Source organism: Salvia miltiorrhiza, chromosome 6 (assembly GCF_028751815.1).
Source record: "Salvia miltiorrhiza cultivar Shanhuang (shh) chromosome 6, IMPLAD_Smil_shh, whole genome shotgun sequence".
In the NCBI taxonomy this organism is placed as follows: domain Eukaryota; kingdom Viridiplantae; phylum Streptophyta; class Magnoliopsida; order Lamiales; family Lamiaceae; genus Salvia; species Salvia miltiorrhiza.
In genome coordinates, this window is record NC_080392.1 from 44,615,845 (window position 1) to 44,755,535 (window position 139,691).

Consider the following 139,691-nt stretch of genomic DNA (forward strand, 5'->3'; position numbering starts at 1 on the left):
TTGTATACCACATATATTATTACATTGTTCGATAAACAATTAAACATTGAAGATCGAAGTTTCAAAATTATTTATTAAGTAAATCTTGCAAAATTTACAAGCCAAAGTAGTATTTTTTTTTTTATCAGAAAAGGAATTATATATAAAAATGAGAGTTCATTGGTACCAGAGATACCACTCACTCAAGCTTACATCAAGGAAAAAATGAGATCAGCAGCACACCAAGCTTGGACATCAAGCTCTTTGCCAACAATTCTAAACACCTTATTCCAACTCCAAAGCCTAATTTTGATCTCCAAAATAACAGAAATTGCATCCCACTCCTTCTTTTCAAAACGTTTCTCATTTCTCTTCTTCCATAAAATCCAAATAGTACAAACCCAAGTCGACAGCAGCAAAGATTTGATTTTTTTTTGTCATTCCGGAATGAAGAGAACATACCGAAGAAGTCTTGAATACGAGCTGGCCGTGCCGTATAAAAACCCATCCACTGTTGTATCTCATTCCACACCATCTCCGCCTTTGGACACTGAAGAAAAACGTGATTGGCAGATTCTAAGCCAAAGTAGTACTGCAAAATCCAATGATAAAAACGGTACTTCTGCATGAGGTTATAAATAGGTTTAAATTAGAATTTCTCCCAACTTTAGGATTTGCTTTTCCAAAGAGAGCTTTTTGGTTTCAAATTAATATACTCCCTTCGTCCCAATAATCTTGACATGTTTTCCTTTTTAGGCCGTCCCACGAATCTTGACAAGTTTCCTTTTTGAACAATAATTATTACTCCCTTCGTCCGCCAAAAGTATTCCACAATTACTATATTTGGCGTCCGCAAAAAGTATTCCACTTTCTTTTTTAAGCCATGGTCCCACCATCCACCTTTATATTTTATCCTTACAAACACTCTTTATTTACAAAAAACCCACCTCAAATTCAATCTCAACCACACATCTCATAAAGTGGTGGGACCCTTTCTCCACTACATCAACATCATCACACATTTTATTAAACTCCGTGCCCGGCCAAAGTGGAATACTTTTGGCGGACGGAGGGAGTACATTTTATCTCCTACTTTATCACCTTTATTATATTATCTCTCCTACTTTATCACTTTTTTTACCTTCTCTTTCCTACTTTATCAATTTTATACTTTATTAATTACACACTTAAAACACTAATCTACAACTCCTTAATTCCCGTGCCAAACCCAAACGTGTCAAGACTCGCGGGACGGAGGGAGTAGGTAGTAATGATTTTATAACTGAAATCTTAGTTTTGTATTTTTCCTATTTTCATGTTTCGTTTGGATTTTATGCACAGAACCTATTTAGTGAAACTTGCATTCAGTTTTACTTTTCAAAGATTAATTCAAATTTGTGTCTTTGTCACATTTGATTTCCGCAACTCAGAGTTGGGCTCTTGAGCGCCACATGTGAAGATTTTTCTTCCACAATATCCTATACTCTCCCTCCGTAATATCGTTTCCACATTATGGACGGCACGAGTTTTTAAAAAACGATGGATAACAGTTGACAATAGTGGATATTGATGGACGACACAAATTTTAAGAAAATGATGAATAGCAGTTGATAATAGGTATTGATGTGAGTAGAGTTTAGATCCCACTATAAATGTGTGGAAGGAAATAAAGTGTTATATGAACTCTACTGCTATAAAAGGAAGTGAAAATGATATTGTGAACGGATCAAAATGGCAAAAATGAAAACAATATCGTGAACATATGGGGTATTTTTTTGTCACCTTGTAGACCTCTTTGCTTCCAGTCTTTGCCTATTATGTCCCTTTATTTTATTTATTTGAAAAGGGCAATAATGGATTGATAGCACGAAATAAGCAATTTTGTAGCAGGTGGGTAGCAATTAATTAAGATGCTATTTGTATTTGCTTTATAACGCGCATGCTTCAACATTAAATTATCTATTAGATGAATATAATTAATCTTAATAGACTATATGAATTGCTGTAAGTCTGTCTCCTCTTCAAATCATCTAGATGGATTAGTGTGTGTTTGAATTTTTATGATTCATTTTGCATGTTTCACACAATAATAATCATAACCTGTGAATCGTGTTGAAATTGCATATCATGCAATATAAACTATGAATATCAAATAGTGTAAATACATGTGTAGCCAAAAATATACTACTACTACTACTAAAACTTATAAAGTCATGCCTATAATTCTATAGCAAAAGCAGTTATTTTTAAATGAAAAGGCAAATTTAATTTTATGATGTTAACATAAAGTAATGTGATATTAAAATAAAATGAAAACTAAAATTTATTCGTTTTTCTTTGTACTTGACAAGTTGATATCTATTTAAAGCCTTTAATTTTTTTAATCGGCTTTTACCTTTTAACTAGTTTTGCGCATTTGTGGTGCACGGGAGACATGTCCACAAAATACATGAACTTTTAATCGGCTTTTACCTTTTAAAATTCAATTATTTATTATAGTTATCCATCCGTCGACAAAAATATGTTTTAATTTGTCATTTTCATTCGTCCACATGTCCTAACCCTAGTTTGTGGATGAATCAAAATATACAACAATTTTTTTTCTAATTACTACGTTAATTCCACTATTTCCAATCTCAAGCTATGAGTAAACCATAACCATATGTATATTATAAGGGGCGTTTATTTTGCATAATTGAGTATTTTTATCATTAAAAAATCATATTCTCCAATTTCACCCTTTCAATGTGATATAATAATAAAAAAAAACTAGCTAGCTTAAATAATAGAAATAATTAATTCATATTTGTGTCTTGTCATTTTTTTTCTTATCAATTACGCAACTAATTAAAGAAATTTAAAGATTACACTGCGATGAACTCGAACCCAAGATTTCAAGCTTTATGCATTAACCACCTACTGCTAGACCAACACACGCACACTCGTATCTTTCGTAGTATCAATATACTGATACAATAGAACACAACATAAAATATGATCCCAGAAAACAAATGCAAGCCTTCAAATTCCAACACATGGAAATTAATTAACCAAAAGCTTGAAGGCTGCTAGAAAATTATAACTTTGTTAGAAGAGAATCTAATTTTTCAGCTCCTTCACCAAAATCACATTCTCGGCGGAGTCGAACTCGAAGGAATATCTCCTTCCATACACCAATCCGTTTGCAACTCTAAAACCAACCCAACCTTGAGTCAGCTCGAGGGTGCAACGCCGGCGCAGCCGGTTCTTCTGCACGAGAACCGGCCAGTGCCGGCGCTTGGGCGGAAACTGCAGCACCACGCTTCTTTTGTCCATCAAATCAGCCTTCTCCGCGAACTCGTGGAACAGATACTTCACCAATCAACAAAGTAAAAAAAAACTCAAATCAAATGATGTTTTTTTTTTTTTTTTTGTTTAATGAATCTGTTTGAATAGAGAGCGTATACCGTTCTGTATTTCCTGGCTTGCGTTAGAACGAAGTCGAAGCGCGGCCTATCGACCCCTGTAACAAAATTCAAGTTCGTTTAGAAAAACGAAACAAAATACTCCCTCCGTCCCAACGAAAGCGGTTCGCTTTTTTTCAACATGAAATTTAAGGAGAATAAGATTGTAGTGTAAAAAGTGTGCGGGGCCACATTGTTTGTAGTGTAAAATTATTACCAGAAAAGGAAATGCACCACTTTCGTTGGGACGGTTCAAAAAGAATACGCATCGTTTTCGTCGGGACGGAGGGAGTAGTACTTTGTCCATAAAATATTAGTCATAATAAAACTAAACCATTTTTATTAAAACTCATGTCGTGTAATAAGGAAGGGAAAGAGAGAGAAATGAACCTCGAGATGAAGGTGGGAGTTCTAAGCAGGAATCGTGGCCGAAGATGGCGACGCGGAGAGAGGAGGCGGCGACGATGTAGAAGATGAGAAGTTTCATTTCGAGGATGTCGTTGTCTTTGACGAACTGGGACCAGCCGTCGGCGATGTAGAAATCGCCGTTGATCTTCTTGATCTTGACGGCCCAAGATCTTCTTGCCGGCTGGGTTTTGAGCTGCAGGAAGAGTCGAGGAAGAAGATGTAAACCGTGATCTTTCACAAACGCAGCTGGAATTTTCTGCAAGAATTAATACAACGAGATCATGTATATATGTAGGAGATATGATGATGAACATAAGAAACAAGGAATTTTTATTACCAGTTTTGTTTCAAAATCATGGTAACAGAAAATCATGAAGGATTTGGCCATTTGATTTCGGCAGCTCAGAACTAAGAAAGAGTGAGCACTGTGAAGATTCTTCTTCTCTAATATTCTATATGTTTTTGTCACCTTGTGGAAATTAAATCTTGGCTTTCAATCTTTGCCTATTATGTTTTTTTTTGTTTTTTTTTGGAAAGCGCAATAATGAATTGATAGCACAAAATGAGTAATTTGTAGTAGATGGGTAGGTAGCATTTAAGATGCGATTTGAATTTGTTTTTTATAGCATGCATGCTTCAACCTTAGATTAGTTAGATGAATCATGTGACTCGAATCCAAGACCTTTAGGTTCAAACATTAATCCCTCACCGTTTGACCAACATACGCACGATGAATCATAATCTTAATAGCCTATGAGTTGTTGTAAGTTGTTTCGTCTCCAACTAATAAGCTGTGTGTTCAAATAATAAATAAGAGTGGATTTCAAAAATATTTAAATTGAAATAGTAAAATTTAAAATTATCCACTAATGGCTTTGATCCATCTCCTTACAACTAATTTTTGAGTTGCTGTCAGATCCTTCCTTCTCCTTTGGATTTGCTTTGACCTCCTTAAGCGCATTTTTCCTAACCCTTGCTGGATCAGAAGTGCTTTCATCTTAATCTTCCACAGATTAAAATCGCATTTTTCGTTAAACATCTCAGCCTTGAATCTTGTTGCAGACATCGTGGATTCGCTTCCCACCGGACGACGCCAATTGTTGGAATATAACAATGATTAACGATCAAACAACAAGAACACAAATGAAAATGACTCAAGATATACGTGGTTTGGATTTGAATATCCTACATCCACCAAGGGTCAATCAAACTCTTATTAATGTCACAGGAGAAGATAACTGGAGCAAGAAATTATAAGAACACTCTCTAGAATCGCAAGTGAGAGTTATACGCACAACTCACTCCAAAACCTCTCATTGATTTTACCTCAAAACTCAGAAGCAAAATTACAGAATTCAATAAGCTCAAACGTGAAGAAGAACAAATAATAAAGCTAACATACACTTAATTAAACGGCGCCGTATGCAACTCTGTTATATATAACTGTAAAACTAAAGAATTAGCTTAACAGCCCTTAAATTCCCAGAATTTGCAAATAGGTCCCCCACGTGCGATTGACGTCATCCTTCCATTTTCAAAAACAAAACTGGTGCCAAAATAAAATAAAAAACTTTCTTTTTGCCAACATAGTGGCAATTAAAAAAAAAATTAAAATTGAGAAATTTTTCATTTTAAAGCAGGGCACCGCGGAAACTAGGCGTTGCGTATTTTAGCAGCCAGAAAAATAGGTGACGCAATATTTGCTTGCTTCACATTAGATTAGATGATAAAACTGTAAAAAAAATGATAAAAATCCACAGTCAACACACAGCTGGCATCTTCTCGCCATTACGGTACCCAATTTCGGACATGCTTCATTTTTTTTCTGTCTTTGTTTTACAATAAATCGACAAAATTCATAATCAAACGAACTCTTTTCTGACTTCACTGTATCCCTTTCCGCGACTCTATTCGGACAAGACCACACGGTAAGCAGGGTCGGTCCTGAGAAAAATGAGGCCCTGAGCGAAATTATAAAAATGGGCCCTCAATATATTGAAAAATAAAATTTTCCATTACTTATAAAAAATGACTTCATCTAGCATTTTTAGTTGCATGCTATCTAAAATCTCTTAATCTCTTTTTCTATTCATAACTAGTATTACTCCCGTGCGATGCACGGTAAAAAAAAATATATTTTTTAGAATATTATATTTTGAAAATAAAATTCTATAAGTTACTTATATTATTATATAAAATAGCTCTAATAAAGATAATAGCATTAAAATGAAGATAAAACCATCTTATAATTGGAGGATATAAAATGAATGATCAAGATCTTGACAAAACCTTTTTAACTAACGATTATTATTATCTATTTAAAAAATTTCCACCCAAATATCTAGATATTTTTCTTTCAAATTTTCTATTAGTTTTGAAAGGATTTTTGGAACTTTTAATTACTTTTTACTTATTTGCATTTCATAATATATATTTTTTTGAGGCGTTAATTGACTGTAAATTCACAAACTATTAGTTAATTTTGCTATTTTTTTCAACTATATAAAGTTACAATATAAATACATAAACTTTAGTTCATTCTGAAATTTGCCCTAAATTTTAATTCCGTTCATACATGACAAAATTATAGATGATATAATATATACACATTATATTAAAATAACTTATACAAAATTTCTACTGAAATATACACAGTACTAATATCTTATATATATATATATATATATATATATATATATATATATATATATATATAGGGGAGGGATCTATAGAGAATGCCTATAAAATAAAGAATGGAGAATAACTCCTTACCGTTAGATCTTGCAAAAGTAGCGGTCATGATTGAATTCGAATATCCATAAAAAATCATGTTTAATTAATATAAATCATTTTTATATTCAAATAAGGGTAGTTCGGCCAATTAAACCACACCCAAAATCTGAAACATATCTCACTTCCGAAAATAAAGCAACCCCTTTCTTCCATTATTCCATAGATTTTTACAGTTTTCGAAAAATCACAATACGTTGCAGACAAACGATTTAGAGAGCAAAAGAATTTTGAAGAAGGTCGCCGGCGGTGAGTTCATTCAGTTTTTGGAAAGATTGGAACCGCTGATTTCATTTATTCAGTTTTTTAAAAAAGATTCGAATGTGGGTAAACCATTGTCGATCTTGATTCGAATTTTTGAATTTTATTTGCTGAAATGTTCAAATATTTTACAAAAAATATTTCGAACGAAACGTAAAAAAGTTATGAACAGCTAAATAAAATTTTCAAATTTTATTTGCTGAAATGTTAAAATATTTTACAAAAAATATCATCTGACTGAAAATTTTAAAATTTTTATACAAAAAATATTTCGAACAAAATGTTAAAAAGTTACGAACATCTAAATAAAATTTTTGAATTTTATTTGATGAAATGTTAAAATATTTTACAAAAAATATTTCGAACGAAACGTAAAAAAGTTATGAACAGCTAAATAAAATTTTCAAATTTTATTTGCTGAAATGTTAAAATATTTAGAACAAGTTTTAAAAAGTTACGAACATCTAAAATAATTTTTTTGAATTTTACTTATGTTGTGATAAAATAAATCATACCAGTAAACTACAAAAAAAAAAAACCAAAAAAAAAAGTCTTACATATGTTGAATATATAAGAAAGGAACCAATTTTTTTTTGTTTTGTTTAGTGGTTTAAAAAAAATGGATTAACATGAACCTTTCCGAATGAATGTCTTAAAAATATGAACATTCGAGTAAAGAAATCTGAATAATGATATTTGATTGAATTGTAAAAAATAATTGAACATAAATTTTTTTGAATAAGCGTAATAAAATTACGAACGTCTAAATAAATTATTCGAAAATATTTTTTGCAGACATATAATATTTAATAAAAACTTTTCGAACAAGCGTAACAAAACTACGAATATGTAAGTAAAAATATTTGAATTCTTAAATAACTAAATTAAAACTTCATACTTTGTGTTCATCTCTCACGGATAATACATTCAACAATGTCAAACACTTTTAATTATTTAACCTTAATTATGAAAACGAAAACAGAAAGAAAAAGAAAAAAACGTCTAGTATAAAATATAATTCAAATTAAAAAAGAATGAAGATATACATAACTCCTACCAAAAATAAATAAGATTCGGTCAACACTAATTAATCATGAAACAAGGAATTACATTAACACCCTTATCATAATTTCGAAAATTATAAATCTGAATTAATCATAACCGTGAGATTACTTAAATCTAGGGGCCCGCATTCATTCTCTATTCTCAAAATACTTACCATACTCTATGGATCGTCTCCCTATATATATATATATATATATATATAGGTGAGGGCTAAAATAAAAACACTCCTTAAAATATAAAATATAAACAATTTTCAGCCCTTAGATCATCAAAATCTACGGTTGATTCGTAACCCTTTTGGATGAATTCGTGGTCCTGGGTTCGAATCCCAAAGGTAGCAAAAATTTATTTTTCACAATTCGTAACCATGTTGGATGAATTCGTAACCCTGTTGGATAAAATTCATACATTAAAAAAATATATATATATATATATATATATATATATATATATAGGGTTGGGTTCCGGTGGATCCCTATGCTTATACGCAAAAACTTGGGTGAGGTCAACCTCACCCTATGAGACGGGTTTGACCCGTTTGACCCGACCCGCGAGATTTAATATACATAATCGATTTTTTAACAAATGAATACAAGAGTTTAAGCTGGTGCAGTGGTAAGAGTCGCCTACTTTTCTTATGCCATATAACGGAGATACAGTGTTCGAATCCCCTTACCCGCATTTTTCTTCTTCTTCTTCTTCTTTTCCCTTTCTTTTATTCTTCTTCTTTTCCCTTTCTTTTTTTACGTTTTTTTGGGTTTTTGTTTCCTTTCTTCTTCTTTTTGTTTTTACTTTTTTTTGTCTTCCTGTTTTCATTATTTTTTTGTATTTATATATATATATATATTGCGTTTTTTATTTATTTTACTGTTTATATATAAATATATAAATATATTTCAGTATAAATAATAGAATGGCGAAAAAATAAAAAAAAATAAAAAAAAAAATGGCGAAAAAATAATCAATAAATTATTCAAGTAATCATTGTCGTAAAGAAAAGTAACTATTAATATGAAGAAATGTAATTTTTCTAAATTATTATGTTTTGAAAACATTACTTTTCTTCATGTTGATTATTACTTTTTAACACAACAATATTTACTTTGGTTCGAAACAATGTAGAAATAAATAATTTTATTTATTTGGTGAAATAATTATTTTCATGAAAAATAATATTTTTTTATTCGCGAGAACTTGTACTTTTAATTATTTTGTCAAGTAATTAAGCATTGTCATAAGAAAAAGTAATTATTGATATGTATAATACTTTAAATTGAATAAAGGTATATACTTATATTAACATAAGTATATATTTGTGAGAACAAATGTATATTTATGATTATTAAAAATAAATATTCATATTATGATTTAGTGTTCAGGGTTTCGAGTTTAGGAAATATAATACTTTATATTGAATGAAAGTAGATATTTATATTAACATAAGTATACATTTGTTAGCACAAATGTATATCTTATGCGTATTAAAAGTAAATATTCTTATTAGAGTTTAGGATTTAGTGTTCAAGGTTTAATGTTCAGGGTTTATGGTTTAGTGTTCAGGGTTTAAGGTTTAGAAAATATAATACTTTATATTAAACGAAGATAAATATTTATATTAACATAAGTATATATTTGTGCCAATAAATGTATATTTTGTATTTATTTAGGGTTTAGTATTCAGTGTTTAGGTAATTACAAAATATAGAATGACAGGAAATACTTATAGAAACATAAGTATACATTTTTACAAAGAAATGTATATACTAGCCTAAATAAAAGTAAATATTTCCGTTAGGGTTTGGTATTCATTATTTACGGTTTAGTATTCAAGGTTTAGGGTTTAGTATTCACTATTTAGGGTTTAGTATTCAGTGTTCAGGTAATTACAAAATATAGAATGACAGGAAATGTTTATAGAAACATAAGTATACATTTGTACAAAGAAATGTATATGTTAGACTACATAAAAGTAAATATTTCCATTAGGGTTTAGCATTCAAGGATTAGGGTTTAATATTCATTATTTAGGGTTTAGTATTCAAGGTTTATGGTTTAGTATTCAGTGTTCAGGTAATTACAAAATATAGAATGACAGGAAATACTTATATATAGAAACACAAGTATACATTTGTACAAACAAATGTATATGTTAGACTACATAAAAGTAAATATTTCCATTAGGGTTTAGTATTCATTATTTAGGGTTTAGTATTCAAGACTTAGGGTTTAGTATTCACTATTTAGGGTTTAGTATTCAGTGTTCAGGTAATTACAAAATATAGAATGACAGGAAATACTTATATTAACATAAGTATATATTTGTGCTAAGTGCTAACAAATGTATATTTTATGCTTATTAAAAGTAACTATTGTCTTAATAAAAAGTAATTATTCATATGAAGAATTGTAATATTTCAAAATTATTACTTTTTTAAAAAAAATGTTATTTTTACTTACGAAAACTTGTAATTTTAATCACTTGGTCAAATAATTATAGTTGTAAGAAAAAATAACCATTGATATGAATAAAGGTAATTTTTTTTTAAAAATGAAATAAATGAAAAAAATGTATATATAAAATGTTAAAAAGAAAAAATTAAACGAAAAAGTAAAAGAAAATAAATAACACTTTACTAAAGTAATTATTATTGTAATAAAAATTAACCATTAATATGACAAAAAAAAAACTACAGCATAAATGTAATAACAGAGAAAAAAAAACGTAATAATAAACACAAAAAACGCTAATGCAAAAAAGAATCATTTATAACAGAAAAAAAAACGCAATAAGAAAAACAAAAAAGCTAATGCAAAAACGAAAATAGAAAAAAAAAAAAAAAAAACTCAGAAAAGAAAAAAAAAACAAAAGGTAAAACGAATGGCAAAAAAATGAAACTAAACTCAGAAAAGAAAAAAAAAACAAAAGGTAAAACGAATGGCAAAAAAATGAAACACTACAAAAGCTGTAGTCAGAATTCGATCTCTGGTTGATAAGAGAGGATAAACTTTCCCTAACCACTACACCACAATTAATTTTATAATTAAGAAGGAAACAATTTTTTATATATTATATGCGAGCCCAGACCAGCCCATCCCCACACCTTAATCCACCAGACCCACGCCCAAACTCACCCGACCCGCGCCCCGACCCGTCTCATGGGGTGAGGTTGACCTCACCCAAGACCAACTCATGTTTATAATAGATCCGTAGATCCAAATCTAGACCACACATTTATGACATGTGGCGCATCAAGATGGTGACACGTGGCAAGGCATTTCAAGGCAAAATCTGGAGAGGGGTAAAATTGGAATGTAATTTTCGAAATTCAAAAAAAAAAAAAAAATTATATTTTCTCAAAATAGGTATATTTTAGACGCATAAAGTTTCATACGAGAATGCATGAACTTTCATATAAAAATGCATAAAGTTTCATATAAATATGCATAAGATTTCACCCCACCCCAACCCCCCCCCCCACACCCCAGAACCCCACCCCCACCCACCCCCTACCCCCCCACCCCCCACCCACCCCCCCCCCAAAAAAAAAAAAAAATTTTTTTTATTTTTTTAAAAACTGATTTTCTGACCACTGACCCACCCCTACCCCCACCCCCACCCCCCCCCCCCCAAAATTTTTTTTTTAATTTTTTTATTTTCTCAAAAACTGATTTTCTGACCACCCACCCCCCACCCACCCACCCCCCACCCCCCCCCCCCAAAAAAATTTTTTTTTTTGAAAATCAGTTTTTAAAAAAATAAAAAAATAAAAAAAAAATTTGGGGGGGGTGGGGGGGTGGGGGTGGGTCGGTGGGGGGTGGGGGTGGGCCAGCAATTAGAAAATCAGTTTTTGAAAAAAAAAAAAAAAAATTTTTTGGGGGGAGGGGGTGGGGGGTGGGGGGGTGGGTCGGTGGGGGGTGGGGGTGGGGGTGGGCCAGCAATTAGAAAATCAGTTTTTGAAAAAAAAAAAAAATTTTGGGGGGGGGGGGTGGGGGTGGGGGGTGGGTGGGGTGGGGAGGCAGGGGGCAGGGGCTGGGGTGGGGTGGCGAAACTACCAGATTTATTAAAATGAAATGCATTTTTTGTATAGTTTAATGCATTTTATGTGAAAACTTTATGCATTTTTGTTTGATTTTATATGCATGTGAAACATGCCTATTTTTGGGGGGTGGTAATGGGGAGGGTTGGGGGGTGGTGTGGGCTGGATTGGGGGGTGGTATGGGGTGGGGTGGTGAAAATACCAAAACTGGAAAAATTAAATGCATTTTTCTGTTCAAAGTTATGCATTTCATGTGAAAACTTTATGCATCTTTGTGTGAAACTGTATGCATCTAAAATATATCTATTTTGAGAAAATCTAAAAAAAATATATTTTTTTTAATTATTAAATCCGAAAATTACATTCCAATTTTACCCCTCCAGATTTTGCCTTGGAATCCTTGCCACGTGTCACCATCTTGATGCGCCACATGTCATAAATGTGTGGTCAAGATTTGGATCTAGGGATCTATTATAAGCATTGGGATCTATATGATCCCATTCCTATATATATATATATATATATATATATATATATATATATATATATAGGGGAAGGCTAAAATAAGAACGCTTCTTAAAATATAAATTAGGAACCATTTTCAGCCCTTAGATCATCAAGGTCTACGGTTGATTCATCACCTTGTTGGATAAATTCATGGTCCTGAGTTCGAATCCCAAAGGTAGCAAAAAATTATTTTTCGCAATTCATGCCTTTATACAGTTTATTCATGCGTGTTATACATAAAATTCATGCATTTTTGCTGGTTCGTAATTCTTAAAATAAGGGTGGTTTATTGAATAACCGCCCCCTTTTTTAAGGGGGCGGTTATTCAATAAACCACCCTTATTTTAAGAATTACGAACCAGCAAAAATGCATGAATTTTATGTATAACACGCATGAATAAACTGTATAAAGGTATGAATATCGAAAAAATAATTTTTTGCTACCTTTGGGATTCGAACTCATGACCATGAATATATGCAACAAGGTGATGAATCAACCGTAGATCTTGATGATCTAAGGGCTGAAAATGGTTCTTAATTTATATTTTAATAAGCGTTCTTATTTTAGCCTTCCCCTATATATATATATATATATATATATATATATATATATATAGGGGTGGGCTAGGATGAAAACACTCTTAAGTGTATAAATATAAACGTTTTTTCAAATTACGAATTTTATCCAACAGTGTTACGAATTCATCCAACATGATTACGAATTGTGAAAAATAAATATTTGCTACCTTTGGGATTCGAACCCAGGATCATGAATTCGTCCAGGAGGGTTACGAATCAACCGTAGATCTTGATGATCTAAGGGCTGAGATTCATCCATATTTTATACACTTAAAAGTGTTTTTATTCTAGCCCTCCCCTATATATATATATATATATATATATATATATATATATATATATATATAGGCCAAGGTTCAATGAAGAAGGCCTAAATGTAAGAAAGAAGAAAGAAGTAATCTCATCCGTTGATCTTATCTAATCTAACGGACATGATTTGTTCACGCCATGTTCAACGGATTTTTTCGTTGAACATATGGGGGGTCGAAACCCATAACCCCCAAAAATATTGTATATGTTCACGAATGTTCAACGAAAAAATCCGTTGAACATGGCGTGAACAAATCATGTCCGTTAGATTAGATAAAATCAACGGATGAGATTACTTCTCTCTTCTTTCTTACATTTAGGCATTTTTCATTGAACCTAACCCTATATATATATATATATATATATATATATAACTTAAAAATAGAATTTCTAATATGATTTACATTTATTAAATTTTTAGTACATTTTTGTATGAATATTACATTATTATTATTATTATTATTATTATTATTATTATTATTATTATTATTATTATTATTATTATTATCTAGAGTAGATTGATAAAAAAAATAGAAAGAAAAAATTATTTTTAAAAATAGTAAGGAGATTTTTGGTAGGAAAACTAACTTACTATTTTTGAAAGTGATTGAGCTTTTATATATGTATATAGATATTGTCAAATCATTCAATCTCTCTAGGGACATTGACGATCTCAAATACGTTTTCAACAATTTTAAATTTAAGAAGCTCATTTTAGAACAGTAAGTCAGTAACTGGCATTGTCAGCATAATTTTATATTTCGATTTGAACTTTGAAGTTTTAATATAATATAAATTTGACCATAAGTTATATTGCCTAATATTTTTTTTAGTATATATAAAGTCTATAATTAATGAGATATATTTAAAATTTTGGGCCCTCAAAATTATGTTACAAAATTATCATCAAATTAATTTGAAATTGATTTTAAATTGAACTTTGAATTTTTGACAATAAATTATGTTATCTAATATTTTTTAGTATACATAAAGCCTATAACTAATGAGATATATTAAAAAATTGGGCCCTCAATTTTTTTGGGGTCCTGGGCCGTCGCCCATGCCCGCCCGCCCTCAGGGCCGGCCCTGCTAATAATGGATTTATAGTATATGGGTAGCATTTAAGACGCTATTTGTATTTGTTTTATAGCGTGCATGCTTCGACCTTAGATTATTTAGATTACTTAGATTTTTTTTTAAATAGGCGCGTGCTCAGCACGCGCGCACTCCAACAGCAATCAAGCCAAGCCTGATAGAACAGGTCAGCCTCAAGTCGAACGAGCCTGCAGTGGGTGACCCGATTTCAGGGGTGACTCGAGTCCCCCCCCCCCTCTATCGGGTCCCACTATGAATGATCTAAGTCATTTTATATGTTTCATGTAAAAGTGCATGTTTGGTAAGCCTTATAAGCCCAGATAATTAAATAATTTAGAGTTATCGATATGTTTAGTATCACATGTTATTAATCAAGAGGTTTCAGGATAAACTTATATCTCTATTTATCTTTGAAAAATAGCCTCACTTCACTCTAGAATCAAGATCCTATCTTATTTCTCTATTTATTTATCTTTGAAAATTATTCTCACTTCACTCCTGAGATAATTAATTTTAATCATACAGTAATTATTAATAATTATTATTCATTGTATTACTTATCTTATTTTTATCAATCAATCCATTTCCAATATGTATACCAAACAAGTGCACCTCAAGATCATATCCTAGTTTCCCTAAAATTTGAAATTACTTAGGATTCCTCGAAAATGATTATACATGACGCCATTTTTATCTCAACATTGAAATATATACATATGAAACAACTTAAACATGTATGTGTATAAAAGTAATTATTCTTGTTTTTCAAATCTACCAAAATTTCCATTCTAGGATTCCAGCGTGAGGTACTTGGAAAGTCCAAAAAAAGAATAGCATTACAACATAAACAAAAAAACTTCCAATTTCACCAGCCACTACTATTTTTTTCTTCAAAAAAATGAGACAAATGCAAAACTACTATACATAAGTGAACTCTGCATAAACAATATTCTACATAAGAATCCATTTTTAACAAGATCATAAACTCAAATTCCACAACAGAATTGAAGAGCTCATCACCTCATTATAGATGGAGCCACGGCACGTATGATCACCGTGAAGGCTGAGGAGGGCGAGGAGGAGGCGTCCGCAGCCCCTTCTTGGTCTTCCAGAATTCGTCTTTCTTCCCCTTCTTCTTCTCCTTCAGCAAGCCCGCGCTGGCTTTGATGATCCCCATCAGCGCGCTTTTGTCCTTCCTATTCTTGATCTTCGCCTTCACGTTCAAGATAGCTCTGAGCTTCTCGTATGACCTGGCATCGGGCACTTGGCGATTCTTCACCATCTGTTTGTGATAGTAGAACGCCCTGCTGAAGTCACGGACGCGGACATAGGCATATATCATCGTGGAATAGGTAACAGAATCGGGTTTCAGATTCAATGCGGCCATCTCCTTCAACAGCTGTGGCAGCTTCGACTCTTGTCCTCCCCTTGCGTATGCATTCATCAGCATATTATACGTCATCACAGTCGGATGGAAACCACGCTTCCCAAACTCATGCATCACGTCTCTTGCTTCCACATAATGGCCTTGCTTCGCGAATCCATCAACCAGAATGTTGAAAGTAACTCGAGTCCCTTCAACTTTATCCCTGATCATCATTTTCCAGATTTTCATGAGTGTTTCAGTGTCACCGGCACGTCTAAACGCATCAAGTAGAGCAGTATATGTTTCAATGGAGGGTTTTATTCCCTCTCTTAACATATCTTCAAAAGCCAAGTAAGCTTTCTCGTGCCAGCCACTAACCGAATAGGCATGGATAAGAGCAGTATACGAATGTGATGAGGGTTTGATGCCGACCCTTTTCATCCTCAAGAACGCATCTGCAGCCATGTCGCTCATTTTCTTCTGCCTTCCATAGGCGCTAATCAGACATGTGTATGATCTTACATTCGCCTCCAAACCGGCAGATTCCATTTCTTCAAGTAGTTTCTCGACAATCTCAGGTTGCATCCTTCTGCTATACGCATCCATCAAAATGTTATAAGTAGCAGCAGTCGGGGCTACTCCTTTTGCCTTCATCTCAGCAAAAAGACCTTCTGCCTCCTCGACATGGTTTGACTTACCATAAGCATCCATAATTGTGTTATAAATAACAGCATTAGAAGATATCCCCTTCTTTTCAAGTTCTGATTGGATAATCAGAGCCTCTTTCTTTAACCCCTCGTCACAGAACAATTTAATAAGTGCCCCCACGGCTTCTAAACTCCACTCGATGCCTTTCTGGTTCATCTTCTCAAAGAATTTCCACGCATCTTCAGCACTATCTCTGTTCTTCCTCATGACTGTGATCATGATAGAACTTGTTACGTGATCAGGCCGGATGTTACTTGCTTCCATCATCCCAAACAATGCCCAAGCATCATCATACCTTCCAGAAAAACAAGGTGTAATTGAAATATTATTAGCAAGTTCAATCACAAACAGTAAAACACTCAATCTCAAGGAATCAAGCAGACACAGAAAAAAGAGGTTTGTAAAAGGGCGAAGATGCGTGTGTACGCCAAATACAGCACGAGCAGACAAGCACTTTTTCACGGACATTAATGTTTGCACACGGATTACCCAAGGACAAATACATATACACATTCAGAACTCAGCACAGCAACAAACTTCAGAATGCACATAGAAATTAAAGACTAAACCGAGAGCATGAACCATACAATCTCGTATATAAGCATACACATCCAGAACATTAATGTAACTTCTGCAGAGCAAGCTGTTGACAGATTGTACGCAGAAATTAGAGACTAGCCGGAGAAAACAACCTATACATGCTTATAGATACATACACAGCCAAAACCACAGCGCAAGAAACAAATACACGATTAAGAAGAAGAAAACCACAACAAAGAACAAAAGTATAGCATTGATCCAATCTGCATTAAGAGCCAAACAGTAGAACTTAACCATACAACAGGAAAACTTGATCAAGCTCTAACACAACCACAACTAATAGTACAACATACAACATTGCATTGCAAAATCACCAAATTCTAAGACAGGATATCAGATTGAAAATACTAGGATAATGCAACTACACAATTTGATAAGCATGAATCCCAATACCTTCCACACGACATGAGCCCCGAAATCGCAGCATTGTAAAGACGAACATCTCTGAAGTGCGGATTCTGCTTGAAAGGCAGATTGCGGAACACCACCAACAACTCGTCCCCCTTCCCCGCCCGCCCCAGCACCGGAAACAGAGCTGAGCACGCCGTCGCAGTAACCAAATGCGGCTCTCTTAATCCAATCCACTCAAAGAAATACAAACAGCTCATCACCTCACCCTCCTTGCCCAACACTCTCAACACCTCCAGACACTCCTCCGCCCCTAATTTCCCTCCAAAATCACACCTTTCCAACGCCTCTCCCAACGTGACGTTCTCCGGTAACGCCCTCGCGATTTTAAGTATTTCCCCTACGATTCCCCCCTCCACTTCTGCTGGGGTCTCTGCAATTTTGTCAGATGATGCATCTAAATTATCTGTTTTGGATTTTGTTGCAGCTTCCGATTCTGGGTCATCGAGATTTGACGCCAGATGCCACGATGTTCTGCGGTTCTTTTGGAGGGAAATCCGGCCTTCTTGAGGCGGGTCCGGTTTTGAAGTTCGGGTCTTGAAGAATTTGAGAAGCGGGTCGTCGGAATCTTGGGTCTCTTCATCTTGGTCGGGAATTTGAGGTTGCTTAACTGATGGGGTTTGTAGGAAGGGAAGGAAAATCGGGGAAGAGGAGGAGGAAATGGAGAATTTTTTCCTGGGATTTTGGGGCGGTTTTAAGATTTTGCAGAGTTGAGGGGTAAGAAGGTGAGAAGGGTGCAACGAAGATGAAGAAGGAGAGGAAGAGATGGAGAGTTGACGGCGGAGGTTTAGGGGCGCGACCGCCATCTTTGAGTGTGTAAAGCTGAGCTGAGATTTGTAAGTTGCTCTCTTTAACCTCCTCTCTCTCTCTTTTTTTCTTTTCTTTTTTTAAACTCTTGCATGTACAAAATAATCTATATATTATGATTTATGATTTCATCTAATATAAATTAACATTATTTTATAGATTTTGAAATATTTCTTTTATAACTATAGTAAGTATTAAAATTGAACGATATGTTAAATAAATAAATATAAATAAATGTAAGATTCGTTAGTTAACAATTAATCCAAGATTGGTTAAAAATAAAAAAGAAAAAAACTAAAAAAAACATTAAAAATATAAGATTGGTTAGTTAACAATTATTGGTTAAAAAAACTAGAGTTAATTGCCTATAAATACACGAACTATACTCAAATTTTGGTTTTTGACCAAATCTATTTTTTTTTGTTAAAAAATACATAAACTTTATATTTTTGAAATTTGACCGGAGCCGAAAGTTCATCGGCTAATAAATTGATTATCTGAATTCTAATGGACAATTCGAAGGTACCGTTGGAAAGCTCTTAATGTTATCTTTCTAATGATATTTATATTGTTGGGTTTTGATAATCGAAAGTAGTAAAAAAAATGGCATGAAAGTCGAGGTCACGAAATTCTATATTTTTTCCTTTTTTCAACCATTTTCGGTTACCAAAACCCAACAATATAAGTATCATTAGAAAGACAACGTCAATAGCTTTCCAATTGTACCTTCAGATTGGCCATCAGAATTCAGACAATCAAGTTATTGGCCAACAAACTTTTGGGGTCTTGTCAAATTCCAAAAAATTAAAAGTTTATGTATTTTTTGACCAAAAAAATAGATTTGGTTAAAAACCAAATTTTGGATATAGTTTGTGTATATAGGCAATTAACCCAAAAAACTAAAATAAAAACATTATAAGATTGGTTAGTTAACAATTATTGGTTAAAAAAACTAAAATAAAAACATTAAAAAGATTAAAAATATAAGATTGGTTAGTTAACAATCCAAAAAAATAGATTTGGTTAAAAACCAAATTTTGGATATAGTTTGTGTATATAGGCAATTAACCCAAAAAACTAAAATAAAAACATTATAAGATTGGTTAGTTAACAATTATTGGTTAAAAAAACTAAAATAAAAACATTAAAAAGATTAAAAATATAAGATTGGTTAGTTAACAATTATTGGTTAAAAAAAACTAAAATAAAAACATTTGGTGACAGTGGGATTCAAACCCAGAGTATATATTGATACACATAATGATTTTAACACTGGTGAACCACTGCACCAAATCATCTTTGTGTACTACATTAATGAATTCAATTAATATATACGCGATTGGTGCGCTGGTCCCATATATGCAATACGATAAAATATAAAATTTGTAATTATTAGCTCAGTCCCTCTTCTTTTAAATACGTCATCCTCAAAGTGAAATTATATATTTAATTGGAGAAAAAAAAGTAGTAATATTTAGTTACTTTATTTATATGATCTATATTTTTGTACGTGACTTCAAATCCCATAGCTTTATAGAAAACATGTACACATAAACAGATTTGAATGCTCTACTCATTCAAGGGCAGAATTATTTGGTTTATTTTACGAGCTCCGTCACTAAGTACAATTAACAAGGAAAAAAAATTACTTGGTTCATTTAAGGGGTTAGTAGTGGTGCAGTATGAAACTCAAATTATAGTTAACAATTTATCCAAGATTGGTTCATAAAAAAAAATAAAAAAAATTAAAAAATCCATGGTTAAAAAAAAAAAAACATTAATTGGTTCATTTCATGAGCTAAGGGGTTAGTAGTGGTGCTCAAACTCAAATTATAGTTAGCAATTAATCCAAGATTGGTTAAAAAAAACATTAAAAAATCCAAGATTGGTTACTTAACAATTAATCCAAGATTGGTTCAAAAAATAACTAAAAGAAAACATTAAAAATCCAAGATTGGTTAAAAAAAACATTAAAAAGATAAGATTGGTTAGTTAATAATTAATCCAAGATTGGTTAAAAAGAAAAAAACTTAAAAAAAAACATTAAAAAAACTTTTAAAAAAACATTAAAAAGATAAGATTGGTTAGTTAACAATTATCAAATTATAGTTAACAATTAATCCAAGATTGGTTCATAAAAAAAAAAAAAAAAAAAAAAGATCCAACATTGGTTCGAAAAAAAACATTAATTGGTTCATTTCACGAGCTAAGGGGTTAGTAGTGGTGCTCAAACTCAAATTATAGTTAGCAATTAATCCAAGATTGGTTAAAAAAAAACATTAAAAAAATCCAAGATTGGTTAGTTAACAATTAATCCAAGATTGGTTCAAAAAATAACTAAAAGAAAACATTAAAAAATCCAAGATTGGTAAAAAAAAACATTAAAAAGATAAGATTGGTTAGTTAACAATTAATCCAAGATTGGTTAAAAAAAAAAAAAACTTAAAAAAAACATTAAAAATATAAAGAAAAAAACTTAAAAAAAAACATTTAAAATATAAGATTGGTTAGTTAACAATTATTGGTTAAAAAAACTAAAATAAAAACATTTGGTGACAGTGGGATTCGAACCCAGAGTATATTGATACACATAACGATTTTAACACTGGTTTTAACACTAGTGAACCACTGCACCAAATCGACTATGTGTGCTATATTAATGAATACAATTATTATATACGCGATTAGTGCGCTGGTCCCATTTATGCAATACAATAAAATATTATAAAATTTGTAATTATTAGGTCAGTCCCTCTTCTTTTAAATTGAAATCTTTTGTCTCCTGCTTCATCAAAACCAAATCTGACTCTATATTCAAACACGTAAAAAATATTACAGCCTCCTTTATTTTTTATAAAATATTAAATCCTCTTTATAATATCCAATTCATATTAATCCATTATTATCCTTTTGTGAATTTATTATTAGATATTACATGAGAGTACTTAATATAAGATGATTTTCTAAACATAATATTTACATATAAAATAAATTAAAATATAATAAAATCGACTTAATATATTTAAAATTAATTCGCATTGACATGTCAGCATTAGTTTTTTTATTGGTTCAACATGATAAAGTTATCTTTTTTTTATTAAATTAAGGACAATACAAATTGACTAATTAATTGATAAGCATTTGAGCTAGGTATATGCTTATTTATAGCTCTAGACGAGATGATTCTCAAAATTCATTTTTTGTATTTCAAACTTCATACCGAAATAATCTTAAAAAGTTAGAGGTGGTCTATCAAGTTCCACGAGACATACTCAGAACTCAGTTTTGGTTCCAAACAATATGATGCTCACAAGTTAGAAGTAGTTTGTCAAGTTTCAAACGAGATGATGCTCGTAATTTAATTCCGACCTTTAACCTCAAAAGTCAAAATGAGTGATGCTTAGCACTCAACTCCGATTTTCAAGCTCTAAATGACTGATGCTTGGAACTCAGCACCGTTCTATAAAAACTATGGACTGGATGTTGCTCACAAGTTGATGATTATGGTCTTTCAAGCTCCACATGAGATGACGCTCACAAGTCAGTTTAGTCTTACGAGCTCCAAATCAAATTAGATGTTGCTCACAAGCCAGTTCTTATTTTTCAAGTTGCATATGAGATTATCTTCAAAAGTTAGTTATATGTTTTCAAGCTGCAGATGGTGATACTCATAAATGAAATGTCGCGTTTCAAATTTCAAACAAGATGCTGATCGAAGTTCGACGTACAAAAGTCAAATGAATATTTCGAGTTACTGACAAGATGATGCTCACATATAAGATGTGGTCTTATTTCTTACATGTTTAAGATAATTATACTCATAGCTCACATATAATATTAGTAAATCTTTTCTATATACGATTAACAAGAAATATGATATATCAATACTCTAAAATCCCCAATCCCTCATCACCTTTTTTATGAAATTTCATCAAATGAAAACTTATATAAAAAGGGGCCATCTGTTCTAACTCCTAACAAAAAAAAAATGTTAATTGACGAAAATTATTTAAATTATTATAGTTTAAATTGTACCACTAATTTAATTTTGGCAAGTAAATTAATTTTAAAAAATCATATAAAGAACATTTCATATGTTATTACTCCCCCGTCCACGAAATGAGTACCTATTTTTGGACGACACATATTTTAAAAAAATGTATTGAGTGCGGTGTTACTGTTAGTGGAATAAGGTTTTCACTTTTTGAGGGTATTAATTAAAGAGTTGTGTGTGGTGCACTTGCTAAAAAAGAAAATGAGTACTTATTTTATAGACGGACTAAAAAAAATTATAAGTACTCATTTCGTGAACGAGGAGAGTACTATAAATATCATATAATAATAATAATAATAATTATAATATAAAGTGATTCTCCGTTGAATTTCGACGGGTTAGACACTAGTTTCAACATAAACGGATTTGAATGCTCTACCCATTCAAGGGCATAATTATTTGGTTTATTTTACGAGCTCCGTCACTGAGTACAATTAACAAGGAAGAAAATGACTTGGTTCATTTGCAGTATCAAACTCAAATTATAGTTAACAATTAATCCAAGATTGGTTCATCAAAAAACGGATTAAAAAATCCAACATTGGTTCAAAAAAAAAACATTAATTGGTTCATTTCACGAGCGAAGGGGTTAGTAGTGGTGCTCAAACTCAAATTATAGTTAGCAATTAATCCAAGATTGGTTAAAAAAAACATTAAAAAATCCAAGATTGGTTAGTTAACAATTAATCCAAGATTGGTTCAAAAAAGAACTAAAAGAAAACATTTAAAAAATCAAAGATTGGTAGATTGGTTAAAAAAAAACATTAAAAAGATAAGATTGGTTAGTTAACAATTATTGGTTAAAAAAACTAAAATAAAAACATTAAAAAGATTTGGTTAGTTAACAATTATTGGTTTAAAAAACTAAAAAAAAAAAAAAGAACTAAAAGAAAACATTAAAAAAATCAAAGATTGGTAGATTGGTTAAAAAAAACATTAAAAAGATAAGATTGGTTAGTTAACAATTATTGGTTTAAAAAACTAAAATAAAAACATTAAAAAGATTTGGTGACAGTGGGATTCGAACCCAGAGTATATATTGATACACATAATGATTTTAACTCTGGTGAACCCACGTCCCACTGCACCAAATCGACTTTGTGTGCTATATTAATGAATACAATTATTATATACGTGATTGGTGCGCTGGTCCCATATATGCAATACAATAAAATATAAAATTTGTAATTATTAGGTCAGTCCCTCTTCTTTTAAATCGAAATCTTTTGTCAGCTGCTTCATCAAAACCAAATCTGACTCTACATCCAAACACCTAAAAAATATTAAAGCCTCCTTTCTTTTCAACTTAAAAAATGTTAGGTTTCCATCACTTCATATGTATTAATTTCTTCTTCAGCTTTAATTTCTTTTCTGTCTCCAGACATTTCATGAAGACGTACACCAGTCCCAATTAGATTATTTGAGATTAAATCAGAAAATTGGCTTGCACGTAATTAATATCTCGATCGATTTATATTATCATAACTGAAAATATCAATTTTTCTTCATTTACTTTACCTCTTCAGTTAATATTACAGACCATTTGAGCATATATATTCCAGCTTTCACGCCATAAAATTACAATTAATAAGGGAAAAAAGAAGATCCATGCAATTAATCAATCCTACTAATTAACACAATATAATGAGCTAATTGTTAAAATAAGATCGTAAGTTTCAGCATTTTTTAGAAAGAGGACTATATATGTTACAGAAATTGAGAATGAGGACTATAGCTTCTATTACATTTGCACTCCTATTTCGGGTCGTGATGAAAGCTATAGTCCTCATTTTAATGTGTTAAATAGAAGTACTGTAAATATAAAAAATAGAAGCGATAGTCCTCATTTTCAAATTTCGTAATATATAATTTTCTTCCTGAAAAACACTAAAAATAACGGTCCTATTTTAACAAATTAGCTCCACTATAATCAATAGAACACTATATATAAATCATCTAATTAACAAAACCTTTAACCACATATTACATAAAATACATGATTCCCTTAATTTTATCGAAGAAAATTAAGGAAAGGGCGAAGCTTCCTTGACATAGATGACTTGATCGTCGGGGTTGAATTCAAAAGAGTAGCTTTCCCCCACCACTAAGCCATTGGCCACCCGGAATTGGCTCCAACCCGTGGCCAGGTCGACCCTCGAGTGCGGCGGCGGCCGCGCATCCACTGTGACGTGAAATACGCCACGGCCGCCGCCGTTGCCTACAAACTCCACCCTCACTTGGTTCTTCACCTTCATATTACTCGCGTCTGTGAACTCCTTAGGCAGATTCTGAACATGATATACAAACCAAATATAATCAAGATCATTTGATCAGCCCTTCTACTTTTCTTTTTTTCAATTAACTTCACCACATTAAGTTAGTATCTTACAATTCTATATCTCCGATGAGGATTCAGACAAGCTTCAAAGCAGAGTGGGTTGCCCTCTTTGACAACACAATTCATTCTGCTCGCCTTTGCTCCTTTTTCTTTTTTCAGATTTAAAAAGATAAAGAAAATTAATAATCTCAAAAACCACAACCACAAAACAAAACATCACCCACAAAGAATCAATCACTTACTCAAAATGTCAAGTTTCAGCACTGTGTGTGTGTTTTTCATTAAATATTTAAATGTACTATATATTTGCAAATTTCGATCAGATATTTGAGACATATATATATAGAAAGCTAACCTCTTTTCTTCTTGAGAGGCCGTACACTTCTCCTCTTAACCCCACTCTCATCAACATCTGTTTTATAACAATAAAATTACGCCAAATCATATCATCAATCACCGTTGTGCCGCAGTAATAGACAACAATATCTAAACACTGTTGTCTATTCTGTAATGAGCCTTTTTGAGTTGGTTGTCTATTGCCGCCTCACATAGACAACAACGGCGCAAACATGTTGTCTATAAGCTAATAGACAACGATTTGGTATTGTTGTCTATAGTTGCGGTCATAGACAACTAAACAACATTGTCTAATAGCGCAAAGACAGCAGTGTTTAAAACTTCGTTGTCTATATTACGTTGTCTATTTACGAACTTCTTGTAGTGAACGCTCGATGAATAAACAATCTTCGGAAGAAAAAAAAAAAGAAGAGTATTACCGGAGCTGATCGGAGAAGTTGCGCAGCCATTGCTTCGGTAAACGGAAACCTTGAAAGTTGATTCAGCCACGAAACGGAAAGTGAGGAAGTCGCGCTCACCAACTTGGTTGTCTGTCACGAATTCCGACCAACCATCTGTCATGTAAAAATCCGAATTCAAATGTTTGATCTTCACATCCCAAAGTGTTGGGGAATATTCAGTTTCTAGAACTACTGAATGCTGCACAGCTTGTCTGTATTTCATCATGAACTTCGTCGGTATACACTGCAATAATACATATCCGAATTTATCAATGAAGAAAAGAAAGAAATAAATGGATTGAAGATGAAGACAAGAAGAAGACCAGCTTGGAGGAGAAATCCCCGAGGCATAACTTCATGAAGGATGCACGTTGATATTCGGATCTTGGCATTCTCAATAATATTGAAATAGTTATTCATGATTATAGAAGCAAGGGATCTTAAATAGAGAGTTTAATTACTAACTTGTTTAAAATATACTCCCTCCGTCCCACCGAGCTTGAGTCGTATTCCTTTTCGGGTTGTCCCGTCGAGCTTGAGTCATTTTATTTTTTTAGCAAAAATTAGGCAATTTAAAGCACTAATTTACAAAACTAATTGCATCCTTAGCACCTTCTCTCTTTTACTTTATCACTTTATTAACTTCTATCTCTAATTTATCACTTTTATATTACACACTTAAAACACTAATATACAATTTCTTAATTCTCGTGCCCAAAAGAAACGCCTCAAGCTCAGCCGGACGGAGGGAGTACTGTTTTTATCGAATTTGATTTTGGGCCTATGGGCTTTCCTGTGTATTGAGAGTAGAAAAAGTGAATTCATATGTGTATTATGTTTATTTTGCTAATAAATTAGTGCAGGTGTGCATTACACACAATTCAATATTAATTTAATAATTTGCATAAATGAAATATATTAATTTGCATAAATGAAATATTGTACTAGTTGAGTAAATGAAGTATTTAATCATTTAAAATCGTAATTATTAGATATTATTTAGCGGTGGGATTTCAAAGATTGGAATATAATTTCACGAGCGAAGGAGTTGAGCGGTATCAAACTCAAATTACTTGGTTTCATTTAGTTAACAAACTCAAATTCACTAAATAATTGGTTTTATCAAATTGAAATCAAAATATGGATTGGCTCATTTGTAGCCCTAGCTCCGCCAAATGTTCTATATAAATACCTTTGTGTTATTATTATTTTGTTTTAGCACGAAAAAATTACTCGTTTTTTTTTTTAATTAACAGTATTAAATAAAAAAAATTTAAAGAGCGCGCCACAGGGGACTCAAACCCAAAGGTGCAGTGGCCTTAGACATTAACATTATGCTTACTACTTGACCAACACACGCACACAAAAATTACTCATTTATCTCCAACGATAGTTGCTAATTTAATTTATTACAATATTGCTTTGTTTATTATGGCTCATCGTAGGTTCTTCGTTCCATATGATCTTTTTTGCCTGCACTAAAAATCTTTTTTATTGTATAAAAATAAATGATAAATTATACTCCCTCAGTCCACCAATCAACTACCCATTTGATGGTCGGCACGGAAACTAAGAAAGCTGAAAAAAGTGGTGTAAAAGACTAAAAGGGTAGTGTCAATATATTTTGATTACTTTTGCTAATCTTTCAATAGCTATTTGACATTATTTTAATGCCTTGACTTATTAAAGTGTTCTTTTTTATTTTTTATTTATAAGCTATTTCTTTCTTTTTTTACTCTTTAATTAAATATACTGAAAACTGGAAAACAAATAAATTGAAAATTCGAAAATAAATAAACTGGAAATAAATAAATAAATAAATAAACTGAAAATTCGAAAATAAATAAATAAATTAGTTAAAAACTGGAAATAATTTTTTTAGAAAATAAATAAACTTAAATTCAAAAATAAATAAATAAATTGAAAATTCAGAAAATAAATAAACTGGAATAAAATAAATAAATAAACTGAAAATTCGAAAATAAATAAATAAATTAAAATCTGGAATTTTTTTTTTTTACAAAATAAATAAACTTAAAGTTTGAAAATAAATAAATAAACTGCAAATTCAGAAAATAAATAAAATGGAATTAAATAAATAAATAAACGGAAAATAAATAAATAAACTAAAAATTCAAAAAATTAATAAACTGGAAATAAATAAATAAACTTAAAATTCAAAAATAAATAAAATGGAAATAAATAAATGAATAAATAAACTGGAATTAAAATTTTCAGAAGATAAATAAATAAATAAACTGAAAACTGAAAAAATAAATAAACTGGAAATAAATAAATAAACTGAAAATTTGAAAATAAATAAACTGAAAATTCAGAAAAATAAATAAAATGGAAATAAATAAATGAATAAATAAACTGGAATTAAAATTTTCAGTAAATAAATAAACAAACTGAAAATTGAAAAATAAATAAATTGGAAATAAATAAATAAACTGAAAATTCAAAAATAAATAAACTAAAAATTCAGAAAATAAATAAACTAGAATTAAATTTTTTAGAAAATAAATAAATAAATAAATTGAAAATTCAGAAAATAAATAAACTGGAAACAAATAAATGGATAAATAAACTGGAATTAAAAAATTCAGAAAATAAATAAACTGGAAATAAATAAATAATCTGAAAATTTGAAAATAAATAAACTGGAATTAAAATATTCAAAATTTCGAATTTTCAGAAAATAAATAAATAAATAAATAAACTGAAAATTTAAAAATAAATAAACTAGAAAATAAATAAACTGGAATTAAATAAATAAATAAACTGAAAATTCAGAAAATAAATAAACTTAAAATTCGAAAATAAATAAACTGAAAATTCAGAAAATAAATAAACTGGAATTAAAATTTTCAAAAAATAAATAAATAAATACATTGAAAAATGGAAAATAAATTTTTTTAGAAAATAAATAAACTGAAAATTCAAAAATAAATAAATAAATATACTGAAAATTCCGAAAATAAATAAATTGGAAATAAAATTTTCCGAAAATAAATAAACTAGAAATTTAAAATATCCTACTCCATTTAATTAACATCAAAATTGGATTAAGTAGACAGGTAATGGTAGAGTGTGGTGGGTCCAATTGGTAAAGTGTAGTAATTGAAAAAGTAAGGAAGGGTATATATGTCCAAAAAGCAGAGTAGGTAGTTAATTGGTGGACAAAATTTTTGAGGCAAATGGGTAGTTGATTGGTGGACGGAGGGAGTAAATGACATTGTTAATACACACAAATGATATATTCTTCCGGATGAAACAATAAAATGATACTCTCTGTACCAATTCAATAGGTCATGTTTACTTATTTAGACGTCTCAATTCAATAGGCCACTTCTTAAAATCGAAATATTCATACATAACAAACACTCTCACACACTCATTATTTACCCCAAATGTCATTGTGGCCCACACAAAATAATCTCTTCTTTCATTCAAAAAATAATACTCCCTCCGTCCCGGCTAAGACGCTACATTTGCTCTTCGGCACGGGATTTAAGGAGTTGTAGATTAATGTTTTAAGTGTGTAGTAATAAAGTGATAAAGTAGGAGAGAGAAAGTAATATAAAGTAAGAAAGAGAAGATAATAAAGTGATAAAGTAGGAGAGAGAATGTAATAAAGTGATAAAGTAGGAGAGAGAATGTAATAAAGAAATACTTAATTAGTGTTAATTAAGTGTTTAAATTCCTTATTTTTGCCAAATATAGAAATGTAGCATCTTCGTTGGGACGGCCCAAAAAGGAATATGTAGCATCTTGGGCGGGACGGAGGGAGTATATTTATTTCCCTTTCCTACTTTTTTTACAAATTTACCCTGAAAAAGTACTTTCTATCTCCTATTTTATTATAAATCATTTATTTTTTCTTAATATCAGTGTCCGAACAGAGAGGGTAATTCACAAATGATACATCACAAATAACACGTTTAATAACAAAAAATGATACTTATAATATATGTAAATGATACTTCGTAAATGGTATTTTTATAAAAATAACTTGTAGCTAGTATATATATTACAAACAATATTTTTAATAAAAAAAATGATACTTTTAATCCATGCAAATTATACTTTCGAATGGGTCAAAAATGATAACAAATGATACTATAAAATATTGAAAATTAAAAATTAAAAAGTGGATTATTTTTTATTTTTGCAAATGATACTTTTAATAACAGAAAATAATATTTTTGATAAAAAAAGTACGACTCATATTTCATGAGACGAAGGGAATATTAATTTAGAGCGCACCATGTGCCTCTTTTGTAAATCAAATCAAAATCTTTTGTCTGCTGCTTCCATCAAAATCAAATCTCCGACTGTATCCAAAGACGTCAAAAACGTTACAGGCTCTTTGTTTTTCAACTTAAATAATGTTAGGTTTCCATCGCTTCATATTTATTCTGATAGCTAGCAATTGAGTGGGTTCACATTAATTAATTTCTTCCTAGCTTTCTTTTATGTTTGGAGACATTTCATGAAGATGTATGTACTCGATCGAGTCCCACACAGATTTGTGGTTTAATCAGAAAATTGGCTTGTAAATTTTGTTCATTTAATTACTTTCTCCCTCTCAATAAAAAATTACAGATAATTAGTACTCCCTCCGCCCCACTGTATGTGAGACCTTTTTTTTGGACATGAAAATTAAGAAAAATGTATTATGTTCGTAGGTGAAAAAATGAAAATGTGTTTAAAGGGTAAATTAAATCTTTATCAAAAAAGGAAAGAGTCTCACTTACAGTGGGACACCTTAAATAGAAAGAGTCTCAGATAAAGTGGAACGGATGAAGTATTTGAGTACATATGAAGTTTCCAGCTCTAGGCCATAAAAAAAAGTACAATTAACAAGGGAGAAAATTACTTGGTTCATTTCACGAGCTAAGGAGTTGAGCAGTATCAAACTCAAATTACTTGGTTCATTTAGTTAACAAACTCAAATTCACTAAATAATTGTTTTTATCAAATTGAAATCAAAATAGATTGGCTCATTTGTAGTCCTAGCTCCGCCTAATTTTCTATATAAGAACCTTTGTGTTATTATTATTTTGTTTTAATACGGAAAAATTACTCATTTATTTCCAATGATATTTGCTAGTTTAATTTAGTGTTAACAGGGTAAAAATGTCATCTTGATTAAGTTAAAATTAAAAATGTCCTATGTCATAAAAAAAAAACTTGAGCTTATTGCCAATTCACCGTGGAGGGGCGCCTCCTTGTAGCGTCTCCTACTGAAGATGCTCTAATCAGACTAGGCGAGTCATGACATATTCATGTGTTATAAATTATTATAAGAAAATAAAAAATAAAAAAATGAAAAAAATATCATATTTTAGTGGTCTTTTTTTTTATATATAATCTCATGTTCTCTAAAATGAAAAAAATAATTTACTATCACATTAATACCATATAATAATATTATCATGAGAATGTTTCGGTAAAGATTATCCATCCTTAACTATATATGAAAAGAGTACATACGTTTTTCACACATTTTCTACTCTTTTCATATATAGTTTTCTTTTTTAGGAAAAAAAAAACCGACCACTAAAATATGATTAAAAAAAACCCCTATATATGAAAAGAGTAGAAAATGTGTGTACCCTTTACTAGGTGTATATACTCTCTATGATGAGGAGCACATATAATTTCGAAATAAGATTCCATCTTTCTCATCTCCCCTCAACTCAAAATTCTAGAATGTGCTTCCAATATTAGCAATTCCATATTAATTCATTTGGAAATTATATCCAAGCCTTGATCTCATTGTGTAAGAATCCCCACAACCTTCCCCATTAATTCAAACAAAGTTTATTAACAATTCCAAACATAGTATATAATATTCACACAAAATTCCAGTTACAAAAAGAAAGCAGCCACATTAAGTAGCTAGTAAATCATCTTTCCATACACACACACATATATGATCCGTATACATTTGTATGCAACTAATGCTACAAAAGCAAAAACAACATAAGCTGCAGTTAACTAAGAAGAAATGAAGTAGGGCAGCTTCGTCGGCATCACCATCACCATAACCATAACCATCTGCATTTCTTAATTCAGTCTCTTGACATGGATGACTTGATCGTCGTCACTCTTCATCTCAAACGAGTAAACTCGATCATAACGTAAGCCGTTCGCCACCCGGAAGTCGTACCAGCCCTTGCCGAGGTCCACCCTGCCCGTTTTCTGCGGCCGAAGCGCCGCGGCGAAACATCCGCCGCCGCCATGCCGCCCTTCGTACTCCAATCTCACTCGCTTCCTCGCTTTCATTTTAGCCGCCTTCGAGAACGGTTTTGGAAGCATCTGAATCCATCAAAATCAATTATCAGATTAATCATCACAGCTTTAATTATAAATTCTATCATTAACGGAGCATCTTACAATTCTTGATTTGTGAAACGCCCGCAGATGAATCTTGAAGTAGAGTGGGTTGCTCTCTTTCGAATTCTCATTTCTCTCAGATGTGGCCACGTCATTTGCTCCTTTTCTCACATATAAACCTGAAATTAAACCATCTACTCATTAATCTCAACAACAATAACAAGAGCAACCCCCCCCCCCCAACCCAACCCAACCCACAATTTTCTACATAAAATAGAAACGATATCGCTGACGGAGGGAGTATATATATTAACGGAGAACTAACCGTAGGCATTCAACTCAACCGGTGGAATCTCCCTTTTCCAACAGCTAGTTTCATAGATGACGACATTCAACTCGGATTTCGCAACCACGGAGAAAACCAGAAATTCTCCGAGTTTGAGAGCAGCATCTTCCGCAAACTTCCCCCAACCATTCGTGAAGCAAAACAAGCCATCATCCATTCGCTCCACTCTCACATTCCATCTTCTTCCAGAATCATCCACTCTCAGCTTCACATTTGCAGGCAGAGTTAACTCATATTTTCTCAAGAAATGAGGCGGCATACGCTGCATCCATCAATACCATTTTGAATCAATCAATCCAAACCAACAACTTCATAATGAATTAATATATAATATATGAGTATCATATGGCTTATTTACCAGTAGCTTACGGAAATCCATGTTGCTGAGAACCTTGAAAAACGAAGGCTTTTCCTTTGATCTCCAAGACATTGTTGTCTTCTCTCTTCAACTCCTTTTGATTTCAATACATGTTTTTGAGCTGCGAGAGTTGATCGAATATTTTTTCCTTCTAGCTTCTGTTAAGGGAGTAGATTCCAGATCATTAATATGGAGTTGCACAGTTTTTGCAACTAAATTATTAATGCTTTTCAAAATCTGGCGTGGGTTCATTTATTTGCTAGTTACCAATTACGGAGTACTATTTACCCATCAATAATGCTATTTGGACAAAATTTGTCCCGAGAAAATATGATTAAATACTTTATAAAATAAATTTATTTAAAAAATTTGGTTCAAAATAAAATAGGATTTAACTAGTTTTATTGTTTTCTTTATATTGTAATTTTTTGTATTTTTTTAATAACCAACTTTTTAATTATTAATTTTAAAGTACACAAACTACAAATAAAATAATAAAAAATGATAAAAAAACATTACGAAAAAAGCTACAATATGAAAAAAAATAATAATAAAACTAACTAAATCTTTTTAAAACTTGAATCAAAATTTATAAATAAATTAAGTTTTAAAAGTTTTTAACTTAATTTTTGTTTGGACAAATTTTTGTCCACATAGCACTACTCTTTACCAATAGTTTATTTACAAAATATTAAAATTAAATTCAAAACTTCGTATGTAATGTGAGTGTAATAGATATCGTGTGTAACTTATAGTGAAATAGACCTTCAAATATATATAAAGCCATTTCCTATATACTGCCTCCATTTTTTATTAAGTGTTCCCAGCCGTCAAAATACACATACCAATAAAATAAGATATTTTACATTTGTAACCTTAGTAATTGTCATAATAAATGCACATATACAACTAATTATTACATTCCTACAAGTATTAAATAAGGATAAAATAGGAAAAATATCATAAATATACTCTCAAATTTTGAAATGGGACACTTATTGAGAAACAAAAAAATGAGCTAAATGAGACATTTATAAAAAATCGGAGGGAGTATAATAAATATATATTCCCTCCGTCTCGTATATATAAGCTGTTTTTTTCCGGATGACCCATTTATATAAACTTTAATTAGTGAAAGACTCTTGAACCCTAGTGTCTGATAGATCGATAAAAATATTGGGTGACCACGTGTTAGTCCATTTAACTCAGTGAAACTCTTAATTTATGTTATTAGCGTTTCGATGGGTTAGAAAGAATTTATATATCCTATTCTATTGTGTTCATTAGATTAAGGGAATTCTTAGCCTAGTGAATCCAAATTGCAAATTAATTACAAATTAATAATTTTATACAAATCATCAACTACAAATCTCTTGTAATTTACAGTATTAATATCTCGTGGAGTCCACGTGATAGAAGCATAACATATGTTCTCATTTTGAATAATTACTTTCATGTCCCCAATATTAATTAGATTACAAACTTCCATCAACACTTTCATTTTGGACATATATAGCTTGATATATATGAAGACCAAATTGTGGTATTTTCTATTTTGCTATACGGGCCATAATGTAGGAATCTCATTCCTAGATATTGACAATATATATTTTGGAGTAAGCTAGATTTTTTGTATACTTGGGGTGTGTTTGTTTTTTATCCCTCTAAATGGATGGATAATATAATGAGGTATAAACTTATCACTTAAAGTGGGGACCACATTTATTGTATCTTATTTGATTTGAAGGATAATATATTTATCAACTCCTTATAATTAGGTGGCATAACATTATACCACTCTCTCTTAGGTATAAAGTATTCATTTTCCAAGGGATAAAGGGTTGCCCGAAAAATTGTACAGCCTGCCCGAATTATTTTATACATCAGAGCAAACGAAGTATAAGGTGGTAAATGTAGTTTGTGCCTTCCTTATACCTCAAAGCAAACACACCCTTCATGTATACGTAATTAAACTCAAAACACTTAATCAATATATATCCAATTTCTATATAGGGAAAAGGTGCAGATTGGCCCCCGAAGTAGTAACCCCTATAGCGTATAACCCCTCTTACTCACTGTGTGTGCAACTAAACCCCTGAACTCCGAGAAAAGGGTGCAAATTCCCCCCTCTAACTAACGGCTGTTAACGACGTTAGGTCAGAGGGGGGAATTTGCACCCTTTTCTTGGAGTTCGGGGGTTTAAATGCACACACAGTGACTAAGGGGGGTTTTACGCTACAGGGGCTAATCTGCACATTTTCCCTTTCTTTTTTTTTTTAATTATCTCTCATCTATCTTTTCTCTAAAAAAGTCACGCACAAAAAAACAGGGAGCCCTCCTCCTCCAAAATCTGATCGGCGCCGCCGCTGATTCAAGCTCCGGCGAGGCCAGGCGAGGCTAGCCGAGGGCGCTGCCTCTTTCCCTCTCTCCTGGGCCCTAAACCCCGGAGCTCTCTCGGCTGCATGCGCTCAATGTCAAGGGCGAGCCCTAATTTCCCCCTTCCGTCCGAAATTGCCGCCGCGATATTCGACAAACCGGCCGCCTACCGCCAACGACACCCACCGCATGCTCTCTATCTCAATCTGTGACAGATCGCGAGCCCTAGCTTTTCTCGATGAGGAGTCGCCTCTTTCTCTCAAATAAGGCGAAATCGCCGCCACCGCTGCTAAAAGGCCAGTGCAGCCGCACCCGGCCGGAGAGCCGCCTTCTGCTCGATTCTCCTCTAAAGAGGACGAAGGATTGAACCTTAGCACCGGCCTGCCTCCACCGCTCGAATTTTGAACGAAGAGGGCCGCGCATGCTCCCCATCACCACCGGCTGCTCTCTCTCAAACTTGCGATCGTCCTCTGTGCTTTGCTTCAACAAAAGACAACGCGAAGGTCGCCCCCAAATCACACCGCAGAAGCAAGCCAACCGTCTTAAAGCTTCGCGAGTTTGTGATGTTTGGCAAAGCGTCGGCGCCATCGCCAAATTTGACGCCTCTCACAATGTAACGATCATAACCTCTTTATTTTCGCTATTTCTATATAATGTCGATTTGATTGGAGTTGGAATTGGAATAATTGTTTGTGTTGCTGATAAAAGATGATCCAACAACTTGGTGATTCAACCACCGTTAGCGGCGGTACAGTGGCCGAGAGAGAAAGAGGGCTGAGTGAGAGAGATGAGAGTTAATTAAAAAACAAAAATGGTGCAGATTAGCCCCTATAGCGTAAAACCCCCCTTAGTCACTGTGTGTGCAACTAAACCCCTGAACTCCGAGAAAAGGGTGCAAATTCCCCCCTCTGACCTAACGTCGTTAACAGCCGTTAGTTAGAGGGGGGAATTTGCACCCTTTTCTCGGAGTTCAGGGGTTTATTTGCACACACAGTGAGTAAGAGAGGTTATACGCTATAGGGGCTACTACTTCGGGGGCCAATTGCACCTTTTCCCTTCTATATATATGAATGGAATTCATCTTTGATAAATTTTCTATTACATCGAACAAACAATAGAAGAACTCTTTTCCAAAAAAGTTGGTGTATGTGATTTATTGCTTAGTTCCAAGTTTTGTAAAAATCTTTTGTCATCATTAAAACCAGATCTCAAACTCCTACTCTCAAAGAAGTCAAAAATATTAATTACTTCTTTCTTTTCAACTCCGCCGATACATTTCCATGTCTTAAATTGTGCAACAACCCCTAACGTTATCCTACCCACACTGCCACACATCATATTTTGCCACTAATTAAAATACCCCAAAGTTGATATATACGCCATTTATAACCATTTACAATATACATTAATATCCATACGCACTACTGAAATTAATAAGTTTTCCTAAATTTTGACCCACATTTTGATAAATAAAAAGTTACTGAAATTAACCATGATTAATGATAGTTAATATATAATGATAATTTAAAATCAATTTGCTTTAATTTGGACTAATGAATGAAATAGTTAAATAGATAAGGGAAATTTTGGTTTCAAAAGCTAAAACAACAATTACAATGAAAAAAAATTGAAAAGTCTAAACACGATTTATAAATTGAATAGATCAAATATTATTTGTCTAAATCAATGACGAAACATATTTGTAACACTAATCAATAAATATATATTCACACACTAGAACTCTAATAAGTCATAAAATAGATCAACGTAGCAAAAAAGTTTAATTATTCAAAAACTAATGGATTATGGATGCTAAGTTGTTAACCAAAAAAAAAAAGAATAATTGAAAACAACCAACTTTAACAAATATAATATTCTATTCAATAAATTAAAAGAAAAAAGAGGAAGAACTCAATTTTCTCGCCGGCTTGATTTTGTATGGAAAGAAAACAAGTAGAAAAGAAAGGACAACTGCCTCTATTTTTAATACGAGGTTATGGCCATAAAATACATGAATTTTGAAAAAAATTGTAATTTTCACTTGAACTTTCAATTAAGTCAAAAAATACACAAATTTATTTTCTTATTGCAATTTTAGTTGACAGTCGAAATTAAGTCAAATATATTAATTTTTGCCTTCTTAGACCTCTAAGCTTCTAAAGTACTCCTCAGAAGTTAAACCAACATCAGGTGAACTTCCGACTGCCAACTAAGCTTTAATTTCGTCGAAAGTCAAACTCAGGTAAAAATTGCAACAAAAATATAAATTCATGTATTTTTTCGCCTAATTGAAAATTCAAGTGAAATTATAACTTTTTCCAAACTTCGTGTATTTTCTGGCCATGGCCCATGCATAACCCCTTTTAAAATTTAACACTTGTTTATTATTTTTTCTTTTTTACTTTTATATCTTTAGCTACTAAAAACGTGTTAAACAATTTCACTATATTCAAAATATTTATAATCCCTGCTAAAAAGTGAAAATTCAGACTACTTTTTAATAATAACCCAAAATTAATTTGCAGGTTCATAGCATAGTTTACAAGGAAAGCAGAACAGAAAGATCCATGCAAGTGGCAGTCCCATGCATATTTAATGCCTACTAACTCAATACAAAAACTACCCAAATCATTCATAATACTTTGAGACACAAAAACTACCAAAATCATTCATAAATACCAGAATTTTATAAGCTTTTTTTTACCATAGATCACTCATGCAAAGTAAACGCTTCCTCATTCTGACGAATCTACTTGGTTGACATAGATGACTTGATTGTCGGGATTGAACTCGAAAGAGTAGGTTTTACCGAACTCTACCCCATTTTCCACTTGGAATTGCCTCCAGCCTCTTCCCAAGTCAATTCTATACATCTGCGGCCGAGGATAGACCGCGACGACACGAGATACGCCGCGGGGGTTGCCGACATACTTCATCCTCACTTGCGTTCTCACCTTCATATTACTCGCCACCGAGAACTCCTTAGGAAGAGTCTGAACATCAGAAAACCACAAATTAATTTAAAAGTATGTGGAAATCTATTAAAATCCTGAACGAATACACCCCCTAAATGTAAGATTTTCATAACTTAAATAATTTGTATGATTAGCAATCATCTTTAAATTAATATTTCGAGATACATTATCTTACAAATAATGATCTGTGATGCGTCTTCAGCAACCTCTCAAAGCAGAGTGGATCGCTCTTCTTGGAATAACCATTTCTTTTATAAATGCCCTTTACTAAACATATAATTAATATCAGTGTTTAATTAAACTCCAAAAAATAAACATATATAGAGCTTGCCAAAATTAAAAAATAAAAAAAAATAACCTTGGGATTTCACTTCAACCCTCGAACGGCGACTGGGTGGAATCTCCCTTTTCGTAACAAAAAAAAAAACAAAACAAATTAAACTCATCATTACTATCTGAGAATAACCAAGAATTTTGCTCAATATATATTCTTGCAAATTTTGTTTCAAACACTAATTAATCCAGAATAGCCATGCAGAATACTAATTCTTTAGGTTAATATATATATACAGTGTGGTCTCTCTTTTTATGTTGAGAGGTGGCCTTCCTCTTCCCCACTTAATCCCACTCTCAGTTTCATCTCCTCCACCTGTTTGATGAAAAACAAAAACAAAAATTAAAATAGGACCGCAACCTTCAGTATTTTCTAAAACGAGGACGATATGTTACAGAATTTTAAAATAAGGACTATATATGTTACAGAATTTGAAAATGAGGACTATAGCTTCCATCACACGGCCGATAAAGAAAGTGAAAAAATTGCAGATAAAGAAGAAGAAGAAGTAACCGTGGGTTGGAATCTCCCTCTCACAGCAGCTAGTTTCATAGATGACAACATTAAACTCGGATTTCGAAAGCAACGAGAAAACCAGAAATTCTCCCAAGTTGAGAGCAGCATCTTTCGCAAACTTCTCCCAGCCATTGGTGAAGCAAAGCAAGCCATCATCCATTGGCTCCACTCTCACATTCCATCTTCTTCCAGAATCATCCACTCTCAGCTTCACATTTGCAGGCAGAGTTAACTCATATTTTCTCAAGAAATGAGGCGGCAAACGCTGCATCCATCAATACCATTTCGAATCAATCAATCCAAACCAACAACTTAATAATTAATTTATATATAATATATGAGTATCATTTACCAGTAGCTTACGGAAATCCTTGTTGCTGAGAACCTTGAAAAATGAAGGCTTTTCCTTTTTTCTCCAAGACATTGTTGTCTTCTTCTCTCTTCAACTCCTTCTGCTTTCAATAAATATGTTTGAGTTGATAGTAGATTTCTTTTCTCCCTTACTTAAAAGGGAGTAGATTTCAGTTCATTAATTTGGTGCTGCACAACTTTCGCAACTACATTATTAATGGTTTTTAAAATCTGGCCTGGGTTCATTTATTTGCTGCGTTTGATATTGGCTAATACACTGTATTAGCTAATTTAGTACAGATTAGTCTAGTGTTTGGTATTATTTAGTAATAATGCGGATGATCCGGTTTAATCCCACGGCCCAGTATTATTAATCCAGATTTCTTAGGATTAATAATACAACCTCCCCCTAGGATTAACTTAAACCAAGATATTCTGTATTTAGCCATGATAGCAAACACCAACTCAATATTAATAATCTGTCATTATCCATGCTAAATATCCTGGTTACAAATTATCATACATAATCCTTTACTGAAAACCAAACGATTAGTGACCAATTTAATTATTTTCAAAATATTAAAATTAATTTTCAAAACTTCATATATAAATGTGAGTATATATAATTAGCATGCCGGCCGCTAGTAGCTTGGTAATTGACCTTGAAAAATAAAGGCTTCTCGTTTGATTTCCTAAACGTTAATTAATTTCTATAAATTGTTGAAGACATTTTTGAAGACGTTAATTGGAAGCTTTTTTGTGGTCAGTAAACACAGAAATATGAACAATATTTTCTAATTCTACGTACATGTGTTGTTGTTACATAATGCGTTACATAGATTTATAATATTATTCAATAATATTATCATATACTAATACAAGAGACATACATAAATAAACATATATATAGAGAGAGAGAGAGAAAGGTTCGAGAAGGATCCTTAAATTGATAAGTGAGATTAAATATGAAATATCAGAAATTAAAATCCCACGGTTGAGATTAATGAACAAAGTGCTCTCTCCGTCTCTGAACATATATATTCATTTATTTTTATTTTCGTCCGTCCCTAAAACATTTTTCTAATCTATTTTTGAAAATAAATATGTTTACACACATTGCCACTAATGGACCCACCACTTTTTATTTTGATTGGTCCATTAGTTACTATCATCATTTTTTTTAATTTGTGGAGAACCGTACCTATATTTCACGAGGCCCTAATTTTAAAAGAGGCTCCTATAATACATCTTTTTTTACCATATCAAGCATATAATTTTTTTATATCTAGCAAAACATAAAAATCACCAACTAATAAGAATTATAAGAAAAACAATATAAGTTATCATATCATACTAAAAGAATCACTGCTACAAAACTGACTATTGTTTCTTACTTTTAAGCAAATGCAATACATCTTTCAATTTTAGAGGCAAATATTTCTTATTTTTACCTAATTCACTTATCATTTTTTTTGGCTTGATCCATGGTTAGATACCTATACGTACTCTTTAAATTTATCAAACGATCCGATAAATCCTAGTAAAAATATAATAACTCTCAGATAAATCTGTATCTTCAAATTGAAGAAATTTACTCATTTTAAATAATATATATATATATATAATTATATACATACACATTGATGATATAATTAAAGAGAGTTTAGAGAGAGAGAAAAAGAGAGATTGACGGAGAGTGAATCGCAGGTGATCTGTGTCTGCGCGGCGCCGGCTCCCGGCGACCGGCGTCCCTCTGTGTCTGCGCGGCGCCGTAGTGGCGAGGTGGACAGATCGTAGACTTTAGAGAGAGAGAGCGATTGTTGAGAGTCGCAGGCGCTCTTCTGCGTGGCGCCGCCTCTCCCCACCGTCCCAGCGACCGGCGTCAACTCTTCAGACCCTGTGTGTCTGCGCGGCGCCGGCTCTGTCACCACAAGCCCGGCGACCGGCGTCTCCTCTGCAGCAGTCAACCCACAGGCGGTGGCTGCGTTTCTGGTGGCCAAAATCTGGTGGCCGGATCCGACAGCGTTTCTGGTGTAACGATCTGGTGGCTGGTGTCTGCGTCGCGTCTCCAACCTCCACAAACCAGGTTCCAAAAACAGCACACCAGCTGTTTGACAAAAAGCAGCAAAGACCGAATTTTTGCTCCCTTGTTTAGCTGCTGTCTGTTTGCTTTTTCTCGCACCTGCTGCAGGAGTTTTTTGATACCACATGACTTCTCCGGGAGGTCTGAATCTCCCAATAGTTTCGAACAATTTTGCCTGCAATAATTCCCCGATGAATGACTACACAAAGACTAGTGCGAGCTTGGCTGGCGGTAACGGAGCAGAGTCTGCTTTTGTGGAGGAACGAGAAGTTGCTATACCCAACGCCACAGCTATCTCAAACCCTAATGATTCGGATGTGGGGGCTGATTACATGCCCAACTCCAAATCGTATGCTGATATCACGATGAACAGGCCACCGAGACGTCCCGACCTAGCTGCTCATCGGTTTCACTCATTACGTCCCACCAAGGAGGGAGAGCAGTTCTCCTTAAAAGTTCCACAACACCTATATGCGCAAGAAGTCAGTAAGGAATTCTCTCATGCTATTATTGGTCGTCTTTTCCTTCGTAAAGGAGACAAACCTCAACCTGCATTGCTTCTAAAGGCAGAACTTCACAAAATTTGGAAATTAGAATCTGAGTGGCAACTTATTCCTCTTGGGAAAGGGTATTATACGATGGCTTTCCGGACTCCTGAAGACAAAACTCGTGCGAAAGCCAAGCCGGTCTGGGAATTATCTTGTGGTCATGTACGTCTTCGAGAATGGTCCAAACACTTTGATCCATTTAAAGAGCATTCTTCCATGGCGAATGTATGGGTGAGGATACATTATTTGCCAATTGAGTATTGGCATCCTGAGATTCTAGCCGGGATTGGGCGGTACATTGGTCATCCTATTAAAATTGACGGAGCCTCGGCTCGTCGTGATTTTGGGCAGTTCGCGCGCCTTCTTATTGAGTTAGATATGTCCAAATCCTTTCCTACTACCCTCTTAATTGATAACGATACTTTTTCGTTCTATGTTGAATTCACGTATGAGAATTTACCTTTCTATTGCTCAAAATGTAAACTTACAGGACATCCCACCGAAAAGTGTCGGAAAATTTCCGTTAAGAAGGTTGTGGAAGAGGATGTTCAAGATAGAAGTCAACAGCCTTTGGTTAAAAATGGAAAACAGTGGCAACCTATCTCTGGTGATGCAAGAGACGAGAGAGAACATGAGCAGGAGACAGCCAAGGGAGATAGGCCGGTTGAGGTGGGCTCGATACGCGAAGGCATACAGGTTTCCCCAGCTCGTTCGGACCCGGGATGTTACTCACTTCAGAAAAATGATCACCAGAAACAGTTAAGCTTGCAGGTTTCGGCGTCGAACAACAGTTTTGCCCTGCTGGATAACGAATGCGCTGAGTTGCTTGAAGAACCGGAGCAGCAGCGGCGGGTACCTCTTTCTAGGGGTAAATCTTTGGATGATTCCAATTCTGCTGAACACTACGGCCCTGATAGGTTGGCCGCGTGTATAAAACCTTGTAAAAACTCGGTGTTTGATCAGCCAGTCAACATTTCTGCGATCCATGATGGCCATATCTCGGAGGAGGTTTCGGATGAGGATGAAGAAGTGAACTGTGACAGCAGTGGGAAGTACGTTTCCACAACGGATGATATTGCTGTTAATAATGCTTTGAAAGCTCAAAGACTTGAGCAGATTTTGGCGATAGCTAAAGCGCCCATGCCAGAAACAGCTGCTCCTGCTAAGCGACGAGGAAGACCATCCAAACATGAGCAAGCTGCTTGGGCAGCGGAGAACACAGCCAACAGGCCAGCGGACACAAGCATTAAAAGTAGACTTCGTAACACGGGGGATACGTCGCGTACTTTTGTGATTGATAAAAGTAATAAAGACAGCGCTCTAGCCATGGAGAGCGTCGCCAAAGAGAGCTGGGCGGAAGAGGTTGAAAGAAGCGGAGCTGCCTCCGCTAACATAAATCAATTCTGATGAATATTATTGCATGGAATGTCCGTGGTTTGACGGATGAATCCAAACGTCTGCTGAAGGAGCATTGTAATTCTTTTAGCCCGGTGGTGTTGGGCATTCTTGAACCGAAACGGGCGTTTTGGAAAGTTAGACAGAGTTACTGGCATTCGTTGAATCTTGTCCCGGTGCATCAAAACTGCCGGTCTCCTCGCTGTTCGAATATTTGGGTTTTTGTTCACTCTTCTGTTGTTACTAATGTTTTGTTCTCTTCTGATCAGGTGGTTGTGGTGGACTGCCTGTGGCATAGTTATGATTTTCGTATTGCTTTTATTCATGGTTCGAATGACCAAAATGACCGCCATGATCTCTGGCATGATCTTCTTCGTTTCGTTTCTGGAAAGACGATTTTCATGGGCGATTTTAATGCGGTGAAAGGTGCTCATGAGCGTCTGAGTTTAGCTTCGCCACATAGAGGTTCTTGTGAGGAGTTTTGTGATTTTATTGATGACTCTGGCTTTATTGAATCCCCTACGGAGGGGCTTCGTTTCACTTGGTCGGGACGTAGGTTTTTACCACACCATGTGGAATCTGTTTTAGATCGTGCTTTGTTTTCGCAGGGTTTTGCTGATCTTTGGTCGTCGTTGGTTACTGCTGTCCTGCCTCGCCTCACTTCGGATCACTCCCCTTTGGTGTTGCAATGCAAATTGACAAACTCTACTGGTCGTAGGCCTTTCCGTTTTCTTAATATGTGGACCTTGCATCCGACCTTTCAGGAGATGGTGGCGACGTCTTGGAGGGAGACTGTCAGCACACGCTGCCCGATTTTATGTGTTATGTTGAAATTGAAAAGGCTTCGTAAGGAGATTGGGGTTTGGAATAAAGAGGTTTTTGGCAATGTGGATTCCTCCATTTCTTCTCTCATGAAACAGCTTCAGACTACTCAGGAGAAGATTTCTGTTTCTGGATACACGAACGATCTCTCACTACAAGAAAACCAGGTTCTTGTGACGACATTCTGAGTGACGACAAAAATTTTGTCACTACAGACGTCTGTATTGTGACACCAATTTTTGTCGTCACAAAAACGTGTAACAGTGACAAATTTTATTGTTGTCAGTAGTTATTGTCACTATATGTTAGTGACGACCATAATTTTATCACTATAAATATATATGTAGCGACAATAAATGTTGTCGTCACAAAAATGTGTAATAGTGACACAATTTATTTTTGTCAATATTGATCGTCACTATACGTCAGTGACGATCGTGTTGTTGTCACTACAAACATACATTTTGTGAGACTATTTTTTTTGTCACAAAAAACTATAATAGTGACAAGTTCTGTTGTTATCAATATTTTTTGTCACTAAAAATTAGTGACGATCTTATTTATGTCACTATAACTATATATGTATAGTGACGATCTCATTTATGTCACTATAACCATATATGTATAGTGACGATTATTTGTCACGTCACAATAAAATAAATTAGTGATAAAATATATTATTGTCAATATTTACCGTGACTATATATCAGTGACGATTATGGTGTTGTCACTAGACACACACACACAGACATATATATAGGGACAATATTTTCGTCCGACACAAAAACTATGTATTAGTGACACGTTTTTTGTTGTCAATATTTGTCGTCACTATATGTTTGTGACATCTTTTTTTGCCACTCCAACCATCTCTATAGGGATATTGATTTTAATATATTATTATTGATTTTTTTATTGTACTAAAAGTTAATAAAGTATACATATATTTTGGTATAAAATTTTAAATAATTTTTTGAATTACAAATGATAAACATAATTTACATCTTGTGTATTTTGTAAAACTATAGCGTTTTAAATGTCATCTATTTATATGTCATTTTAATATTACCTATTAATTTAAAGTATAAGAAGAAGGGTTGTATTACCTTTTTATGCGCGTAAGGGTCATAATAAAAGGTAAATTAATCAAATTTGTACTTCAAACCAAAATTTTAACAGAAAAAGTTATCTTCTTAATATCTATAATCTATAATATATTAAAAAGGGAGTTCTCAATTTCAAATTGATTTCAAATCAATTTCAAAATTAAGTGGCAAATTTGTAATTATAATAAAATTAGAGGTTTATTTATAAGCTATACATCTTTTTTTTCTTTAACTTCTTATTTTTCTATTTTATTTCTTTTCTAAAATTGTGAAATTCGACTAATTATAAAATATTTTATATGCATATCAAATTAAAGATCGTGACAAGAGCTTTAATTTGATATATGTTATCTAAATATTACTCCCTCCGTCCCTGAAATAAGTTCCTATTTTTCCTTTTTGGGACGTCCCCCAAATAAGTTCCTCTTTATTTCTTTCCATTTTTGGACAACTACCCCACCACTAATAATACTTTATTTATCCTTACTTTTCACTTTTTCACCACTCTCAATAATAATTATAACACTTTTTCACCTTTTCACCACTCCCAATACTAATTATAACATATTTTTCTCCACTATCAATACACTTTACCATTTTTCCTTAAAACCCGTGCCGTCCCCAAAGAGGAACTTATTTTGGGGACGGAGGGAGTAGATTTAAAATATAAAAATTATATTTATTTAAAAATTAAAACTTAAGAAAATTCTCTCTCCTCTCTCCTCTTTTTTTTTTGAATAAATCTATTTTTTTTTCAAATATCTTTTAACTTATATTGTTTTCTTTTTTCACAATATCAATTTTTATTAATGTTAATTATTCTTTATTTTTTATATTAAACTAAAATATTTATCTTAAATTACAGTATTTTTTTTAATTATATTTAGAATTTTTTTATATAATAATCAAATTAATATCAATTTTATATATAATGAAATATACAAATATTTTTCGTGCGTTGCACGAGTGTAAATGCTAGTATTATGAAATTTAGAGTTGTGTAATACAATTTTGTATGAATGACTTAGAAGGAATAATTAAATTGAATAAGATATATTATTCCTTAAAATGAAAAATAATTTTTTTAATCGTATGAAGCTATTCCTAAAACTATAAAATGTAACCTTTGATATTAATTATGTCTAGTATTTGCACCATCTAATTTGAAAATTAATAATTAAATAGGTTTATTAAAAATTTACTCTAATCAACAATAAACTGTTAAACCCTATTATTGTATTAACTCAACTCAATGAAATCATTAACTACATAGAATTTACGTGAGTCGTGATCGTCCTGTGACAACATCTCATTCAAATTTACTACCCTTATTTAAATACTAAAAGTGTAATGATTTGCGATTATGATCAGATTCTTCAAATTGATAGATTCTTTAATATAATGTCAACTTTAATTTTGCCAAGTCAATTTTAATAGCAAAATTCACTAATAGTTTTTGGATTTACGTTATGGGATACGTTATCTATGAACGTCTTTTGTAACGGTTATTTTAATCGTTACGATCACTGTTATGTATGAACATCATATTTTTTTCAGTTTTTTTATTAATTTATTTTTAAAATCATAATATATCTATTTTTTTTAACAAAAACCTATTTATCTAAAAATTTAAAAGTGAAAAGTTTATTTTTAAATTCTTATTTAAATAAATTAGAGTTAATTTAATTATTAAATTCCTTTTTTCAATTCTTTTATCAATTTATTTTTTTAAAACCATATTATATTTTTTAACAAAAACTGTTTATTTAAAAATAAAAAAATAAAAAAGTTTATTTATAAATTCATATTTAAATAAATTAGAGTTAATTTAATTATTAAAAATGAACTGAAAATGAAATAATTTTAAATTATCATTTCAAATGATTTTAAGTAAACATTATTAGTATAATATTTCATTTAAAAAAACTGCAAATCTGAAGAAAAAAAAAACCATAAATTGAAATCACTAAGGCCCTAACCCCCAAATTGCTACCCCCTCTCTTCTTCCCTAACTGCAGTGAAGCCTGCCCCCATCTCGCCACCGCGACCCGCACCGCCTGTGACGCTGCGCCACCCCATCTCGCCGCCCCTGTCTACATCACTAACCCTAGGCTCCGCGCTTCCCCTTCTCGCAGCCCCTGTCCTCGTCGCTCACCCTAGGCGCCGCGGTTTCCATCTCGCCTGTCGTCTGCTAACCCTAGACGCGTTGCCTGGTCCCCGCTGCGCCACCTGCTCTCCGTCGCACAGCCTCCTTCAGCCTCGGCGTCTCCGTCCACAGACTCTGTAGCAGCAGTAGTTTCGAAGACCCAATCGCTGCAATTAGAACCCAATTTCCAAATATTTCCATTTATTTTGCGAAATTAATTAAGGTTAGGGTTTCCGCTTTTGCTGCTCAACCAGGTCTAAGTTTTTTTGTGCTGTGTAAAATGTCACTGGTTTCGATTGAGTTTCGGTTATTGACCTTAATTGATTTTGATCCGTGAAATTTTTTGGAACATGATGGGTGCGGTTAGTGTATTTTAATTTAATTTGATACGTGAAACTAGCTGATAACATATATGTTTATGTTTATCTATTCTGTTGATGATAGGAAAGGGGCAGTTTACTTGATCTTCGAAAGGCCATTCTTCTGGAAACTTGATCAATGGTTTCAACTCGTCCTCTCTTCCTCTCTCTTCACCTGGAGCCATTTTCTTCCTCTTCTTCCTCCGCCAAAATCGTATCTCTTCCCTTCCAACCCCTCCGTTCCAGGTACCGTTGATTAATTGAACTGATTCCTGATTTTTATTTCTTTTCAGACCCCATTAATTTTAGATTTTTTCAGAAAGCTGAAGAATTCTAACCTCCGAAGTTCGTCGGCGAAGGCTATGTACACTCCAGAGTTTTATGCCCCGGAGAGGACCTCACGCCATGGTATTTAGGGATGATTTACATATCCCATCATCGCCATACTTCCCAGCTTATGCTCAAGGGGGCAGCCCCCCCCCCCCCTCCAATGGTCCAAGAGCGTTTTATGAGCATTATTAGCCAACTTTTCCAACATGTAAGATTGTCATTCGCTTCATTTTTCATTATGGTTTACTAGTCACTCTGTTTCTTCATTTTAATTCCATGAATGCAATGAATTTTTCTTTGACGTCGAGATATGTCTGTTGATTTCCATGTTCTTCTTTGAACAAAATGTTGGCTGTAAATCATGATATTTTAATGAATAAATATTTTTTGTGTTAGCACTCACTGTGAACAAAATGTTGGCTGTAAATTTATTCAAAAGAAGGATTTCTGCTGCACTAAAGCAAGTCTTTGTAAGATTCCTAGAAAATCTAATTATTTAGCATTGTTAGAATTCTTAGTTGTTGGTGCAGTTCATATAGTTCACATTTCAGTTTTCTTTAGTTGAGAAATGTGTTGCTTCATTTGCAGGGATACAACAGTGTAACAAATAAGAGATGGGAAATCATAACACTTCAGAGATAGTAGGTATGATCATTAAACTTGTGATATGATCTTGTGGAAAAACCGCCTTGATTTCTTTGTTTCTTAGAAGACGAGGAAGCCAAGAACGAGGCACCGGAAGGACTTAGTCGACCTGATGTTGTGACAGTAGAGAAGCAGACAGTGGTTCAAAAAAAATGCAACAGAAGCAGAAGCTGACAAAATTTCTCCTGTTGAAATACATAAAGGTAAGTGAAATCAAGATTTTGCTGGCATTTATGGTTTTGTGCTACATTTTTATATCAGCACGAACGGCTCGGATTTAGGGGAAGGAAGATCCAAGTTGAGAGATGAAGAGTAAGACCAACTAGAAGATGATTTGAGAGCTAAACTCCCTGCTATCATTCAAGACCTAAATCAAAGTAGTCAAATACTGAGTTCTAATTACTGTAAAGTTAATTGACTAAGTTTATCTTCTTTTTTTTCTTTTTTTTTTTCTTGAGGATATCTTTTATTTATTAGAAAGACATGATTTTATGATATTTCATAAATATGCTTCGCCTCAATTTTGCAATTCGTATTTGACTTTTTAGAAATAAGTGTGATTATGCTTAAAATAGTGTGATCACGTCTTTACTTAAAGAAGCTTTCGCATCAATTTTGCAATTTGATCTAGTATTTTTAGAAATAAATATGATCACGTCTTTTCTTAAAGAAGCTTCTATATCAATTTTACGGTTCGATTTTTTAGAAAGAAACATGATCACGCTCTTTTTTAAAGAAGTTTTTAATATTAAAATAATTTCTATAATTATACATGTATAGTGACGATTATAACATGTGACTAAATGATTACGATTTAATGACAATACACGCGTGCGACTATATGCTGGTTTATATAGTGACGGTTAAAAATATGTCACTAAATGAGAAAATTATAGTGACGACAAATACATTGTGACTATTGGCTGGACAATTTAGTGTCGTTTGTATCATGTCACTAATTTACATCATTATAGTGACAACAATATCATGTCACTGTAAACAGAAACTATTGTGACAAACTTCAAACGTGGCTACAAATTTCAAAATATAGTAACAAAAATAAAATCGTCACAATTTAATCATATTCAGTGGCAACATCATCCGTGACAATAAATAGATTTGCAGTGACAATATTTTGTCGTCGTCACTGTAGGTTTTAGCGACGGTTGATATAGCCGCGACTTACCGACGACCACAAAAGTTGTCACTGGGATGCTTTAGTGACGATTTTGGCACATATAGTGACAAAAATTGTCGCCACTAAAAGCATTTTTTTTTGTAGTGTCTTTGATGAGGAGGTTAGTCTTCAGGCAAAGCTAAATGTATCGTTGACACATAAGAACTGTTTGCTTCAGCAAAAAAGCCGTGCGAACTGGCTACGGGATGGTGACAGGAATACTGAGTTTTTTCACCGTTTGACCAAGTTCAAGAAACGGAATGCGCCTTTCACTCGCCTCAAGATTGATGGTAGAGAGACTTATGATGCCACTATTATTGAGAACCATATTATTGATCACTTTACGTCTCTTTTCGCTGATGATGGTAGACCTTCTGGAGATCAGTTAGAGATTGATGCGCTGTTTGAGTCGGGGGTGTCTGATGATCAGAATGCGCGGTTGGTGAGTATACCCGATGAGAGTGAAATTGCGGCGGCGGTTTTTAGTATGGATGCTTCAAGTGCTCCTGGCCCTGATGGTTTCTCTGGTAAATTCTTTCAAAGTTGCTGGGATGTGATTAAAGCGGATGTCATTGCAGCTGTTCAGAATTTCTTTCGCCATTCTTATTTACCTTCTGGGTGTAATTCCAGTACGATGATTTTGATTCCCAAGAAGGATTCAGTCGACACCGTTGCTGATCTTCGCCCGATTGTCCTTTCGAATTTCTTATTCAAGATTATCTCGAAGATTCTTGCCTCTCGTCTTGCCGTGGTGGCTGCGTCTCATGTTTCTGACAATCAATTCGGCTTTATTAGCGGGCGTAATATTCATGATTGCATCATGCTCAGCTCGGAAGGTTTCAACTGTATGAAATGCACGGACAGGGGACGTAATATGGCTTGTAAAGTAGACATCCGAAAAGCATTTGATACTATTCGATGGGATTTTATCTTGCAAGTTTTGCGAGCTAATCACTATCATGAGAAATTCATTTATTGGATTTCTATTATTTTCAGCTCGGCGAGGCTTTCTATTCTCTATAATGGTCAGCTGCGGGGATATTTTGCTTGTTCTCGCGGAGTGCGTCAGGGAGATCCCCTTTCTCCGATTCTCTTTGGAATTGCGGAGGATATCTTGAGTCGGCTTTTTTGTAGCTGCGTTGATTCTGGGCATCTTGAACCTATGCGCTATAGTCGAACTTTTCAGTTCCCTACTCACTTGTTCTATGCGGATGACGTTATGATCTTTTGTAAAGCTACGGTTCGGAATGCTAGAAAAATTCATCAGATCTTTTCTTACTATGACTCTCTATCGGGTCAACAGTGTAGTCTGGAGAAGTCTTGCATTTACTTTGGTTCGGGAGTTCTCAATGACAGGAAAAGTGCTATTCATCGCGAGCTCAGTTTCACTACCGGGAACCTTCCTTTCAATTATTTGGGAGTTTCGATTTTCGTTGGGCGTCCGAGAGCTTCGTTCTTTCAGGCAATTCATGATAGGATTGTCCAGAAGTTTGCTCGATGGAAAGGTCGTCATCTTTCTATGGCTGGGAGGCTTTGTTTAGTCAAGTCGGTTATTCAGAGTTCGATTGTTCACTCCATGATGGTTTACAAATGGCCAAAATCATTACTGCACTCCCTTGACAGGAAATGTCGTAATTTCGTTTGGTCGGGAAATATTGATAAACGGCCCAGCTGTGCTGTTAGTTGGGGTAGAGTCTGCTCCCCCTTGAAAGAAGGCGGCCTCGGCATTAGATCTTTTACGTTAATGAACAAATCTTATTTGATGAAGCTGGCTTGGAAGTTAATTCAGGGAACTGTTTGGGCGCATTCCATTCTGAGATCGAGATATCTTAACAATTTTGGGGTTGCAAAGGATTCGGTGTCGAACTCTTCTGTTTGGATTGGGATGAAAGAAGAAGTCAATCAGTTGGTGGATGATTCTTATGTTTGTATTGACCGTGGTGAGCATACTTACTTTTGGCGGGATGATTGGCTTGGGTACAAGCTTGTGGATAAACTTAAAATTCCGATATATATGCACGATTTTCTGAGCTTCTCGGTTAGTGATTATTTTTATGATGGTGTTTGGCATTTCACGACATCCTTTGTTTCTCGTTTTCCTGATATTGTGGATGATATTCTGCGTATTCCGATGGGCGGCCAGAGGGATACGAGATATTGGAAACGGTCGGTTAAGGGTGAGGTTTCGGCCTCTTTGGCTTTTTCTAATATTTGCCATCGTTTTCCTACTGTTAGCTGGGGCAAATGGATATGGGAGGACTTTATTCCGATGAGGCGATCTATTCTCTGTTGGCGTGTCCTCCATGGGCGCTTGCCTACTTTTGATGTTCTGATCCGGCAAGGTTTAATTGCGCCCAATGCTTGTTCTTTCTGTCTCCAAGATAGTGAGACGATTTCGCATGTGCTTTGGGAGTGCTCGTGTGTTCGCCCTCTTTGGACTGATTTTTTAGGTTGGTTTAGTAAAGAGAATCTCTTGGAGTGTATGGATATTCATTCCTTCTTGGTTCTGGCTTGGAATCTCTCTTGGAGTTCCCAAATTGGTTCTTTTTGGAAGGCGGGAATTATCACTCTGATGTGGCGTATCTGGTCGGGACGCAATGCGCTTATTTTTGAGGATTTGTGCTTTGATAGACGTGCGGTTTTGGCCTTTGTCAAGGCTTACTTTATGGAGATTGATGGGGTTTTCCGGAAGTTGGGTAATATTTCTAATTCTTGGGCTGACTATTCGATCACTCGTGCGATTGGGGTGACGAGCCGTGCTGCTCCTCCCCCCTGTATGGTGGAGGTTCACTGGTGGCCTCCCGTTGGTCAATGGATAAAAGTTAATACAGATGGCTCGGCGGCGGGAGCTCCTGGAGTTATTGCTGCGGGTGGGGTTTTTCGAGACAAGTGGTCTCATGTCCGAGGTTGTTTTCATTTTAAAGGCGGCAACGGCTTTGCTTTCGAGGCGGAGTTGTTGGCTGTGATCTATGCTATTCACATTGCTCATACCCGAGGCTGGCGGCATCTGTGGGTTGAGGCTGACTATATGTATGTGGTTCACCTTTTGTACTCTCGCTCGAGTAATGTTCCTTGGAGATTTAGGGCGTTTTGGCAGCATACTCTTCGCCTGCTTCGGGATTTTTCTTTGATGGTCTCGCATATTTACCGTGAGGGAAATCAACCGGCAGATATTATGGCCAATGATGATCGGCAGGAAGGCTGGTGGCCTTTTGCGATTGAGGAGATTCGGATTGCGGTTGCAAGGGATATGTCGACGCATAGTCATATCCGCATGGTTATATAAGCAGGTTCGTTGGTTCCCTTGGGCTTTGGTTGGGTTGGGTTTTTTTTGGTTGGTTTTCTTTTGTTGTTGGTCTCCTGTTTTCTTTCTTGGTTCTTCTTCTTCCGGTTTTCTTGAGCCGAGCTTCTTAGGGGTGATGGTTAGGCCGGAACTCCTGAAGTTGTCTCTTCCCGCTCTTGAACCGGATGTGAGTCTTTCACGAGTACTCTTTTTCCTTCTAAGGTCTCTTCTTCTTAGAAGGTTTTAATGAGGCTCGGTCTTTTGTTTGCTCTCTTTTGCGCTTTCTTGGATGTTTTTCGTACTCTTTTACTTTTCCTTTAATACAAGCCTTATTCTCATCATTATATACATACACATTAAAAAAATGGGCCCAAAAAAATTGGGGCCCTAGGCCATAGTCTTGTGCTTATGCCTAGTTACGGCTCTGAGAACTATAGTCCATTGAACACAATAGAGTATGATTGAAAATTGTAGACTATGTGCGTGACAAATTGTAGTCTATGTCAACTATAGACTACGATTTTACAATAATACTAGATATGATCGATGAGTCTAACAATAATTGTAAATACACACATGTTCGACATGCTTGATCACTACAAGTCAAATAACTAACCGAACATTAATTAGTGGTCGAGCATTCTTAGAAAATGCACTAATATGTTCGACATGCTCTACCATTACTAGTCGAGCAATTGTGCATCAATGGTCGAGGATCAGTGCAAAATGCACTAATGCTCGACACAAGGGTAAAACAAAAATTTCTAAAAGAATATAATTTTATATTTTGTAAAGATGAGTATTTTTTTAATTTATATAGACACCATCCAATAACATATTACTCTCAATATATCAAATTACTCCATTTGTCTCATTATTTAGTATCCATATTTTCATTCAGTATGTCCCTCAATTTATTATCCCATTCTATTTTTAATAAAAGTACTCCACAGAACCCTATAAAAAATCGCATTAACAATCTCATAAATGTGTGAGCCCTTATTTCACTTACAAGTTTACAACACACTTACAATTTTTTATTTCACCATCAGAAAGAACATACGTTGTACGTGTAATTAATATTATTTTAATTGATAATTTATTATTTAAAAAAATTTATTAATTCATTATTTTTATTAGATAATTTATTGGATAGACAAATTTATTTGTAAGCCTTATCGGTAGCTATAGATATAAAGTAGTCTTTATAGATTTGGGTGACAAAATAAATGTATATCAAAAGAGATTTATATTTTATAAATATAATAATAAATATTTAACAGGGGTAAAATAGACAAGCCACAAATTATGTCTTAGACTGCCTTAGGTTCTTTTTCTATTTGTATAGATTTGTTTATTTAGGACGAACAATTTTTAACACGACATAAACACTCGCCAATTTAATGAGTTAGTGTCCAATATTATTGCGCTTGGATCCCTATCTTGTCGACACGATAAACACACAATAATTTCGTGTCAGATTCGTATCGTTTTCATATAACACGATAGCCTCATGTAGGAGGATTTGTATTAGATCATTTCATTTTTTGTATAATATGGTAATATGTAAATATATTTTTATTTTATATTATCCATTTATTTTCTAATTAAGGTTTGAACTTTTCGTGTTATGTCACCATGATCGAAATCGCATCACATTGTCGTTTCCGTGTTTGTACAAACCACAACGTTTTCATGCCAAAAAAATTATTTATATATTGGTTGTATTAATTTGGTCTTATTATTTCGTGTCGATACAAGAACACTCAATCCTACTTTTATTTAAGGTTTTTTTAGGACATTTAAAATATTTACACTCATATAGTATAAGATTCACGTTCTGTTATTTATTTTTCCTAGTTTTAGTTACTTAATAATAATAATAATAATAATAATAATAATAATAATAATAATAATATGTCCTTGTTTTGACTTGGAAGAATGTATCAAATTAATAGTCCTAGAACAATGAATTACAACAAGCTAGGGAAAACATCTACCCTTTTAACATTGAAACAAAAAGATTCATACACAAAGTGATTGATAGTATTTTAAGGCACATAGGAATGAGACGGTCATTACCTAACGACCGTATACTCGGTCATTGTATTTTTTAACTGTCGCAGAGAGCGGACGAAATACAAATTTTTAAAGACCAAAAAACAATTGTTGTTTTTAAAAACGCAGTCGTTAATGTTATATTAACGATCGAAAAAACGGTCCTTAGAGTCGAGAACGACGATACAAAAAACGAAGACACCATATGGTTGTTAAGGAAGATAACATCCGTTTTTTTGTGATCGAAAATTCAGTCGTTAGAGTTGCATTTTCTTGTAGTGGCATATGCTACCACCCTATATACCCACATAATTAAGAAGCTACTTCCTTGACATAGATGACTTGGTCGTCAGGATTGAACTCAAAACTATACGTCTTTCCTTGTACTAACCCATTCGCCTCCCGGAACTCGCGCCAGCCATTCGTTAGTTCTATGGTAGGCCTCCGCCGTTTAGGATACACCGCGACACAAAAGCCATGGCGGTTGCCTTCAAACTCCACCCTCACTTGCCTTTTCATCTCCATATTTGCCGCCCTTGAGAATGCTTGAGGAAGACTCTGAATTTCACAATATTTCAGAGGTTTTAATTTAAATTACTTTTTTTTTTCTTAATTTCTATGATTAATGAATATATATCATGAATCATGATTGGGGATCTTACAATGCTTGAGTTGTGATACGGCTTCATACGAGCTTCAAAGCAGAGCGGGTTGCCCTCTTTGGTAAAACAATTCATTAATTAAAGATCTCGACCATGCATAAATTAATGTTAATTTGAGGAAATGTATATATGTATAAAATTGTAAATTTCAAAGAGATTATTTGGGATAGAAAACTAACCTATTTTTCTCTTGGGAGGCCGTACACTTCCCCTCTTAATCCCACTCTCATTAACATCTGATTTATAATTAACCACATCATATCATAAATAAACCATGCAAATTAATCTGGATAATGAATTTCAGATAAAGAATAAACATAGAAAACTAACCATGGGCGGAACGACTGGGTGGAATCTCCCTTAATTTTCACAAAAACAACACAAATTAAACTCATCATCATCTTCACCAAGAACATCTTCAATATTAATTATTGCAGTTAAAGTTTTGGTTCAACAATTAAGGGATAATTGCATATGAACACACCAACTTTGATCAAAATGATCCATCTTTTACGCTTACTTAGAAAAGTTCAATAAAATACACGAACTTTATTAGTTGTTCAATTTTCTTTAAGTTAAAAAATAATATAGCGTCTACGCGACTCATTGAAAATGGCATGGCATCTACTTGGTGTCTACATAACATCTAGATGATGTCTATGTGGCATATCGATCGGAGTCAAAATTGAACAGCTAACATGTATTTTGTTGAACTTTTTTAGGTAAGCGTCAAAAACGAATTTTGGCCAAAATTGGTGTATTAACCCAAACATAATCACAATAAGTCTAAAAAAGAAGGAAGGTAGAATATACAGCTTGGTCCCTCTTTTCCCCTTCGTCATCCCATTCTCGATTTTATCAACATCCCCTCCACCTGTTTCATAACAAAAAAATATATATATATATATATATATATATATATATATATATATATTCCATATCAAATCATCAAGTAATCAACCCTGCACAACACTAAAAATAAAACATATATCCTTCCAAAAAAAGAAAAAAGTAATTACGAGAGCTCATGGGAGTAGGGTGTTTGGGGCAGCCGTCGCCTCCATAAATGGAAACCCTAAAAGTTGATTCAGCCATGAAACGGAAAGTGAGGAAGTCGAGTTCACCAAGTTGGTTGTCTTTCACGAATTCCGACCAACCATCTGTCATGTAAAAATCCGAACTCAAATTTTTGATCTTCACATCCCAACTTGTTGGGGAATATTCAGTTTCTAGAACTACTGAATGCTGCACAGCTTGTCTGTATTTGGTCATGAACTTTGTTGGTATACACTGTAATGAATTCATGTGAAAATGTTGTGAATGATATACCAAAGAAGAAGAAAGAAGTTAATGAAGATTTTACGTAGTATATATTAATTAATAATTACCAAGTTGGAGGAAAAATCCCCAAGGCATAACATCATGAAGGAAGGAGTTGGGTCTTGAAAAGATGTCACCATTTTGATTTCTACCTTTCAGAAAAAGAAATAGTGTAGCAAATGAGGCCTTTTCTTTTCGTATAGGCGTGGGTTGGAATTGCACAACTCCCTAAGACTAGAGTATATGGAACGTCTCCTATTTCATTCCAATAAATTAAAATAAATTTATTTATTAATTTGGTGACGATTCAGCTGATTTTCCGTGTCAGCTACATTATTATTATTATTATTATTATTATTATTATTATTATTATTATTATTATTACTTCATTCATCTCCAAAACCTTGAGCAATATTTTTTTTCGGGTGTTGTCTCATGAAACATGAACATTTTTCTTATAATGATAATTTTTTTTTTCTTTATTCACATCTTCACTTTTTCACATACCACAATTATAACACACAGAAATACTAATAACTCCTTAAAACTCGTGCTGAAATTAAATTGCTCAAATTAACTTCGCAGGACGGAGGGAGTATTATTATTATTATTATTATTATTATTATTATTATTATTATCATCAAACAAGCATTTTTTTTCTCCCTATTTCTATGAAAGTTTGTATTTCTACTAGCATTGATATTTCTATAGTTTCCTTAGTTTCCTTATTACTATCTTCGTTCATGAGAAATAGTCATAATAAATAACGTCACGAGTTTTTTAATAAAAATAGTTATTGTACGTATTTTGAGTGGAGAAAAGGTCTGACTTAAAAAGTAGTGTTTATAATCATAATTAATTGCATTGTGAGTGGAAAATAAGGTTTTCATGATATTTACCCTAATAGTAATATTTAGGCATATTTCGAGTTTCAAACCATACTTTATAGGAGTAAAGGAAAGCAGTCATCAACTTCGAACAAGAAGATTCATGAAAATAGCAAAAACAACATGAACTGCAGCAAAAGATAAAAACAAGAAATCAGTGGCATGCAATGCAGCTGAATCGTCATCACTTTCGTTGCTTCACTGCCTTGACATAGATGACTCGATCGTCGTCACTCTTCATCTCAAACGAGTAGATTTTCCCATAAAGTAAGCCATTCGCCACCCGGAAGTCGAACCAGCCCTTCCCCACGTCCACCCTACCGGCCTTCTGCGGCCGAAGCGCCGCCGCAAAACATCCGCCGCCGCGCCCTTCATACTCCAATCTCACCTTCCCCACTTTCATGTTCCCCTCCTTGTTCGAGAACTTTTTGGGAAGACTCTGAATCGATTAAACCAATATCATCAGATTGTTTCAGACATCATTAATCAATATGTGGGTTGAGGATCTTACGATTCTTGATTTGTGGCGCGCCTTCAGACAAGTCTCGAAGTAGAGCACTGGATTGCTCTCGCCGCCGCCGCCGCCTGCTTTTCTCACGTTCGACTCAACCAGTGGAATCTCCCTTTTGCAGCAGCTGGTTTCGTAGATGACAACATTCAACTCGGATTCCGCAACCACAGAGAAAACAAGAAATTCTCCGAATTTGAGAGCAGCATCTTCCGCAAACTTCTCCCAACCATTGGTGAAGCAAAACAAGCCATCATTCATTCGCTCCACTCTCACATTCCATCTTCTTCCAGAATCATCCACTCTCAGCTTCACATTTTCAGGCAGAGTTAACTCATATTTTCTCAAGAAATTAGGCGGCAAACGCTGCATCGAATCGATACCATTTTGAATCAATCAATCCAAACCAACAGCTAAATAATATTGAATAATGAGAGAATAATGGCTTGTTTAATTTACCAGTAGCTTACTGTAATCCACGTTGCTGAGAACCTTGAAAAATGAGGGCGTTTCGTTGGATCTTCTAGACATTGGATTTTGGGGTTCTTCTGTTTTTCCTCTTCGTGTTTTCTTATATTTGAGTTTATGGCCGTCCGTTGATTTCCTTCTCTGATCTTAGGTCATTAATTAATACGGTGAAGTATTTTCTTGTATACTCTTCCGTCTCCCAAATAACTTTCTGAGAGGGAGGGTCACTGGATTTTAAGACGAAATTATTGAATAAATTGGAATTGTTGAAAAAAATATTATAATTAATATTAGTGTTGCCCGTGTTTTCGCATGAGGAACACTTTTTCTTATAGCATCTACAATGCGATACATTAGCTCTGTAAGTGACGCTATAATTTCCATTTTCATTTAATTTCATTTAATCTCCATCGGACTGCATGGTGCCGTAGAGACGTGCTCCGGCTTCAGGATCTCAATGAATGTAAGCTTTCTTCTTCGGCTTCTTTTGCCTAGTAGGGCTTTTCGGCAGACCAGACCAACGGCGTAAACAATTTCGTAAAATTGTGACACAAATTGGACGAATTGGTGAGCACGTCGCTCATCGTCACTTGAGTCGGAGGAAGATGATGATGAATAAGTCATTTTGCTAGAAAGAAGAAGAGAGTATAGGGAAGAAAAATGAGGTGTGATTTGTATTAAAGTTGAATGGTGTATTCATAGATATTGAAAGAGAGAATTTTTTTTGCCAAAAGAGACATTGGCACAGCTTAAAAAAAAAAAAAAAAAAAAAAAGTTCGAAATGTTAGCATAAAACGATCAAATTTTCAATTTTTTTTAAATGGGCTCATGTTCATGCGCCACATATAATCGCTTCCCGTGCTCGATCGACACCAACGACCGTGTCCAGCATGAGTCCGTGCGGCACGCCAGCGGCAACCCCTCTTTCTTCGTCAGCTCGGTCCGACACTAAAACATCCGCGCTGCGAATGCTCTTATCTATCTATATATATATAAAAGTAAAATAAGCTCTATCCTACGTGGCATCATATAATCATTCTATTCTAATTTTCCTCAATTCTCATTCATTCTTATTTTCTCTAAATTTTTAATCAAGTAAAATAAGCTATATCCTACGTGGCGTCATAGAATCATTCTATTCTAATTTTCCTCAATTCTCATTCATTCTTATTTTCTCTAAATTTTTAATCAACAAATTTCTATATATCTAATTTCGAACCTATTCCAACTCCACGTGTGATATTGTTACGCTAAATTAGGGGAGTTACCAAAACATATAAGACTTAAAAGACTTTATTATCCTTATTAAAAAGAACGAACATGTAAAATTGCTTCTAATATGATCCGTTGGATTAAGCTAATCTAAAGGTTAAAAATCTTTCTCATTTCTCACAACATATGAGTTTCTCAAAAGAACTTTTCCCTATATATATATATATATATATGTATATATATATATATATATATATAAAAGCAAAATAATTCTAATTTTTCTCAATTCTCATTCAATCTTATTTTTTCTAAATTTTTAATCATCAAATCTATATCTAATTTCTTATGCATTAATTATATCCCAATCATATATATCTAATTTCCACGTTTGAGCTCCAAGGAAAGACTAAATGGAATCAGCACATTTCTTATTTTATTTACTTCAACCTATCATCTTTATCTTTTTCTCTTGATTTTAATTATTAACATGTATTTGATCAACATCACAATTATTAACAAATTATAGATAAACTCAAATTCTTAGATAAATCCTATCAAAGGTAGAATTCTTTGTCAAATTAACTATCTTATATTTCATCTATAAAAAGGTGTATAATTATTTTTATATCTTTAACGTGAACTATTCTCATCGATTCTGCTTTTCTTCTCTCGGTTCTGCTTTCTTTCTCCGCTGCTCTACCGGTTGGCAAGTTGAAGTTTCTGCTCTCTTTCTACGTAGAGGTATTTATTCAGCCCTTAACCTTTTGTTAGGTTATTAGAGTTGTGACTGAGGATTAAGAGATAGTTGTTGGAGCGCTATATCTATGTATGATTATGTATTATGCGTAGAATTGTGCGAATTCGTTTGTTGATTTCTGCTGAAGATTCCAACAATAATACCATAGCTAATATTTCCAACGTTAGCCGAGAAGTAAAAAGTGAAGAATGGCTGAAACCCTGCTTTAGTGAAAACAATTAAAGAAATGAAAAACAAGATGAGGAAATATACTTTACATTTTTTTCAATATTTAGAACTAATGCAATGTATAAATATATTCTTATTTGCAGATGCAATATATTCATTATGGGTTGCTAGACAAAGGAGGCGAACTATTATGTTACGCAACGTAGATTACTCAAACATTAGCGAAGGTATAAGATAAATTATATATTATTATTTTATAATTCATGGAGTTTGTTTAAGCCAATTTAGCAAGCCATTATGACTCGACCTAATAAATCTTCTGAATTTTTTACAGATCTCAAATACTCATCATATATTGCTAGACAACGAAGACGTCATATCCTATCGAGAAAAAGGAATAGACCACTACAAAACAACATTGTTATCTGGATTCATACAGGTAAATAATAATAATAATAATAATAATAATAATAATAATAATAATAATAATAATAATAATAATAATAATAATAATAATAATAATAATAATAATACTTTTTTAGAATTATTATAACATTTGTATAATAAATAACATAGAATAGTATAAACTGAAGTAGTAAATTGATTAACAAAATTCATTTATTATTATGTTATTAAATTCAATTGCAACCATAAAGTCAAATTATACATTTTATAAATACAGAATCTATTAATTCAGTTAGTAATACCAATTAAACACACGTTTAGAATCTTTTAATTTTTAATCTATTTATTGTTCTTTTTTTTTTCTTCCAGATCCTTATTATAATTTCACTAAGGGTAAAATATTATATTCAAACAAAAAATAATTATAATAAATAATTTTTTATTTTTGCAGCTAACATCAATCTTTTGTTAAACAAAATGGTTATTTACATGTAGTAATACTTATTGATCCATTTAATAAGCTTTGCAATGGCACTAGGCTGATAGTAACTCAACTTGGAGAACGTGTAATTAAAGGCAAACTCATTTAAGGAAAAAATGCGGGCAAGAAGTTTCCCATAGCTAGAATGATTATGAGTCCATCAGATTTCGCTAAATTTCCAATTCGATTTCAGAGAAGGCAATTTCCTGTGAGTGTTTGTTTTGCTATGACAATAAATAAAAGCCAGGGACAATCTCTTTCAAATGTATGATTATACCTACTGAAACCAGTTTTTAGTCATGGACAACTCTACGTGGCAATCTCAAGAGTTACTAGAAAGAGAGGTCTAAAGATTTTAGTATGTGATGAGAGTGGTCATACACAAGACACGACAACTAACGTTGTGTATGATGAAGTTTTCGATAGATTATGAGGTAATTGCAAATTTAATATTTTATTCAATCTTTAAAAGCTTTAAGTCATTACCGATATTATTTAAAATATTTTTTTTCTTATATTTTGCTAGGCTGATTTGATATGTGTGTGCTGCTTGTGCTTGGAGGGAAGAAATGTGCAATAAATCCCATCATATTTCTTCATGTTCATAGGTAAAATATGTTATATGAGGATGGTTGAGCCGGGTCGGTTTAGGGACGATGGTTAGGCCGGAATTCTTGAAACTGACCTTCCAGCTCCTCTTTCCTTTCCTTTTTGTTTTCGTTTTAGACGAGTACTCTTTTTCCCTTCTACGGTTTTTCCTACTAGATTTTCCGTAAAAGGGTTTTAACGAGGCTCGACCCTTAGTCTGCTTCTTTTTTGCTTTCAAGGGTTTCTTAGGTTTTTCTTTTCTTTTATATATAATCGCATTATAATAATATGTTATATGAGGATGGATATATTTCATCTTTTACTCTATCATGTTTCGGCTTGGGACTTCGGAGTTTGCTTTATTTTTTATTTATTTTTTTGAGGGGGGATAGAAGTTGATTTTTAAGCATCGGAAATTTCTAAAATCATCATAATCAGATTGTATTGGTGGAAATGTCTAAGAAATAGTTTCTTACACTTAGCTTATGAGTTGAGAGGATTGTTTGAGTAAATATTAGTAAAAATGTATTTAGTTAACATCTTAATTTTACTTTAAAACAAATTTATTTAATGCTTTATTTTAGTAAAAAAAAATCATCAAATAAAAAATATATTGAATAATTATAAATATTTATATGTTTTCATATATTCCCGTCGATTTTCGACGGGTTACCGACTAGTTATTATTATTTTGAAATATAGAAATTGGTAAACAACAATAATTGAAATATGTATCAAAACTTTGATGTCAACTAGTAATTTATAAATTAAGAAGCTTTTAACTTCAGTCAATTTATATTATTTATATAATTGATTTTGCATATTTATTACTTATATAGTAAAATAGACTATACGTCATCTTATAAATCATTCATAATGTATTTTTGAAAAATATTTCATTCATTATTATTATAAATCATACTCATAATTCTCTTCAATATCATAGTACTTAATTATTTTTTTTAAGGCCTAAATGCAGCTAAATAGCCAAACTAACATCTTTTTCGCGTTCTGCATTAATATTAAGTTTTGTAAATCAAGTCAAAATCTTTTGTAATTTGTTTGCTGTACGACTCTCCAAAGATGTCAAAAATATTACAGGCTCCTTTCTTTTCAACTTTAAGAATGTTAGATTTCCATCACTTCATATTATTATTTAGTGGATATATTCTGATAGCAATTAATTAGTTGGTTTGACATATCTTTTTAAACTAATAAACTTTCTTTCCTGTTTGGTGACATTTAATTCATGAAGATGTGCACCGGTCCCAAATAGATTTTAGGTTAAATCAGAAAAGTATCTCGATTACATATATATTATCATTACTGAAAATAATTTTTTCATTAATTTTACTTCCCCTCGTCATTTAATATTACAGATTAAGTGAAAATATTATACGAATTTCCAGTTTCATGCCCTAAAATTAAGCAGCCACTATACATAAATCGAACAAGAAGATCCATGCAGATTAAGGTGCAGTCTTTTTTTTTTTGGATAAATTTACAGTATTAGATAAAGAAATTAATATGCGATCTTTATTTCCGTACATGCTATCCATTTTGATGTAAGTAATTAGGACCGTAAACAAACTAAGCTGCTCGCGAATTATTCTGAGCTCGGCTCAAAAAAAGTTCGTCCAAGTTCGTTTAGAGAAGTTTGATAAATAAACAAACCAAACTTGAGCTTGCTATAGTATTTAGCTCGTTAGCTCGTGAACAAGTTCGTTAAGTGATTCAGCTTGAAAAAAATATAAATTATTAGTAGATACAACTTATATTTATCAACTAAAATTAATTAATTACAACTGTATTAACTTTGCGATTCGACTTGGTTTGATCACACCCCTACACGTAATGCGCAACTAACACAATATAATCAATAGAAAAACTATACTATATAATATAAATCATCTAGCAAAAGGTCCAAAACCCATTAATCCTTCAATAAAACAAAAAAATCAAAACCCATTAATCATACTTTGAGACACAAAAACCACATTAATCACACTACGCAGCACATACACCTAGTCCCTTAATTCCCGTCGCAGGAAGAAGCTGCACAAAAACAACACAAAACCCTAAACCCTAATTATGGCGACGAAAACTAGCTTCGTCGCCATCACTATACTTCCTTGACATAGATGACTTCCTCGTCGGGATTGAATTCAAAACTGCACGAATCTCCGGGCTCTAAGCCGTTCGCCACCCGGAATTCGGGCCAACCCTTCCCCAGGTCGACCCGATAGTTCTCCGGCCGAGCATCCACCGCAACAGACACGCCACAGCGGCCGTTGCCTACGTACTCCATCCTCACTTGCTTTTTCACCTTCATATTTGCCGCCTTTGAGAATTTCTGAGGAAGATTCTGCATTTTCACAACATTTCTTAGGTTTTTTTAATTCTTCATTCCATGATTAATCGATAAAATTTGTGATGGTTGAGGAACTTACAATTCTTGTTTTGTTATACGGCTTCAAACAAATTTTAAAGCAGAGTGGGTTGCCCTCTTTGAATTGTGCTCCTTTTTCACACACACATATATATATAACCACTCATTAATGATCTCAACAACCATCACCAACAAGAATCAAATCGTTTACTCAAAATGTAAAGCTTCAGCACTGTGTGTTTGTGTGTTTTTCAAGAAATACAAATATATTTGTGTATATATTTGCAAATTTTGGATCACATATTTCAGACATAATAGAAAACTACCTCCTTTCCTCTTGCAAGGCCGTCTTCCCCTCCTAATCCCACTCTCATCCTCATCAACAACTCTGCGACCTGTACGAGCTAATTGTTAAAATAGGATCGTACAATCACTGTTTTCAGAAAAATTACTATACGTTACAGAATTTGAAAATGAGGGCTACAACTTCCATTTTTTTACATTTACACCCTTATTTCAGGCCGCGATGGAAGCTAGAGTCCCTATTTTCAAATTTCGTAATATATAGTCCTTAATTTCAAATTCCGTAACACTTACGATCCTGTTTTGACAATTAGCTCAATTCTATACCATACATAACACTAAAAAAAGCAACAAAATCCATCCAAAAAAAGAAGAAAAGAGGATGAAAGTAATTACGAGAGTTCATGGGAGAAGTAAGGTGTTTTGTGCAGTCATCGCCTCTGTAAATGGAAACCTTGAAAGCTGATTCAGACATCAAACGGAAAGTGAGGAAGTCGCGCTCACCAAGTTGGTTGTCTGTCACGAATTCCGACCAACCATCTGTCATGTAAAAATCCGAATTCAAGTTTTTGATCTTCACATCCCAAAGTGTTGGGGAATATTCAGTTTCTAGAACTACTGAATGCTGCACAGCTTGTCTGAATTTCGTCATGAACTTTGTTGGTATACACTGCATTAATTATAAGTATATATGTGCAAATTAATTTATCAAAGAAACAAAGAAAGAAATGAAGATGACGAGAAAAAGGATATATGAAAAATTGTATTACCAACATGGAGGAGAAATCCCCTCGGCAAAACATCATGAAGGATGCACGTTGATATTGGGATCTCGGCATTGTGAGAAATGATTATTGATGAACATGGAAACGATGGGATAAATAGAGCATTTTATTATGTTGTTGAAAATGTGATTTTATCCGATTTGATTTTGGGCCTATGGGCTTTCCCTTAGTGACGTGAATTGGAGGAAGTCACTTATTTGTGACTGTAGAACTATACGAACTATTTTTGTTCACATAAATTAATCGTATATAACACTAGTGTGTAACCCGTAAAAATTCGACGAGTAATTATTTTAATTATTTTTATGATTATAATAGATGAAACAATTTTTATATCAGAATAATATATCTGAATTTGATATGAAAATAACGGTTTTACTACCCGTTCTCATCATAAAATTGTAGTTGTACGTATTAATTAATTATTTCACACATGCATACATAAATTTATAAAGATAATCAATGAATAGTAAAATCTTGTATGTACAATATTATGAATATAAATTATGAAAATTTTTGAGATCCCGTTCTAAATTATTTTGTAAGTGGATTAGAACTTATGTCAGTGTGAATCCAGTTTAGTGTTATACCCCACAAGTATATGTAATTAGTCAAGGCAAACTAATTTCACAACTTAGATACTTCAGTCATTACCAATAGATTGACATGCATCTATTTAAAATGTGAACTTACTTTATTTTGTAACAAATTATCTATGTGATCTTCTGTGATCGTCGACCACCACATAATTTTAAAATCTTGGACATAATGCAATATAATTAATAAATAAAATATAGCAAATCATGTGATAAAATTATAATTTCTCATAAATTAGGAAATAAGATTTTCACAAATATACAAACATCTTAAGTTAGTATACTTTGCAGTATATATAACTCTCTAACATAACTTGTTGCTGGGGATGTAGCTCAATTGTCAGAGCATTAAAAAAAACATAACTTGTTGCTTTATGTGGCTACCATCGGAAATTGTGGTTAGTTTCTTTGGAACTTCAGCTCTGTGGATTGTAGTATTTAAATTTGGAGAAAGTGTGTCCGAATTGAATTTGTGTTTGATTTGATGGGGGCGACAATTCCTCTGAATCATATTAGTTAAATAATTTTGGTAGAATATGGATTTAATTAATATGGGCAATTTGCTCAAAAGATAAAATGCAAATTTATGATTCAATTTTATAAAAGTTGATAAGATTTGGGAAAATCCCTTTATAGAATCCGACAGGAATATATCCAACATATTGTTATGAGATTGTTGAGCATGCATCCTCGTAAGTAATTCTTGTACTGGATTTTCTAACATATTTGGAAGAAGAATAAAAAAAAAAGGAATTAGCACACGAGCATAACTTACTACACTTGATAAAAATCCTCAAATCACTCGACACCCTAAAACATAGAAAACAATATTAGTATATGCATTAACCCAATATCTCAAACCTTGGGCATTAACCACGTACGATTAGGCCAACTCACACACGCATTTGATACACTGAATAATATGCTTATGTTATGCCATTAAGAAGCTACTCGGTTGACATAGATGACTTGGTCGTCGGGATTGAACTCAAAAGAGTAGATTTTCCCCACCACTAAGCCATTCGCCTCCCGGAATTCACGCCAGCCCTTTGCTAGGTCTATCGTAGGCCTCGGCGGCCGATGAGACAACGCAACACATAAGCCACGGCGCTTGCCGACATACTTCACCCTCACTTGCTTTTTCACCTTCATATTTGCCGCCCTCGAGAATGCACGAGGAAGACTCTGAATTTCACAATATGTCAAAGGTTTTACTTTTTTTTTTTCTTTCTATGAGAATAATCAATAAATAAGGTTTGTGATGGGTGAGGATCTTACAATTGTCCACCTGTGATACGGCCTCAGATAAGTTGCAAAGTAGAGTGGGTTGCCCTCTTTCATAAAACAATTTCTTTTGCGCGCCTTTCCTCCTTTTTTCACATATATATAACCCCCTCATCAATGATATATCTCAACAATCATTTTTATTAAAAAAAAAGAAAAAGAAGAAGTATAAGATCTCAAAATTAACCATATATTACCTTCATATATTACCTTCGTCTACAAAAAATAGTCCTAGTAAAGAATAACACGAGTTTTAATAAAAATAATTTTTGTATTGTTAGTGAAAAAAGGGTCTCATTTAAAAAGCAATAATGTCATATATCCGGAGAAAATATGATTAAATACCTTAAAAAATAAATTTTTTGGTTCAATATAAAAAGAATGTAGTTAGTTTTCATGTTTTCTCTACATTGTAATTTTTTCGTAATCTTTTAATAACCTTTTTAATTTTTATTATTTTTAAAGTACAAAAAAGATAATAAAAATTAGAAAATTTGTTTAATAATTACAAAAAAAATACAATGTAGATAAAACAATTAAACTAGCTAAATTATTTTTAAAATTTAACTAAATTTGTTAAATAAATCAATTTTTTAAAAGTATTTATCCTTTTTTTTGTCCGGACAAATTTTGACCAAATAGCACTACTATTTAAAAAGTAATGTTTATAACGATAATTAATTGTATTGTGAAGAAGAATATGGCCCACTATATGATAGATAGTTCCTGAAAATTGAAAGATATTAATTTTTGTGGACATCCCAAAATAACAAAAATAAACTATTTTTTGTGGACGGACGGAGTACATAAATTACAATCAGAGTTTAGGACCCATAAAACTAAACATCACCCACCAAGAAATCAATCGTTTACTCAAAATGTCTAGTTTCAGCAATGTGTGACGCTTGTGCTTGTGTTTATCAGGAAATATTTATATGTATATATTTGCAAATTTCGACCAGATATTTCAAACATAGAAAACTAACCTCTTTTTCTACTGGAAGGCCGTACCCGTATACCTCTCTTAACCCCACTCTCATCAGCATCTGTTTTAGAGCCACAAATTATACCATATCAAATTATACCATATCAAATTATACCACAAATTATATGCAATCATATATATATATATAGCATCAATCATCCATATATATATAGCTCTCCATTCTCATTTTATACAATACACACACAATAAATTAACAACCTTCCACATAAAAAAAAAAATAAATCAGCATTGTGTGTGTGTTTCAGGAAAAAAAGAAAAAAAGAGGCAGATTTTGATGAGGTATATATTTCAGATAAAGAAGAAGTAGAGTAATTCAGAACTTAACTAACCTTGAGCATTCAATTGAAGCAGTGGAATCTCCCTTTTACAACAGCTAGTTTCATAGATATCGACATTCATTTCGGATTTGGCCAGCAACGAGAATACCAGAAACTCTCCGAATTTGAGAGCAGCATCTTCCGCAAATTTCTCCCAACCATTCGTGAAGCAAAACAACCCATCATCCATTCGCTCCACTCTCACATTCCATCTTCTTCCCGAATCATCCACTCTCAGCTTCACATTTGCAGGCAGAGTTAACTCATATTTTCTCAAGAAATGAGGCGGCAAACGCTGCATCCATCAATTAATACCATTTTGAATCAATCAATCCAAACCAACAACTTCATAATGAATTATATAATATATGAGTGTAATGGCTAATTATTTAATTACCAGTAGCTTAATGTAATCCACGTTGCTGAGAACCTTGAAAAATGAAGGCGTTTCGTTTGATCTTCCAGACATTGGGTTTGGGGATTTCTTCTCTTCTTCCAAAACTTAAATGCAACATAGAATACGAAAAGTCAGTGACATTGCAAGAAAATTGATTTTGAGTAAGTTTATTTTACCCTTTTTCGCAGTCGCCGGCGAAGAAGTTGGAGGCTGCTGCTGGGCTTCTGGTTTTGGAGAGAAATGGGAGTTGTAGGAGAAAGAGTGATGGGTGGTAGGGGAGGGGTGCAGGGATTTGAATGGTCTCGCACTTGCATGGATGCCAAGTGCCATCTTCTTAGCTCAGGCTTTCTTGCAAAAGATCTTACTAATTTGTTTCAATAATGGAAACTTACTTAATTATCTAAATAAATAAAAATAAATTTTACTTAACAATTTTAAACTTAAACTAATGACTTCTTAGAAAAAAAGAGATTTGTTTACTTCAACATAATCACTTAAATTAGGCCTCATCTAAACTTGTTAACGTTAAAGACGTCTGCGATGGAGGACTCGAACTCAGCATATCAGATCTTCAGCATTAATCTCTTACCACTAGACCAACACACGTGCACTCTCTTTCGGCTATATTACAAATCCATTCATATTTTACAGTTTTAAATCGTAATTATTTTAATTGTGTTTATAATTATAATAGATCAAATTATATTTCATATCAGAATGATACATCTGACTTTGATATGAAAATAACGATTTTACTACTAGTATTACGTATTAACTATTCACACATGCATATTTAAATTTTATAAATATAATTAGTGAATAGTAAAACCTTGTATATATGCACAATATTATTAATATAAATTATGAGATAACAATTTTTCGAGACCTCGTTCAAAATATTGTCAGTCATTTCAAACTTGCGTCACTCTTAATCCAGTTTCAATGTTAAGTATCTTTAATTAGCCAATGCAAGCTAATTTCACAACTTAGATACTTCAGTCATTACCAATCGATTGCTCTGGTCTATATCTAAAATGTAAACCTACTTTAGTCTACAACAGATTAATAAAAAACGGAAACAACACGAGCATAACATACTACACTTAATCAAAAATCTCAAATCAGTCGACACCCTAAAACATAGAAAACAATATTAGTATATATATGTAGAGACACTTAACGTTGTGATGTTATTAAACACACACGATTATCTCAGAATGAAAATTTGCAGTTAGCCATTAATATTCAAACAAGAAGATCCATCCATTAAGTCATTCATAACATTTGATACACTGAATAGTATGCTTATGCTGCCATTAAGAAGCTACTTCATCGACATAGATGACTTGATCGTCGGGATTGAACTCAAAAGAGTAGATTTTTCCCTCCATTAAGCCATTCGCCTCCCAGAATTCACGCCAGCCCTTTGCTAGGTCCGTCCGAGGCTTCCGCGGCCGATGATACAACGCGACACAGAAGCCACGGCGGTTGCCTACATACTCCACCCTCACTTGCTCTTTCACCTTCATATTTGCCGCCTCTGAGAATTCTTGAGGAAGATGCTGAACCTCACAACATTTTTGAGGTTTTAAATTAATTTTTCTTTCCATGATTAATCAATAAAGTTTGTGATGGTTGAGGAACTTACAATTCTTTTTTTGTTATACGGCTTCAGATAAATTTCAAAGCAGAGTGGGTTGCCCTCTTTGATAAAGCAATTTCTTTTGAACGCCTTTCTTCCTTTTTTTCACATGTAACGCCTCGTTATCATTAGTGATATATCTCAATATATAATCCTCTTTATACAAAAAAAAGGGGTTTGAAAAATAAAATCACAAATTATTTTGAAATTATGTGACTTTTAAAGTGTAACAAATTGAATCACCGTCTTTTGAATTTTTGCAGATCCATTAATATTTCATCCCCCAATTTTTTTTTATTGTCAAATTGTTGCTTTGAGTTTATGTAGATTAGTTCGCCGAGTAATATTTATGTTACGGCATCGTCTGTAATAAAATTGTTGAATATTGAAAATTAATTATTGTGCAAATATATGATACAACTTTTTATAACTTGAGGAATTTTTTAATTGAAATTATATGAAACAAAGGCATTCAAGCCTCACAAAAAAGACATCGTCTTTACTAATTCACGTAAGTTCAAATTCAGCACTCCGACGATCGAAGAATTGGGGATCGAATTACAAAAATTAAAAAGATGATGATTTAATTGGCCACGCTTAAAAAAAAACAAGAAAAATGCAGATTTTAATTTGATGTATATATTTCAGATAAAGAAGAAGTAGAGTAATGCAGAACTAACCTTGAGCATTCAATTGAAGCAGTGGAATCTCCCTTTTGCAACAGCTAGTTTCATAGATGACAACATTCAACTCGGATTTCGCAACCACAGAGAAAACCAGAAATTCTCCGAATTTGAGAGCAGCATCTTCCGCAAACTTCTCCCAACCATTCGTGAAGCAAAACAACCCATCATTCATTCGCTCCACTCTCACATTCCATCTTCTTCCAGAATCATCCACTCTCAGCTTCACATTTTCAGGCAGAGTTAACTCATATTTTCTCAAGAAATGAGGCGGCAAACGCTGCATCGATCAATTAATACCATTTTGAATCGATCAATCCAAACCAGCAACATAATATTGAATAATCTGAGTATAGTGGCTAATTATTCAATTACCAGTAGCTTAATGTAATCCACGCTGCTGAGAACCTTGAAAAATGAAGGCGTATCGTTTGATCTTCTAGGCATTGGGTTTGGGGATTTCTTCTCTTTTTGTTCTTCTTCGTTTTTGCAAATTACTTAAATGCAACATAGAATACGCAAGTCAAATGAATATAATAATTTTTGCAGAAATTGATTTTGAGTAAGTTTGAGGCTGATGTTACCCTTTTTCGCAGTCGCCGGCGGCGAAGAAGTTGGAGGATGCAGCTCGCCTTTTGGTTTTAGAGAGAAATGGGAGTTGCATAAGAAAGTGTGATGGTGAGGGTGCAGGGATTTGAATGGTCTCTCACGTATATTGATGCCTAGTGGCATCTTGTTAGCTTAGGCTTTCTTGCAAAAGACCTTATTAATTTGTTTCAATAATTGAACCTTACATAATTATCATATAATAAATCTAAATAAATAAAAATAAATTTTATGTAATAATTTTAGGACAAATAGCACCAAAATCCCTATAGTTTCCCCGAATTTGCATTTTTTCCGTGACTTTTAAAATTCTTGTTAAAATCTTTGAACTTAATTCCGTTTCTCGTTTTTTCCATAAAATTGATCGGCAATATAACTAATGCTGACATGGCTGTCGGAAAGCCACGTAGGATTAAGTTTCCGGTGAAGCAAACGACGTAGTTTTATGCCTATTTAGGGAATTAAATGCAATCCAATCGAAAAATTGAGGGTAAAATCAAAAAATTGAGGGCAAAATCAAATTAGGGTTCTTGAGAAAAACACACCCAATACATGTCTTCGTCTTCATCATCCCGTCGAAACTTCGCCTCCGCCACCGCCATCTGTTACCACTGCTCTCTCCGACCTCAAATCTCTTCTCCACCTCTCTGCCACCGCCCTCTCTGATCCCTCCCAACACCAATCCACGCAGAAACCTCCACCGCCGCTGCTACCTTCGTCCCCTGCCCTTTCAACACTAACCACCGAGTGCACCGATTTCAATGAAGAACCTTGGCCGGAAGCTGTCGCACTGAATTTTATTCGGTTTCTTCCGTCGGAGATTTGGGCAATTCGTGGTGAAATTGAATCATGGGGCGGTGGTTTCTCCGTTGCTTACTCTTTGAGAATTTTGCTTGCGATTCTGACGGCGATGACAGAAAATGAATAAGAAGGGACTGTTCAATCGTGTATAAAACGACGACGTTTTGGTCCTAATTTAATGACTCAGCGCAAGTTTTCCACATAAGTGACACGTCAGTGCAATTAGTTGCCGGAAAACGTCATTAAGGAAAAAACGAGAATCAAAATTAAGTTCAAGAATTTTAAAAATGCGAATTCGATGAAACTATAGGGATTTTGGTGCTATTTGCCCATAATTTTATAACTTAAACTAATGACTTCTTAGAAAAAAAATACAAAACCGGCATGTTAAACCCCACGGCGGCCGTTTCCCCTAAACCCTCTTTTCCCGACCATCAGCCACCATGCGGCACCTCCTCACCGCCTTGCGCCGCCCTCTCCGCCCCTGCGCCATTCTCCAAAGGGCGAATTACAAGCCGCAGAATCCCCAGCCGCCTCCTTCCCCGCCGTCGCTGCCGAAGCCCCCGAAGAAGCCAGTGAGTTTCTCCCTGCACGGGGAGTCGTGGTCGGACGACTATAACTGGATGTCGCAGCTCAGCGACAAGGTGGCGATGCGCCACATGGACGTCTACATGGAGCAGGAGGAGAAGTACACCGAAGCCGTCATGTCCGACACCGATCGCCTCCAGTCCAAGCTCCATTCCGAGATGGCCTCCCGCTTCGCCGCCGACCTCGCCACTCCTCCCCTCCGTTGGGGTCCTTGGTAATCTCAATGCTCCGCTTTCTATTGCGTATTATTACCCTAGCTGTTTCGTTGATTGTTCAGAAATTTAGTTGCTGGCTTTTGATTATGTGATCTTATCACATTGCTGTAGTTACGGCGTTGGATAGGGGGAAAATTGAGAAGACGAGAGGAATTTAATAAAATTATTTATCTGTGCATGATTTACACTACAGAACTTGAAATCTTACTTACATATGTAGGAAGAAGATAAATTGAAACTTAATAATGAACACTTCAAGAGAAATCTTAGCTGTAATGCTCTGTTAGACAGAACAACTTGAACAAGTAATTTTCTGAGATGTAAGAGAGAAAGTTGGATTGATGGTATTATTGTTACTCTTAGTAGGAGTGAGTTGGCAATATGGAGTGTGCTCGTTTAATTCTATCAACAGTGCCATGTGATGCAATTAGATAGTTTTTGGGGAAGGAAAATCCTCAATGAAGCAATAATATTTGGAAAGAAAAGATTTTTGCTGGGTAGCAAATGAGTAGAAGTCTTTTGCTTGGTAGTCGATATATGAACTTGAACACATGTCATTCTCTCGATTATCCTTCGTCTCCGCAGCCTGATATTTTTGTATTTTGAGTTTATTTTTGTGTTGGTGAGAGTTGTGATAGTGTTATGCTTCTTGAGTGTTTTCCGAAGCTGGAGACTAATGGCTTGTATCGCTTTGTTTGTGGTCAGCACAGGTTGTACTACAGGCGGGTTGAAGAAGGAATGCAATACCCGGTATTATGTAGGAGACTGGCTAGTCTTAATGAAGAGTTTATTTCTAATAAATCTCCATCAGCTGGCTTTGATTTCATGTCTGGAAAGAAAATTGAGCAGAAGCTGCTTGACTACAACAAAGAAGCTGAAAGATTTGGAGGTATAATTTTGTTTTTTCATTAGTCTGTACATCTTGCTACTTCGATTGACATTCTAGAAATTTGTATGTATTCTTGTTAACAGGTTATGCCTATGAAGAACTATCAGAAGTCTCACCTGATCACCGATATCTTGCATACAGTATGTATGACAAGGATAATGACCACTTCAAACTATCTGTCAGAGACTTGAATAGTGGGTCGCTTTGTATTAAGCCTCAAGCTGACCGGGTTTCCGGTATAGCTTGGGCTAAAAATGGGCAAGCATTACTGTATGCTGTTACAGATGATAAGAAGAGACCTTTTAGGTTTGTATTGCTGAATATAGAAAGCTTTCCCTAACTCTATTGGGTCTTTGGATATAAATTTGACAATTTATTCTCTCAGGATCTACTGTAGCATGCTTGGTTCGGATACTGAGGATGTAATAATTATGGAGGAACCTCAAGAAAACGTCCATCTGAACATAAGGCACACCAAAGACTTCCAGTTTTTGACTGTAAACGCATTCACGACCCAGTCATCAAAAGTATGCCTACTAATGTATTTTAAATTCCCCATTGAATACATGAAGTTGAGCTGGATTCATATATTTTTTACCCACTGTTAGGTCTTTCTACTAAATGCAGCCGACCCTTTATCTGGAATGACGCTTGTATGGGAAGGCGAACCAAATGTCCATTGCATTATTGAGCATCACCAAGGATACCTCTACCTCTTTACAAATGCCGCTTTGCAGGGGCAACTTGTTGATAACCATTACCTTTTGTGTAGTCCTGTTGCTTCTTCATGTAGTCCAAGGAATTGGCAGGTTAACATATTTTGTAATTAATCAGATAACCATAGATATATACATTTATAAGTCTCTCAGAGTTTATCCTTTAGTCCTTTTTATTATCTTTTGCAGAATGTTTTTGCCCATGACCAGCAATTGATTATTGTAGATGTCGATTTCTGCAACACACATTTGCTACTTATAGTGAGAAATGGGCGAAAATATGAATTGTATTCTCTTTCTTTACCTTTAGGTAATGACAAGGTAATGCAGTCATCTGATCTTTTGATACATATCAATAAATTTGAACTCTTCTGTTTGTACGTCTCCATTGAAAATACTATATCCAGTTGCTTGCTTCTCTCTCATGAGAACAAATTTATAAGCTCTTATATTTAGTGTAGAGTTTACATAATATTAGTGGCACTGCAGTGTCTTATGTAATGAACTTACAGGTTGGAGCTCTTCTCAAAGATTTCAATCCACAGAGCTTGCCTCTTCCAGATCATGTAGCCCAAATATTACCTGGAACGAATTATGACTTCTATTCTTCAACCATGCGCTTTACAATAACATCACCTGTGGTATGCAAGTGACTTCATGATTTCTGTATTCTGCTTTACATTATTTTGTTGTGGTGAAATTTGCTATTGTGTAATTGTTATATATTTTTCTAGGTTGTCTTAATAATATTGTTAACATGCTCTGTTCTTGCTAAACCTAATTCAGAGATCATAAAATACTTTAGATGAAATTTGCCTTCTCGATGTTGCTTTGATGTATTCCGCAGGATGCTTACTAGTTATTGTGAACATTTCTACGCATAGGTTTTGAATTGGTAGTTGTGTTACCAATAACCAAGTATAAATCAAATACTTTTTCTGGCATCCTGACCTTTCTCCAAACTTCCTGATGTAGGAATGTCAGAGAAGGATGTGTTCTGCAAAATGTTGTAATGCTTGTTGCATGATTGGAAATCTTTGCATTCACAGCCCCTTGACTAGTTATCTCTAGAATACTAGAATAATAGTGTAGCATGAAGTGGAGTTGTTAGCAATTTTCTCATTATTCTCTGTTTGGGTGTTGAAGTGTGTTTAGATGCATAGAATTTTATGCTCTGCTATATCTATTTCTCTCTTGTATTACGTGTGTGTGCATTAACTTCCTTTCACCTTTCCAGATGCCAGATGCAGTGGTTGATTATGATTTGCTAAATGGAAAATGGACTATTATACAGCAGCAAAACTTGCTTTATGAACGTACACGTGTTTTATATGGCTCGTCAGCTGCTGTAAGCAGTAGTAAAAAGACATCTATATCGAAAAATATCATTGTCAATAATGCTGAAGATGATAGGGCATGGAATGACCTCTCTGAGTATTATGCTTGTGAAGAATTTGATGTTCCTTCACATGAAGGGGTTTCGGTTCCACTTACGATACTATATTCACGCCACAAGAAGAAAACTGGGGAAAATCCCGGATTACTTCATGGACATGGAGCTTATGGTGAGATACTCGACAAACGATGGCGAAATGAGCTCAAAAGCCTTCTTGATCGTGGTTGGGTTATTGCTTATGCTGATGTTAGGTTTGTTGTGCATATCTTCATATATTTGGCTGAATGCATATATATATATATATATATGTATGTATATATAGGGTAGTGATAGTTCCTACAAATCATATAATGCATATACATTATATGCATATTTGGCTGAATGCATATATATACATATCTTCTAATCTATCCAGTAGGACTATTTCATAGTGAGATAGTTCCTACATATCATCTCCAGAAAAAAAGATGGATTTTGCTTCTAATGAAATATTATGATTGCCATTGTCTCTGGCTACTTTTGTGGTCTTAATGTATGAATGAATATACATCTCATCTACGGTCCATGTGTACAATTTTAAAGTAGGTCTCTCCCTCCATTCTATTTTTGAGAAACTTCACATCCCATCATCATAGTTAATCCATGAGGACCACTTTCTGAAGGGTTCGTGAAAATTCTTATCTGTAGGAAGACAGTTTTGTTCTTTAAATTTTACATGAATTTGCAAAGGCTTTCATATCTCTGACTAGTTCAGTGCTTAATTTCCAGAGGTGGAGGTGGTGGAGGTAGAAAATGGTTTTATGATGGCAGGAGAACTAAGAAGCTCAATTCTGTTAAGGATTATATATCTTGTGCTAAGTTTCTAATAGAAAGGGAGATTGTTGGAGAAACCAAACTGGCTGGCTGGGGATACAGTGCTGGAGGATTGTTAGTTGCTTCAGCTCTTAATTTTTGTCCAGATTTATTTCGAGCTGCTGTTTTGAAGGTGGATAAACTCAATGACATCTTTTGTATTTTCCAATTCTAGTTTGAAGTCTGAAATTCTTTGTGTTTCTTGTGCGGGAGTTTACAAATATCCATAACCAGAGTTTTGTGACTTCACATTTAGGTACCGTTTCTAGACCCAACACACACCCTGCTGCTACCTATCTTACCACTTACACCTAATGACTACGAGGAGTTTGGATACCCTGGCGATATTGAAGATTTTCGGGCCATCCGTGAATTTTCTCCCTATGATAATATCCGGAAAGATGCATTATACCCTGCTGTTCTGGTGACATCATCTTTCAGTACGAGGTAATTTTGTGACTATTTCTTTGCTGGAGTATATAGCATCAATACAGACCCTTTTTCGAAACCATGCATCGATGCAAACTTGATATGTACTTATTCTGCATTAAGAACTTGGTTTCGCGATTTCCTATGATCATGTAGCAATTAGATTGCATGTTTGTATTTATCAGGTTTGGAGTCTGGGAAGCAGCAAAATGGGTTGCACGAGCGAGGGAGTATACTGTTCATGACCCTAGGCGTCCGGTACTTCTTAATTTAACAACTGATATAGTAGAGGAGAACAGATACTTGCACTGCAAAGAGGCAGCACTGGAGACTGCTTTCCTTATCAAGTTCGTAGATGATCAGTCATGATCAGGCGGATCATTCATACAGCTTCGCCTCTCATCAGTGTAACGACTAAAGCTAGGTCGAGGCAGATGCCATGTTTTACTATCTTTTCCTTGCACTGCTGCACCTCAGATGGGAGACTTGTTCTTCCCAAGTGGAAATCTGACTTAGAGCATCCGCAATGGGGTTACATGATAGCTTACATGATAGCTTACTTTATGATGGGGGGACCACATGATGTAAAGATGCTGCAGTGGGGTTACATGATAGCATTAGTTTTATAAAGAGAAGAAAAAGTTAAAAAAAAAAAATTGACCGTGTGAAGAGCTACACGATAGAACGTGTAGTCCTTGTGTAACCATCTCCCGCAACGGTTACACGATAGCACATTTACACGATAGCCCTATCGTGTAATGGCTATCGTGTAACCATTGTGAATGCTCTTAGCATGCGCCATACGTTGGACGTTGGAAAGGAGCTTTATCTCGATTAAGCGAATCATGGAAAGGTCTCATGGCGCATGGGCGGGTGGTCTGTTCTTTTTCGTGACATCGCCAGCAGCGCTACGCTGCTTTTATTGCAACAGAATTTATAAAGTATGTGCTCTTTTGTACTTGAAACCAGCAATGCTCATTGACCTAAGCTTATATAAAGGTCATGGCAATCATGTGCAGTTTTGCTTTACAATCCATTATTCCACAAATATTGCTTCTCCATCTATACAATTGAAACATTTGAGTTCACAGATTTGCTGCTGTTACTTTTTTTCTTTTGTATGCTTTATGCCACCACTTTTACAGGTTCATAACATAATTTGATGCCAGTATTGTAATAGTAAAGTTTGATTGAATTATTTGTTTGTAGTTTTGTTCCTGTAGAGGAAAAGTTGAGGTTCAATAATCATATACATGTCTTTAAAAGAATGGTGCAGTGGATATCCACTCTATCAATCATAATCATTCAACACTTTGAAATCATTATTACTCCATGGCAAACAATGTTACATGGTGTGGCCCAATAATGATAATTACTAGACCCCATTGGTGTCATTTTTTTTCCTTTTAATCATGGAATTAAAATAGAGAGATTAATACTTAGCTAAATCTCATATTTAACTTCAAGAATCAAATAGGACACTCAAAGAAAAGGAATGTAGCATTTGGATTTTACACTGTTTCAACAGAGAGAAATTAAAAATGAAGTACAGCAAATGTAGTTTCACATAAACATAAGTTGATATGTAATATTATCAGCCATTAATTAGCTAATTAGATTCGAGGGTAGAACCCAATGCAGGAAGATGCAAGCAGAACATGAAAAATCTTATACAGAAGAAAGCATATAAACCAACAACTCAATGAGGAAATAGGATGTAATGCTAACTTTTTTTTCTTCTTCTTCCTCTGCTTCAGTTCATCACTACTATCTGAAATGATACAGCAACCCAAAAGGGTCAAGGATAAAACCCAAGCAATCACAAACAAGAATTAACAAATTTAACCCGATCACAGCGAAGATGCAGGAGGGGCAAAAAGAATCCAGCCAAAACTATTCCGTGTGTTGCACGCGACCCTTCTAACTGCTCCAGCCAGATATTTATGAGCAACGCCGTTCTACATCTTCTGTGTATGGAAGATTGCAAAAGCATTAGCAGCAGCAGCAGATCCCAGCATCACTCTTCAATCTCCTCTGCAACGGGCGCAAGGACACCCTCTTTGACAAAGGTGGGATCAAGAAATTTTGCCACGAATGCCCACAGCTTGTAGACATCATCGAAGTTTGTCAAAAAGCCAAGTGAAGCAGTGACAACTTCAACTCTGATGAAACCACTTCTACCATCGTGCCTACCATTTTCCATTGGCTTGCAAAGGGTGGTATCATCAAGATTTGGAGGCCGCCGCTGCTGTTTGGGACTGTCCAGGATACGTATGTGGCTGAGTATTCCGACACCCAGTGAAATACCATGTGACTCAGCCAGTTTTTGAACGACTTCTGGACTGATCAGACCTCTATTCCTGTCCCTCACATTGAAGGCAACTGAAGCACCTCTTTCATACTTAATCTTTGGGCCGTAGATGTGGACAAGTGGAGCGCTGTCCTTCCCACTAAAACCGGGCAATCTTAGTTGCAGCAACGATGTGACAAGCCAGTTAATCAAGAACCGTAGGCGGGAGGTGGTCTTGTTGAGACCTAACATGTTGATGTGATCGAGATGCCTGCAGAGTATCTCAGGTTCAGCCCTCTCAGAATCTTGATCATCGCCATAGTCCCCGTTGCTCATGTAGTCTTCATCATCTAGACTATTTCCAGACATTTCTCCAGGTTCAAGAGTTTGACTGAGCTGACCTCTGCGGTTGTCTTCTATACTAAAGGATACCCTTCGCCCCGGCTGTTCAGTCTCATCTATTCCGAAAAACCTCCCACCGGCAATTCTACTACCTTCTCGCCTTTCCAGTAGCCGAAATTCACCTTCAGTCTCTCTTCTTATCGCGCTCTCCTTCTCCAGAGAAATCTCAGAGGCAGAGCCATTATGAATGGAAGCCAAATTGTTGCGATTGGAGCCCTTGAACGAACGAACTGATTTACTCGTCTGAGGCTCTTCTTCGATTTCCTGGTAACATTGAATATCTGAAGGGTGCCTTTCGGTAAATTGTTCTTCTTCAGGAATCTCTTTGAAATGGTCGAATTCTTGAGAAACTGATCGCACCGCAGCATCAAATGACAATACATGACGGTCCGGGTTCAGTTCCTTGGTATACATGGGGCTGCCTGATAAGTTTGATGCTTTCGGAGAAGTCAGTTTGTTATTTTTACGGCTGGAAAACCACGCAGGGGGCAACGGAGAGGAGACCTTGCTTTTGGTTGAGTGACCAGCATTATCAGATCCTAATGGGCTCTGACCCAAATCGATCCACAGTGAATTATCCGATGATTCATCTTCACTGAAGACTGGGCTTTTCATAACCTCTCCGACAGAAATACTTTCAGTTTCTTCAAATATGGTACTTGCCCCATCTCTATCAGAATTGTTGTCATGCTCCATCTCACTCTCAAATACATCGCTCACCTGAGCAGATGTAAATGCACCTGAAAAGGCAGGTAATTGAGATACGGGGCGAGCCTCAGAGCTCACTTCACCATTCCCAGTGGCTTCCTCATCTTCACCAAAACCACCAAAGTTATCCATCGAATCACTCAAGTACATAGGAAACACGGGCGTGATTTTCACTATACCAGAACCTGCATGACCAGACTGGTTCTGAAGGCTTGACATCACAGATTTCTTGATCAGAAGGCATCCAAATCCAGTTGGGTCATAGCCAAACACCCTATAGAACGACGTGATGATGAAATCTGGTCGGAATAAGGACAGTCCAAGCGAGTCCATGTCTTTTGGACCCAACGCCCCAGCATCAAGCAAGACATGCCAGTTATTCTGTTGCGCCAGTGCCATCCATTGATAAGAGTACTTAGCACCCGTCACTCTAGATTGAACAGGGAACACGAAAAGACCAGTTGCCGAATCTTTCTTTCTCTTCTTCTTATTTGAAATCTGCTTCCTCAGATCAGTCGAGCAGAGTTTCAAGGTAGGCCATCTAAACCAGGCACTCTGGACCTTGGCACCCTTCTCTCTAGCACTCTGAGCCATCCAATTCACCGACTGGCTCTCGTGATCAAACATGGTCAGCAACCTCTTGTTTGTGTGGAAAGGGTATGATTCAGCAAGCAGCTTAAAGGCCGAGCCACGGCTCACAGTAAACACAAGGCCATATTCATTCTCAGGTATATTCAAATAATCCATTATTCGGGTCTTTATATCGTGTTCTACGGTGCCTTTCTCAGCTCCCCCATACAAAGCATGATTACTCAGATTGGCAGTTATCTCAGACAAACTAAACGTAGTTGATTCCCAATAATGAATAGTCTGCAGCAATGAAAACAGCCCAAATCCACAGTAATCAAGGCATACCTTTGCAGCAGCAGCACAGAGATGCGAGTAGTCGTCGGACCTCAGCTGGTCGATCCTCTCTGACGACTGGTACTTGGGATACATTGTGAGGAACTTGGAGAAAGCCTCATTGAGCTGTGGAATTGAATCTGCTAACTCAAATATGCGTTCAGCAGCAAGAGCAGTGGCTCTGAGGAACTCCTTCTGAGCATTCAGCCGTGCCAGCGACCGCGATCTGCCTAAGCCGTCGTCTTGGTTGGCCAATATCTCAGAATCCATATCCTGCGACTTAACAAGGGATCCATCCTCAGATGCTTCTTCAAGTGCTGCCCTTAATTTGTGCTCTTGCAGCTTCCTCAGAGTCGACGGGTTCGCCTTAATTTCTTCGCCCGAATGCTCCGACCCATCTCTTCTTCTGCTCTTCTTGTCCAAGAGCAGAGCTGCACAGTGAGATAATGGCTTCCATAGAGAGAGATGCATTAAAGCTTCTGTTTTTTTTTTTCACCCAATCTCCCCTCCTTCAAAATTGTATGTAATCAATCTTAGAAAGAGAGAATTCAAAATCAAGGAAAGTGACTGTTTTCAGGATTCAGCCCATCTACCAGCTGAAAAAAAGAGGCTCTATTCAACCCTAAACCCCTAAAAGCAAAAGGAAGCAAAGCCGGAAAAGCTTCCTCAAGAATACACTTTGCTTTCAAAATCCAAAGACACCATTAACGAGGGAAAGCGGAAGGGCATTTGCCCTAACACAAACTCAAACAGAAATTGAAACAATTTGAAAGTCGATACTGATCCAGATTAAAGAAAACCCTAGATTCGACGTTTCTTCAACATAGACCACGATTCTCGAGATTCAAACTCGCAACACCAAATTTCAACCCTGAAAAAAAAAAAAGTGGAACCAAATAAAATTAGCAAAACAAAGAAGACAACAATCACAGAGAAACCGCAGATCCTATTCACAACACTCCACCAAAAAAAAAAAAAAAAAAAAACAAAATAAACGTAAAAACAATCTTCACGAGGTAACTCACAGCTTTGTGAATCAAAGAAAGAAGCCTTCTCTTCTACCTCCTTTACTGAAGCACCAGAAAGAGCTGTGAGCTCACTTTTCTCTCTCTCTCTCCACAACAAATGCACATTTACTTCAGTCGTGAATCAAAAACATGAAAACCAATATTTCATTACCTTTTCCCCTCTCTCTCTCTTTCAGTATATCTCTCTTCTCTCCTTTGACGTTGACTACTGGCTTAACCAAAAGCACATTACGTTTGACTTCCAATCGTCGATTGTGTTTACCGCAAATCTTTAATTAGTGCAAATTGGATTCCTAATTAAACAATTCCCGGCGGGCCCCACCGTTGCCGCTCCACGCCTTTTCTTCCAATACCAAACGCCTTTATAAGTCAAATAATCAGCTGCCTTGTAAAAGCTGTTTATTGTCTACCTCCTTCCATTTCTTAATCTTTTTTATGTTCCATAAATGTAATAATGTATTTATACACATACCTGCATATTTTTAGGATTATATAAATACATGGGTGGGACTAAACGAGAATATCTTTTTTTTATTATTATTAGCATGTAAATATACAAATTTTGTTCATTTTTTGAGATTTAACGTAGACTTTTATTTTTTGTCTATGAATACATAAACTTAGCATTTTTTCTAAATTTTGACATCAACAAGAAAAAAACTCTAATTTACTGTTAACGTGAAAGTTGAAATATCATATCATTCACTCTCCAATCAAAATAATGAATACAACAACTCTATTCAAGTGCATATTCCGTAGGTTACATCATGTATTTTGACCTCTACGTCAACAGTAAATAGAATTTTTCTTTGCCAATGTTAAAAATAAATAAATAAACGTTAAGTTCATGTATTTATGAACAGAAGTTATGTTAAATTTTAGAAAGTGAACAAAGTTTATGTAATTACAGGTTAATAATCCTTTTTTTAGCAATGAGAATAATGAATAAATAAATATAAATATATGATAAGTTATTTGTAACGTAGGAATAGTCGTATTTAGTTAATATCGTAAAATTTTCGTTCTTTCAAGATTCAAACTCTGGTGAAATTTTTTTTAGGGACAAAATGATATATAACCATTTTGAAAGATAAAATGTGAAAAATACTCATCTTTTATAAAACATATAAATATACTCATTTAGAACATTTTTGCCCTTATGTCGAGCATTAGTGTATTTTGCACTGATGCTCGACTTATAATCAATAAATGTTGAAAATCAGTGTATTTTCAAAGAGTGCTCGAATACAAATGCTCGATTACTCGACTCGCAATGGTTGAGCATGTCGAGCATTGGAGTATTTATCACGAATGCTCGACTCGCAGAAGTCAAGCATGTCGAGCATTAATATATTTATCACAAATACGCAATGCTCGACGTGCATTAGTCGAGCATATCGAGCAAAGTTCGCGATTTCAACATTTTTTATGGATTAAGTAAGGGTAGCTTTGTCCTTTGAAGTTCAAAATAGATACTAGTTTTTATAATTTTCTTTTACAGTGGATATCTTTTGTTTTTTTATCTTTGAGAATGGGTAAAAAGAATCATTAACTTTTTTTATGTGTATTTTTTCAAAAGACCTGTCAATTTAAATTTGATCTAAAATAAATCGATATCGTAAACCTCACAAATTGTAGAGGCCATGTTTTTGTGCCAATATTAAAAAATGAATTGTACACCAGAAATGAGTAAACTGGATTTTATTATATGCAATTATCCCATTAAACGCATGTGATTACTTGATAAATCTATGCTCCTCTTTTAAGTGCATGAGATTTCTTGAGATAAAGTAAATTGAGCAAATAAAGAAAAAGCATTGCAGTTATAGCAGTCAATTTTGACTGGATTTGGATGTTCAATTTATATAATCATGGGATTATATTTAATCGCTAGTAGTTGTTTAGAAGGTTAATTATGTGGTGATAATTAATTGTTTGCTAAGCCTGACTGATCAATTATTGTGCTTGTTAATTACTAGCATGTGCACTATTCATTAGGCTCTTTACTTTATTACAATGTATGCCCATGTTACCCCTCTCTTTTCAACCATCCCTAATTAATTCTTAATCTTTATTTAGCAGATGAGAAACATAATTTCTACGTTGATAAAAGTTGGTCAAAGTTAATACTGATTTAGTAAATTCTGACATTGATTATATCTTACTTATTTAGAAAGAAAGAGACAGTGTTCGGTTTTTGTGTAGGGGTTGTTTTCGGGGTAGATGCAGATTAAGACTATATTATTATTATTGGTGATTTTTTGTTTTATATGTTAATGACGTTAATTAAATAAATATAAATCCAAAAAGTTGAGTGCTCGGTTGTACCACTTGCATATGTTTCATTATTAATATTATTAATTTATTTAGTCAACCATCGATAATCTACAGACTTCACTCTAATTAAAAAAAAATTATATAAATTAATATACCACCTGAACATAAACACGACAATTTTTATTAAGAAATGTGAGATGCTTTGAGATATGCATCTCATTTTATATTTATTTTTTACTTTGGGATGCTTTAATTTAAATAGAAGAAAATCAACATCAAAAGAAAAGGCATCACCAAACCATTTAAGCTGGACCACCACTAAATCCTCATATTATAGTGGGTCTATTATCAGAAATTAACATAATAATAATATCGTGGACCATCCAGCTAGATCAGACTTTTTTCATAATTAGAATTTAATGAAATAATTGAATAATCTTTTTCATGAAGAACTGTAGCCTCTATTTTCAATTTACACACGTTTCTATGCTAAATTGCAAACACATTGAACGAGTAAAACTAATGATAAATCCTTTTGGAATAAATTGATTCGGATCAACGAGGGTAAAATAATTTTAATATTTAAATTGAAAATATGTTTTATTTTAAATGATTTTAATAAAAATTTAAAATTTAAAAACACTAAATTTAACATACATGGGTGCGGTTATAGTGAGAACCACACTTATCGTGAGAACATAAGAACCATTAAAATCAATGCATCTACTATATAAATTAATGCATTCGCTATTAAATTTAATGCATCCGAAACTAATAAAATTTTTGCTCCCTTCAGGATTAGAACCCATGATCTGCATTAATCCACCAAGATGATGCATCCACCGTAGATTTTGATGATCGAATGGCTTAAAATGGTTCTCTGTTCTAATTTTATTTAGTGGTTCTTATATATATATATATATATATATATATATATATATATATATATATGTATAGGGCAGGGTTAATATAAAAACCCCTCTTAAGATGAAAACTAGGAACCAATTTAAAGCCATTGATTTAAATAAAATAGAGGACTGAGATTAAACTACAGATGCACAATTTCGATTGCATAGATGCACAGTTTCAATTGCATAGATGCACAATTTAGATTTGCTTGAGTATTTTGCATTGTTGGTTTCAATTGCATAAATTGCATATTTTTTAAGTGCACAGTAAAATATAATAGATGCACAGTTTCTTTTGTTGACTAAATCCTAACCATTAGATCTAATATTTAAAAGGTCAAGATTAGGTTCCTAGTTCTCATTTTAAAAGAGGTTTTTATTAGAACCTCTTCCTATATATATATATATATATATATATATATATATATATATATATAGGGTTAATTTATTTTGAGAAATTAAATATTTTGGGAAATTTAAGTTATATTATCATCTCTACTTTAATTTTATGCATCTCACAAAATAAAAGTGGGCTGCACCACTTTTTTTTATACTCTTTAATCATACTCACCTAAATTCTCATGCCGAAACAAGTAGGACATTTGTTATGAGACAGAGAGGGTATTTTATTTTGATATTTTTTTATTGATTTTTTTGAATTTTCTGAACCTGACAAGTTTTTTGTGCATAAGTTTTCAAACAAAACTATATAACATTACATACAAAAATGCATAATATTGTAAACAAATATTAATTGCATTTTCGACCGATCTGGTATTTCTCGCTACTCTCATGATCTCATCAACTCCCAGTCTCCCACCCTCCGTCAATTTTTTTTTAATTTTAATTTTTTTTGCATAACTTTGCATACAAATATATATATATATAGGATTGGGTTCAATGGAGAATTCTCTATTGAACATTTCGAATAAGTCAATAACTTTTTCAAATAACTCAAGGAACCGCATGAAGAGATATATACGAATAAAACACGCTTCATTCGGGATTTGAACCCACATAAAAATATATGTTCAGTAAAATTATTGGTATATTCAAACATATCAGAAATTCATTCTCCATTCTCTCAATATTTGTAATTCTTATTGATCTTTTCTCTCTCTATATATTTAAATATATAGGATATTAAATTTGTCACAGCAATCACACATTGCAGCTTAAGCCCACGTTTGGTTAGATGTTTTTAGAGGTTGGAAAGGGAATCAAGTAATTGAATCCATTACTTGTTGTTTGATTTGGGTAATGAGATAATCATTACCCTTACTTGAGAGTAACTCAATCACCCAATTTGTTACCCCTCAAAATAGAGGGGAAACAAAAGAAAGGAAATCCCTTACTAATGTTTCATTTCCATTGTTAAACCAAACACTCGATAAATGTAATGGTTATTGTTACCATTCCACTTCTTTATTTGATTCCATTCCCTTTCCATTCCTCTACTTGAACCAAATGAGCACTAAACATGCAAAGTTTTATTGCGGGTGAAATCTTGCCTTCATAATAGTTTGAGAGTTTACAGTGTTTCAATTAACATATCAAAATTAAAAATGAAGTACATCTTGAACTTTAATAACCAGACTACAGCAAATGTAGTTTCACATAAACATAAATTGATATATAATATTATCAGCCATTGATTAGCAAATTAGATTCGAGAGTAGAACCCAATGCAGGAAGATGCAAGCAAAACATGAAAAATCTTATACAGAAGAAAGCTTATAATTCAACAACTCAATGAGGAAAAAGGATGTAATGCTAACTTTTTTCTTCTTCTTCCTCTGCTTCAGTTCATCACTACTATCTGAAAAATTTGATACAGCAACCCAAAAGGGTCAAGGATAAAACCCAAGCAATCAAAAACAAGAATTAACAAATTTAACCCGATCACAGCGAAGATGCAGGAGGGGCAAAAAGAATCCAGCCAAAACTATTCCTGTGTGTCGCACGCGACCCTTCTAACTGCCCCAGCATTGAAATATTTATAAGCAACGTCGTTCTACATCTTCCGCGTGTGGAGGATTGCAAAAGCATTAGCAACAGCAGATCCCAGCATCACTCTTCAACCTCCTCTGCAACGGGCGTAAGGACACCCTCTTTCACAAAGGCGGGATCAAGAAATTTTGCCACGAATGCCCACAGCTTGTAGACATCATCGAAGTTTGTCAAAAAGCCAAGTGAAGCAGTGACAACTTCAACTCTGATGAAACCACTTCTACCATCGTGCCTACCATTTTCCATCGGCTTGCAAAGGGTGGTATCATCAAGATTTGGAGGCCGCCGCTGCTGTTTGGGGCTGTCCAGGATACGTATGTGGCTGAGTATTCCGACACCCAGTGAAATACCGTGTGACTCAGCCAGTTTTTGAACGACTTCTGGACTGATCAGACCTCTATTCCTGTCCCTCACATTGAAGGCAACTGAAGCACCTCTTTCATACTTAATCTTTGGGCCGTAGATGTGGACAAGTGGAGCGCTGTCCTTCCCACTAAAACCGGGCAATCTTAGTTGCAGCAACGATGTGACAAGCCAGTTAATCAAGAACCGTAGGCGGGAGGTGGTCTTGTTGAGACCTAACATGTTGATGTGATCAAGATGCCTGCAGAGTATCTCGGGTTCAGCCCTCTCAGAATCTTGATCATCGCCATAGTCCCCGTTGCTCATGTAATCTTCATCATCTAGACTATTTCCAGACATTTCTCCAGGCTCAAGAGTTTGACTGAGCTGACCTCTGCGGTTGTCCTCTATACTAAAGGATACCCTTCGCCCTGGCTGCTCAGTCTCATCTATTCCGAAAAACCTCCCACCGGCAATTCTACTACCTTCTCGCCTTTCCAGTAGCCGAAATTCACCTTCAGTCTCTCTTCTTATCGCGCTCTCCTTCTCCAGAGAAATCTCAGAGGCAGAGCCATTATGAATGGAAGCAAAATTGTTGCGATTGGAGCCCTTGAACGAACGAACTGATTTACTCGTCTGAGGCTCTTCTTCGATTTCCTGGTTACATTGAATATCTGGAGGGTGTCTTTCTGTAAATTGTTCTTCTTCAGGAATCTCTTTGAAATGGTCGAATTCTTGAGAAACTGAACGCACCGCAGCATCAAACGACAATACATGACGGTCCGGGTTCAGTTCCTTGGTATACATGGGGCTGCTTGATAAGTTTGATGCTTTCGGAGAAGTCAGTTTGTTATTTTTACGGCTGGAAAACCAAGCAGGGGGCAATGGAGAGGAGGCTTTGCTTTTGCTTGAGTGACCAGCATTATCAGATCCTAATGGGCTCTGACCCAAATCGATCCACAGTGAATTATCGGATGATTCATCTTCACTGAAGACTGGGCTTTTCATAACCTCTCCAACAGATATACTTTCAGTTTCTTCAAATATGGTGCTCGCCCCATCTCTATCAGAATTGTTGTCATGCTCCATCTCGCTCTCAAATACATCGCTCACCTGAGCCGAAGTAAATGCACCTGAAAAGGCAGGTAATTGAGATACGGGGCGAGCCTCAGAGCTCACTTCACCATTCCCAGTGGCTTCCTCATCTTCACCAAAACCAGCAAAGTTATCCATTGAATCACTCAAGTACATAGGAAATACGGGCGTGATTTTCACTATACCGGAACCTGCGTGACCAGACTGGTTCTGAAGGCTTGCCATCACAGATTTCTTGATCAGAAGGCATCCAAATCCAGTTGGGTCGTAGCCAAACACCCTATAGAACGACGTGATGATGAAATCTGGTCGGAATAAGGACAGTCCAAGCGAGTCCATGTCTTTTGGACCCAACGCCCCAGCATCAAGCAAGACATGCCAATTATTCTGTTGCGCCAGTGCCATCCATTGATAAGAATACTTAGCACCCGTCACTCTAGATTGAACAGGGAACACGAAAAGACCGGTTGCCGAATCTTTCTTTCTCTTCTTCTTATTTGAAATCTGCTTCCTCAGATCAGTCGAGCAGAGTTTCAAGGTAGGCCATCTAAACCAGGCACTCTGGACCTTGGCACCCTTCTCTCTAGCACTCTGAGCCATCCAATTCACCGACTGGCTCTCATGATCAAACATGGTGAGCAACCTCTTGTTTGTGTGGAAAGGGTATGATTCAGCAAGCAGCTTAAAGGCCGAGCCACGGCTCACAGTAAACACAAGGCCATATTCATTCTCAGGTATATTCAAATAATCCATTATTCGGGTCTTTATATCGTGTTCTACGGTGCCTTTCTCAGCTCCCCCATACAAAGCATGATTACTCAGATTGGCAGTTATCTCAGACAAACTAAACGTAGTTGATTCCCAATAATGAATAGTTTGCAGCAATGAAAACAGCCCAAATCCACAGTAATCAAGGCATACCTTTGCAGCAGCAGCACAGAGATGCGAGTACTCGTCGGACCTCAGCTGGTCGATCCTCTCCGACGACTGGTACTTGGGATACATTGTGAGGAACTTGTTGAAAGCCTCATTGAGCTGTGGAATTGAATCTGCTAACTCAAATATGCGTTCAGCAGCAAGAGCAGTGGCTCTGAGGAACTCCTTCTGAGCATTCAGCCGTGCCAGCGACCGCGATCTGCCTAAGCCGTCGTCTTGGTTGGCCAATATCTCAGAATCCATATCCTGCGACTTAACAAGGGATCCATCTTCAGATGCTTCTTCAAGAGCCTCCCTTAGTTTGTGTTCTTGCAGCTTCCTCAGAGTCGATGGGTTCGCCTTAATTTCTTCGCCCGAATGCTCCGACCCATCTCTTCTTCTGCTCTTCTTGTCCAAGAGCAGAGCTGCACAGTGAGACAATGGCTTCCATAGAGAGAGATGCATTAAAGCTTCTTTCTCTCTCTCCCCCTCTCCCTCTCTCTCTCTGTCCTTCAAAATTGTATGTAGTCAATCTCAGAAAGAGATTATTCAAAATCAAACAAAATGATTATTTTCAGGATTCAGCCTATCTACAAAGGGAAAAGAAAGGGGCTCTATTCAACCCTAAACCCCCAAAAGCAAAAGGAAGCAAAGCCGTAAAATCTTCCTCAAGAATAAAACACTTTGCTTTCAAAATCCAAAGGCACCTATCTCAAGGAGGGAAAGTGGAAGCGCATTTGCCCTAGCAGAACATTCAAACAGAAATTGAAGCAAATTGAAACTCGATATTGCTCCAGATCACAGAAAACCTAGATTCAACGTTTCCCGATATTCAAATTCGTAACACCAAATTCTACCCCGCCAAAAAGAGCAACCAAATACAACAAGCAAAAGAGCAAGCAACGAAATAAGACAACAAACAAGTACAGAGAAACCCCAGATCCCCTAAAATCAGTAGGCAGTGAAAGGAATTTTTCACAAAAAAATACTTACTGAGAAAACATAATAAACGTAAAATTAATCCTCAGGAGGTTCACTCACAGCTTTGTGAATCAAAGAAAGAAGCCCTCTCCCTCCTTTACTGAATCACCAGAAATAGCCACGAGCTCACTTTTCCTCTCAATCTCTCTCTCTGGGCTTTGGGCAAACCAATTAAGGGGCAGACCCTCCGCAACAAATGCACATTTACTTCAATCGTGAATCAAGAAACATACCCATATTCATTACCTTCACCCCCTCTCGCAGTATATATCCTCTCTCTCTTGTTTCTCTCTCTCTCTCTCTCTCTTCCCTCATTTGAGGTTGACCCTAGTGGGTGATTTGTGGAATCGCTTAACCAAAAACACAGTGACCAAATTTACGTTTGACTTTCACTCTCGGCGATGCTGTTGTTTATCGCAAATCTTGGATTAGTGTAAATAAATTGGATTAGTCATTAAACAAATCCCGGTGGGCCCTTTTCGTCCAACACCAAACGCCTTTACCCAACATTAGATTTGAATTCATTTTCATTAATTCTTTTATGTTTTCTCAATACTAACTCAAATAACTTACTAAATTTCCCTTTTAATTCGTCTCTAAAAGAACATCTCTTCCTACTTTTAAGCTATATCCCACCACTAATAACATCTCATTAATCTCTACTTTTCATCTTTTCAACACTTTTAACATCTTACTTATTTTAACTTGTCACATTTTCTTATTTCCGTTTTAAAATTCGTATCCCTCCTTTCTATAAAGTTGGGAATGAATGAAGTATTACTTGTATTCTATATTTAGATTATCCCCCTGCAACAAATCTTCGCCATTTCGCCTACACTCTGGAACCCTAGTCGCGCCGCCGTCCGTGAATTCTTAATGAGAGAGTGTTTTAAATAATTTATTTTTTTTGGTAGGTTGAAATTTAAGAGAGAGATAGAGAACCGTCCATATCCATGCCCGCTAGAATCGGGGAAGTCAACAGTAGCATGTTACATTTTTACCCTTTGGGAGGTTTTGATTACGAATCAGACAATCTCATCTTAAGAATCGTCTAATTTACTAAAATTCGATCTTGTCTGTTGATTTGAGTTGAATGAATGGTAGCATTTTGTTTCTAATTTATACACTTAAGAGTGTTTTCATGGTAGCTCTTCCCTATATATATATATACACACCAAGGGTATTATCTCTAGTGAGGTCTTCTCTTTATATTTTGAAAACTTGAACAATTTGATCATGGTAATGAGCAACTTTGACGGTTCTAACAAAAATATATTTTAGGGTAACCATAAAAATATACAAATATAGTACTTCCTCCGTCCCACGAAGCATGACACAGTTTCTTTTTTGGTCTCTCACACGAAGCATGGCACGTTTCGAAAAATGGAAAAAAATTTACCTTTTATTCACATTTTCATTTTTTCACCTACCACACTTAACACATAAAATATTAATTTCTTAATTTCCATATCGAAAAAAACTGTGTCATACTTCATGGGACGGAGGGAGCAGCAAAATTAAATGCAAGCAAGTATAGGTGGCTAGGACAAGAGGGGTACGAAATTTGGAATGGACCCATTGCACAAAGCTAGACATAATTAATGTAATGTCATCTCTCTAACTTTTTCCCATGTTGTCCTTGTTGCCCGAGCCTCTTGGGTTCACCATCACTTCGCCAAAATTATTTTTCTGTCTCTAACGAATTCATTCAATTTTCTATATCTAAAATTTATTACAATGTCATCTCTATCTAGCTACTTTCATGAATCATGTACATATCGTGCACAACATGTTTTTGTTATTTTAATTAGAATAACTTGTAGCATGTTTTATTTGTTTATGAATTTCTTTTCGAATCTAGATAGATAAACCTTGTACTTGTTTGATTTTTCTCGCAATGGGAAATTTTGATCGAATTGTAATTGACTTCTCTTTTATGTGACATATTATTGTCTACGTAAAATACATGTGTCTATTTTATTATGTCGAGAAATTAGAAAATTTTAATATGATCTTTGGATACAAAAGTTACATCATTGAGTGAGAAATATTGAGGAAATGAATTCTATGTGAAAAATGAATTTCGTACGTGGGAAAAATTAGAAAAACATGAAATTCGCGGGAGAAATTGAAAAATATATTGTAAGCTCGTGTATTTACATGCAAATGACTCAAAAAAATAATTAAAATTGTCGACTCATCATTCCACGTTGGTAACTCAGGCAAACATGTTAACATCAATTTGAAAAAAAAAATCATGGAAAAAATCAGACAAGCACAAAATTCATATATTTAGATTCAAAAATAAAGTTCATGAAAAAAATCAAAAGTATTAAAAATTTGTGTATTTACATGCAAATATCCATTAACAGTACATTTTTTTTATTAGAGTTTGCTACATATAAAATCATAGTATTATATATCAGGAATTTGTTAATTAGTGGGTTAGTTATTTATAGAGTACCATATTTGTTTTTTTTTTTTTTTTTTTTTTGGTATGTTCAAATTTTTATGAAACTCATCGGTATGTGTATTTATTATGAAACATATGATAATTGTCTAGAGTTGGTGGGAGGTGGGTGGATTTTCTCTATATGGGACCAATAATATGAAAAGAAAGCTTTTTATTTATATTAGATATGAAGCATATGTGTATTAATAATATGAAACATATGATAATTGTTTCATGTGTACTTTTTATCACTATTAATTTGAAGGAAAATGGAGACTAAAGAAAAAGAAAAAAAAAAGATGAGAAATTCTCCAATTAAACTCAGTTTGGAACATTAATAATTTTATCGAACTATAAAATTTATGGACATGAATACTAAATGATGAGATCGTCCAAATTTTGACAATTTCCATCTCAATTGGGATATTTATAATATCATCAACCCCAAGTCAAAAAAGTGATCCAAATTAAATTTTCACTCAATTAAATTAGGTGCCCTAAATACAACTTAAATTAGGATATCTATCACAATTTGGCAGTACATATTTATTGCATTTTATAAGCCATATGAAATACAACTTAATAATAGCATTTGATTAATTTGGTATGGATAGCAGAGTAATAATTAATTGGAATGAATTATAGATTATGCAGTAAAGCATAATTTGACTGGGATTTTGCGTCTGTGCGTGTCGTTTTCAGTAGTTTGGCAAAGTAATAAATGCAAGAAATGTGGTCGTTTGTAGCATTTACATACAATCAGCCTGTGACATGAAAAGGTATCCTATGCTATGACCCAATAAACCCATTTCTATAGCCATCATAATTATGTTTCTTTTTCTAATTTTCAGACCTTCTTTTTGGTATATATATATATATACTCCCTCCGTCCCGTTATTAACGGCACGTTTCTTTTCGGCACGGGTATTAAGGAGAATTGTATTAGGAGAAAAGTTGTAGGGATCACATGTTTAATGTTACTACTAATTAATTTTAACTTTCTTCTTCATCAACACCGGCGAGGCCGCCGCCGCCGCCACCGCCCCTTCGCCTCGTCAGATCTCAACTCAAGCCTCGCCGGCATTCCCAGCTCGAGTTGAGGAGAGAGACAACTTTCTTGAATCTCTGCACAGCTTCCCCTGTTTGTTCCACTAAATTTCTACTCAAATTTTGATCTTGAGCTTGGTTTAAGATGTTAATCACTCTATGGCAGCTCTCCACAGCTGCAATATTTGCCTTTTCAACCTCCTCCATCATCACCTCACCCCCCACAACAACAAACCACAAAAGTAAAACCCTAATTCCCAAAACCAGGAATGGCAGCTTCCAGCAAAATAACAGATATGTTGCAATAATTCTAAATACACTGATTCAAAAGAAGCTGAAACTGAAAACCCAAATGCCGAAACCAAGAGATTCAAGAGGAGATGGAAAAAAGAGGTTCATTTTTGCAGAGTGAAAATCGACCAAAAAATCCAGATGAAATCAATCAAACGTTAGCAGAAAAATCAAGCTGCAAACTGAGGAGAACATTAAAACCCAGAGATAGAAAGCAAAGAGAAAATGAAGTCTGGAACAAACGGACCATTCAGCTGGGAAAAAAATGGTGTGGATTTAAGAGATCGAGAGTGAGTACATGCGCCGCCGCAGAGAAAAAGAGATCGAGAGTGAGTGCAGAGAGACGGCAGCGGAGGAGGATGGATGGACGCGAAGGCGCCACGCCGTCGCCGTGGAAGAGGATAGCCGACAAGGGTGTAGCAGTCGCCGTCGCCGTGAGAAGGGCAGAGAGAGGGTAGCGGAGGAGAGAGGCCGACGGAGGAGAGAGAGAGGGCAGCGGGAGAGAGAGAGTGTAAAAGGGAAAGAGGGTTAGAGCATTTAATTAGGCTTTTAATTAGGGATTTCATTAACATTAAACACTCCCTTATTTTTTCCAAAAAAGGAAACGTGCCATTAATAACGGGACAACCCAAAAAGGAAAACGTGCCATTAATAATGGGACGGAGGGAGTATAACCCTTCTTTATCTTTTTCAAAATATATTAAATTTAGAGTTATTTGTGTATAAATACACGATTTTTCAACATTTTTTTTTAATATTTTACTACAAACTTTATTTTTTGAATCTAAATACATAAATTTTTTGCTTGTCTGATTTTTCCCATAAAACTTACTTTTCCCCAAATTAATGTTGGTTTGCTTTCGCCTTCGCAGGCTCGTTTAAACCTATACATGTTTGCTTTTGTCTTCACAGTCTCATCTAAATTTTTACAGGTTTACTTTCGCCTTTAAGGCTCATTTACACCTTTACAGGTTTTTTTACGCCTTCACAGGCTTATGTACACATTTACAGGTTTGCTTTCGCCTTTAAAGGCTCATTTACACATTTACAGGCATATTCACGTCTTCTTGAGCTCACTTACGCATTTACAGGCTTGCTTATGTCTTTGTAGGTTTACTCATGCCTGTATAGGCTCCTCCTAAGCCCTTATTGGATCTTCTAAGTCCTTACGGATCCTACCAAATTGTTTAAGTGTAAAACAAATACGAGAAAAGACAGCTCTGAGTGAGTTTCATGCACAAATCATAATGGTGAAATAAATCTTGAATAACTTAGTAGTTAGTATCTAACGAATAAATCGAATGTCTAATACAATATAGGTGAAAGACATCCCTGAATAGATTTCAGGTTTAATGAATCAAATGAATAATGGGTGTCCCATAGCAATTCTGTGTAGGCTATTATATTTGCTTAACTGTCTTGATTTTATTGTCCAAATATTTGTTAGATGTTAAAATCAGCTCCAAATGAGTTATCACATTCTTGCTATTTTGTATAGTTAAAATATCTTATTGTTGCCCTTTCATAGAGTTGAAAAGTACTATACATTTGTTCTTATATGAAATTTAATAGTGTCATAATTTTCCTATATGAACTCGCGATCATAATATCTTAGTGTTCAAGGCGGGCTTGACTTGTTGTGAATCAGTACTGAAAATTAATTTCTAATGTAATGCTTGGTTGTTAGTTGTATGTTGCAGGTTTGAGGACAATTTCGTACACCTCTTTTGGTGGGCTCAGATTTATAAGCCTTGACCATGAAAGAGGCTTAAAAGCCCGACAATTGATTTATGCCCCAAAACTAACGATTAATGTGTATTTGTGAGTTATCTCAAATATTGTTACAGGTGAAAATGGAAGATCAAAGTTAAATCAACACCTAGACTAAGTGTGACAGAGCTGAACATCTTTGACAATGCAACCTTAACAATAGCCCTGACTTTATGAGATTTGATAGCTCCGTTGGTGGAGGACCTAGAAAGTCGGGTGGTATGTTAACGTGGTGAGACACATGTTCAACGGAGAATGAGCTTTGACTCAGTGAAGACTTTCTACGACACTGTTGTTGTTGGGGAATCAAGATCACTATCTCACAACTGTAACAACGTTGTTAAATGATTTAACCTTGCAACTTCAAGTTCTTTAGTTTAGTCAAAATACTGGTTAGACTGTATTTTCACCAGACTAGGGGTGAGGAGTTGATAAGAACAAAAATATGCATCCCCTAAAAACCGACTAATTGAAGAAAATCCAACGGAATCCAGCCATTGACAACGCTGTCAGCCGCCCTACAACAACCTTGATTTACTTGGATTTGGAGTTATTTTGAACCTGTTAGAGATCCAATAAAGTTGGAGATCAACTTAAGCATGAGGATTGACTTGAAGAGTTCTAGTTGCTCAACTATAGACAAAGTCCTATTCCTACTAGGATTCTCTATGTTTTAACCTATGAATATGGTTATATATTCATTGTAAACACACGCTATTTACACTTTATTACTTACACGCACAAAATTCTCAAAGTGCAATACACAATTCTTGAAGTTCTCAACTATATTCACGTTCTTTAGCATTTTGTTAAACCTATTTTTTAGCCCAACAATATGAGATGTTCAAATGAGAACAAAAAACCATTTATAGCTCTTGGATCACCAAGATCTATTGTGAATGCATCATCGATAGATTAACGCATCATTTGAATTTTAAATCTTATAAAAATTGATTATTTTTCTGGAGTACAACTAATTACACCGAGAATAATAATTTCATACGTTTAATATCACTTCTCACCATAAATTTAACAACAAATATCATGGGTAGTAGTACTTGTAGTTCAATCTTTTAACCTGATACGATCACGATCAATTGTGGAGCAATTCGAGTAGCTCAACTCCAGAAATCAAGGAAGAAGAGAGATAGATTTGATAAACATCAACCCAAATATTCATTCCATAAGTAATAACTTAGAAATTACAATATTTATATCATTAATAATGATAACCTAATGGGCTATGGGCTATGCATAAGTGGGCTAAACTAGAGCTATGGCTTCGTGTATCATAATCCATGCAAATAAAGAAAGTAACACATATTGGAATGTAATGATATTTCTTACTTTAATATAGAGACACTCAACCAAATTTTGTGACGAAGATGGATTTGATGTAAGATCTCAAACACAAAATCCCGTTGACAATGATCATTACCAATCATCGGTTGCTAAATATATAAAGGCATAAAAAAAGAACACAAAAATATTAGCAAGGTCAAAATTTTGCTTCCATTTTCAGTGAAGTTTATATGTAATTTGGGCAATAAAAGGAAGTGTATATTTTGATCTATTATACTTTCACACACACACACACACAGAGTATATGTATCATACTATATGTTACTTCCAATGGGCATTACGTAGAAATCAAGTATACATATATTGATTGAAACTAAATTAATTTTTGGAGTGTTTTGGAAGAATTAATGTGGGCAAAATACAGACAGTGATTTCTTGCTTAAGAAAGTTGTATGTGTCACTATATAACTAGTTTTATTAATAATCTTATATATGTCCATTTATTCCCCAAGTTTTAAGTCCCTTTCATTTCTTAGGTGAGGTTTTCTCAAGAAATTCTTGTTTTCTAATTAATATAGGAACCTCTCTAATTGCTTGTTTATTTTTCTTAATTAAAAAATCCAGTAAAGAGTCGGATAGCTTAGTAATGATTAACTGAAATTGTGTGCGAAGGATACCGGAATATATAAAATAAAGTTCATGGGTGTATTTATCATTACACAAATTTTCCTGTTAGACCGCATGTATAGGTGTGACGAGTCGAGTCGGAGTTGGAAAGCACATTTGGGTGTGGGTCGCGGGTATAGACCAAATAATTATTATTGTGATAAAAAATAATAATCAATATAAAGAAAAGTAATATTTTTGAAACATTACATTTTTATATATTAATTACTTTTTGTTACAATAATAATTACTTACACCATCGCGTGTCCTTCGCTCCGCGCTTACGTCCTCCACTGCTCTGTCAATCAAGACTAGTTGAAAAATATGATTTATTCGAAATAATCATCGTTGTGATGAAAAGTAATAATCGATATGAAGAAAAGTAATGTTTCTGAAACATTGCATTTCTTTATATCAATAATTACCTTTTCTATAACAATAATTACTTTTATGACCCGCCCTCTGGCATCGACCCGTTTTTTTCATACACTTGATTATCTTATCTTTTGGTGATGTGGCAAGGATTCAACTTTGCAAAAAGTGGAAGTTGAGGAGATTAAGAAACAAGAAATAAAATATTGAAAATTAAAATTCACAGGATTGAAGATTTCATGTTATTTAATCCCATCTTTATAATTTAAGAGGGGGAATAAATGAGGTTTCACACAGATTTTTGTATATGAGATGATTGCATGGGCAAATAATGAAGTTTGAAAGCCCTAACTTTAGTGCTTTATGTCAATTTTGAATTTGAACCAACTCCATTTCCAGTTTGACTGAGAAGAATGTGGCACTCTTTTTGTGTTAGTGGCTTTTGCTTTGGGTTCTTCTTTTATCATCTCACTTTTGCAACATATGTCACTGTTGATGAATTACTTGATTAGTCACACAAATGCAATTCTTGTTTTTATCATACAACAAAATTTACAGTCTTGTAGATATTATTTTAATTTTAATGAGGTGGTTTAGTATTTAGCAATATTAGTTTAGATAGATATATAAAAAAAAGGTAAATATCATAAAAACCCTTGAACTATACCCATTTTATCAAAAATACCCTGAAACTGTCGAAATGTTCTCTAAACCTTCAAACTATCAGGTTTTTATCAAATATATCTCGCATCTATTTTTTGGTTACCAGAAACGTGATGTGGCTCGCCGGATGACACAATGTAATTTTTATTCTATTTTTTTTAAAATGACACGAACAAAACGACTTCATTTCGTACCATATTCAATCGTGTTTATCCCTAATTCTAGGTTATTAGCGTGAATTTCAAACACGATATGAGTGAATTTTAAATTTTAGAGTGGATTTTTTTTAAATGATATGGTACGAAACGACGTCATTTTTGTCATTGCATTTAAAAAAATAGAATATAAATTATATTGTGGCATCCGCTGAGCCACATCACGTTTTTTGTGATCGGAAAATAGATGAGAGATATATTTGATAAAAATCTGATAGTTTGAGGGTTTAAAGAACATTTTGAAAGTTTCAGGGTATTTTTGATAAAGTGGGTATACTTCAGAGATTTTCATGATATTTACCCTAAAAAAAAAGAGGTTAATGACGCTAAATATCAGAACTATCACTACAAAAAAATTCAGTTTCGGGAATTAACGTCCTCGTAAAATATTCAGCGTTAACAACGTATTGCCGACGGATTAACAACGGATCCGAATTAAATTAAGTTATTATGAGATTTTATTTAAATATTTATAACAAAATTAATATTTATTTTATATATAAAAAGATATAAAAATATATCTCGTGCAGTGTATACATGCTAGTTTTTTCTCAATGCAAACTAAAAAGATTTCATTTAGAACTATCAGATATGGCCTGACACGATTTTGGGTGGGCTAGATAGGACCTCTTTTAGTAGCTGTCGCTAAATTGGGCCCAAATATGTGTCGAGCCCAACAAGACCTAAAGTGTAGGTTTGCAGCCCAAAAGCCCACACTTTGTCGACGTTTTGGCATAGCTGAGATGAATATTGTGCAACTTCTAGTTTCAATATTGTAAACACAAATTTTGTATTTCAATTTGATAAAATACAAAATGCGTTACAAAAATAATTTGATAGATTTGAAGATAGATTTATGCGGGTTGCAATCTCTAGTTAATCCTCTGATTCTTCTCTTCCATTTGATTCTTGAACAAGCTCGAAGGTTATTGAAATACTTGATTTGATGACGCCAATCCAAGGAACTTAAGTCGTGATTTTGGATTGAACGTTGAACTTGATTTGATTTGAGAAGAACGTCCATAGAATTTTGTAAGAACGCCTTGAAGCTTTGGGACTTGGTTGATTTGATTTGAGGAAGATCGTTCTTGGAATTTGTAAGAACGCCTTGAAGCTTTGGGATTTGGTTGATTTGATTTGAGGAAGATCGTTCTTGGAATTTGTAAGAACGCCTTGATCACTTGAAGATTTGAAGGTTTGATCACTTGAAGATACTTGAATACTTGAAGATTTTGAAGGATACTTGAAGATTTGAATGCTCAAATACTTGAAGATTCGAAGGATACTTGAAGATTTGAATACTCAAACGATTGAAGATTTGAAGGAGACTTGAACGTTAGATAGAATTCTTCAAGATACTTGAATACTTGGAAGAATACTTGAACTCTCCAATTCTCCGCCTCTTCTACTTGTGATACTAGAGAGAATTCTTTGTGCTCTTCGATCTTCCACTCCTTCACGTTGTCATTTATGAGCTCCCAACACCTCTATTTATATATTTTAGAGATGGGCTTCATGGGCTTTATGGGCTTTGGGCCTTCATGCATGGGCCTTAGGGCTTTAGGTGTCCATGAGCCCATTAATTCATTTATATTAAATATTAATTATATATCTATTTAATTTAGGAATAAAATCCCATTTAATAAAATAGAAAATATAATTGAATATTTAATTCATGAATTTACACGTGGTACGATTTAATTCGACGACAAATTTAATTGCCTACAAATATATATAAACAATCTACAATTTTGTCTCTTCCCTTCCACGGATGAATTTTGTAAGTAAGTTCTACTGAATATTTTGGGTAGGAGTGAGCAAAATCTGGTGAAATTCGAAAAGTCGAATCGAACCTAATCGAAATATTAATTTGGTTCGATTAATTTAGTTTTGATTTTGAATTTTGAAATTTTCAATTTTTCCGTTCGGTTATGATTTTTAAGAAAAAAACATCTGGTAAACAAAAAATCGAATCGAAATAATAATTAATTTAATAATTTATATATAGTGTTTAAAAATTAAAATGATTATTATTACTATTAAATAAAATAGTCAATAATTACTCTTAATTTATACACTTAATCTTTGGTTAAGATATTTTGAAATTTTGGATTATTATTCTTTTTACAGATTTTGAATCTTGTATATTGAATGTTAATTAGTTATTTAAACTTGAGAAAAAATAGTGTATTTATTTCGGTTATTTGGTTTTAACCGAAACGGAACCAAAATATTTCAGTTCGATTTTGTTCGATTTTAGGCATATTCAATTCGGATTTTGTGTATAATTCGTTTTTAATTTGATTTTTGCTATTCGGTTCGGTGATTGCTCACCCATAATTTTGGGACTCTAAATACTGCAATACATTGCATCTAAATTACAAGCAATGAAGCAAATAGCTAAAAAGGAAGAGTTTTGCAATCCATTGCATTACATCTAAATTACACTACATGAAGGAGTTGTTAGTTAAACTAACATTACAACAGACGCCTCTCTCTCTTAAACAAAATCTCTGCACCATAAAGAGGTCGTTGAGCCGAAAAAACGCGTCAGTAGCTACGCTCTGCAACGCTTTCTCAATCTACTAGCAATGCCTCCCACATCTGCTGTTGTGGATGCACTTACCAACTGGGGGTTTTTGTGCCTCATTCTCAACCTCCAGCCAATACTATCCGGTGCTGGTTCATAGCTCGCTCGTTTCTTGGTGGGTTTTGGACTCGTTTCTGATTCAACGACACATTTGCTGTCCAGAACAGACTTCTCCTTCTCAACTTCATATGCATCATCACCACCTCTTTCAAGAGTTTCACCTAAAAGTATTGGTATAGTCTCTTTATCATTGTCACATCCAGCAGAATCTTTTTCAACTTTGGGCTTCAATGGATATTCAACTTGATCCTTCGTGAGAGCAGCATCAGCAGGATTTGGCAAAGGCTTGGCTCCGCTTTCAGGAGCCAATTTACCATCACTAAATTCTTGATCAGCTATGGATACGGGATGATCAGGGTTTGAACATTCGCGGCTAGGTTTAGAAAGATTATCCTCTTCACCAGTTACATCAATGTCTGAAAAAGGTAGAGATCTCTTAGCAGAAACTGGTACCTTACTACCGACATTGATCTCTTTATCAGTATCTGCACGTCGTGATTGGATGAGATAGTGTGCCACTGACTTGTAGCCAAGATTTGAAATCTGAAAAGATAACAAATTTGAAGTTAGCTTGCAATGCCGTTTGTGAAAAATGTATAATAGGATGCAAGTCGACTTGAGTTTCTGCATTTACCTTCTTGTAAAGAATCCCGGTAGGAGGCCACCCTTTTGCTTGGCGGCACAAACTGCAGTTGCAAATTCCACGACAAACGGGGCAAATCCAATCAGGATTTGCATTTGCTTCGAGCACATTCTCCCCATATCTGCAAGAAAATGTTTGCACTTGGTAAAAAAAAATTATCGAAGGCTTACAGATACCACAAATATAATTCAAACTTGTAAGTAACAATTATGACTGGCTCTAGAACATGCTATTTCTTGCTGCGGCAACATTATGTATTACTTCGACTAGACACACCGCAGAAAGCTTTTGTGACTGAATAACTTTTAAAGAGCTTAGCTCATGTTAATCTCATAGGAAGAAGAAGGTCAACATCATTTAAACCCCGTGCAATACAATCGATACAAAAGATATATGCCTCCACTCAATACATTCTTGCATTCTTCATTCTGCTGGGATCGAAAAGCAATCTTTACAAGTTCATATCCTGTTATACCTCATGTACAAGCAATCTCCACAGAACTGTCCTTGAACCATGCTGCAGTTGCTGCAATGTGTACGCTGACCAAGAGTTTTCTGCCTGCATATTGTAGATTTTCTATTTAAGCAATCAAATAAACCATAAAAACAAAGCAACGCTACGGCATATCACCAAATGAGAAATAAGCACCATATCAAGTCAAACTCGTAGCATAAATTAGAAAAGCATTGCAAGGTGTGGCACATTCTTGAAAATTCGACATGGAGTTCAATGTAGATAAATTGTGCTATAATATGGATTTGTAATTTCAATCCGACAGCCCCCATTTCCCTAGAAAGTTGAAAACCTGGTACGACAACAAAATTGCACTTAAAAGCCAGCATTACAGTAGTGGAAAAATGATGCATTTGAGGCACTCCTATATCATCCTAGAAACAGAATATAGTTAAAACTGGCATCTCTAACACGATTCAGATACCATTTCAGTCGACAACAGAAAAGCTTTTGGCTCCATACACAGTATCAAGAGATTGTCTGCATAAGCTATATTTAAGGTGGTGATGCGTGAGAACGGGGTAGTATTATGGAATACAGCCACAATGGATGACATAGAGTATTGAACATGTTCGAACCAAACTATGCTTATTACACAACAAACTACGAATACAGAATAAAAACCATAGTTTATGGATGATAGTGATACACTACAAACACACAAAAATTCAACTCGAACAACTAAAGTTATGGGCTAGGAGACAACATTAAAGATCATCTCATAGTTAAGACTACATAAAGCACACTTGAAAGAAGTAAAGAGCAAAGTGCTAGTGACCTGCATTGATGACAAGTCTTCCCCTTGACGGGATCATAAATTCGCTTGCCATCTTTTCCATATCCATCAACAAAAAGAGTCCAGTTCATTTCGGTGCTTCCCAGCAGCTTGTCATGTTCCTCGGTGTAAACTTCAGGTCTCGACCCCTCCTCTCTCAAAATATTGTATTCCTTCGATGATTTGTCTTTTTTCTCCACGCGTAATTCGCAGTAACTAACTGGCGTCGAGCTTTGCAGCCTATATCCCCATCAAAAAAAGAAGTGGTTAGCAATAACTACAGAAGAAGTTCCAACATTCATTTTCTGATCATTTTATCAACAGGAGCTGCCCAAAAACTAAATCCACAATCAATATCACCCAGAGTAAAAATTAGTAACTCGCTTTGTACATTCTCTTTTCCTGTTTCCCCATTTTTGCACAAAATTATTTCATCATTGCATACAATTATACAAACAGCATATAAAATAAACTGGAATGGAGCATGCAGAGAAATACAGAAACAAAAAACAAATAAATAGATACTGAAAATGAGTAAAAAACATCTTTTTTCTTCGAAAAAAAAAGCAATATCGAATAGAATCACCAAACCCCCATTTTCCCAGGAGATCAAGCGCCGGCACATGCATTCATAAAAACAAAAACAAAGGAATAACTACAAACAAACATAAAACATAAAACAAAAGGAGGAATCATAAGAAGCTAGCCACCTAGAGGAGCGGCGGGTGGGGCCGGCAGACGACGGAGGCAGCGGAGAGTGAAGGCGCGGAGCTTTGCGGTAAGCGGCTCTGACGGGAGTGGGCTTTGGGGCATTGAATTTCTGAGAGAGATCAAAAATGCCGAGCTTCTGCATTCTCTCCCGATTCTCTCTGATCCTTTCCTCTCTGCACAGTTCATAATCCGAGATCTCGCCGCCGCGCGCTTCCCCTTGCTGCATCTGTTCGGGAATGTTGAGGTTCTCCGGAGCTGAGCTTGTCAGAGCTACCATTGCTGAAGCTGCACAGTTTGATTGTGGAGCTCGAGATTTTGTGGCTGTTTGTAGGCAAGGAGAGAGAAGGAGCGATTTACAACGGTCAAATTGGAGGCGGGGTTTTAGTGCAGAACAACTGTGTGTTGTGTGAGACGAGGGAAATTTGAGTGTCTTGTCACCTGAATTGACGAAAAAACCCCTCTGTGGCGTTTTCCCATTGCTGGGCCAGTTCTCAACTTTTTACCTTGGGCCAGCCCATTAATAACCGAACTGAATATAGGAGTTTTCCATTTTTGTTAAGAATGCGTTTACTTTGATGTATAAATTTATAATGGGAAAAAAATAAATAACAAAAATTTATGTCTTTAAATGCCTCTTTTTTTCTCACATTTTATACGAAAGACAAGTTCATCATTTTCCCTTCCTTATTTTCACTTCAAGAAGGATAATATTTTTATTTAAAATGTGGGAAAAAAAAGGCTTTAAAGGCATAAATTTTTGTTATCTCTCGTTTTTCCATTATAAATTTATCCATCAAAGTAAAACACACCCTAAGGGTTATTGACGTCTAAATACACGAACTTTGAGCTCATTTTAATTTTTTCCATGAACTTTGAAAGTTAAAATACATGAATTCCGATTCATTTTGTTTTTTCCCATGAATTTTCAGAATTGTCAAAAAATACACGTATCTTGACTTATTTTATTTTTCCCTGTTATAAAAAATAATCTAAATAATTATTTTATTTTAAAACAAGAGTAAAAATGTATGACAATTATACTAGTGCTTTTAATTAAATCTCCATCCTTTTCCAAATTTAAATTATGTGGGTTTTGCTAGACTCGTTTGTCACTCCTAAACATGTATAGTAATTTTAGCATTATTGAGTCAATCACACACTATTAGTAAAATTTGCAGCGTGCTATGAGGTAGACAATTTTCAAATTCTCAACCAAATTCCACCAAATTAAGATTCTTGGAGATCGAATTAATTAGGCAAGAACAAAATTTGCTTACATCAAAATAAAGCAGCTAGTCGGTCCATGCTCACTTGGACAAGTTAAATATTATCGATGACCTAATACTAGAAAAACCATCATTAAATTCCCAATGGTCACACCAAAATACAACTCCTAAGATTTTACATTCTTGTAATTTCCCTATAATAAATTAATTATGTGAGACATATATATATATGTGTGTGGGTGTGCAAACTCTAGTAGTATCAGCAACCATGGCTTTCAACTTCCTTCACATCGTGGTGGCCATGATTCTCTCCTTGATCATAAATTTGAGCTCTTTTGGGCTTTCCCAAACCGAAGATTTGACAAAGGGGGCTTCATTTATCTTCGGAGATTCATTAGTAGACGCCGGCAACAATAACTATTTGCCGACGTTGTCGAGGGCCAACATCGCTCCCAACGGCATTGATTTTAAAGCCTCCGGTGGGGCTCCCACTGGCCGCTACACCAATGGGAGAACCATCGGAGACATTGTTGGTACGTTATACTATATATGTTTAACTTTATATTTATTTATATATTTTGCAATGACAAAGGCATATATGGGAGTAATTAAATTGTGTCTTTTGCAAGGTATGAAATATTTTTTGCAATATATATTTATGTGTTTAAATTTGGTGTGATAGGAGAGGAATTAGGGCAGCAACACTATGCGTTGCCGTTTCTTGCCCCAAACACTACAGGAAGAGCCATCTTGCACGGCGTCAATTATGCATCGGGAGGCGGCGGAATCATGAATGCCACCGGAAGAATTTTTGTAAGTAGCTAATTTATTGTATTTCCTTTTATAAGTACCAGCAGAGATGACGTGCATTTGCACGTAAAAATAAATTATTTTAGTATATAATTTTTTATGAATATAAATTTATATTTATTTCATTTTATGGTAATATTTATAATTTTAATATATTTTCTGAACCAATTATTGGATAATGTATTTTTTAAAATATTTTTTTCTAGGTTTCATCTTTACATAACTATTTTTTTTTTTTGATAAATTACATAGTTGAATGAAGAAAATTTAAAGACCGTGCGGGGAGGACTCTTTACATAACTAATTTTAATTCCAAGAATTTTAGCAACACTAAACTTCTAATAAAACTATTAAAATTCGACTAATCTTAAAATATTTAGTATGCATATCAAACTAAAGATCACGTAGTACTATTTTATATAAATATTTAATTTAAAATGAAAAAGTTATATGTATTTAAAGGATAAAATTTTTAGAAAATTTTCTCTCCTCTCTCATCTTTTTTTGAATAAATCTATTTTTTTTCTTAACTTATTATTTTTGCCTTTCAATAGCATCTGTTTTTAATATTATGAATTTTTTTTATTTTTTTTAGTTTTTCAATATTCAACTTAAATATATTCAGTGATTTTTTTTCTTCATATAATCTATATATTATATAAAAGAGCAGTTCAACGACTATTTTTTACGGTCAAAATTTGAAAAACAAAATCAGTTTTTTTTTAATTCACGTTCCTACATTTTCGGCCAACTCAATGCTACAAAGAAAGAAGCCCCCAAGCATATCTTAATGTACCCGTTTTTCATGCTAATTTTTTTTTGTATACCTTTTTTATATTTCTTTTTTGTTATTTTCATTTCTTCTTCTTTTTCTAAAATTTATATATTTTAATTAATAATAAAATCTTCAATATACGTATCAAATTAAAGATAATGACAAAAATTTTAATTTAATATATATCTATATAATATATAAAAGAGGAATTTTTTTCCTCCAATTTCTCCCTCTCTTTTTTCTCTCTCTTCTCCCACTAATCTTTTCACTGTTTTTTTATGTATTTTAATTATTTTCTAAACATTGTTACATTTGATTCATGAAAAAAATATTCAATATGCATTTTAAATTTAATATAGTATCAAAATCATGAAAATGAATTAAAATAAATAAGATATGAAAAAGATTAAAATGTAAAATATTTTCTCTCTTTATTAAAATTTTACAACTTTTTATTTATGTTTGTGTATGAAAATATTTATTTATTTATTATAACGTGTAATACTCTATAATGATAATAATGCGTAATGCTAATTTTTATTATCGAATTTTTTTAAAATTTATTTAATAACTTTAATTATCATTACGCTTTATACAAAGTTAAAAATTTATATATTCAAATTCAGGATTTCATTGAGTAATTGACATAGATTATTTTATTTTATTTTTAAAATGTATTTTATATTTATTTATATTATAATTTTATTTAATATTTAAAATTTATTTATTTAAATTATTGTTTAATTTCGATGTTCGTCGTGCATCGCACGGAATGGCCGTACTAGTACATATAATAATTGAGTTGGTATCAATTTTATATTAATATAGAAATATAAAAATATTTTTCGTGCATTACACGGGATGCAAATGCTAGTGTTATACTCCCTCCGTCCCACTTCAAATATCTCAAGATTATAGGAGTGTCCTATAGTTTTGAAACATTTGAAGTGGAACAGAGGAAGTATTATACATAACCATCCAATTTCGTGGGCTGATATCAAAATATAAACAAATAAAATTGTAGGCTTTGATGTTGGTTAATTTTATAGGTAAACAGGCTTTCAATGGACATTCAAGTCGATTACTTCAACATAACGAGGAGACAAATTGACAAATTGTTGGGTGCATCAAATGCAAGAGAATACATCACAAAGAGATCAATCTTCTCCATCACAGTAGGCTCCAACGATTTCTTAAACAATTATCTCCTACCCGTCATCTCAATGGGTGCAAGAATCACACAAAGCCCAAATGGCTTCGTCGATGATCTCATCGATCATCTACGAGGCCAACTCACGGTAACCACCACCATCAACTTTATTACATCATCAATGTTTAACTATTTAGGATTCTCTCAAATTCAATGTGAAATAATTAAATTGTTGCGATCGACTGCAGAGACTTTATAACCTTGATGCAAGAAAATTTGTGGTGGGAAATGTGGGGCCAATTGGATGCATACCTTACCAAAAGACTATAAATCAACTACGTGAAGGTGAATGCATTTTTTTTTTTGATGAGTTTGTCTCCTGTACACTCGGGTGTACGAGTGTACCATACACTCGGGTTGTACCCGACCCAAATCCTGATCCAATTGAACTATTCTAATTCATTTTTTCTTGAAATGATACTAACATTAACACGAAATGACACTAACACTAACACTAACACGATCTTGAAATGACAGTAACACTATTTTGTTTTACAAATGACACTATTTCGAAAATAACACTAACACTATTTTGTTTTATAAATGACACTAACACTACATGTAGGATAGTTCAATTGGGTTAGTTCCAGATCAGGATCCGGATCGAGTACGATCCGAGTATACCGTACACCCGGATGTACAAGAGATTTTGTGTTTTTTGATTGATAAATTAATAGTATTAAATAAAGAAATTTAAAAGTGATATCATAAGGGACTCGAATCCAAAATCTTTGGTCTTAGATATTAACTCCAATTGCTTGGTCAACACACGTACACAGGTGAATGCGTTTCGCTACCAAACAAGCTTGCACTTCAATACAATGCTAGGTTGAGAGATCTGATGCAAGAACTCAACGAAAACCTTAAAGGAGCCACATTCGTCCACGCCGATGTCTACGCACTTGTCATGGAGCTCATCACAAATTATGACAAATATGGTAAACATTAATTAATTTCAATTTGGATTTACCTACTTTAGTCTATTAATTATCTATGTATATACCCGTTGTGGCCCCTAGAGAGATAGAGACTAACTATATCTCTCACTTTGGTATTCACAACACAACAACCGAGTTATATACCTGAGTCCGTACACAAATTTGAAATGTAGCTTAGGAGACATTAATTAGTTTTTGGTAAATGGTTGAAAATTGTTATAAAGTGGAAAAAGAAATTCATCGAAATTGTTGTGTATGTTAAATATGTGGGCTTTTGTTTTTTTATAAATATTGAGTGTAAATGTGATTTAAAATATCAGGAATAATCTTTTAGAAAAGAAAATACAACAACTTCTATAGACGAGCGAAAGTAGTAATATCACTACAATTTCGTGTGGACAAAGAGAGTATATATATAATATTAATACGGACATGGGCGGAGTTAGGAAGAGGCAAGACGAGACTTTAGACTCTATCAAACATTTTTTTTTAATTCTTAAAACATTACTTCCTCTATTTTATAAGAATGTACCCTACCCCCGGTCCACAAAGAGTTGGTGTGTGTTTATTATTATTTTCGTTCGTCCACAAAGAATGTGTTTTCCTTTTTTAAAAACTCCCATTTATATTTTAAACCACATTCATACTCAATATTTACAAAAATATCAACCCCTTACTTTTAGAATTTAGTGAGCCCAACCTTTAAATACTACCATTTGTGTGCCCCTTTCAATCTTAAAATCACATATTTCAACAATTTTATTAAAATTCGTGTCCTCCACTCCATTACACACTCTTTATAGACGAATGAAGTATTACTTTTTTCATTTTTGTCCGTTCTATAGAATGTATCACGTCTATTTTGGGACATGACTACACTTTCGTTTTTTAACCACGACCACTCATTTTTACGTGTTTCAACACTCAATTCAATCACAACCCCTTATTTCTACATGGTAGAACCATTTGCCTACTTAATACATTATCGATCAAACATTTTTTAAAACCTGCATGTGTTGTCTTCTAAGTGATACAGTACGTTTTTGTGGGACCGGGTGAATATTAAATTATGGACATTTTATGGTAACATTGCAAGAAATATTTGTAGTTGAAGTAAAGGTTGGTGAATATGAATATGAATATGAATATGAATATGAATATGAATATGTGCAGGATTTACAAGTTCAAGTAAAGCTTGCTGTGGAAATGGTGGGCAGTTCGCCGGAATTGTGCCGTGCGGGCCGACGTCGAGCATGTGTTCCGACCGTAATAAGCATGTTTTCTGGGATCCTTACCACCCAAGCGAGGCTGCTAACGTTATCATCGCCAAACAGTTGGTCAATGGTGGTGAAAAATACATGACTCCCATCAATCTCAGGCAGCTTCGAGATCTTTGATGTTCTTCATATTAATGTTGCGACTTTCGATCTCGATCCAATCTTCATGTATAATATTATGCATTTGTGTCGATTACAACCCAATACAAAGCTTGTTATAAGCTTGTGAAGGTTTACATGATTTGCTCATATATGGAAATATTGCAAAATGAGAAGCTTTCTGCTATTCTATCACCGCACATCTCATGGCTAGGTGTAATATGGCAATAGATGAAGGGGGCCTTGTGCAATTTTTAAAATAGGCCCTTTATTAATAAATTAAAAATATATAGAAAAAATCTAGAAACTAATTAGTTGCATAATGGAGAAATTGGAAACTAATAAATCTACCTATAAAAAAAATTCAGAAACAAATTACGTAATAAATAAATTTAAAATTAATACATCTACTTAAAAAAAAGTGTTGGTTTGTTTGAATATTGAAACAAAATTACTAACAACACATTAAAAAATATATAAAAATTTTAGAAAAAAAATTATTGCATAATGAAGATATTAAAAACTAATACATCTACTTATAAAAACATTAGACACAAATTACATTGTGAAGAAGAAAGTTGCGCGCAGTAGTGAATAGTGGCCAACAGAATTTTGCGAATTTTCGAGATTTTTCGTGAGAAATGAGAATGATGAACGAAATCAAAATTTAATTTTTCGCAAAATTATACATATATACAGGGTTAGATTCCATTCAGAATTTAATTTTTCGCTAGAAATGAGAATAATGAACAGAATCAATAAATCCTATGAATAAATCAATATAATTGATGAACAAACGTATCTATCTAGTATGCTGAAAATCTCGTCACCTTCATAATTCGAACCCCACACCAAAAATGCTTGTTTATAAAAATTATTGACTTGTTCGCGACTGTTCAGATGAATTCTCAATTTTCACGCTACTTGAGGATCGAACAGACCCCGCTCCTAATTCATCAATTCAGGTTTGCTCACCCCTAGTTGTTGGACTTTATATTATGCATATTGAAGAATATGGAATAAGAATTTGAGCGATCAAAGTATAGTCGAATTGTAATATTTCCCCTTTTAATCTCCTTAAACATTCCATTCTAATAATCCGAGAAGATATATTTTGGCATTATCGGAAAGATGGGATCTGAACCAAAAAAAAAAATAGTTGTACAAATATAGTGCAGTCTGATAAATGTAGGAATAGAGGAGATTATATTCTCCTAAGACAACAAGACAAAAAGATAGGCAATCCTGAGACAGCAGGCGGGGGACCCCCCAACCCCACCCCACCCCACCCAACCCAACCCAACACAGTTTCTCTGCCAATAAACAAAATTCAACAAAACACACACAGATATTCACACACAACACAAACACAATGTGTGTGTGAGAGAGAGAGAGAGAGAGAGAGTGAAAAGGACTAGATAGAAGGAGTGCGCGCAGTCAGTGGTCAAATTAGCAAACAGCTCTGCTCTTCACCATCTGCCACTTACACACAGTACAATCACGGCTCCTTCCGGCGTGCTACTCATCAACCACCCTATTCCCCGACCAACTCTCTCTCTCTCTCTCTCTCTCTCTCTCTCTCTCGAGAATATTAATGTTTTTGTGGGGGGAAATTATGAAATCTTGTGTTTGTATAAATGTGATGTAGTCACAGGTAATAACTGACATCAGTTTATAGTAGGTGGAGATGGAGATGAAAATTGGAATGATTGTTGTATATGGTGGTGGGGGTGGGGGGGGGGGGGGTGATGTGGGAGACATGGGAACGAGAAATCCGGCAAGTAATTGGAGTACGGAGCATCTGATGGAATTGTAGAGAGAGAGAGAGGGACAGGGACGGGTCCGGAGGTGGAGGGAAGCAATCCAATAATTGCTCGCCCACGCTATTCCGACAATCATGATATTGTCTGTCCGAATTCAACTACCTTCCCATCAGTCAATCTTTTTCCTCTTCTTACACGCTCACTGTGTGTGCGTCTCTCTCTCTCTCTCTCTCTCTCTCTCTCTCTCTTCCCCCCTATCTCCTTTCGATTTCGGTCTTTACCCATTTCTTCTGCTTTGCTTCTGCGTGCCGTTTATTACATAGTTTTTCCACAATAAACAATAATTATTTACATCGACTATGACAAAAAATTGTCATACACGAACTCTGGAAAAAGTTATTCCCTCCGTCTCGTTACTTTTGAGCATAAAAATTAAGGAATGTGTAATTAGTAAATAAAGTGAATCAATGGAGAAATAGAAATAAATTGAGATTTGTAAAAATAAATATAGAGAGGGAGGGTAAGTGTTGTCGTGCTGAGTCCATTTGTTAATTAGTCTCTTAATTAAGTATATGTCAATACATTAATTTATGTTTTTATTGAAATTCTTCACATGAGTTTGACTCTCGGCGATATTATAGCTTAGTTGTAAGTTGGAAGTTCACTTAATATTGGTCTAATTTCTAATGATGAAGACTATTTAGAAGCTCGGAGATCTAAGAAGACAAAAATTAATATATTTAAATTAATTTCGACTGTCAACAATTCTCTAATTTCGTCGAAAGTCAAACTTAGGTGCAACAAAAATATAAATTTACACATTTTTTGGCTTAATTGAAAGTTCATGTGATATTTACAATTTTTTTTTCAAAATTTATGTATTTTTTGGTCGTAACCCCTATTTATATTAGGGCGAAGGTGTAAATTAGCCCCTGAACTAGCCCCCTAGAGCCTTTAGCCCCCCATACTCGGTCAAAAGCGCGTTGACCACCCGTTTGAAAATTAAAAAAAAATTTAAAAGAGACTGCGTTTAGGCGCCGTTTAACTCGTGGACCTATTTGCACCCTTCTTTCGGGAGTTCAGGGAGGTCAACACGCTTTGACCGAGTATGAGGGGCTAAAGGCTCTAGGGGGTGTAGTTCAGGGGCTAATATGCACCTTCGCCCATTATATTATATCCTGTTAGTTGCACCTTGCTGAACATAATATGTATTCCAATTATAATATGCTTGTTTTTCTTCTTTTATTACACCACCTATATTTTCTTATGACATAACACAGTATATGAACTAATATTAATATCTTTTACTCTTTCTCATGAGTATATTCCTAACTCTTTAAACAATACTACTATCTTATCTTTAAGTGTGATAAATTGATAAATATACATGTTAAATATTCTTCATACTATTTTACCTTTCCTTTACTATGTGGAAATTTACATTGATTTCGAATTTCGATGGTAGATATGGATTTAACAAACTATATATTATTTTTTTGTTGGTTTGAGTTTGTCCTTGGCTGCACCTACAGTACCCCCTCTACCTCTGTCCCTGCTTTAATATAAATTAATTAGTTTTTCTGAAATCTCTTCGACACCACCAAATTTCCAATTGCTAGGTAAAATTTGTATGAAATATTTGATAGAATCCTGCAAGGACAAAAATGACGTAAAAGTTGAAAACAAATCCAATTGTGTCTGGATAAGTATGACCAAGAATATGAGATTATTATAAAAGGTAATAGCCCAAAGATACACGAATTAAAAAAATATATATATAAATTTTATTTGAATTTTAAATTAAATTAAAAAATACATAAATTTATATTTTCATTGCAATTTTCACCTGAGTTTGATTTTCGACGGAATTAGATTTAGTCGAAATTAATTAAATATATATTTAGTTTTGCCTTCTTAGACCTCCGAGCTTCTAAATACTCTAATATCAGGTAAATTTGCGACTGTCAACTAAGCTGTAATTTCGTAAAAAGTCAAACTCAGATGAAAATTACAACAAAAATATAAATTCATATTTTTTTTATTTAATTAAAAATTTGAAGTGAAAATTATAACTTTTTATAAAAAAAAATCATGTATTTGTAGCCATAATCCCATTATTACATATTATTGAGTCGGACAATATAAGTATGTTGTAACATCAAAATCCCAATGAGCATCACGCTTAACAGTTAGGGTGAGTCTGCTGCATTATTGTTTGTAATTGTTGCCCACTATATATATATACTTGTGTAGCATAATTGCCTCATATAGTATAGTACTCCCTCCGTCCCAAACGAAATGTCCTGTTTTTCTTTTTGGGCTGTCCCAAACGAAATGTCATGTTTCCTTTTTTGGCAATACACTCTCTCTTTATACTTAATATTTAAATAATTTCCATCAACCCACTTTATCTACTTTATACACATTTCTTAATCTCCGTGCCGAAAAGAAATGAGTCATTTCGTTTGGGACGGAGGGAGTATATAATATTATATAAATAATATATGATGGCTTTAGTCATTACTGCACATGCACATGCTTTATACATTTAATTACCACTAAATTGATCGTGCACACCATCCTACCCCACCAACGCCATAATCATCGATGATGTCTTCTTGATATGATTTCATCAATGTTACACCAATTACAAATAGAAGATATATATATTAATGAATTGAAATTTCGCTCCATTAGTGCTTTATTAATTATCTGCTGTTTCACCGATCCCTCCCACCATCTCAATTTACAAAGATATCGAAAAATTAAGACAATTGATGGTTGGAGCTCCCACGTGGATGAAACAACCTCCTTTTGAATCCAGCATGGAAGATATTATCCGTCCTTATTATCTTGAAATATTTTCTTTTTGCACGAAAATTATAAAAATATAGTGTTTTGCATGTAGATGAAAATGTGAAAAGATGAATAAAGGGTAAAACTTTTATCAAATAAGAAAATGTCTCAACATAGGTGAGACGCCCAAAATAAAAATTGTCTTTAGATAGGTGGGACTGATGAAGTATAATTTTAGTATAAAATCATGATTTGAAAAAAAAAAAAAATCTAAGTATGACCTGGATCGGAGCAATCAACCATATATAGACAATATTTTGTTAACAACATTAGTTAACATTCACAAAATAAAACAAAAATTGTTGTTTTTTTATATGTATATAAAAACTCTCAATTATCATGGATCTGTACTGGGCAAATTCATATTAATGTACAATAACTTCTAAATGAAATCACGCTTAAAAAATTAAATTTAATAGACTCAACTTAGATCTCATTTACAGCTTGCAGTTGCAATTATATATTGAAAGTATAGACATTCTTATTTAGGGTTAACACATAAGCTTCAAATATACCAATTAAAATTCTATGCACGTGCATGTGCAGATTTTTTTAGGACATGGTACAAAATACATGTGTATATTATATTTGAATTAATCAAATACCAATACCAATCATGCTATTATAAATTAAATCAAATATCCAAATAAATACAACTCACACGTCGTCAGTGAGACTTGAACCAATAACCTCTTGAAAGAGAAGTCTTTAGTGTATCAGCCTTACCGCTTGACTTAGACTTTTCGACAATAACATTAATTTAGGACAACGTTAATTAAGCATGAAAAATAAACAAATAGCAAAAGACAACACATGTAAACCGTGCATTTAGTAGTTTGCGTATATTATTTTGAAAATAATTTGTGGAAGGTGTGTAATAATAATAATGCAATAAGCAACCAAAAAAGAACTATTGGAAATGAAAAGCATTGATCGAGTAAGGGGCCGTACCAATAATATGAAAAATGTTGGGAATTCATGCATATAAGAACCCCCCATATAGGAGCCGACCCAAACAAAGCCTGTTTCCAGCCGACTCATTTTATGCATTCCTAAAACTAATGCCTCTGCAAAAGCTGCCTCTCTCTCTCATCTCTCTCTCTAACCCCTCTATAATATAAACCCTCTCAGCCCCCAGCATTTGCCAACACTTCTCTTTCTGCACACAGACATAGCATAGATGGCTACGGACACGGCTGAGAGGAAGGCTGCGAGGTCGGGGCAGGCGCCGCCGCCGGAGCCGGAGCACCTCCCCTGCCCGCGCTGCTCCTCCACCAACACCAAGTTCTGCTACTACAACAACTACAACTTCTCGCAGCCGCGCCACTTCTGCAAGGCCTGCCGCCGCTACTGGACCCACGGCGGCACCCTCCGCGACATCCCCGTCGGCGGCGGCAGCCGCAAGAACGCCAAGCGCTCCCGCTCCTCCGCCGCCGCCGCCGGCGGCGGCGCGTTCTCCCCGCCGCCGCACCACGATTTCCGCGGCTTCCCCGGCGGCGCCTCGCAGCTGCTCGTCCCCTTCGCCGCCGATCACGGCGGCGCGGGGGCGTTCTCCGGCGACGCGAAGATGTGCGGGAGCTTCACGTCGCTGCTGAACACGCAGGGGGCCGGGCTGTGGGCCCTGGGCGGGTTCGGGCTCGGGCTCGGGCACGGGTTTGAGGAGGTCGGGTTCGGGCTGGGGCGGGCCGTGTGGCCGTTTCCTGGGGTGGTTGAAGGCGGGCCCGCGAGTGGGGGCGGCGGCGGGGGTGGGGGGGCGAGCGTGGCGGGGAACACGTGGCAGCTTGAGAGTGGGGAGAGTGGATATAGCAACGGCGACTGTTTTGCTTTGCCCGATCTTGCTATTTCCACGCCGGGGGGGAATTTTATGAAATGAGATCAATTTATTTTATTTATTTGTGCTTTTGTATTTAGGAAACTGAAGTTACGAGGCAGCACATGCATATGATATGAGAGGGAAATTGAAGGAGGTTTAATTATGGCATAGATTTTTTTTTTTTTTTTGCAGTTTTTTTATGAATGCTGATTGCCATAGGGGTTTTGTTTTGCTTGTTTTTTTGGGCAATCATCTTGTTTTCAGACCAAACTTATGTTGTACTTAACTTGCTAGATGACTCCCAATGAATGTTCAAACTTTTTTTTTTATTTTTTATTTTAATTAAGTCGAAATATTTTGGCTACAAGAAACATCAAACACACATACATGTATATACTAGTATTTTTTTTTTTTTGAGAAAAATGTATATACTAGTATTAGTTTACACATAATCAACATTAAAGATTTTCAGCAGTAATATGAAAGCCTTGTCGCATATAGTAGAAAACATAAGGCAAAGTTGTGATTTTTATTTTCGATAAATAAAATTTTAAAGACCATATAACAGATTTATCGTTTGACTTTGAGATTAATTCTATTCTTATTTCGTTACTTTCTTACAATATAAAACCAACGACTTTAGGCTTTGTATAGAGCTAGGTGTATAAATTACGTAAAACATTCAACAAGTAACGGCGGCAATATGTTCTCTTGAATATGCATGCATTGTATTATTTTGTGGGAATTGATCTAATGTCTCACAATTATATAGTATGTGTTATCACATTTCATTACTATATTTATTGTTTTAAAAATATTCTTTTAGAAAATAAAATTTATTATAAAATTATGAATTATACTTCAACTTTTATTTCAAAAAATAAAAATTAAAAAAATTATATACCCCAACTTTGTATTTATCAATCCTATATTAACTAATAAAAATAAAGATTACATGACAAAAAATAATTACGTGTCCTAATTGAATGGAATAAAGTCTAGTTTACAATAAAAAAAATTAAATTAAAACACATATAATAGAATTTGAGGAAAAAAGATGAAATAAAATACTAAAAATATTGAAAATGGGTCAGCAGGTATTTTATTTTATTACAGTGAAAATGGGCCAAACTATGAAATGATGTTTGGGCTTGTATATTTTGTGATTCTAACGTTTTGGGTCTTTGCAGCCTTCTTGATTATTTCAATTATTTGAACCAATTTTACTTGACTTTGATCACATTTATAATGTAGAATTAAGAAAATTATAATCTGAGGACTAAAAATATTCAATCATACATATAATTTACAATGGAAAATAAACGCCCCCTTAAAAATTAGGCTATGTAGATAAAAGTATTTTAGGATAATTTATTATTGATGAAAATATATTAAAATTTTGATGTATCTTAAAGGTTTGATAATTTCTACCATGAAGTAATTTGCTTCGCATCTCATTAAAATGGTGAAATTAGAGAAATCATAATAATAAGAATAAAAATATTCAACAATGTAGCTATCATTCATGAAAAATAAATGCTCACTTAGAATTACAACTAATACACCTCGTATCATCAATATTTTCAATGCACATTCAAAAAATAAAAATAAAAAATGAGAAACAACTTTGTTAACACAAATTCTCCTATACACCCGAATGTGTAGGAATGCATGAGGATAATTTTCAACTGAACATTCTAGATTAGTTGGTGGGCCTGCGTGCCTTGTATTTACAAGATCACGGGACTTTGAGTTCAATAAGTTCAATATTTTTTCAGACCCATCTCAACTCTATTTAAAAGTATCATTTGCATGCATTAAAAGTGTCATTTATAATATATTGTTTATTTTTGCAAAATATCATTTGAATTAATTAAAAATATCATTTAGGAAGTGTCATTTTCTGGTATAAAAAGTGTCATTTGTGAAACATCATTTTATCTATCCATTCGAAAGTATCATATACATTAAAAGTATCAATTTTTTTAGTAAAAATTTCATTTTTAATATATCATTTATTTTTATATAAATTATAATTTGATTTTAAAAATTGTATTTGTGAGTTAGTGTTTAAAAATTAAATAAAATACTCCCTCCGTCCCCAAAATAAGTTTCTCTTTGGGGACGGCACGGGTTTTAAGGAAAATTGGTAAAGTGTATTGATAGTGGAGAAAAATATGTTTTAATTAGTATTGAGAGTGGTGAAAAAGTGAAATGTAAGAATAAATAAAGTATTATTAGTGGTGGGGTAGTTGTCCAAAAATCGAAAGAAAGAAAAAGAAACTTATTTGAGGGACGTTCCAAAAAAAAAAAAAAAGAACTTATTTTGGGGACGGAGGGAGTATTTTTTTGTGAACTTACTAAAACAGTGAAAATGGAACATTGACTGTGTACGGATGAAGCATTGATTTTCCCTAAAATTTAACCTTCTCCATTTTCTTGCGGTGAATGGCGCCTTTTTCCTTGGTTTAGGGTTTTGATTTTGAAAAAGGAGGAGGAAATGGGTTTTACAGTTCTGTGTCAAACGAACTTCGATTCTGCATCGAGATATTGTTCCGGCGTTCTCCGCCCCAACAAAACACCGTAGAAAAGCTTCAATTGTTGTGAATCATCCCCGAAGATTCCAAGCTTCGCATCGTGAATAGTCCCCGCAATCCTCAAGCTTGGAGTCGTGAATAATTCTCGAAAATGGCATTCTCATTCTCCCCTCAGCAGCCGCAGCAATCTCTTTTCCAGTCTCCTTTTCAACAATCCTCGCCGTTCCAACCCCAACAGCAACAGCAGCAGCAGCAGCAGCAGCAGCAGCAATCTCCTTTCCAGTTACAATTGTCGCAGCCGCAACAACATCAGCCTCAACCTCAGCCACAGCAGCAGCAGCAGCAGCCGCAGCTCTATCTTTTCACGAATGATAAAGTTCCCGCCACTTATAGTACCAAGTGGGCTGACCTACATCCCGATTCGCAGAAAGTCCTGCTTCAAATTGAGTAATTTTCTTGAGCTTTCCGGTTGGAATTTGTGGTCTTCCTTCCCTTTTTGCTTTTACTTTTTTAGGGTATCCTTTTCTTGTATGTTTTTTTGGGGGTTGATTAAGAATTGAGTTTTGGTGTGGATGTAGGGAGAGGATATTGGAGTACAGAGATGAAAGCCAGAGATTAGATCAATGCAGCAGGCTTTTCGATTCGTCTGTCTCTAACAATGGATTTGAACTTGATGCCAGCTATATTGTTCAGGTTCATAACTTCACATTATTCTTTGACTTATGTACTCAATGTGCGAGTTTAAAACTAAATCAAGTATCTGTGGTTTTCTGTCGTCTAGAGCATTATATATGGATTTTATGTCAATAACTGTGATGTAAATATTCTCGCAGATATATGGTGCTTTTGACAAAGTACTAAATAACTATTTGACTGTCTCTCTTTACTCGTCTTTCATATGTCTGTGTTTAGGCCTTAGGTTGAGGTTCTTTGTTATGACACATGGTATAATTTGTAAAACTTTGAGTTCATCATTTTAGGCAATAGTTATGACCAGGTACAACTTGATGAAGTGTGTGTGAACGATTTTACTTTCATGCTTATGTTTTCTTGCAAGTTCTTTACTTTCTTTTTATGATATATGGTTTCTTGATTTTCAAATGTTAATGCAGGAACCTGATTAATTTGTATGATGGTTACTGGTTAGCTTCTTATTTTGCCGACTTGATATATAGGAATTTAAACTTATTTGGAGATGATAATAATTTTTTGGGGAATTATTTCACTGTCAATTTAATTGATCATCAATCACTTTATAAGTATTTATGGGATACTTTCTCAGGAACTTGGTGGAATTACCATTTCTATGGAGAGGCAGAAGGCGACCCTGCAAGAGCTAATGACTGTTGTGAAAGATATGCTGCGAAATACAGAAGTAGCTGTTCGATCTTTTATGATTTTACGACCCAGGTTTCTTCACCAAACCAAAAGTTCTGCAGCGGGTGCCAGTGCACCATCTCAGCCTTCTGGGGCAACTGTCATTCAAACATCAAGTGGTCAGCCTGCAGGAAACTCTTTGGTTCAAGTCATTGATTTCTACAGTGGGCTACCAAAGAAGCCGTCGCCCTTTTTGCAGCAAACTGTTGCCAGATTTGAGAAGTATCTTCTGGAATGTCGTCAGTGGATTGAAGAATTAGAACAGTTGCTACTTTTAGACTCTGGAAAACATTCTTTCAATTCAAGTTCTTCGCTGTTGCAATCTCTGCCTAAAGTAATGACTAACGTACATGACTTCTTTGTCCATGTTGCAGCAAAGGTAATGAGGAAAGTAGCTCTTTGTGTTTTTGGTGGCATTTGAATATCCTAAATCCTTGTTCATCTGATCAGCACAACTTTTTACTTCCTTGTTTATGGCTTATTCAAACTAGTGTAACTGTCTTGTCATTTTGTGATGTGGCATGAGACTGACTGAGACATCCTTTGTTAAATGGGTAATACCTGCATTTCTACGTTGGAGTCTTATTTGCTTTTAGTGTTTGTTCACTGTTTCAATTGTTACACCATAGATGAGATCAAGTAGAGTTCCTTTTCCTCTTGTCTTGTAGTAAAAATCTGAATGTTTCTAATAGTTCTGTTAATGAGGTTAGTATGTTAATCAAAGACAGTTAAGCAGTTCCATTTACTGTGGCAGTGGAATAGCTACTCACATCTTAACCCTTTCAGGCTTCTGTTTCTCCTTGTTTCACTTACTAGTGTACTCTTTGTAAACAAATTTGAACCCTGCAACTTTCAAGCCTATTTATTTCTTTTTTCTCAATTTAAATTAATAATGCTTCTGGAATTAAAATTAACATGATCTAAAAGCTTTCAAATCTGTTTTAAAATCCTGATACGATCATTCTGTGCTTTAGCAGTACTCTTCAACTCAATCTTGCCCTAAAGGATAGATTTCAATATGCTTATTTGCTTTTGCTAGACTGCTGCTGTGTTATTTGCAACTGCTTTGTGCTTCTGCTTTTGAATTCTTTACCTGGTTCCATTAAGTTGCTCTGTCTTATGCTTGTGTAGGTGGAAAGTATTCATCAGTACATTGAATCTATGAGAACAGCATATCTTGCTGACCAACGCCATCGAGGAGATGAGAACGATCCATTTCTTGAAGCTGATAGGAGGGAAACAGCAAAACAGGAGGCTGCGGCTCGAAGGGTTCATCCGACTATACATTTACCTAATGTTCCACAACCATCTGGTCAGGCTACAGGACTCTTAGCCTTGTCAGCGGCAACTGGAGCATCGACTTCAACAAACCCGTCAAGCTCCACTACTGTACCAGCATCAAGTGGAAGTGGATCTCTATTCTTTTCTACTCCTGCTGCTGCCTCATCAACACCCTCTTTGTTCTCAACCCCCACCAGTTCAGCTCCATTCTCGTCTTTGTTAGGAACTGCTGCTTCACAGTCATCACCTTTTAGTTCCTTGTCTGCTTCACAGTCATCACCTTTTAGTTCCTTGGCTGCTTCATCATCTGCCTTTGGTATTTCCACTCCCATTAGTTCAACCCCTGCTGGAGCCTCAACATTTTCAACACCTTTTGCTACAGGTGAGGTGTCACTTTTTTATTTTTTACTAGGTATTGAGATTTCTATAAATGCCAAAATGGACAATGAATAGGAGAACAAGGAATGGAAAAAAAATGACAAAACTGCTGTCCTTTTGTAATTTGTTTTTAACTGCTAAAACTAATTCTTTCATGCTAATTGTTATTGCTGGATACTATAAATTAGCCAGACAACGTATAATATGATGTTTTGTCTGTTTAGTATGACTCAAGATACTCCAATGCTTTTTTGAGTTTATGGACTAAAATCTAAAATTATTACTGAATAGTGTTACTTCTTTAGAAGACGGCTCTGAGATGTTATATATCACAGGACAAAAGTCACTTATATTGCATGAAAATAGTAGTGCCATGCATGAATAGTTTTTTGTTGTTTTTATGCTCTTTTGCTCTATCTCCCTGAACAACCTTTGTTTTGTGAATAGGAGCTGCAACTGGGTCTGGAGCAAGCTTTGGAATGGCATCAGTAAGTAAACTTGACTTCTCTTCAATAAAATTGCCTTCCACTCCCAAATTATGTTTTTGCATGGTTTACATTAGTTAAACAAGCTTTTAGAGGGTGTTTGGCTGAGCTTATAAGCTCCTTAAAACAATTGTAAGCTCTTGAGAAGTGTTTGGTAAAATAAGTTCATAAACAACTTATAAACTGTAAAAATAAGCTCCCTCAAAAAATAAGTTCCTCAACTCTCACTTTCCTTTTCATAATCTCATAAGCAACAATCATTCTACCAAAGTAACTCTACTATGGTTTATTATTTCCATTATAAACCCTTACAAGTTTATCTATCTTTAATTTTCTCTTTCTACCTAGGATTTTCTTTCTCTAGCTCACAATTTTCTCTCTAACTTAAAATATCAATCATCCAAATACTTTGACAACTTATAAACTCTTGAGGCATTACATCTTATAAGCTCTTTAAAATAAGCTTAGCGAAACACCCCCTTAATCAGGCCAATTGTGATTCAAGTTTGAATGAACTGATCTAGTGTGATTATTTACTTTTCAAAATTTAGGCTGTATGAGATTTCAAAATCATTTACGCTCGTCTCCATTTATCCTGCAGAAGGCGAGAGCAAAGAGTCGCACGGGGCGGCGCTAGCGAGGAAGAATGCACCACCACTGTTACTATCCATCTTATTTGTCTCGACTTACTTAACATGTATTTGTTCCAAGTTGAGCTCAGAAACTTGTTTCATTGCGATTCTGAATTTTATGGCCGGAAGAAAATCAGATACGAGTAAAAGCACCTTTTGCCTTTCCTGCTTCTCAGTTTCAGGTTTCTCAATTCAATAAATCTATGTGTCACAAACTAGTTAAATAGGGAATTTTTTTATATATTTAATTTATTTTTAAAATAAAAATAGAATTTAATTATTTTTATTGTGTTATCATTTTATATAATTTTTAGATACAGAATAAGAATAATAATAATAAATCTATAGAAGACGATTGTAATGTATATGTTACATTGTTCGGTTACGCTTTTGAGGTATGTAAGGTTGTTTATTATTGGTGAGTCCATGAATGATAAATAAAGTAAAATGAATGACAAATAAAATAAATATGAAAGTTAAAGGATGTTAAAATTGTATAAAAATTAAAATAAAATTCTTTTTCGACGGCCAAACAAAAGGGGTAATTAGACTCTTTTTCATAGACAAAAAGCGTAATTATTTCTTAATATTTGTGCTCGAATTGTGTGACATTATTGAATTGGCGGAATTTCGCTTAGAGCAAATAAATTTGAAAAATGGATTTTTTTTTTTAAGAATATGAAAAATGGAAAATTAAGAAGATACTACAACTCACACTTGTCCTCTGCAACTGAAAACGATGAATCGATGAATCATAGCTTTCCGCACCAAACCCATTACAACTTGCCATTCTTTTTCGCTCCCACCTCAAAAATTTGTGAACTTGACAAACAAATCATCACGATTACGGTGGAAGACGGTTGCAAGATGAGTCCTCGGCCTGAATACCTACGTCTCCGCCGCCTCCTACACGACTCTCTTCACCGCTTTTCAGTAACCATTTCAACCACCCTTTTCTTTTTTTATCTACTTCTTATTTTCATGTTTCCGTCTCTTTATTTTTCATTGTAGCATTTGCAGGATCTCACCCCCTATCCCTTGACTCAAGAAATTGAGAAAGACCTTCTAATTGCTCTTTCTCAGGTTTACTGTTGAATTTCAATCAATTTCTTGCCCTTTTCTTTCACCCCCCTTCAAATATTGATTATCTTTCTCCAATTTTAGATTTTCAGACAAGTTAAGCAGCTGATAGACGAAGTCGACTCTGACGAGGTTTGTTGCTTATTCATTTTAGAATTCTTGCTTATTTTTCCTTTTGAAAGTCTTTCCAATTTTCTAGGAGGAGCTGTTGGAAGACACTGCTTGTGAGGGTGAATGTTTGATTGATGCAACTGCACAGTTGGACAACCGCCACTGTTTGGTTACTATCATTGGTGACTTGGTAAAGCTTGTTAACCTTTGTAAACACATTGAGCTAAACAATGTTTGTGTTAAATGTATGATATATTGATTGAGAACTACTTGACGGCCTCGTCCATACTCGTCGCAGGAGTACTAATTAAGCTAGATGCTTCTTGTTGTGTCTCTCATTTGTAAACTTGGCTTGTGTTCTTTTCTCAAACATCAGAAACTTGCAATTTGTTTGCAGATGTTTTTACTCGCTGTCAACAGTCAGCATGCTCAACATTTAGTGGGGAACACCCTTGTGGCCATTTCCGAGTTTTTGCTTGCATCAGTATGTTGCTGTGGTATCATACAATCCCTGGAATTACCGGGTTCTCTCGTGTTTTCTGTTGTCAATAATAATATTGTCTTCGCAGGATGGTGATTGGAATGATTTCATGCAGTTGTTGTGCCTTTGCTTGGATTTGTCAATTTGCAACGTTCTTAAATCTCCTTCAATTAGTGCGTTAGAAACTAGATATCTAGATTTCAATACATCTACAAGATCTTCACTGAAGCTGAAACTGAAAACTGCAAATTGGTCGGCGGTGGCTGCTATTTCCCGAGTTATACGTAATATACAAAAATGTCTGAAGCAAGATTTCGATGAGAAATACGTGAAAACATACTTGGATTCTGTCAGCTCTTTATTGATAAATCTTCCGTGGGACTTATTAAGAGAGATCTATGTTGGTCATAATCCAGAATGTCTTAATGGCCGTGAGGAAAATGTACTGAAAATAAATGTTTCTCAACTGAGAGAAATGACTACGTTTTTTGGACATTGCATTCAGTTACTCTGTTCTTTGGTCACACAAAGCAGTTCTCTTGAAGGCGAACTTGGGTTTTCACCAATTATTTGGCGAATTATAAATCTTGTCCCCAAACTTACGTTGTGGTGCCAAGTTGAGGTTCAAAGCCCTTCTCATGTCCGCATGTCTCATTACTTCAGACACAAAGTGCTGGTAAATTATTTGACTAGTGGTTGTGTTTTGCATTAGCTTACTCTATCTACAATTGATCCTTTTTTTAAGAATTGCGATAATTGAAGTGATGATGTTCTTGTTCTTTGCTAACTGGATAAATTATTTATCTTGACATATATCTGTCTTAGCAAATCTTCTGAATGTACATTAAATTAATTATTTATCTTCCATACAAATGTCATAACACATCTTGTGAAATATAAGTTCTTCAAACTATCTTTTAGTGTATGAAAGAGTGAAAGCTAGTATAATTTTCTTATTGGTATTTGAACTTCTCAGGGATTTTCTAATGACTGTTTTTGTGACTGTGTTCAGATTGGCTATATATTTCATTTGATAGAAGATCCATTTACCATGCCTAACTTGGTAGATGTTGAACATGTAGATGCTAATGGTCAAGCTTAGTTGTACCATCCGTACTGGGCAAACTATAAGTTATACATGGATGCATCTACTGCACAAGTACTTTGAAGATCTATTGTTGCATCCTATATCTGGGGGTAAACTTGATCGAGATGGCTTTCTGGAAGGGTCACCATTCTGCACTAGCATTTTTGATGCAGAACAACAAAATTTTCCATCTTCCCATTTGCAAAGGCTGGCGATTTTGCTTTTCTTGAAGTGTTCACTCAATTTGGTTGGCACACGAGGAGTTCCTGATGAACAGCAATGCATGCATGAAAACCTGAAACTTATAAGTTCTTCTCACCTGAATTTGGATTCAAGGTCTTGCAGTGACAGCATAGGTTTAAAAGAGCTCCATAAATGGCTTCAATCTCACGTTCATGCTGATATTATTCTGAATGACGAATTATATTTTGAACGATGTGTGAGATTCACATTATCCTTTATCCAACTATTTATGCACGAGGTTTGTTCTCATTCTATTATATTATCATGGGAGTTATTATTTATTAGCTTCTTATGCATCGCAATATCTGTCTGTGATAGTTGGATTTGTGTTTGTTGCATAGTTTTCTCATTTCTGATTGTTTTCTGCTGATTGACTTTTTGTTATCTGAAGGCCCTATTATGGTGCATATTGAGTAACATAGAAGTGTCTTTGTGAACGATTTGTAAAATTACTAATTATCAAGTAGTTCAAAAGCCTCTTGAAGTAGCGATGAAATTTGGTTTCCAGCAGAAAGGGAATGTTGAAAGCATTGACAGTGGAAGTATCACAAACCAATTAATTTCTTTTGTCTATCTACACATTTAAGACAACCATAAATGTTAAGCCTTGTGAGGTGAGGTGGGCATCTTCGTTTTTTTAACGTTTGTGCATATGACAGGGACCATAGTTGGTGGCTTGTGTTTAATAATTATCGTGGTCTTACATTATTCTTTTACTTTTTTGCAATTCTTATAAGCTCATGCATTTTTGTTTTTTAATAGTTTCACCCGTTTGAACTGTAGGATGACATACTGTTTGAAATGCTCTTGCAACTATTTCATGTGCCATTTTTTCAAGAACGTGAGTAAGTAGAACCCTGATACTAAAGCCTCTGTTTAGTTAATGCCTTTTGAAGTGTTTCTTGAGGCGTTCCCTGATCAACACTGGTAAACTATTGAAGGATTATTGAAGACGAGCCACTTGCTGAAGTGAAGAATCATCTTGCTGCTGATTTGTTTAATCCCATTCATTTGTTCCATTTATTTCTTGCTGAGGTACCCTTGCAGAGAAGGAAGAACTAACGAAAATCCTTTTTTCTATCATAGCAAGTTTTCTCGTATTTCATGCAGCAAAGGTTTAAGGTTCTGTATTTTACTTTGCGACAGATAAGCTATGATCATCAAGTTCTTCTTGACTATCTTATCTCAAAAGACACTGGATCCAGCTGTGCTGAATACCTTTTGAGGTTTGCATTGGAACTTCCTTTATTTTGCATATCTTCCCTTGAAATTTAAGGGCTTTCATCAAGCATCAAGTATTGGACTACGTGACTCTTTCTTTAGCTAAGATTTATGCTGATTGGCTCGTATTCCGATTTAACTTTACATGATTGCTGCCAGGTCATTACGAATCATTTGCAATTCTTGGAGTTTATTTGTTGAATTTCCGGGAGTGAAAGATGATTCCGGCCAATTATGTGTAAAGAGACGGAAGGTTTTAGCAGATTCTAGAGATATCAAGGGAGTAACATATCTGGCATCATTGAAAGAGAGTGGGATTCCATCACTTGAGACAGAGCGTAACGAAGACCATGCATATGTCAATAAGAGCTCTACCAATTTTAAACTACCATTCGTCGCTGTTAGGGATTGCTTGGCTTCATTGACCACGTCTGTTGACAGTCTTAACAGAAAAGGTTTATTTCCATATAATCCACAAGTGCTTCTGCGGCGGTAAGTCAGTTTCCTGACACGTCTCGACTGTTGAAATGTTTTTTAGATGAATTGACTGCTTCATGTTGAATTTAATTTATACAAAAATTAAATTTAGTTGAGCACATGTCAGCTTGAGTTGTTTTGTTTTAAGAAAATCCTATTTTGATATCTTCTGCTTCTTCAGAGTTTTGAATCAGAGAAGTATTTGTATACACTAATGCTAGTTGCATTTACTCAACTTGAAATCCTTATTGAGTTATTTCCACACGTTGCTGATTGCAATTGCATGAGATTCTCACTATTTGATAATTTACCTTATTGCAGTTTGATGAAGTTTGAGGAGCTCTGTTTTCAGCAATAAATTAGTGAAACTCTGTTTGAATAATCTATTCTGAGTTGGCTCTAAGATGGAGACTGCAGTTAGACAATATAACAAAGATGGAGCCATGTCCGGCCGCCACGGCCTCGTCGGCAACCAGATTTGCTTGAATCTCACCTCTTAGATGAGATTTCTTCACAATCTGAGCTAAACCACCCATTCAAATTCTCCATAGACCTGCACCTGCAGCGTCTAACAAGATGCCGATTCCTTCGTTGAAATGCCGGAGAAGATGGAGGAGAGGCGTAAGCCAATGAACCGGAGAATTTGCTGCCCGGGGAAGAGACAGAGCTGCTGATTTTGGGGGAAGCAAATCGACGATGGTTGGATTATCAGATCTATTCGATGAAATCAAACACCAAGAGAGAAAAATTAATATTAGGGATAAATTTGTATTTTAGTATAGAAAATGACTAATTTTTAAGTTTTTTATTTGTATGAATAATTTTTATTTTTACTATAATAAAGTGGTCATTTTCATACATCGACTCTTTATTGAACTGATGATTTTTAACTAAAATCAAAATCGAATAAATTTATTACTCCCTCCGTCTTTCAAATATCTTCCACTCTTTCTATTTTGGATCGTCTCCAAAATATCTTCCTAATATACTTTTGGAAATAATTGTATTTACTATTACTCTTACAATCTTCACTTTTTGTAGGACTCATTCTCCACTTATCAAATGCACAGTTAACTTTTATTAAAATTCGTGTCACCATCTCTTAAGAAGATGTTTGGGGGACGGAGGAAGTAATTTATTATAATTACTTATCCCGTCCAAAAAACAGTGTGTGTTTATTACTATTTTCATCAGTTCACAAAAAGTTTGAGTTTTTCCTTTTTTGGAAACTCATCTTTATATTTTAAACCTCATTCATTCTCAATATTTACAAAATATTCGCCTCTTACTTTTACAATTTGATGGGTCCAGTCCCCAATTACCATTCTTTGCGAGACTATTTCAATATTAAAATTATATCTTCCAATCATTTCGTTAAAGTCTGTGTCCTCCATTTCAGCGCACATTCTTTGCAGACGGAGGAAGCATGATATGTACTTTATCCGTCTCACGAATCTTGACACGTATTTCTTTTTGGGCTATCCCACGAATCTTGACGCATTTCTAAATACGGTAATAATTATTACATTCTCTCTCATACTTTATCACTTTTATTATCTTCTCTCTCATACTTTATCACTTTTATACTTTATTAACTACACTTAAAACACTAATCTACAACTCCTTAATTCCCGTGCCGAAATCAAACATGTCAAGATTCGTGGGACGAAAGAAGCATATGTTTGTGACTAAACAAAAGATCCTTCACATGTATGAACTCGCCTGTAACTTAGGATTTTAAAACAGAGATAACATCTAAGACATGGGCCCCCCAGCCTTGTCTTATACCGACTTTGTAATAATCGAGTCATGGGAATGGAAGTGTCAGTCGCGACCAATATTAATACAAACTCTTTAGCTAATGCGATTCCAACTCAATGGAAGAGAGCAGACAGCAGCAGCCGCACTTCGTGGTGGTTCACGGCGCGTGCCACGGCGCGTGGTGCTGGTACAAGGTGGCGACGAAGCTGAGAGCGGAGGGCCACCGCGTCACCGCCCTCGACATGGCGGCCTCCGGAGCCGATCCGAAGCGCGTGGAGGAGCTGAGCTCCGTCTCCGAATACTGCCGCCCCCTCATAGACTTCATGGCGGCTCTCCCGCCGCAGGAGAGGGTGATTCTGGTGGGCCACAGCATGGGCGGCGTCTGCCTATCCCTTGCCATGGAAAACTTCCCTCACAAAATATCTGTTGCGGTTTTCGTCACCGCCATGATGCCTGGCCCCGACGTCTCTCTCTGGGCTCTCGTTGCCGAGGTTTAAATTTCTTTATTTACTTATGCGACTTATAAAAAAAATAAAAAAATAAAATTCTATTCTTTTTCCTTTAACTAAATGGTTGGTGTCTAATTTATTGTTTGGGAAATGAATATATACAGTATGGGAAGCAGATGGATTCTTATATAGACTCCCAATTCTTCTTCAACAACGGCCACGACAAACCGCCGACGTCGATGGTGTTTGGCCCCAATTTCTTGGCCACACAGCTCTACCAGCACTCTCCCCCTGAGGTTACCTCTCTCACTATACATTTTTTACTTCCTCCTCGACTTGTCGTAACGAAATTGTGTGTGTTGGCCTAGTCGTAGGCGGTTAATGATCAATACATGAGGTTCTAAGTTCGAGTTTATTGTCGTGCTGTCTTTATTATTATTTGTTTTATTTACTTGTGTAATTTATCAATAATAATAATAAAAAAAAAGTGGGGTTATCATACTTTGTCTATGATTTTCAGTGTTTCCTAAAAAATATCCTCAACTTACTTGCTTTTAAAACACTCAACTTTATTCCGTCTAATAAAAAAACATTCAACTTTAGAAAAAAGTTGACTTATGTTCCATATCACATAATCCAATCAGGCAACTCATCATTCTGTTGCTGAAGGTGAAATATAAATCAAACTTTTTCAAAGTTGGAGACGTAAATTTTGATTAATCCAAAATTCTTGTTAATTTCATGCTCAATTGTATTACTTCCTCCGTCCTAATAATTTAAATGAGGAGAGAGAAGAGTGAAAAAGTAAAGTAAATGAGGAGATAGATAGATAGAATAAATAGAGTAAATTATTTTCTTATTTTAGTTGAGACATTATAAATGAAATGCCCAAAAAGAAAATTTGGGACGTTATTACTAGGACCTTTTTTTTAAAATCATCTCACAAAATAACTGTATAGTACTCCTTCCGTCCCACTTCAATAGACTCACCTCTTTTGGGCACATAGATTAAAAAAACTTATCTTTTAGTAGGAAAATGATAGTAAAGTGGTGTGGTCCACACCAATTAATTATAACTTTTTTACCCAAAAAAAAAATGAGCATATTGGAGTGGGATATCCCAAAAAGGAAAATGAGCCTATTGGAGTGGGACGGAGGGAGTACTATCTAACAGGTCAAGATCTGTCGAACGATGAAAGCTAAACACACATATATATAAGGAATAATTCTTATCAATAGGCATATGTATACATATTGCAGGATTTAAGTCTTGCAACCTTGTTGATGAGGCCGATGGGACTCTTCGATGAATCGGGTTGGGTGAAAGCAACTCTGTCGAAACAGAACCACGGCTCGGTTCGTCGCGTGTTCGTGGTGTGTGAGCAAGATCTTGTGCTAAAGAAGGGGTTCCAGGAGTGGATGATTGAGAACAATCCAGTTGATGAAGTGAAGATAATTTCTGGGGCAGATCACATGCCCATGTTCTCCAAAACCCATGAATTATGTGCCCATCTGCATGACATAGCTCTCAAATATTGTTCTTGATCACTATATAGTTGGAGTTGGTCTTGAGTTGTTATGTGATGATCACATTTTCATATTTTATTTGCAGATTTTCACTTACCATGTTGAAACTCTGATATCTAATAATAATATATCCTTACTTTTCAACTTTTCGTCTTAAAACTCGTGTGTCTCCCTCCTAGAAATTATTTGGGGATGGGGGAGGGGAAGTATGACAATATATTAATTTATTGAATACTCCACCACATGGTGGATCCTTTTCTCCACTCACAATATAATTAATCATCATTATTAACAATATCATTTAGATGAGACACTTTCTCCACTCGCAACACATTCAAACATTTTTATTAAAATTCGCGATGTCCCCTCTTAGGACTATATATTTTTATGGACAGAGGGAGTAATGACTAATATATATCGAAGATAGAATAGAATTATATCTATTTGATAATATATCTAACACCATAAGGGGCAAAAATTATATATTGTCTTAGGCCACTCATATTTGGGTCAGTCCAGGAATTAAATACAAGAAATAAAGATGAGCCTTGATATTACTTCATCCGTCCCACTTCAAGTGTCTGTTTATTTCCCTTTTTGGATTGTCCCACTTAAATGTTCTATTTCTCTTTATGGAAAAAAATTAGTTTCAAAAATTGAAAATTTTAATTAACCTTTTCATAAGTGTCTGTGTCAAAAAAAACAAAACTCTTATAATGAGACGGAGAGAGTAATTAGGACAAGTTTTTATGAATCTGTACTTAAATCACTTGCATATATACGAGGTAGGTAAGGACTATATTATTGGTAGAATATCACATCTAGAATTTGCAATTTGGATAATTTTTTCTTCTTTCATGCCATTGATGGGCATAGCATGCATATTGTTGAAAAAAAGCTTGCTACCAAGGTTATATATATTGGGTATGAGCAAAAAAAAAAAAAAATGGGTGGAATATGCACATGCATCCATCCATGTGCAATTAATTGTGAAGGTATAATGTGCATTTTGTATTTGGTTTATTTCTGTACAAAACACCATTTTCCTTCCATTATACGTATACATTAATTTGACTTTTAGTATTAATCACTCTATGCATGAATGTTCACGAATGGACTAAATTTACATTGTATTTATTGGGGTCACTATTCCTATTTTGAAATCCTATATATTTGGATTTAGTAAAACAGGGGACCTAGATTATTAATTTAGTGCGATATATTAAGATGTTGATAAATTAGTAATTTGTAAATAAATTCATGCATGTTTAATTAAATAAGTTTATGTATTTATCAATTAATTATGACTGATATTACTTGAGATCGATCCTAATGATATAATAAAAAGATGATTCAATATTATTAAAAGTAATCGTGAAAAATGAGGCATTGACCGTGACAACAACTCTTCACAACCTTTTATTGCTGTTGGGAAAAATTTGATTTCACAATCCAATATGTGAATATGTGAAAGACAATAAAATGCAATTGAAAGTTAGAGATAAATCTACCCAAATTTCAATTTCAAGAAAATTAATTCAAACAATAATAGATTTATATTTCAACAAATTATCATAATATTCATAATTATAATATTTTAAGAATTATTAATTTATAACATTAATGAGACCTATATATTTACAAAGGAGTTCTTTAAAAAATTATTACTTCATCCGTCCACCAAAACTACGACAGATTTGCTATTTTTGATGCAATACGTTTTTATTTTTAGTACATGATCTAATATTTTATTCTTATTTTTTGATTTTGTAAATACCACTTACTTAAACAAAAACCACCACTCACCCACGCTTGATCCAATCTCAATCCTTTCATTTCATATATCAAATTGATGATTTTTTAACTAACTCAAATCAAAATCGAATAAATTTATCAATTTCTTAATAATTATTTTAAAGAAATAAATCGCCTGCACGTACATGTTTGTGTCTCCCATGTATGCACTTGCTTATAACATGTAGGATTTTAAAATAGAGATCCCATGTTAAGTCTTACATTGAAAATTTGAAACTATAATATATAATCAACACATTAATGGAAGTGTGATTAATGCGATTAATTTCAACTCAATGGAAGAAGAGAGCAAGCACTTCGTGTTGGTTCACGGCGCGTGCCACGGCGCGTGGTGCTGGTACAAGGTGGCGACGAAGCTGAGAGCGGAGGGCCACCGCGTCACCGCCCTCGACATGGCGGCCTCCGGAGCCGATCCGAAGCGCGTGGAGGAGCTGAGCTCCGTCTCCGACTACTGCCGCCCCCTCATAGACTTCATGGCGGCTCTCCCGCCGCAGGAGACGGTGATTCTGGTGGGCCACAGCTTGGGCGGCGTCTGCTTATCCCTTGCCATGGAAAACTTCCCTCACAAAATTTATGTTGCGGTTTTCGTCACCGCCATGATGCCTGGCCCCGACCTCACTCACTCGGCTCTTATTGCGCAGGTTTGTGTTGGCCTAGCAGTAGGAGGTTAATGCCCAAAACCTGAGGTCCTGTGTTTGAATTCTCCGTTGCGGGGTCTTTAAAATTTCTCTATTTATTTATTTATTTATGTAATTTATGAAAGAAAATAAAAAACTAACTTCTTCTTCCTTTTCAACCCTAATTTAATTTATTGGTTTGGGAAATATATACAGTATGACATGGATTCTTACATGGACTCCCTTTTTTACTTCAACAACGGCAACGACAAACCGCCGACGTCGATGATGCTCGGCCCCAAGCTCTTGGCCACGCAGCTCTACCAGCACTCTCCCCCTGAGGTTACATTCCACGTCTCTAACTTTCAGCGTTTTCTAAAAAAATCCTCAATTTACTTACGTTTTTCGCATTTAAAACCCTAAACCTACTTTGGGAAAAAGTTTGACTTCACATGATCTGGCGGGAAAAAACCTAAACTCTAAGAATCTGACGAGGTGACTCATCATTCTGTTGCTGAATCGTGTGAGGCGAAATATGAATAAAATTTTATGATTAATCCAAAACTCATTTATCACTTGCATGTGCTTACTTACTCCATGCTCAAGTTGTATTAATACATATTGCAGGATTTGAGTCTTGCAACCATGTTGATGAGGCCGGTAGGCCTCTACGATGAATCGGATAGGGCGAAAGCAACAACTCTGTCGAAACAAAACTACGGCTCCGTTCGCCGCGTGTTCGTGGTGTGTGAGCAAGATCATGTGCTGAAGAAGGGGTTCCAGGAGTGGATGATTGAGAACAATCCAGCTGATGAAGTGAAGATCATTTCTGGGGCAGATCACATGCCCATGTTCTCCAAAACCCATGAATTATGTGCCCATCTGCATGACATAGCTCTCAAATATTGTTCTTGATCACTATATAGTTGGAATTGGTCTTGATCAGTTGTTATGTATGTGCAGATTTTAATTTGTGTGATCTTGTGGAATCATTTTTTTGTGTGCTTGAGCTATTGTGATATTGTGTTCGTGATTTGTTTCTTTCACTAAGAAATTGGTGAATTTCTTTGTGAGGGATTAGGTGGTGGATGTCGGTGTTCACGTCTAGGAAGTTATATTAATTGTTGTCTAGTCTTTAATATTCCACCGTTTGTGAGGTTTTGAGAAGTTATATAGGCTAAGTAAGATGAAGTCTTATTGTAAATTCTTCTGTAATTTAACTTCGGACATGTGTTATCATAATTGGTGTTTTGTTCTTTACTGCATTTGTTACATTCCGTGTTACAATATCTTCGTACGTACTTACAACACAATTAATTAGTTATCATTGATTCATTATTAACAATACCTTTTAGGTGAGACCCTTTATCTACTCACAACACATTCAATCGATCATTTTTATCAAAGATTATATATTTTTGTATCCAAGATAGATTAATTATATATATTTCACAATATATCCAAGATAGGATTAATAAACTGAGTTGGGTTCTAATACCATAATGGGCAAACATTACGGCCAATGCTATTTGGATAAGTACTCATCCAGACCAAATCCAAGAAATAAAGATGAGTTTTAATATTACTCCATCCGTCCTACTTCAAGTGTCTTTATTTTCTTTTTTGGGTTGTTCCACTTAAATGTCCCGTTTCCCTTTATGAAAAAAAAATAGTTTTAAAAACTAAAAATCTTTGAGGTCCACATCACATTTTCAACTCTACACCTCACCACTTAATAATCTAGTTAACTTTTTTTGATATAAATAACTGTGTAAAAAAAATAAGACACTTATAATGAGACAGATGGAGTAATTAATTTCTTATGTCATGCCCAAGACACAAATTAATTTATTTCATTATAAAAAATTACTATTGACTTACCCCTTTATTTTGATTCAAGTCGAGCCTTGTATTAAACTTGTCTAACCCTATATTTAAGATTACAAATATCTATTAATTAATTTTTAATTAATGCTATTAACTAGCTTAAATTAATTGATTGAGAAATACCACTCAATAATATATTATTCTACCTGGACTTAATCAACCTACAAGGGGTAGTACAATAAATTTTTTGAACTCCTCAAGGGAATATCATCACCCTTGAATGGATAATGATGTCCTAATACAAATTACCAAGTATCATACACGAATTGTTGATAACCATGATACAAAGAATATTGAATTCACAGAATTCACTCTCAATAATAGTAAATCAATGTTATACACAAACTCATATATGCACTTATAACTTTATTAGGAGCTAGGTTAGCAACAATCACATTCTGTTGGATAATAGTGTTGATTGCATGTAGGGATGACAATGGATCCTAGACCCGGTCCATATCCGTTTTTCAGGGTTTAGATCTCATTTTTTTGGGCTCGATGGATCTGGATCTCAATTTATAAAACGGATCTGAATCTGAATCTTGAAATTACAGATCCGGATCCGACCCGTGGATCCATTTTTTTAATATATGTATTATTTATATTTTATATTTATTTTACTAAAAATATTAAATATAGAAATTAAAGATAATACACAAGTAAAACAAATTATATTATTTGAAAACTTATTTAGAAATCAAATTTCAAAATGTAATTAGGAAGACTTGTTCTCATAGACTTGGGCATTGAGATTTGTTTATTTTGAATTTTTGATGACTTATTTTTATTTTATTTTTTTATGTTGAGACTTTGTATTTGCATGAATGTGTTTTGTGCAATATTTTTTATGATGGAAGCTAAATGTTGTTGATTTTGTGACTTTTTTTTGAATTTATTTTAAAAGCAGTAGATCCATGGATCTAGACCCGTGGACCCACGGATCTGGATCCCAAATTTTTAGATCTGTTGGATCTAGGGTGGATCTGGATCTGATAAACCTGTGAAATAATAATTTTAATCGATTTAACTGCCCTTAAAATTAGTACTCCATGTTCCCATGCACAAAAATATACGAGATTAATAAGGAAGCAATG

General features: G+C 34.5%; 18 protein-coding genes and 1 long non-coding RNA gene across 35 annotated transcripts; 8 read left to right on the plus strand and 11 right to left on the minus strand.

Annotated features, from left to right (window-relative positions):
• Positions 1-2,854: 2,854 nt before the first annotated feature.
• Positions 2,855-4,313, minus strand: LOC130989880 (B3 domain-containing protein Os03g0212300-like). Its single transcript, XM_057914027.1, has 4 exons — positions 4,168-4,313; positions 3,813-4,086; positions 3,426-3,481; positions 2,855-3,330 (listed from the first exon to the last, which is right to left on the minus strand). The coding sequence occupies exons 1-4, from the start codon at positions 4,216-4,218 to the stop codon at positions 3,079-3,081; spliced, it is 633 nt and encodes a 210-aa protein (XP_057770010.1). The 5' UTR covers positions 4,219-4,313; the 3' UTR covers positions 2,855-3,078.
• Positions 4,314-15,372: 11,059 nt separating this feature from the next.
• Positions 15,373-18,438, minus strand: LOC130989876 (pentatricopeptide repeat-containing protein At5g50280, chloroplastic). Its single transcript, XM_057914023.1, has 2 exons — positions 17,541-18,438; positions 15,373-16,842 (listed from the first exon to the last, which is right to left on the minus strand). The coding sequence occupies exons 1-2, from the start codon at positions 18,359-18,361 to the stop codon at positions 15,525-15,527; spliced, it is 2,139 nt and encodes a 712-aa protein (XP_057770006.1). The 5' UTR covers positions 18,362-18,438; the 3' UTR covers positions 15,373-15,524.
• Positions 18,439-24,424: 5,986 nt separating this feature from the next.
• LOC130989878 (putative B3 domain-containing protein Os03g0621600) lies at positions 24,425-25,982 on the minus strand. Its single transcript, XM_057914025.1, has 5 exons — positions 25,875-25,982; positions 25,531-25,795; positions 25,110-25,166; positions 24,806-24,903; positions 24,425-24,704 (listed from the first exon to the last, which is right to left on the minus strand). The coding sequence occupies exons 1-5, from the start codon at positions 25,941-25,943 to the stop codon at positions 24,441-24,443; spliced, it is 753 nt and encodes a 250-aa protein (XP_057770008.1). The 5' UTR covers positions 25,944-25,982; the 3' UTR covers positions 24,425-24,440.
• Positions 25,983-31,364: 5,382 nt separating this feature from the next.
• On the minus strand, positions 31,365-32,764 carry LOC130989879 (B3 domain-containing protein REM-like 1). Its single transcript, XM_057914026.1, has 4 exons — positions 32,601-32,764; positions 32,222-32,504; positions 31,957-32,075; positions 31,365-31,878 (listed from the first exon to the last, which is right to left on the minus strand). Exons 1-4 carry the CDS (start codon positions 32,670-32,672, stop codon positions 31,627-31,629), a joined length of 726 nt encoding a protein of 241 aa, XP_057770009.1. The 5' UTR covers positions 32,673-32,764; the 3' UTR covers positions 31,365-31,626.
• A 4,877-nt stretch (positions 32,765-37,641) lies between these two features.
• LOC130989877 (B3 domain-containing protein At5g18000-like) lies at positions 37,642-39,268 on the minus strand. Its single transcript, XM_057914024.1, has 6 exons — positions 39,154-39,268; positions 38,799-39,066; positions 38,522-38,600; positions 38,310-38,356; positions 38,127-38,218; positions 37,642-37,969 (listed from the first exon to the last, which is right to left on the minus strand). The coding sequence occupies exons 1-6, from the start codon at positions 39,223-39,225 to the stop codon at positions 37,712-37,714; spliced, it is 816 nt and encodes a 271-aa protein (XP_057770007.1). The 5' UTR covers positions 39,226-39,268; the 3' UTR covers positions 37,642-37,711.
• Positions 39,269-47,065: 7,797 nt separating this feature from the next.
• Positions 47,066-49,107, plus strand: LOC130989882 (uncharacterized). 4 transcript variants are annotated; one of them, XR_009090781.1, is made up of 6 exons: positions 47,066-47,475; positions 47,697-47,857; positions 47,931-48,149; positions 48,530-48,586; positions 48,651-48,789; positions 48,848-49,107. It is a non-coding gene; the product is annotated as an uncharacterized LOC130989882 (long non-coding RNA). The 4 variants fall into 4 exon arrangements; XR_009090782.1 differs by having other exon boundaries at positions 48,654-48,789; XR_009090780.1 differs by having other exon boundaries at positions 48,530-48,789.
• Positions 49,108-55,107: 6,000 nt separating this feature from the next.
• On the minus strand, positions 55,108-57,300 carry LOC130991027 (putative B3 domain-containing protein Os03g0621600). Its single transcript, XM_057915228.1, has 7 exons — positions 57,155-57,300; positions 56,786-57,056; positions 56,481-56,640; positions 56,097-56,125; positions 55,946-56,002; positions 55,767-55,822; positions 55,108-55,662 (listed from the first exon to the last, which is right to left on the minus strand). The coding sequence occupies exons 1-7, from the start codon at positions 57,224-57,226 to the stop codon at positions 55,417-55,419; spliced, it is 891 nt and encodes a 296-aa protein (XP_057771211.1). The 5' UTR covers positions 57,227-57,300; the 3' UTR covers positions 55,108-55,416.
• Positions 57,301-58,038: 738 nt separating this feature from the next.
• Positions 58,039-72,740, minus strand: LOC130989883 (B3 domain-containing protein REM13-like). 5 transcript variants are annotated; one of them, XM_057914029.1, is made up of 8 exons: positions 72,547-72,740; positions 72,338-72,459; positions 71,960-72,242; positions 69,638-69,741; positions 69,253-69,535; positions 68,904-68,963; positions 67,912-68,003; positions 67,366-67,818 (listed from the first exon to the last, which is right to left on the minus strand). In XM_057914029.1, exons 1-8 carry the CDS (start codon positions 72,692-72,694, stop codon positions 67,573-67,575), a joined length of 1,338 nt encoding a protein of 445 aa, XP_057770012.1. In that variant the 5' UTR covers positions 72,695-72,740; the 3' UTR covers positions 67,366-67,572. The 5 variants fall into 5 exon arrangements, with proteins under 5 accessions (XP_057770016.1, XP_057770015.1, XP_057770012.1 ...); XM_057914030.1 differs by having other exon boundaries at positions 69,638-69,732; positions 72,547-72,709; XM_057914031.1 differs by lacking the exon at positions 68,904-68,963 and having other exon boundaries at positions 72,547-72,709.
• On the minus strand, positions 64,436-66,181 carry LOC130989885 (B3 domain-containing protein REM9-like). 2 transcript variants are annotated; one of them, XM_057914036.1, is made up of 5 exons: positions 66,023-66,181; positions 65,757-65,922; positions 65,276-65,344; positions 65,011-65,081; positions 64,436-64,925 (listed from the first exon to the last, which is right to left on the minus strand). In XM_057914036.1, exons 1-5 carry the CDS (start codon positions 66,089-66,091, stop codon positions 64,683-64,685), a joined length of 618 nt encoding a protein of 205 aa, XP_057770019.1. In that variant the 5' UTR covers positions 66,092-66,181; the 3' UTR covers positions 64,436-64,682. The 2 variants fall into 2 exon arrangements, with proteins under 2 accessions (XP_057770019.1, XP_057770017.1); XM_057914034.1 differs by having other exon boundaries at positions 65,649-65,922; positions 66,023-66,179.
• A 994-nt stretch (positions 72,741-73,734) lies between the features above and the next one.
• Positions 73,735-79,546, plus strand: LOC130989886 (uncharacterized). 2 transcript variants are annotated; one of them, XM_057914037.1, is made up of 11 exons: positions 73,735-74,171; positions 74,883-75,061; positions 75,145-75,367; positions 75,447-75,588; positions 75,670-75,870; positions 75,967-76,098; positions 76,290-76,418; positions 77,015-77,424; positions 77,942-78,158; positions 78,282-78,472; positions 78,640-79,546. In XM_057914037.1, the coding sequence occupies exons 1-11, from the start codon at positions 73,813-73,815 to the stop codon at positions 78,821-78,823; spliced, it is 2,367 nt and encodes a 788-aa protein (XP_057770020.1). In that variant the 5' UTR covers positions 73,735-73,812; the 3' UTR covers positions 78,824-79,546. The 2 variants fall into 2 exon arrangements, with proteins under 2 accessions (XP_057770020.1, XP_057770021.1); XM_057914038.1 differs by having other exon boundaries at positions 74,036-74,171; positions 74,878-75,061.
• A 554-nt stretch (positions 79,547-80,100) lies between these two features.
• Positions 80,101-84,180, minus strand: LOC130989887 (uncharacterized). The gene is made up of 2 exons (XM_057914039.1): positions 83,783-84,180; positions 80,101-83,628 (listed from the first exon to the last, which is right to left on the minus strand). The coding sequence occupies exon 2, from the start codon at positions 83,226-83,228 to the stop codon at positions 80,472-80,474; it is 2,757 nt and encodes a 918-aa protein (XP_057770022.1). The 5' UTR covers positions 83,229-83,628; positions 83,783-84,180; the 3' UTR covers positions 80,101-80,471.
• Positions 84,181-88,666: 4,486 nt separating this feature from the next.
• LOC130989888 (uncharacterized) lies at positions 88,667-92,738 on the minus strand. 3 transcript variants are annotated; one of them, XM_057914040.1, is made up of 2 exons: positions 92,326-92,738; positions 88,667-91,837 (listed from the first exon to the last, which is right to left on the minus strand). In XM_057914040.1, exons 1-2 carry the CDS (start codon positions 92,334-92,336, stop codon positions 89,041-89,043), a joined length of 2,808 nt encoding a protein of 935 aa, XP_057770023.1. In that variant the 5' UTR covers positions 92,337-92,738; the 3' UTR covers positions 88,667-89,040. The 3 variants fall into 3 exon arrangements, with proteins under 3 accessions (XP_057770023.1, XP_057770025.1, XP_057770024.1); XM_057914042.1 differs by having other exon boundaries at positions 88,667-91,835; positions 92,374-92,696; XM_057914041.1 differs by having other exon boundaries at positions 88,667-91,833; positions 92,326-92,696.
• Positions 92,739-103,492: 10,754 nt separating this feature from the next.
• Positions 103,493-106,791, minus strand: LOC130989889 (uncharacterized). The gene is made up of 5 exons (XM_057914043.1): positions 106,384-106,791; positions 105,677-105,913; positions 104,860-104,943; positions 104,376-104,505; positions 103,493-104,284 (listed from the first exon to the last, which is right to left on the minus strand). Exons 1-5 carry the CDS (start codon positions 106,659-106,661, stop codon positions 103,649-103,651), a joined length of 1,365 nt encoding a protein of 454 aa, XP_057770026.1. The 5' UTR covers positions 106,662-106,791; the 3' UTR covers positions 103,493-103,648.
• A 988-nt stretch (positions 106,792-107,779) lies between these two features.
• On the plus strand, positions 107,780-112,906 carry LOC130989891 (GDSL esterase/lipase At2g23540-like). Its single transcript, XM_057914044.1, has 6 exons — positions 107,780-108,143; positions 108,293-108,423; positions 110,245-110,493; positions 110,594-110,690; positions 111,185-111,343; positions 112,517-112,906. Exons 1-6 carry the CDS (start codon positions 107,840-107,842, stop codon positions 112,738-112,740), a joined length of 1,164 nt encoding a protein of 387 aa, XP_057770027.1. The 5' UTR covers positions 107,780-107,839; the 3' UTR covers positions 112,741-112,906.
• Positions 112,907-118,332: 5,426 nt separating this feature from the next.
• Positions 118,333-119,479, plus strand: LOC130989892 (dof zinc finger protein DOF3.4-like). Its single transcript, XM_057914045.1, has one exon. The coding sequence runs from the start codon at positions 118,519-118,521 to the stop codon at positions 119,209-119,211; it is 693 nt and encodes a 230-aa protein (XP_057770028.1). The 5' UTR covers positions 118,333-118,518; the 3' UTR covers positions 119,212-119,479.
• A 2,075-nt stretch (positions 119,480-121,554) lies between these two features.
• LOC130989893 (nuclear pore complex protein NUP58) lies at positions 121,555-126,002 on the plus strand. The gene is made up of 6 exons (XM_057914046.1): positions 121,555-122,135; positions 122,267-122,381; positions 122,971-123,444; positions 124,197-124,728; positions 125,172-125,212; positions 125,811-126,002. Exons 1-6 carry the CDS (start codon positions 121,840-121,842, stop codon positions 125,844-125,846), a joined length of 1,494 nt encoding a protein of 497 aa, XP_057770029.1. The 5' UTR covers positions 121,555-121,839; the 3' UTR covers positions 125,847-126,002.
• A 522-nt stretch (positions 126,003-126,524) lies between these two features.
• Positions 126,525-131,399, plus strand: LOC130989894 (uncharacterized). Of its 6 annotated transcripts, none has more exons than XM_057914048.1 (12): positions 126,525-126,774; positions 126,853-126,924; positions 127,006-127,053; positions 127,121-127,222; positions 127,430-127,516; positions 127,602-128,189; positions 128,596-129,081; positions 129,627-129,688; positions 129,785-129,878; positions 129,990-130,069; positions 130,224-130,556; positions 130,863-131,399. In XM_057914048.1, exons 1-12 carry the CDS (start codon positions 126,589-126,591, stop codon positions 130,897-130,899), a joined length of 2,175 nt encoding a protein of 724 aa, XP_057770031.1. In that variant the 5' UTR covers positions 126,525-126,588; the 3' UTR covers positions 130,900-131,399. The 6 variants fall into 6 exon arrangements, with proteins under 6 accessions (XP_057770031.1, XP_057770032.1, XP_057770033.1 ...); XM_057914049.1 differs by having other exon boundaries at positions 126,541-126,774; positions 126,862-126,924; XM_057914050.1 differs by having other exon boundaries at positions 126,542-126,774; positions 127,104-127,222.
• An 865-nt stretch (positions 131,400-132,264) lies between these two features.
• On the plus strand, positions 132,265-134,437 carry LOC130989895 (methyl jasmonate esterase 1-like). Its single transcript, XM_057914054.1, has 3 exons — positions 132,265-132,793; positions 132,916-133,047; positions 134,012-134,437. Exons 1-3 carry the CDS (start codon positions 132,419-132,421, stop codon positions 134,294-134,296), a joined length of 792 nt encoding a protein of 263 aa, XP_057770037.1. The 5' UTR covers positions 132,265-132,418; the 3' UTR covers positions 134,297-134,437.
• A 1,874-nt stretch (positions 134,438-136,311) lies between these two features.
• LOC130989896 (methyl jasmonate esterase 1-like) lies at positions 136,312-137,689 on the plus strand. Its single transcript, XM_057914055.1, has 3 exons — positions 136,312-136,734; positions 136,927-137,052; positions 137,338-137,689. The coding sequence occupies exons 1-3, from the start codon at positions 136,369-136,371 to the stop codon at positions 137,623-137,625; spliced, it is 780 nt and encodes a 259-aa protein (XP_057770038.1). The 5' UTR covers positions 136,312-136,368; the 3' UTR covers positions 137,626-137,689.
• Positions 137,690-139,691: the final 2,002 nt, after the last annotated feature.

Excerpts from the sequence above, each read along its gene's own strand:
- LOC130989894 (XM_057914048.1), top strand. The coding sequence starts at position 126,589 with ATGAATCATAGCTTTCCGCACCAAACCCATTACAACTTGCCATTCTTT. Across the intron at positions 127,054-127,120 it reads ACGAAGTCGACTCTGACGAG|GAGGAGCTGTTGGAAGACAC; the intron begins GTTTGTTGCTTA and ends CCAATTTTCTAG. Across the intron at positions 129,082-129,626 it reads TCCAACTATTTATGCACGAG|GATGACATACTGTTTGAAAT; the intron begins GTTTGTTCTCAT and ends TTTGAACTGTAG.
- LOC130991027 (XM_057915228.1), bottom strand. The coding sequence starts at position 57,226 with ATGGTGACATCTTTTCAAGACCCAACTCCTTCCTTCATGATGTTATGC. Across the intron at positions 57,057-57,154 it reads GGGATTTTTCCTCCAACTTG|TGTATACCAACAAAGTTCAT; the intron begins GTAATTATTAAT and ends AATTCATTACAG. Across the intron at positions 56,003-56,096 it reads ACCCAGTCGTTCCGCCCATG|ATGTTAATGAGAGTGGGATT; the intron begins GTTAGTTTTCTA and ends ATTATAAATCAG.
- LOC130989885 (XM_057914034.1), bottom strand. The coding sequence starts at position 66,091 with ATGCCGAGATCCCAATATCAACGTGCATCCTTCATGATGTTTTGCCGA. Across the intron at positions 65,345-65,648 it reads TACTTCTCCCATGAACTCTC|GTCGCAGAGTTGTTGATGAG; the intron begins GTAATTACTTTC and ends TAGCTCGTACAG. Across the intron at positions 64,926-65,010 it reads CGTATAACAAAACAAGAATT|AATCTTCCTCAGAAATTCTC; the intron begins GTAAGTTCCTCA and ends GTGAAAATGCAG.
- LOC130989877 (XM_057914024.1), bottom strand. The coding sequence starts at position 39,225 with ATGTCTTGGAGAAAAAAGGAAAAGCCTTCATTTTTCAAGGTTCTCAGC. Across the intron at positions 39,067-39,153 it reads AGGATTTCCGTAAGCTACTG|CGTTTGCCGCCTCATTTCTT; the intron begins GTAAATGATACT and ends TGATGGATGCAG. Across the intron at positions 38,357-38,521 it reads ATAAAAAGAGAGACCACACT|GGAGATTCCACCCAGTCGCC; the intron begins GTATATATATAT and ends TGTTACGAAAAG.
- LOC130989886 (XM_057914037.1), top strand. The coding sequence starts at position 73,813 with ATGCGGCACCTCCTCACCGCCTTGCGCCGCCCTCTCCGCCCCTGCGCC. Across the intron at positions 74,172-74,882 it reads CCCCTCCGTTGGGGTCCTTG|GTTGTACTACAGGCGGGTTG; the intron begins GTAATCTCAATG and ends TGGTCAGCACAG. Across the intron at positions 76,419-77,014 it reads TTACAATAACATCACCTGTG|ATGCCAGATGCAGTGGTTGA; the intron begins GTATGCAAGTGA and ends TCACCTTTCCAG.
- LOC130989880 (XM_057914027.1), bottom strand. The coding sequence starts at position 4,218 with ATGGCCAAATCCTTCATGATTTTCTGTTACCATGATTTTGAAACAAAA. Across the intron at positions 4,087-4,167 it reads ATGATTTTGAAACAAAACTG|AAAATTCCAGCTGCGTTTGT; the intron begins GTAATAAAAATT and ends TAATTCTTGCAG. Across the intron at positions 3,482-3,812 it reads ACTCCCACCTTCATCTCGAG|GGGTCGATAGGCCGCGCTTC; the intron begins GTTCATTTCTCT and ends ATTTTGTTACAG.
- LOC130989893 (XM_057914046.1), top strand. The coding sequence starts at position 121,840 with ATGGCATTCTCATTCTCCCCTCAGCAGCCGCAGCAATCTCTTTTCCAG. Across the intron at positions 122,136-122,266 it reads AAAGTCCTGCTTCAAATTGA|GGAGAGGATATTGGAGTACA; the intron begins GTAATTTTCTTG and ends GTGTGGATGTAG. Across the intron at positions 124,729-125,171 it reads TTCAACACCTTTTGCTACAG|GAGCTGCAACTGGGTCTGGA; the intron begins GTGAGGTGTCAC and ends TTTTGTGAATAG.
- LOC130989883 (XM_057914029.1), bottom strand. The coding sequence starts at position 72,694 with ATGCCACTAGGCATCAATATACGTGAGAGACCATTCAAATCCCTGCAC. Across the intron at positions 72,460-72,546 it reads GCCGGCGACTGCGAAAAAGG|TAATTTGCAAAAACGAAGAA; the intron begins GTAACATCAGCC and ends GTTGCATTTAAG. Across the intron at positions 68,004-68,903 it reads GCCTTCCAGTAGAAAAAGAG|GAGGAAAGGCGCGCAAAAGA; the intron begins GTTAGTTTTCTA and ends ATGTGAAAAAAG.
- LOC130989891 (XM_057914044.1), top strand. The coding sequence starts at position 107,840 with ATGTGTGTGGGTGTGCAAACTCTAGTAGTATCAGCAACCATGGCTTTC. Across the intron at positions 108,144-108,292 it reads AACCATCGGAGACATTGTTG|GAGAGGAATTAGGGCAGCAA; the intron begins GTACGTTATACT and ends TTGGTGTGATAG. Across the intron at positions 110,691-111,184 it reads TATAAATCAACTACGTGAAG|GTGAATGCGTTTCGCTACCA; the intron begins GTGAATGCATTT and ends ACACGTACACAG.
- LOC130989892 (XM_057914045.1), top strand. The coding sequence starts at position 118,519 with ATGGCTACGGACACGGCTGAGAGGAAGGCTGCGAGGTCGGGGCAGGCG.
- LOC130989889 (XM_057914043.1), bottom strand. The coding sequence starts at position 106,661 with ATGGTAGCTCTGACAAGCTCAGCTCCGGAGAACCTCAACATTCCCGAA. Across the intron at positions 104,506-104,859 it reads GGAGATTGCTTGTACATGAG|ATATGGGGAGAATGTGCTCG; the intron begins GTATAACAGGAT and ends ATTTTCTTGCAG. Across the intron at positions 104,285-104,375 it reads CCGGGATTCTTTACAAGAAG|ATTTCAAATCTTGGCTACAA; the intron begins GTAAATGCAGAA and ends TTATCTTTTCAG.
- LOC130989895 (XM_057914054.1), top strand. The coding sequence starts at position 132,419 with ATGGAAGAGAGCAGACAGCAGCAGCCGCACTTCGTGGTGGTTCACGGC. Across the intron at positions 132,794-132,915 it reads TCTGGGCTCTCGTTGCCGAG|TATGGGAAGCAGATGGATTC; the intron begins GTTTAAATTTCT and ends GAATATATACAG. Across the intron at positions 133,048-134,011 it reads ACCAGCACTCTCCCCCTGAG|GATTTAAGTCTTGCAACCTT; the intron begins GTTACCTCTCTC and ends TACATATTGCAG.
- LOC130989896 (XM_057914055.1), top strand. The coding sequence starts at position 136,369 with ATGGAAGAAGAGAGCAAGCACTTCGTGTTGGTTCACGGCGCGTGCCAC. Across the intron at positions 136,735-136,926 it reads ACTCGGCTCTTATTGCGCAG|TATGACATGGATTCTTACAT; the intron begins GTTTGTGTTGGC and ends AAATATATACAG. Across the intron at positions 137,053-137,337 it reads ACCAGCACTCTCCCCCTGAG|GATTTGAGTCTTGCAACCAT; the intron begins GTTACATTCCAC and ends TACATATTGCAG.
- LOC130989876 (XM_057914023.1), bottom strand. The coding sequence starts at position 18,361 with ATGGCGGTCGCGCCCCTAAACCTCCGCCGTCAACTCTCCATCTCTTCC. Across the intron at positions 16,843-17,540 it reads GGGCTCATGTCGTGTGGAAG|GTATGATGATGCTTGGGCAT; the intron begins GTATTGGGATTC and ends TTTTTCTGGAAG.
- LOC130989879 (XM_057914026.1), bottom strand. The coding sequence starts at position 32,672 with ATGTCTTGGAGATCAAAGGAAAAGCCTTCGTTTTTCAAGGTTCTCAGC. Across the intron at positions 32,076-32,221 it reads GGTTGAGTTGAATGCCTACG|GTTTATATGTGAGAAAAGGA; the intron begins GTTAGTTCTCCG and ends GTTTAATTTCAG. Across the intron at positions 31,879-31,956 it reads CGTTTCACAAATCAAGAATT|ATGCTTCCAAAACCGTTCTC; the intron begins GTAAGATGCTCC and ends TGATGGATTCAG.
- LOC130989887 (XM_057914039.1), bottom strand. The coding sequence starts at position 83,228 with ATGCATCTCTCTCTATGGAAGCCATTATCTCACTGTGCAGCTCTGCTC.
- LOC130989878 (XM_057914025.1), bottom strand. The coding sequence starts at position 25,943 with ATGCCAAGATCCGAATATCAACGTGCATCCTTCATGAAGTTATGCCTC. Across the intron at positions 25,796-25,874 it reads GGGATTTCTCCTCCAAGCTG|TGTATACCGACGAAGTTCAT; the intron begins GTCTTCTTCTTG and ends GTATTATTGCAG. Across the intron at positions 24,705-24,805 it reads CTCATCGGAGATATAGAATT|AATCTGCCTAAGGAGTTCAC; the intron begins GTAAGATACTAA and ends TATCATGTTCAG.